The 144,179-nt window shown below is 37.8% G+C and overlaps 1 protein-coding gene across 3 annotated transcripts; it reads right to left on the reverse strand.

Annotated features, from left to right (window-relative positions):
* Positions 1-18,392: 18,392 nt before the first annotated feature.
* On the reverse strand, positions 18,393-83,178 carry Pot1 (protection of telomeres 1). 3 transcript variants are annotated; one of them, XM_041675589.1, is made up of 17 exons: positions 83,025-83,178; positions 78,898-78,965; positions 73,853-73,900; positions 69,553-69,667; positions 53,584-53,714; positions 51,323-51,613; positions 47,139-47,294; positions 40,536-40,705; positions 36,077-36,159; positions 34,845-34,907; positions 31,763-31,919; positions 29,355-29,560; positions 28,605-28,740; positions 26,258-26,337; positions 23,611-23,702; positions 20,390-20,495; positions 18,393-19,109 (listed from the first exon to the last, which is right to left on the reverse strand). In XM_041675589.1, exons 3-17 carry the CDS (start codon positions 73,859-73,861, stop codon positions 18,997-18,999), a joined length of 1,908 nt encoding a protein of 635 aa, XP_041531523.1. In that variant the 5' UTR covers positions 73,862-73,900; positions 78,898-78,965; positions 83,025-83,178; the 3' UTR covers positions 18,393-18,996. The 3 variants fall into 3 exon arrangements, with proteins under 3 accessions (XP_041531523.1, XP_041531524.1, XP_041531525.1); XM_041675590.1 differs by lacking the exon at positions 78,898-78,965; XM_041675591.1 differs by lacking the exons at positions 53,584-53,714; positions 73,853-73,900; positions 78,898-78,965; positions 83,025-83,178 and having other exon boundaries at positions 18,394-19,109.
* Between the last annotated feature and the right edge of the window lie 61,001 nt (positions 83,179-144,179).

Genomic DNA, 144,179 nt, shown 5'->3' on the forward strand with positions numbered 1-144,179 from the left:
CATCAGAAGTATAGCCTCCCATTCAGGTAAAGACTTTCTACTCAACTAGAGTCCATGACATCCAGAAGACCAGATAGAAAACAAAACCAAGAAAGAAAGCACCCATCCAACAAAGACAAAATCAGAAATTGGCACCTAGACTTACACAGATGCCTGAGCATAAGTGCAAAAGCAAAACAACAATAATCAGGGCAATAGGCGACCACCAGAGTCCAGTTATCCTACTACAGCAAGGCCTGACTATTCCCACACAGCTGAAATATAAGAAAACAACCTTAAAGCCAACTTTATTTTGACAACAGAGGTCCTTAAAGAGCAAATGTATAAATCCCTTAAAGAAATCAAGAAATAAAAAATTAAAGGAAATCAATACATCTCTAAATAATATCAAAAAAAAAAACAAGAAGCAAACAAACAAATACTTGAAGGAAATGAATAAAACAACTGTTCAAGACCTGAAAATGGATTAGCAGTAATAAAGAAAACACAACTGAGGGATTCTGGATTTGGAAAATCTAGGTGAGCAAACAGGAACTATAGATGTAGGCATCACCAACACAAAATAAGAGATGGAAGAGGGAATCTCAGGAGTTGAAGACACGATAGAAGAAATAGATATATAGGTCAAAAAAATGTTAAATCTTAAAAATTCCTAACACAAAACATCCAGGATATCTTGGATACTATGAAAAAACCAAACCAAAGAATAATAGGAATAGAAGAATGTGAATTTCAGCTCAAAGGCTGAGAAAATATATTCAACAAATTCATAGAAGAAAATTTTCCTTACCCAAAGAAGGAGATGTGTTGTAGCGGGGCAGGCCCCTTGTTTGTCCCGGCCACCTGGCTAGCTTACACCCAAAATAACCACACAGAAAAGGTATTAATTAAAGTACTGCTTGACCATTAGCTCTAACTTCTTATTGGCTAACTCTTACATATTAGTTTAACCGATTTCCATTAATCTGTGTATCGTCACATAGCAGTGGCTTACCAGAGATTTTAATGGGTATCCATCTCTGGTGGAGGATCCATGGCATCTCCATGACTCTGCTTTCTTCCTCCCAGAATTCAGTTCTGTTTTCTCCGCCTACCTAAGTTCCTCCCTATCAACTAAACCAAGCAGTTTCTATATTCATTACGCAATGAAAGCAACACAGAAACAGAAGGAACTCGTACACCAGAAATGCCTATAATACAATACAATAATCATACAAATCACCAAATAGACTGAACCAGAATTGAAAGACCCCTCCTCACATAATAATCGAAATACTAAACCTACAGAACAAAGAATATTAAAAGCTGCAAGAGACAAGGACCAAATAACATAAAAAAGACAGATATATTAGAATTACACCTGACTTCTCTAAGGAGACTCTTATAAAAGCCAGAGGGCCTGAACAGATGTTTTCCAGGCTTGAAGAGACCACAGATGTGAGCCCAGAGTACTATACCCAGCAAAGTCTTCAATCATCATAGATGGAGAAAATGAGATATTTTATAATAAAGTCAAATTTAAACAATATCTACAGAAGGTACTAGAAAGAAAACTCCAACCCAAGGTTAGCTACATTCATGAAAATACAGGCAATAATTTTGCACCAGCACAATTCAAAAAAGAAACATACACATGCACACACTACCACCACCACCAACTACAACAAAATGACCGGAAATAAAAATTATTGGTCGGTGATCTCTCTATATATCAATGGACTCATTTGCTCAATAAAAAAGACATGGATGCAAAAGCAAGATTCATCTTTCCGCTGCAAACAAGAAATACTCCTCAACATCAAAGATAGACATTCCTCAGAATAAAGGGTTAGAAAAAGATTTTCCAAGCAAATGTCTCCATGAAGCAAACTGGTATAGATATTCTAATATATAACAAAATAGACTTTAAATCAAAATTAATCAAAGACATGGGAAAGGACACAATACTCATCAATGGTAAAATCCACCAAAATGGCATACCAATTCTCCCTATCTATGCCCCAAATACAAGATACAAGAGTACTCTCATTTAAAAAAAAAAAAAACTACTAAAATTTAAATCACACATTGGCCCTCACTAATTGATAGTGGGAGACTTCAAGGCCCCGTCATCCAGACAAAAACAGAACAGAGAAATACTTGGGATAACAGATTTAAGAACCAAATGAACCTAACAGATATCTACATGACATTTCAAGAAAACACCTCTTTTCAGCACGTTATGGAAAAATCTCCAAAATTGACCACCTACTCTGTCACAAGACAAGTCTCAATAGATGCAAGAAAATTGAAATAATTTCCTACATCCTATCAGAACATGTCTGATTAAATCTGGATTTCAACAACAGAAACAACAGAAAGTCTACTCAAGAAAACTAAACAACTCTTTACTGAATTGCCACTGGGTCAAGGAAGAAATAAAGACAGAAATTAAAGACTTCTCAGAATTCAATAAAAATGAATATAACCTAAACTTATGGGACAAAGTGAAAACTATACTAAGAGGAAAGTTCATGGCAATAATAAGTACCTTCATAAGGAATTTGAAGAGATTTTATACTACCAACTTAACAGCACATCTGAAAGTTCTACAAAAAATAAACAAAAAAACACAAATAAATCCAAGAGGAGTAGATGGCAGGAAATAATCAAACTGAGAGCTAAAAGTAATAAAACACAGAGAACAGTACAAAGAATCAATGAACAAAGAGTTGTTTATTTGAGAAAAACAACAAGATAGACAAACCTTTATTTAAATTAGCCAAAGGACACAGTGAGAATATCCAAATTAACAAAATCAGAAATGAAAAGAAGGACATGACAACAGACACTGAGAAAATTCAGAGAATCATTGGGTCATACTTTAAAAACTTGTGATCCACAAAATTGGAAAATCTAAAATAAATAGACAAAATTCTCGATAGATGTCTATTACCAAGATTAAATCAAGATCAGATAAACAATTTAAGTAGGTTTGTAGTTTATAACTCCTAAGGAAATAAAAGCAATCATTGAAAGACCCCCCCCCCCCCGCACAAAAAAATCCTAGGGCCAGATGTTTTCAGCACAAAATTCTACCAGACTTTTAAAGAAGAATGGATACCAATACTCCCTCAAAATATACCACAAAAATGAAATAGAAGAACATTGTCAAATTCTGTTTACGAGGCCACAGTCACCCTGATACGCAAACTACACAAAGATTCAACAAAGAAAGTGGGAGAGGTGTGGAAACATAGACCTCAGCAGTGAGGAAGCCATTGGGGAAGATATTGGAAGAGTGTGTTTGGCTTAAAGAAAATAATTCAGAAGTCTCAAGAAAGGGATTTGGTATCAGGTTATTGAAACAAAAGGACCAGCATGCCTGTAGAGGAAGAAAGCAGCCAGATCACCCAGAGTCTTATCAATCATGTGGATCATGACTATGCTCAGACAACGCTGAAGCTGAATGAGGAAACTTGAGTCAGGACTACCCTGAAAAGAGCTACTTGTTTCACTCTGAGACTAGATTAGAGTTGTACTTCAATCTCTGTGGTGATTTTAGTCAACAGGCCAGGAAGCATGCTTTCTACAGGGCAGAAGTTGGTGTGACTATATTGTCACCTTGACTGTAGATGACATATCAGACCCTTGCCTGAATACCAGGCTTTGCTTATCAGGCCTATCCTGATGACAGTACATTTCACTGTTTCATGAAATTTTTCTGAAAGTACAAACTGTGGAATCAAAAGGTCTTAAATTCATTCCAAGTCTTTGGTTTCTCTTCTGAAGGGAAGTCAATCGCACACATCAATTAATTATGAATCTTCAATGGCCTACTGCCAGCATAAGTTTGAATTCCTTTGATTATTTCAAGTGTAATATTTTCTCTGTATATCATTTATTTCTATTAAAGATGCAGCCAAATTTGACCATTAAAATCATTGCCTATTTCACAGCTAGAAAAAGTCAGCATGAATCTTCTGTCAAGTTTCTTAGTATAAGCCTAAATTTCTATTTGCTTACAGCCTTAAAAGCTAACTTCATCATAATGAAAATGAGAAATAATGATGGGATACTGATGAAAAGGTAGAAAGCTTGTTTATGTGCAATCTTAAAGTAAGTACTGCCTTTTGCTGATTGTATATTTGCCTAGACAGTCAGTGGAACCCAGTGCTTTTGCCAATGACAATTGTTAATGGACATTTCTTGTAGAATAGTGGAAAATCCTAACAGAATTTAGGATGGGTAAAATGATGGCTCAGCCATGGCAGTTTACTGTTTGGACTATGTGTTACATTAGATGCTTGTGCACAGGTTTTGGATAACAGCCGCTGGTTGAGTTTTCCATTTATGTTGGATGCTCCTTGGGAACATGAAATGATGCCATTCTGACTGAAAAATGGGAATACCATGTATTCGTGTCCTCTTTACTGTTCTCTCACTTAGACTAGTCTAGAGCACACAGGTGAAGACAATCAAAACTGCTGTGCTAATGATGCTGATTCTCACAGACTTGCTTGAGACAAACACTACACCAGGTATGTGGTTCACCCCCGCAGTCTCAGCACTGGAAAGCTAAGGCAAGGCTGCTGTCAGTGCCAAGAAAGCCTGGGCGACAAGTTCCATGGCAGCCTGGGCTAGGAGTGAGATTCTTCTGTCTCAAAATGAAACTAAACTAAAATAACAAGAAAAAAAAAACCAGGAAAACACATAAATTGTTGTGGAGTGATTTCTCATTCATTCAATCACTAAAATAAGAAACATATTAATACAGAATTGTACTAACTTACTGTACTGGCTAATTTTGTGTGTCAAGTTGACACAAGCTGGAGTAACCAGAGAGGAAGAAGCCTCAGTTGACCACATGACTCCCTGATCAATTACTGATCAGTGGGAGAAGGTCCAGCCCGTGGTGGGTGGTGCCATCCCTGGGTTGGTGGTTCTGGGTTCTTAAGAAAGCAGGGTAAGCAAGCCATAAGGAGCAAGCCAGTAAGCAGCACCTCTCCATTGCTTCTGCATCAGCTCTTACATCCAGATCCTGGCCTATTTTTGGGTTCCTGTCCTGACACCCTTCAGTGATGAACAGCAATGTTGAAGTTCAAGCCTCCTCCCAACTTACTCATTGGTGGTGGTGTATTGTCACAGCAATAGAAATCCTAGCTAAGACACATACATCCAGAAAACCAGAGATGGGTCCCAAAACATGAAAGACACCAAAATCCTATAAACAAGATCATCACTACCAGTGGCAGCCTCATTCATTCTGCTGGTAATTTCTGGCAGGCACTGATGGCTTGATGCTAAAGGTAAGAACTTGGTGAAATCTGCTTGTTTGCTTTTGTCTTTATGAAACTAGCCTCTGGTCAGCTTGATGAGATTCCTAAACCAACATCAGGGAGGCAGGATTTATTCTGCCTCACAGTCTCAGTTTTCAGCTCCTGTTTCTCTGTCCACATATCGTTAAGATCACGGCAGGACAGAACCATGCCACATGGGTACAGTGGAGTGAACATGCTCCTGCTAGGTCCTGTTGCTCAGAAAGCCAAGAGGTGGGGGAAAAGAAATGCCTTTCAAGGCATGATCCCAGAGACTGGCCACATTACGCAGTTTCTGACACCTCCTAATAATCCATTCAGTGAAGAATTTAGCAATAAATTAATATATTGACTTGATCAGACTCCTCATCAATAACTTTCCGAAAGCCCATCAACTGGCCACCATGCCATTAAGCGCAGCTTTGTGTGTGTTTGTGTGTGGGGGGGATTTCATATTCCACGTCTTTCCCACAATTGACCATTAATGACAAGAAAAATGTGTTTATTCTCAGTGCTTTCGCTCCATTCTCAGGTCCCTCCTCAGGATCTTAGTCAACTTAGTCCCTCTTTTAAATATCAGGCCTTCTAGCACATAGTGATTTCTGCCATTTGGATTTGTCTTTCTGTTGTATTTATCTTTTTCATGATAGGAATGGATCATTAAGAAATAGAGTTTGAGAAAAGGAGAAAAAAAAAACAAGTTTCCACCTCCTCTCAGCCTCCCATTTCCCTCCCCCTCCTCCCACCCTACGCCCCCTCCTCCCACCCTTCTCCCCCTCCCCCCACTCCTTTCCCCCTCCCTCTCCAGTCCAAAGAGCAGTCAGGGTTTTCTGCCCTGTGGTAAGACCTAGGACCTCCCACCTCCGTCCATATCTAGGAAGGTGAGGGGGCGTAGGGTGGGAGGAGGGGGAGGGAAATGGGAGGCTGGGAGGAGGTGGAAACTTGTTTTTTTTTTTTTCTCCTTTTCTCAATAAAAAAAGAAAAAAAAAGAAATAGAGTTTGAGGGCTGGAGAGATCGCTCAGTGGTTAAGAGCATTGCCTGCTCTTCCAAAGGTCCTGAGTTCAATTCCCAGCAACCACATGGTGGCTCACAACCATCTGTAATGAGGTCTGGTGCCCTCTTCTGGCCTGCAGACATACACACAGACAGAATATTGTATACATAATAAATAAATAAATATTTAAAAAAAAGAAATAGAGTTTGAAATAAAAAAGAAAACTGTCCAGGTAATGTCAATTTGTTCAGTGATTACTCCATTTCATTAACGTTTGCAATATCCTGGCTAGACCAGTCCTCAGACTCACTATGTGCAGCCTTTTCCCTGCATCCCCACTGTAGAAGGGCTTAGAAGGATGTTGGGGCATCAGGAAAACGAGAGCAGGATAAAATGGTCTTTCTAAGAGAGCAGCAACTAAGTGCAACACCTCCCAAGTCTTTACGGGAGCTCCCGACTCGGCGCCGAGCAATTCAGAGCATTGTTTCATTTACTCCTCCATTCTCCCTGACGTTTTCATGTGAGCATTATTTCAGCTTCCAGTTCTCCAAAGACTTCACCAGCTTGCTTCAGCCATGCAGCCACACGTTGGATCCATGCAGCCCTGAGCCAGAATTTATGATGGCACCTCAGAATCTGCCACTCAAAGCTAAGTGTTACAGGAAATCAGAGTTAAGCACCAGGATGTTGTGGACTCTAAAGAGAGGTGCTTCTACTCAAATGTTTTCTGTGCCAAGCAGTAAAAGCCTGAATAGATGTAGACACTACATTCACATACCTTCTAAAAGCGGGTCTGAATATTTTACTAGAGAACACGGCTAACAATACAAATTACTCAGCATCAACGGCAAAGAAGCCTTGTTCACTCTGTATCAAAATGACGTAGGGTTCAGACTGAATGCAGATATCTGGCTTTCAGGTAACTACTGGTTCAGAATCATTGGTGGTGATAATGCATGCTAGTGCTCTGATTTGAGGCCAGGGCTCTCCAATGTGGTAGGATCCTTTAATATTAGGGATATTAGAAACCACCTATTACATACCAACAATTTCTAGACTCTGGTCCTGAGCAAAAAAGAGAACTCAGTCCTGGCTCCTAAGTTGTCCGTATTCTGTTGGGAAAATAAAATAAAATAAACAGATAAAGAAGTCAATGGATAAGTGCAAAGGAGACAATAAGGGGCAAGGTGGGTAAGTGTGGCAGAACAGGGTAGATTTTATGTCATCAGGATAGTCAAACAGTTACTTTAGTACCAAAGAGGTTGGGGAATAACCCTGGGACATTAATTACCAAGTCTCTGGAGAAGATTTTGTTTGCCTGGTGTGCTGAGAAAACAGAGAGCAGTTTTGGATAGAAGAGAATCATGGCACTGGATGGTACCCGAGGCAGAGAAAGAATATCAGAGCACATTGGTTGGCAAAGGCCATTGCAGTGTCAATATATGAGATCAGAAAATACAGACATCTGCTTTGTATCTTAACAAATCATCCTGACTGCAGAGGGGCCCCTGTGAGGAAACGGTGGCAGCAGGGAGATCAAGCAAAGGCTACGTTTACAGTCCAGGCAAGAGAAGACATTAGCCCAGCATGACAGCCCAGTGGTAAGGAAAAGGCTAAGAGCAAACTTAAGAAAACATGCATCATTGTTCTTTGAATGGAATGAATGTAGAATACATCAAGAAAAAGATATAATGTTCGTGAATTTGGAACGCAGTAAATTTGTAGTAGATTAATTCCTCTCCCAGAAAACTCCCAGTTGGCAACTGTGTGATGCCTAACCAAAGAAACATCTTCATAGAGGTAAAAAACAAAACAAAATGAAACAAAAACCTGGAATGCATAGTCCAAATGACAATGATTTATGAAAATCCACATTTTGCCTGACATGATACATGACATATGAAGCATGCCAGGATCTAGACTCAGAGGAAAAAAGCCTGACTCCTCAAGGTCATTCCTATCACTAAAGAGCCTGTCTTTTCAAGGTCATTCCTAGCACTAAAGAATGACGCTTCCAGTTCTAAAAAAAGTCCCATGATTTTGACATAGTAACTTATACTGCTTATAATAGCTTTCAAATGTTTACCTCATTCCATCTTCAGTACTTTCTACTATTCTTATTAAGTTTCGTATTTGTATTTTATTCAATGAGAGCAATGTAAATTTGTGCGCACTCTTCATGCATAAATTTTATTTAACACTATTAGCTTTCCTTAGAATTGATGGAGTAGTTTGCCTAATTGTCTTTATATGGTACATATTTTTCTTGTTCTAGTTCCTTTCTTTTACTACTGAATTTCCAGATCCAGTAACAAAAACACCATGGACCTGCTATGTACTTGACACTTACCTTGAATGGCTGACCCTGCCCCCACATGCAGGGTAATCCCAGGTTCTGGGATTACAGGACGGTGGCACCATTGTCTGGCCTCATTCTTGTCCTTTTCCTAAAAGCTTGTTCCCTACTTGTCTTTTCTCACAAACTGTGTCAAGTCATTCTCAGGTACATCCTGTACGAGAAACAACTGCATTTAAATTTGTAAGATGACCTTTACAGACCTATTTTGTACTTTGTATTCTTTATGTTTACCTCCGTTTGTGTTGGTCTTTGTGTAGAAATGTGTCTGTGATTTCAACACTTGAGGACAAGTTGACCTTATGGAGCCTTATCTAATAAGGGTTGAGCATATTAAGATTGCCCTTCAAAAATTATAACATCTACCTACTGCGTGCTGTTTTCACCTATCTCCATAGGTCAATAATTTTGATTTTCAAAGCTCTTACCTTGGAGCTTGAGTGGTGATAAATGCCTATAATCCTGGTGCTTGGGAGGAAAGCTTGGGTTGTGAGATCCTCACAAAAAACCAAATTCATGTTTTATCTTGCCTGTAGTGCTACAAGAAATTGTCATGGAAGATTGGGGGGTGGGGGGGGGGAGATTGCTCAGGAAGCAGCTAAGCTTAGCAAAAATACCAAAATTTAAAACTGCCTTTTAAATAGAAGTTAAAATTAGTTGAAAAAAAAAATAAAGGCTATCTAAAATCTATTGATTTCAAAGAAAGGAAAAGCTATTCTGAAAACAAAACAAACTCAGATTCTTGTGGAAACTGCAATAATATTTAAAGGAATATTCTGTTACTAGATAACAGGGAGGTTAAGGTTTTTAACAGACACAAGCTCCAGCTCTTTAAAACACTGTTAACAAGTAGATGAAAAGAACCCACACAAGACAGGAACAGCTTTCTCTGGTGATTCCCAGGTAAACAACAACACAGCATGTTTAGGAATCAAAACGGAATAAGGTTCTCTATACAATCACTTCCCCAGACATTCTCTCTTCTTCCTCCCCATGTGTGCCTTTGTGACCCACATTTCAAGCACAGGACGCTAGCAGACGTTTATAAAGATGCTGCTGCGGTCTAAAATCAGCAGTGCCTCTGAGTGTCCAAGAGCCGACAGTCTGAGACATTTTACCCTTACCTCTGCAATGGTAATGGGGGCTGGAGACTCTGCAACAGCAAAGGCACTCTTAACTAGAAGGGGCATTTATCTCCTTGACAGAAGATCTCCGCTTTGAAACTTTAACTCATCTCAAATTTCCTAGGAGTTCTAATCACAATACTGCAGGGAAAAATAATACACAGCATTCCTGAACTACTTCCTGACCTCTATGTAGATATAATGTTGCACACAAGTGCTTAGAAGTCCCCAGGAGGCAGAGGCAAAGACAGATGGTTTCATCTAGATTTTACTAGCTGTTGAAATCCATATTTTCTTGATGGATAAGGATAGACTATAAACCATTTAGAGATCCCAAGGCACGAGCAGAGGAACATACTTTTTATTTTCCCCAAAATGATATTCTAGGCCTTTTGGGTGACCTAGGTTTTGTCATAGCCTTAAACTACATTGAAGGTGTCCTTCCCTCCATTCACAGGTCTCTGCTTCCGTGAATCTGTCAGAGCATGGTGAATATTCCAGAGAACAATGCCATACCAGTTCTTTTCTGATTCAGGTGAGTCTCCAAAATAGTTACCCCCTAAAACCCTGCAGACTCTGCAGTGTAGAGGACATGGTGAAACCATGTCAGGATCTCTGGATTTATTTGTAACGGAAACAAGATAAAAGACAGAGGAAAATCATAATAATCAAAGAATAACATGATTAACTACAAAGTTAGAGGGTTAACAACATAGAAACAAGGGTGTGTTCTTACAAAAAGTCAAAATTAAGTAGGGAGAAATAAGACATTTGGAAGAAACCACAACAGGCATCAAAGAAAAATAATCACAAAATTTCCAACTGAAGGGACTTAGGTTGGGAAATTATAAGCAGTTGGCTTCTTTCTCTCTGAACACAGACAGGAGAAATAAGTCTACCACAGAAGGTAGAGTACTGTATTCACAACAAAATTTCATTTCGAGAGAATACGCACGTGTTCCTAGGGAATGAATCTGGAAATCTGTCTATAAAACTAAAGAGACCTCCTCTGGGCTAACAACTATGTCAGTAGTAACTTCACATATACTCAGTTGTTTACGTTTCTCAATGGTGTGTATTGCTTCTGCTAACTATGGCTATGAGGATAAGATTTAGAATGTAGTTAGGAAATACATTGGTCTGGTAAAGTGGCGGAAATAGATTTTTTTTAAAGATCCCTTATCTTACCAACATCATACTTTTGGCTAGGTTTCTAGTACCAGGCATGATTTCCCTCCTATTTAGTGGGCCCTACATCCAATTAGAGAAGATGTTGGTTACCAATGACAAGGGAATGCCATTCTTGCTCCTTTACAAGTATCTTACCGTGCTGTTGTGGTTCACAGATGTCATGGCTGGGTAGGACTATCAATTGCTTCCTTCCTATGGCAGCTTGCATAGTATGTTGTGGAAGCATGGGAGGTAGAATGCAGGAAAACCACCTTCAGGTTAGATTAAGCTCAAATAATCTGAGCCCCTTGTCTTCACTGTGAGCTGTCTACAGCAATAGGGGCTTATGTTCAATTTCTGAGAAGCAGCCAAGGGCAACAGCAATAGTCTATATTGTATTGAGAGTCAACTGGACTACCCTGACCAAGCATTCAAAAGGAATTTTTTCTGTGCCTAGATTTAGTCTATGGTTCTTGTGTGAAGCATTGTCAGCCTAAGAGGCAAAATTTCCTTTAAGTTTAATATGTTATTTACATATATAATATGAATATATTGACTTATATGCATTATATGTTATTTTGGCTAAACATAAACTAATCTTATCCTTATATCTATAGGTAAGTGTAGTTATTACCCCTCTTCACGGATGTTTCTCTTTGCAACAAATGTAGACTCTCTCAGAAAGCTACAACTAGACCTAACACAGAGATCAAATGTTGTGGGGAGCCCAGCCCCATTAATAAATCTACATCACAGCTCCCGCACCTAGGACTACCACTAGAACGCAGAGATATAAGCAAAGCCGGAGTACTGGGAAGGCTGCTGTGACAGTCTCTCCTAGAAAAGGCTGCACAAAGAAGACGAGAACAATGGCAATGTCAGTGTCTGTACTAATGCAGAAGAAGGAAAACCTCATGAGGTCCTACCCCTAGGCAAGAACTCCAGGCAGCCATTGACAGAGTAGAATTAGCTTCTTCCAGGGATAAACCTCCTATCTGGTTATCTAACATAAAATGCATATCCCTGAAACCATACACATATGAACAACGAAAACAGAGTCAGCACGTTATATTTATGTACGTGTGCATGTGCTATATTCGCTGAGCAAAGATAACAGGCACCCAGGTCTTAGCACAACTGATACCATGATGGAAATATCATCCAGGCCATAAAACTCAGAACACGGCAGCACCACCTTCCAAAAAAAGAAACAAAGACTAATCCACTGAAGTTCATACCTCTGGGAAAGTCTCTAAATGTATTAGCCTTGCATTTGACTTCTGTAGTTATGCTTCTGGGTAATTATTTTCCTAACTGAGGTATGTAAATGCAAGGCGATTTTTTAATTTTTTTTTGTTGTTGTTTAAAAAGCTCATGCTAAAAAAGGATGGGGGATACACTGGAATCCTGAACACCGTGAAATTTAGATTGGTCTTTTCATAGTATCCCAGATTTCCTGTATCTTTTTTGCCTTTTTTTTTCTTTGACTACGGTGTCCATTTCTTCTACCTTGTCTCCAACACCTGAGACTTTCTCTGTCATGTGATTTTTCTTCAGTAATTCTAATTCTTTATTAAATTCTATTTCAATGTCATAAATAGTTTTCATTATTTCATTCAACTCTGTGTTTTCACGCAAACTTAGCTGAAGTAAATTCTAAAAAAAAAACCAGTTTTTTTTTTTCTATACTATAGAAGGTTTCCAACACCTTAGTTTAGGTGTTGTCTGTCAAGGTACAAGAAGCATACAGAATGCTGTATAAACTGGAGCAGAAAAGAAATTCCCCTGAAACTTAATAATTAAAACACCAAACTTACAGAACAAAGAAACAATATTAAAAACTGCAAAAGAAAAAAGACCAAATAACATATAAGTGCAGACTCATTAGAATAATACCTGATTTCTTAGTGAAGACTCTAGAAGCCAAAAGGGCCTAAATAGATGTTGTACAAGCTGTAAGAGACCACCGACTCCAGCCTGGACTACAATACTCAGCAAAACTTTCAATAACAATAGTTGGAAAAGGATAAACATTACAAGATAATACCAAATTTAAGCAATACGTATTTATAAATCCAGTCCTACAGAAGGCACAAGAAGAAAAACTTCAGTCTGAAGAGCTTAACACATCTGAGAGTATACAAGGAAAAAATAATCCCAGATCAATAAATCAGAAGGGGGAACCAACACTATAACAATATAAAATAACAGAAATCAATAAATAGTACTCATTGATAACTTTTGATATTAATGGTGTCAATTTCCTAATAAAATGGCACACACACCCCCAGCACCACTACCACCAACAAAGTAACAGTAATCAACAATCATTGGTCATTGATATCTCCCAATATCAATTGTCTCAACTCCTCAATAAGAAAACACTGACTAACAGAATGTATGCGATAACAGGATTCCCCCTTATGCAGCATTCAAGAAACACCTGAGCATCAAGAATAGACATGACATCATCTCAGAGTCAAATGATGGAGAAAGACATACCAAATCTCTCTCTCCTTCCTTGTTTCCACATAATAAGCAGCTTTGCTCTGTCACATGCCCCCACCAAGAGGGGTACCCCCCAGTGACATAGGAAACATAAAGTCTAGTGGCTGAACCTCTGAAACTGCATCTCAGAATTTCTTCTCAGGTGTCTTTCAAAGTCATAAACAGTAACACCCAAATCCAAATGCCTCAACAACAAAAGAAAAATACATAATCAGTCATAAAGGTAGATAGATAGAGAAAGAGAGGGGCAAGGAAGGGAGGGAAGAAGGGAGGGAGGGGAGAGATGAAGTGTATCAGAATGACTTACAGGCAGTAGTCCAGCTCGTCAAACAATGACTATCTACCAATAGAAGGTTCGATAACCCACTAGTTGTTCAGTTCGCAAGGCTGGATGTCTCAGATGGTCTTCAGTAGATGCGAGAATCTTAAAGAAGTTCTAATGCCAGGAAAGAACTTACCAACAAGAGTGAGAACAAGTAGGCAAAGAGAGACAGCTTCCTTCCTCCATGGCCTTTATATAGCCTGCCACCAGAGGGTGTGGCCCAGATTAAAGGTGGTTATGCCCAACTCAAAAGATCTGGATTAAAGTTGCGTCTACCAATTTAAAAGATCCGGATTAAAAGTGGGACTTCCCATTTCAAAGCATTTAATTAAGAAAAAAAATCCCATCCAGGTGTACCTAGTTGTTTGGGTTTTAGTTAATTCCAGAAGCAGACAAGTTGACAATCCAAAATATCTATCACAAATCAACCCCTAATCAATCACACACAAATATATCTCCTTAAATCACACTTAACTTCTAAATGAAAGCAATAACCATGTCATAATGATGTTTAACATGATAGAACTATCCCTGTACAGGTGCAATGCATTATAGATTTTAGAACAGCAGGGACTATTTCTTGACATTCTTTTAATAGCAAAAATTAGTGTGATAACTACTGGTATTCTCTTAATTGGTGTTACTTTACATGATAAATTGAGGAAAGAAAACACAAGTATCTGTACAAACACATTCTTAACAAAATATAAAACACTCAGGTCAACTATACTCATTGTTTCTGGAGCTGGTCATGTGGTCTTGATTGGTATTTATAACTACATTCCACTATCCATTCTCTATTTCCTCTGCCTTCAGTAAATACTTCAACAGATCTTGGTCCCTTTCCTGAAGGAGTGACAGGGTCTGTGCCCTTTGTCCTCCTACCTGGAGGAGGCTGCTGTAGTTTCCCACTGACTTTAATCACAGGACACAGTAGCACCAAGAGACACCTTGATGGATCTCCTGCACTCCAGGCATAATCTTTCTTACCTCTGATGTGGAGAAGAAATCCTATTTCTCCTGGTAATCTGGATCAATCACACCCCCCTCCTCCCGACAATTATCCCATTCTTAGCCTGTTGGATTAAGGGCATCAGAAGCTCAAATTGCCCATGGGGGTGTCTGAGCTTCCAGTTCAATGCAGTTTTGTCTCTTAGCCAGAGTGCTCTCCACCCTTAACCCAAAACTTCTAGGGATGGGGATACTATGACTATGGATTAAGTCCATTCTATTAAGTTTATGGATGGTCATTTCAGTAGACACATTATGTGTAGCGAAGGTTAATCCATATCTAGAATAAGTATCTACTTTAGTAAGGACAAAGCACTGTCTTTTCCAAAGAAATGATCCAATGTACTCAACCTGCGGCCATGTTGCTGGCTGGTTACCCTGGAGAGTGGTGCCATATTTATGGCCTAGCGTTGATCTCTGCTGTTAGTCTAACACATATAACTCTCAATAAGCATAATCCACCACATAAACAGACTGAAAGACAAAAACGCATGACCATCTCATTAAATTCAGGAAGGCTTCTTGGTTTTTGTTTTCCAAGAGAAAAAAAGGAAGTTTGTGTAGTTGAGTGTGTGGGAAATAATGCTCTAATTGGACATCTCTCACCATCAACTGAGACCTACAGTGCCAGAAATGGGTTACATCAAATAATGGGGGAAATAATGCTCTAATTGGACATCTCTCACCATCAACTGAGACCTACAGTGCCAGAAAGGGTTACATATAATTGAGTTTTCCAAAGGTTTCCCATGGAAACCTCCAAACACCTCAGGTTATTGTTACGGCAATTGGTTGTTCTTCACAAAATGATGCTAAAAGCCCCTAGAGCAAATGACAACACTTATATATCTCTTTGAACACAGGAAAGTCGAGCTGGTGTAAAATAGAGTGTTCATCTTTACTGAGTATTACTCATTGTTGTCCTGGAATAAACTCTGCATGCTACTAGATGAGAAGGGTAAACACCAGAACATTTACAACCATGACCTGCGCCATAATACCCTGGCATAACAGTGCCTCAAACATTATGGGAAATCCATAAAATCTGATTGGATTTAAGGTCCACTCCATGAGATGGAACCTATGTATGCCTGAAACTGCTCAGCTGGACAAGAATTTGATGCTATAGGCCACAAGTTCAGGGGGAAATCAAATACTATTGTTCTGCTAAAGGGACATAGCAATAAAATGACCCCAGGCAACATTCTGCAATACCCGTATGTATAAACTGTGGTTCTCCAGAGTAACAGGATGTATAGAATGATTCTCTATATATAGAAAGGGAATTTATAGAGTGATTTAAAGGCTGCAGGCCAGATAATCCAACAATGGCTGGCTGTGACCAGAAAGTGCAAGAAACCGGCAGTTGTTCAGTCCATAACGCTGGGTGTCTCAGTTGGTCTTCGGTATACTCTCCAGTCCTAAAAAAGTGGGTTCTAATGCCAATTGAGAAAAGGGCCTGCTGGCAAGGACAAACAGGCAGAGAGCAAAAGCTTTCTTCTCTCACGCCATTATAAAGGCTTCCAGCAAAACACATGGTGCAGTTCTGGATTAAAGGCGTGTCTTTTCCCAGTTCAAATGATCTGGATTAAAGGCGTGTCTTTTCCCAGTTCAAATGATCTGGATTAAAGGCGTGTCTTTTCCCAGTTCAAATGATCTGGATTAAAGGCGTGTCTTTTCCCAGTTCAAATGATCTGGATTAAAGGCGTGTCTTTTCCCAGTTCAAATGATCTGGATTAAAGGCGTGTCTTTTCCCAGTTCAAATGATCTGGATTAAAGGCGTGTCCTTCTGCCTCAAAGATCCAGATTAGAAGGGGATCTTCTTACTCCATAAATTGAACAATAGTCCTTCCTAAGAATACTCTCCACTTTGGGGTTTTAGTAGCAGACGTGGTCAGGCTGACCATCTAGAAGAGCCATCATACCATACAGATCAGAGCCTCATTCAGTCATCATCAGAAAGTTGGGTCTTGCAGGAGATGGGAACTAACACACAAACGCAACTGCACAGTATGTGAAGAGGAAGATATTTTGAACACTTAGTCCTAAATAGGATATTTTTCTTGAAAATAAAATCTCTCATACATCTTGACCACAGTTTTGCCTCACTCCACTCCTCCCAGCCCAGCCCCCGCTCTCCCCCCGCTCCCTGTACCTCTCCTCTCCCCTAGATCCACTCTCCTTTCATTTCCTTTCCAAAAATAGCAGGTCTGTAAGAGAACAACCATAACACAAGGCAATTCAATGAGGAAGAGTCCCAAGAGCAGGCCAAAAGGGCCAGAAACACATCCACTCCCACTGTAAGGAGTCCCCCAAACCACCAAGCTGACAGACAGAACATACACGAGGAAGATCTAGTCAGACCCATGCAGGCCCAATTCTTGCTGCTTCAGTCTCTGTGGGACCATTTAAGCCCTACTTAGTTGATTCAGTGGGCCACGTTCTGCTGGTGTCCTCCATACCCTGACTCCTACAATCTTTCCACCCCCTTCCACAAGGTTCTCAGAGTGCTGAGGAGAGAGATCCAATGGAGACTCCAATTTAAGCTTTCTCTGTCTGTCTGTGGGTCTCTGCAATGGTTCCCATCTGCTGCCACTGGAAGCCACTGCTGATGACTGGACAAGGCACTGATTATGAGAACAGCAGACCATTGGTAGAAAACACTTGTCTTTCTCTTTGCGGTCATATTTGGTTCTACCCTAGGTCTCTGAGATATCCAATCTCTGGCTCCTGACCTCCACACAGGGTCAGGCATACGATCCCTAAGTGGGATTTTTTTTTTTTCATCAAACCTCTCTCCTCAAGGCTCAGGGAATCATGCCAAAGAAGAAATAGAAAAGCTGTAAAAGCCAGTGGCGGGAGGGGGCAGGTGGAAGATGCTAAGGATCTAAGATCTAATAGACACTCAGGACTGACACACATGAACTCAGACTGTGACAGCATACACAAGACCTATAGAAGTTCAAGCCAGAAAGAATCTCAGCGTTTAGGGGAGGAACTGGACATGGGACCCATCCATAACCAGGAACTATCTTCAATTTGCCAAAGGAAAAATGAGTTTTCTCCAGTAATCTCACTAGATATACTAACCGCACTTAAGGACAGTCCTATGTCCAGAAGTAAGTGAGCAATACAAAACAAACTCAGACTTTTTGACTCATGTTGCTTTATCTTTACCCACCCCCACCCCCCGGACATGCTGGCCTTCTGCTTACATATTATGGTTCCTGATTTTGTGTTTTAAGAATTTTGTGTGTGTATACGTCTATGGGTGTGTGTGTGTGTTTAGTTATGGCTTCTTTGTTTTGTTTGTTTGTGTGTGTGTATACGTCTATGTGTGTGTGTGTGTTTAGTTATGGCTTCTTTGTTTTGTTTCTTTGTTTTCCAAGAGAGAAAAAGAAAGTCTGTGCAGTTGGGTGTGTGGGGAGTATCTGGGAGAAGTTAAGGAAGGGAAAATATAATCAAAATATATTTTACTTTTTTTTTTCAGAAAAACACTCCATAAATTAATAAACACTGCTGAATAAAAAAGCCATTTAATTAACAACTAAATATTTGTTATTCTATATAAGACTACTAAAATATTTTATATAAGACTACTGAAAATACAAAAGATATATGATCCACATAACATAAATTTCAATAGTTTATTAGCCGGTATGAAATGGAATAGCTTCTAGTTTAGTGAAAGAAGCAGGAAGTGGAATATACTATTTGTTTAAAGAGATACATTTATCCAGAAATGGGGAACATCAGCACCTAAACAATTCTGCCATGTCTACATAACACTCCTCTCAGCATACAGAGACTCACTCAGACAAGCATTTGCTCAAAGCCAAGGAACCATATACTCGCATGTGGAAACACAGCAGAGCTCTTTCAACAAGGTGGTTGAAAGGATTCTTCTGTAGACAGGTGAAACTTAGCCACCAGCATTTTACAAATGGGAGCCAAGAAAGTGTGGTACTCAAGTGCAGTAGCCTTATACTATACTTCCCTGAAAACATTGGACAACAAGGCATTTTAAACATGTACACAAGAAGGCATAAATAACAATAAAATGTCTTCCTATACAAAAGAACTGAAGTTGAAGTATAGTGGAAATGGGCCCAACACTCTGACAATTGTAAAGCATCTTCTGATAACCTCAGAGAGAGTTGTAACTTTCTTCTAAAACTATAAAATCCCACACGCACCACACTGAATGATAGCACTAGACAGTGTCTTCTGCAACTGTGGTGTCAAAAATCTGGTAGCAAATTCGCTGCTCTGTTCCGATGGTGACGTTGTAGGACTTGATGAGGCACTCCAACCAAGGGTATGTATCTACAGACCAAAGGAAATCTCATTTACCAATTAAAGTCACACGGACCTACCTGAGCTCTTTTCCCAGCCACAGATCAAAGTGACTGAGTTTATAAAACACCAGACAACAGAGATGGTCAAACATCTTACACTTCTTCCCATGCTCTTTATGGGCCTCCCTGGCTTTTCCTTGATGAGCCATGAGGACACGGAACCTGAACTTCAGCCTAAGCTAAGCATTACACATCACCTGCCCTGCAGGAAGCAGGTACAGACTCCTCCATCCTGGCAGCAATGGTGCCATCTCCACATTTTGAGAGCAAGTCAGACTCATTTCTAACATCATCAGAAGGCACAGGACGGTTTGAATGACACCCGGTACAGTCCTCAAGCCTGGCCAGTGTAACTGGTGACTTCTGTGCGTTGCTGGTAGAACTGTACATTGTAAAATATCTTAAAAACTAACTTGCCTGTATATATCAAAAGTTACCAGACCCAGAGACTTTTCATTTTGGAAAAGTTTTACCCATGGTCATTCCAATAGCAAACACAATTAAAACTGAAAGCAAATATATCCAAATTAAACTTTTTCCCAAATGAGCAAAAATCCCCTTCTCTTGGGAACGGGTGCTACAGTACGGACTGATAGAACATACCCTCAGCCAGAGCAACTCTAACAGTCACATCAGCAACAGAGAAGCCCGCAGAGGGAATATTTGCTGCTGAGAACAATTACTAGAAGAATCAAGCTTCTTAATACAATTTAGATCTGCAGCTTCCAAGAGGAGAAATCCCTGGCCACAGAAGGACATGGTGCCAGCCGTAACTGGTAAAATGTCATCTAGGCAGAAGCATGTTGACTAGCCAGTGCTGATACAGAAAAAACTGAAGTTCATAAACTTTGAAAAGTAAAAACTGAAAATTCTGAAGTCCACTAACACTAAGAAAACCATCAATGAGTCCAACAAGATATATGCAGCTTAATTTTAGGACATGTTTCATGTAGAAATTGTATCCTTTAGGTATAATTGCAGGCTTAATGTTTGTATGCTGTGTGTATAAACTCAGAGTCAAGTGTGCTGGGACCAAAACTTATGCTTTAAAATGTATTTGAAAGTATTTTAAAATTCCTTTATATTTGTCTCAGCTACTATTTCATCAAAAGATGGGAACAGTTACCATTTGTAACCTAGTAATTCACAGGGACTTGCGATTTGCTTACTTCCAGTCTACAGGTTAGAAACGTGCTAGGTGTTTCTCCATGAGAAAGAAAAGGGAGACATCTTTTGAATATTGCCTACCAATTTTTATTCCTGGAGGACATATCATATTCATGATTGTTTCTAGACTTCTCTGAAGGTCGTCATCAGTGAGAACTTCTGATGCTGGGATCTTGAAAAAGTTCTCCTAAAAGTGAAAAACAAAGGAGATATCTATCATTTGAAAACGCTGGGGCTGGAGAGATGGCTCAGGGATAAAGGTACTCGCTACTCCTGCAGAGGACCCCGGTCAGAGTCACAGCACCACACAGTGAGCACAGCTGAAGTTTATTCCAGGGGAGCGGATGTCTTCTAATCCATAGGGAGCACACATACACATGGCGAACAGACAAACATGTAGGCAGAACATTTATACAATAAAAATAAAAAAATAAAGGCAAAGCTTCAATGTACAGAATTTCAATATCTACTTTGCAAAAATGATATATTATAAACATCAGTCAATAGGGCTGTGGAAGGCATAAACTGGAATGCTGGTCTAATCTAAGACCTGATTCACTGCTGGAACTGTCAAACAGCTTTGAGATGAGCACAGTAAGATCATGCAGTGAGGCTGATGTGATGATACTTTTATACGCTGGAAAGTAAATCTATTAAGTATAAAAGGGTATAACATAAAGATGACATTTACTTAGTTTCTTCCCCTTCCACTTTAAGTTTCAGAAGAGATTTTTTGTGCTGTGCTAGCGATTCTATCTTCAGCACACAAGGCACGCAGCAGCTTCCCAGTAAATATTCATTTAGTAAGTGACTGGGTGAACTGTGGAAACCAGAAAAAAATTCTCTTAACCTCAACTCGGACTGTCTTCCAATTTATGGCAGTTAAAACAAAAACAATATCCCCCCACACACACACACCCACAAAAAAAAAAAGAACCACAGAACAGAAAACAAAAAAACAAAAACAAAACCTCTAATTCCAACAAACAGTTGTTCTTCCTCCTAGCTTTTATTATTTCATGTCTATGAGAGCCAGTGATTTGACTGTGCCCACTGGAACTATGGGCTACTGTGGAACACCTAAGAAGGTCATCTGAGGTTGAAGACTTTGGGACATGCAGCATCAGTCCAAGCTCAGGAAGAGAGCCATCAGTCATGTGCACAGTCAGTTGTGAAAGAACAGATGTGAAGAAATCACATCGGGGCCTAGGTTAAGCTTCAAGATTCCATGTACACTGTTACACACAGTGCAGGGGAATGACAGTTCCTGCTTATAGGGACAGGAAGATCTTGTAACTGATCACAGCTAAGGGTGGCCTCAAGGAATTGCCAAAGGACAATGACGAGTGTTAGAAACGACAGCAGTCTTACAGGTTTCTCTACAGCTTACACAACAATACTGTTTGTTTATCAAGTAACTTCATTTAGCTTCCAACCACACAGCTTAGGAAGCACGGTCAGATGACTACAGTGTGGCTAGATATCTGCTTTCTTGTTTAGCTATGCAATTTCTGCATGACAGGGACAATGATTCTCTGATTTTGATTTCTCAACTTTATATTTAAAAACTAAGGTTTATAATAAAAAAATCAACAAATGCTTTTGTAGTATGATCGGGCATTTCTTGGGTATATTCCCAGGAGTGGTATTGCTGGATCCTGGGATAGGTTGATCCCGAATTTCCTGAGAAACCACCACACTGATTTCCAAAGTGTTTGCATTCCCACCAGCAATGGATTTGCATTTCCCTGATCGCTAAGGAGGTTGAGCATGACCTAAGTGTTTTTTGGCCATTTGAACTTCTTTAGTTGAGAATTCTCTGTTCAGTTCAGCACCCCATTTTTTAATTGGGTTAATTAGCATTTTAAAGTCTAGCATTTGTTCAACTATGTTCATAGCAGCATTATTTGTAATAGCCAGAACCTGGAAACAACCTAGATGCCCCTCAATGGAAGAATGGATAAAGAAAGTGTGGAATATATACGCATTAGAGTACTACTCAGTGGTAAAAAACAATGACATCTTGAATTTCGCATGCAAATGGATGGAAATAGAAAACACTATCCTGAGTGAGGTAACCCAGACCCAAAAAGATGAACATGGGATGTACTCACTCATTAGTGGATTTTAGCCATAAATAAAGGACATTGAGCCTATAATTCATGATCCTAGAGACACTAAATAGGAAGGTGAACCCAAAGAAAAACATGTAGTTATCCTCCTGGATACTGGAAGTAGACAAGATTGCCAGGCAAAAATTGAGAGCTTGGGGGCGGGGGTGGGGCAGGGGTAAGGGGAGATGGGGAGAGAGAAATGAGAAGGGGAGGATGGGGAATGCTTGGGGGAATGGGACGGTTAGGATGGAGGAAGAGTAGATATGGGAGCAGGGAAGTATATACCTTAATTAAGGGAGCCATTTTAGGGTTGGCAAGAGACTGGAAGGGTTCCCAGGTGTCCAAGGAGATGTCCCCAGCTTGCTTCTTGAGCAGCTGAGGAGAGGGCACCTGAACTGAGCCTATCCTATAGCCACACTGATGAATATCTTACATATCACCATAGAACCTTCATCTGGCTATGGATGGAGATAGAGACAGAGACCCACATTGGAGCACTGGACTGAGCTCCCAAGGTCCAAATGAGGAGCAGAAGGAGGGAGAACATGAGCAGGGAAGTCAGGACTGCGAGGGGTGCACCCACCCACTGTGACGGTGGGGTTGATCAAATGGGAACTCACCAAGGACAGCTGGACTGGGACTGATGGAGCATGTGATCAAACCGGACTCTCTCAACATGACTGACAAGGAGGGTTGACTGAGAAGCCAAAAACAATGGCACTGGGTTTTGATTCTACTGCATGTACTGGCTTTGTGGGAGCCTAGTCTGTTTGGATGCTCACCTTCCTAGACCTGGATGGAGGGAGGAGGACCTTGGACTTCCCACAGGGCAGGGAACCCTGACTGCTCTTTGGACTGGAGAAGGAAGGGGAGGGGGAAGTGGGAGGGAAATGGGAAGAGGGGAGAAGGTGAAAAATTGTAATAATAATAATTAAAAAAAATTAAAAAACATAAAAAAATAAAAAAAGCAAAAGCAAAAGACATAAAATATTAGATTTATGTTGCTATGTTCTATGTATATACTTTAAGTTATTTTAAGTCCTTTAGAGAACAAAATATAGAGGAACTGAATTTTAGGCTTCAAAAGTTCTCAATAAGTTTCAATGAAGTAAAACTAAGAAGCATGAATACATTAAAAATTTAAATATAAATTATGAATGAAATATCTTTACCAGTTCCGTTACTTACAGAATCCTTGAGGTAAGCATCCAGTACTCCTGTTCCATCATCCAGCGTGAAAGTCATAACAAACACATACTGTAGAGGCACAATGCCCAGGACTAGTGAGGGAAAAAAGCACAATATACAAGGCAGTTAGATAACTTTATAAAGTTTATCTTTATAAAGTTGAAAGTGGTTTATTCTAGCATGTAGCTGCAAGTGACATTTACTAAGAATATTTACAACAGAAGGAAACATAGGGACTTCCTTGTCTAGTATCAATTTATTAAAGTCATGCACCAGTTTATACAGTTAGCAACTTAATCCTAATAATTGACAGACAGTACAAAAAGTAATAAAATGCAACATATTCCATGCTGCTCATATGAAAAGTAAAGCTACAGAATGTTCTAAAAAGCAACAGGCAGTTCAGTATTTTTAAAAGTTTATCCATCTTTGTATTATGAGTATGGAGTATCTCTTAATTTTTAAGAGATGCTATTTGGTTGAAAGAACAAAACTCATAATTTGGGATTCCATAATTGGCTAAGACAAAGAAAAATGAATGAATTAGATACACCAAATCACAAGAAAGTTTACCACTAAGGTGAACATCCTTTTTACAAAAGTTGAAGATACTGTATAGATGCATGCAGTCCAAATTCCAATAGGAAAATTAATTAAACAGGCAAAGTCACGAGAATAAAATAGGTTCAGACAAAATTTTAGTATTCAAGAGCAATAAGACAGGAACAGAAGTTGGGTGGTGGTGGAGCATGCCTTTAAACCCAGCATTTGGGAGGCAGAAGCTGGCAGATCTCTGTGTGTTCAAGGCCAGCCTGGTCTACAAAGCTAGTTTCAGGACAGCCAGAGCTACAGAACTGTTATACAGAGAAGCCCTGTCTCAACCTCCCCTCTTCTCAAAAAACCAAAAAACAAAAGATAGAAAGAAAGGAAGGAAGAAAGAAGGAGGGAGGGAGGGAAGGAGGGAGGGAGGGAGGGAGGGAGGGAGGGAGAGAAAGGAGGGGGGAGGAAGGGAGGGAGGGAGAAAAGGGGGGGGAGGAAGGAAAAGGCAGGAACAGATTTGGGGCTTCAAAAGATCCTAAGAGGTTACACTGAACTAAGACCAAGAAGGGTGAACTTAAAAACTATGCCAAGGATGGGGGGGGGGGGGCTGCAGAGATGGCTCAGTGGTTAAGAGCAGTATCTGCTCTTCCAGAGGTCCTGAGTTCAATTCCTGACAACCACATGGTGGCTCACAACCATCTGTAATGAGGTCTGGTGCCCTCTTCTGGCCTGCAGACGTACACACAGAATATTGTATGCATAATAAATAAATAAATATTTTTTTTAAAAAAAAACTATGCCAAGGAACACAGCATGGCACTACTAAGTCCAAAGTAACATGGGATCTCACTGGATTGGAGAGTATAACGTATCCAAAATACAAAGTTAGATTTAAAAAGAAAAGAAATTAACCCACCTACAAAACACATGTTCAGGCATGCGCGCACACACACACACACACACACACACACACACACACACACATATTTATATACCAAAATTTCTGGCTACTAGAAAGAAGCTAAATGATTAGTTTCACAGAAACAATCATTTTTGTCATATTCTGGTTGCCCAAATTTATAACAGCTGTCAATATCTGTGAAGAATAAACTCTGAGAAAAGACTGGCAAAGTGGAATGATTCCTGAGAAGGAGAAACAATGGGAAAGTGACAAAGGAAGGGAGATTACCAGCTTGAAAATACAGACATAATGCAGGCACAGTAGATACTGCTCTCCTGCCAAGTTCCTTCTTATAGCAGACAGAACATGGTCCATGTCGGCTGTACATAGCAGACTTGGCCTCAACATTAAGAACTGTCTAAAGTTAATGGAACAGTTTTAAGTGCATGCCTTAGAATGCAAGCTGTGCCATGCTCCTGGAAGCTATAAACAAAGGCTAGGTGATTGTTATTTGTGCACGAGATAAAGACTGTTTTGTCCTGGCTAAAGACTTGGGAGGAAAATAACAGCCATCTCAATACTTTTTCCCATGCTAAGATAAAAGTGTTAGAAAGATTTCCCTAGGACTTGTATTTGGGACCAATGATTAAATGGAAAACAAATGATCAAGTATTGAAATATGATTATGGTCACAATGCTTAAAAATAGTCATATACATTTTGTGGTGGCTTAAAAGAAAATGGCCCCCAAAAGGAATGGCACTACTGGGAGGTGAGGCTTTGTTGAAGTGCGTCAATGTTGGTGCGGCCATTGAGGTCTCCTATATTCAAGCTAACTCCCAGTGAGAGAGGGCACCTCCTGTTGTCTTCTGATCAAGATGCAGCCAGCTTGGTGTCTGCCTATCACCAAGCTCCCTGCCATGATGATAATGGATTGAACTTCTGAAATGTAAGCCTCTACTCAATGAAATGTTTCCCTTCTAAGAGTTGTCATGGTCACGGTATCTCTTCACAGCGATAGAAACCCAACTAAGACACATTTTAAGTACGTAGTCCTCATTTTTCAATATAATTATTGTAAACAGATTTCAATTTAGAAAAATTAGACTAGTTCCATCAAAAATATCCATAAATGCTAAAGAACAAATTGGTCAAATGACAAAGAGAACTGAAATTATAAAACACAAAACTCAGAAATTGAGCTAACCTTCTGCCACAGAGGAAGGATTCCATAGTTCTTTATTAAGAAGGTTTGGTATAGGTTTCAAGTTTGAACACTGTTTACATCTGAAATGAATAAGTGAAAAAATAGTAAATACATAAATATAATCAAATTCATTCAGTTATTACATATTGTTCAAGTCAGACACTTTCAAAAAGTCAGTTATTAAACAGAAAAGGGCAAACACTATACTGTAATGTGCTTATTTCCAAAGAGAATTATGATTAACTGTCCACACAAAAGCAACAGAAGATACGATGGGTGTGGTAACGTGAATGAGAAAGGCCTCAGGGGTGATTTATGTGAATTTTTGGATCCCAGTTTGTGGGCTGTTTAGGAAGGATTAGAGATGTAACCTTGTTGGAAGAGGAGTATCGCTGGGGTCAAAAGTCCATACCAGGACCAGTTGCTCTTACACCAGCTTGCAGGCAGGATGTAAGCAAGCTCAGCTACTGCTTCAGTGCCAAGCCTGCTCCCTGCTCCCATGTAAGCAAGCTCAGCTACTGCTTCAGTGCCAAGCCTGCTCCATGCTCCATGCTCCCATTGTGATGTCATGGACTCACCCTCTAAACTGTAAGCAACTTCAATTCAATGCTTTCTTTTAAAGTACCAAAACAATAACCAAGACAATGGGCTTCAGAATAATTTGAGAATCAGGAATTGGACTCTAGACAAAATTAATTTGGTTGTGAATTTTCTTGTTAAAACAAGAAGACAAGGGAGAAAAGTTGAAGGAACTCTGAATGTATAGCTCTATTAGCAATGTCTGGTGGACACAGCCTTACAAAACAATAAAAAATCATTCTGAATGAACAGTGAGAACAAGTTAGATTTTAGGGAAATTAATATTTTTAGTAAGCATATATTCAGAGATGTATAATTTATGACACCAGATAGTTACTGTTTGAAATATAAAATTGAACACTGTTTAGTATAATTTGCTCTCCTTATATATTAATATATTTTTAAGGGTGAGTAATTCAACTTTATTATGATCAAATGTTTATAAAATATAGTAAGAAAATATGCTTAAAAGTAAATTCAACAATGCTTTTCATTTATGTATTTGGGAAAACAGGTGACTATTTTCAGGTTTATCATTTAATCATCAAATATATAAATACTTTTTTATTAACAGCAATAATAAAAAGATAATGGAGTGAGAATTATTTACTAATATTAGACAATCATAAAGCAAGTTAATGGCTAATTGCTGCTTTCCTGACTAAGACTGGCAATGCGTACTGTGCTAGTAAGACGAGAGGGAAAGCAGGAAGGAAAAGGAGCAAGATCACAAACAAGAAACAAAGTTTAAACTGTGGACTTATTCACAGAAGCACAGAATACGGTGGGTTTTGATATTTCAATTGAGTAGTATATAAAAATTGCAGAAGATAAAAAGATATGAAGGCACTGGGTACTTCAGAGGAAAAACAGCTACTAATTTATTTTACTTCATTGCTGAAGGTTTTCATCCACTGTGTATTAAACAAAACCAAGGACAAAGCCTACTGGTCCCTGTAAGGACCACAATAGAGTAGTAGGTATGGCAACGGCAGGAAGTAATTTTATAACAAAAATCAAAATTTAGTTTCATTAGTAATAATGAATAGCAAATGTTACACATTAAGAGAAGGACAGGAAGAAGGGAATGGAAGATGGGATGACAAGATCTACCCAGGCTGCTGAACAAGGCTTTTAGAAGCAGAGCATTTCCAGGGTGACTGTTTCACCACAAGTATAGGTGCTTTCCTTCATGCTCCTTTCAGGGCAGAATCTACAGACCCCATACTCTCTGCCAGTTTTCAGTGGCAGAAACTCTGCAACATGCTGGCTCAGCAGTTGTTGAATTCACTGGGTTTTCAACTCTAAACTAACCCTTTGGTTAGCATCTAAATTCTGTGACCTAGGAAGATCATCTTCAAAGTCTTATACCCATGGTGCATTGCCATGCATACACACTGTGTATGTGTGTGTTCTAGAATAGAAATATACAAGAAAAACTTAGTATGGATGCTCTTGAACTCACAACAGGGTTGCCTCAATACATTTAACCTACTGAATAGAGAGCTCAGCACATGGTTGCTAACCTTAATGATCCTGCTGTCCACTGAAAGTTTGGATTTGCTATTTCTCTCTAACATATAATATTGTACCACACACCACTCTTCTAGAGATCAAAACTCAAAGGCCTGAATCTGTACTTCATTTATACACAATCGTAGCTCAGGAACTGTTTCTAACTATACTAATAACCTCCTGAAAAGACAGCAGCCCAGGGAATAAACGGTGAAGACACAGCTGGAATCCCGGTCTCTAGCTGAATGCGTACCCATAATGATAGACATTCCCCTGTATGAAGAACGGCGCTGAGAGGTCTAGGAGCTCCAGGTCCTCGGGGCCGGACTTCACGGGAATCACACTGTGAAACTTGCTTGATAGTTTAGAGACTTCACAGAACCTTCCTCCTTTAAAAGAACAAACTCTTCAATAACACAAATATAATCAGAGCAAGGCATGGGAGATAGACAACACGGGAGCTACAGCAAATACTACAAAGAATTTCACAGAAAACGGAGTTACAAATCAGATGAAAACATAAACTTGTCAGGATGAAAAAACAACTATTACTTAAAAATTAGATTTAAAAACCAGGAAATAAAAAAAAGTACAATTCTATTCTTTTAAAGTTGTCATTATCATGGCTTTTCAAGGCTCTTTTCCTTGACTTAGGTATTAGCAGAGGATTTTCAGTCCACTTTACAAAACAACAGTGACATCCAGAGGCCAAGACTGTAACAGCCGCCCATGAGCAATCAGCCTTTCTACTAAATCATTGTTCATTTAGATCTGCTCAGACACAACACGATTACAGGCAGGAATCCAACAAGGTAGATAAATGCAAATTTTATTCATAATCTGAAAATGCAATTCAGGTGAATGTGTTTGCTTATACATATTTGAATCTAGCTAATGTAGTGTTTTGAAAAATTTAAATTAACAGTAGGTGTCCATAACTTATAGTTAAAGAGTGATTAATGTGCAAAACAACACTTTAAAAACCTAATAACAAGTCTCTCACCTTCTATCAAAATTAGGCATTCACTTGAAAGAGGGAGAATGTCATCACTTTTCACAAAATGAACAGCAACCTGACGTCCTCCTTGGCCTTTAGTGGACCAGACTTTTGAGTCATACAGTGACGTATCTTGCAGCTTGGTATTTAGAGCTTTACTTGAAGCATCTTGTAAAATTTTATCCAAACTGTCCTCATATGGAACTTCTTGCCTAAAAACATTGATAATGAAGTATCAGAAAACAATAGATGGATATGCCCAAAATTCCAATTTAATAAAGTACTAAAGTTAAAAAACAAAAACAAAAACCCTTAGGAGCTGCTCGATGATTAAAAGCACTTGCTATTCTCGCATATACCCAAGTTTATTTCCCAGCACCCACATGGAGTTACACAACCACCCATAATTCCTGTCCTGAATTCTGTGGGCATCGGGCATACACATGGTGCACAGACACACATGCAGGTACAACACTAAAACCCACAAAATAAGCAAATACAGAACAAAATTAAAACACTATTTTACATAAAGACTAAATCAGCTAAGCTTTCTTAAACTCAGAAGACAATCCACTTCACAGATTTAATGGATTTTACTCAATAGGTATTTGACATTCTATGGCTAGGTAAATCTTTACCATAAACAGACTTAGACTGCATCGGTGTTGGCAAACACATGCATGGAGCATGTGTAGAAGTCAGAGGACAATTTCCTACCACGTGGGCACTCAAGTCATCAGGCTTGGCAGCAGACACAGTTACCTGCTGCCCTAGCTCCTTAGCCCAGGACTGGTTTAGAGTTCAAGCTTATAGTCATTCCCAGTACCAATCTGCTGTCTTATCCCATCAGCTCTATCTTCATTCCAGTTAATTCCACTGCCACAGGGCGCCTACTTTAAAACAGTGTTAACTTTACTATTGTTAATAACAAGTCATATAAGTCACGTGAGTTCTCATGGAGTAGAAATGGCATGGCTCGGAATCAAAAGGTTTAAGTCCGTGTTCCGATTCTGTCCCCAGCTATGTGTAATGCAAGGCTGTCTTACATTCTCTAAGATGCTTTTATTCAAGATCATGTGGGTAAAAAACAGACTCCTTGAGTTTTATGAAATGGGATTTAAGGATTGAATTTCTCTGAAAACATAATAATCTCGGATTTTGTAAGGTAAACCACACATACATTATTATGTGGACATTGTGCAGGTGTGTTTTTACAAGACAGTACACTAGAGTTTCGGCTTCATGAATGCTGGTCCAGTATGCATGTTCATGCAGTAACTGTATTTCCCAAAATATCATTTTCTATGTTTCAAGGAAAGATGGTACATTATATTGAAAGGACTAATAGGAGATAAAGTTTATGATCTAAACATGTTTTGAGATGAATACTGTTAAGTTCCAAACCTGGGACAAATGGCTGAGGTGCCCATTTAACATCAAAGCTAGACCTGGCAGCCAGGTTTTCCCAGTATCCCTCAGTCCCTACCTGTTACATACCCTTCCCTCTAGCCCTCTACCCTGAACTCTCCAGCCCAGGGCTGTCCTTCCTTGGAGGCTCTTCCCTATTTAATCTAGACATTTTGCTCACTTTCCCTTTTTGAACCTTTGGCCTGCAGGCGGCAGCAGCTGATGTCCTCCCCTCTCCCTTCACCTCCCCATGACTCACAGGGCTCAGTCTGGTCATCCCATGAGGGACTCTGCTAGATATCCCTTCCTCTGTGCTCTCCCACATACCTGTAGTAAACATTGTCCTCCACAGTACCGAGAGCAGTCATGTCCTTTCCTTTTTATTTCTTTTTTTCATTCAAATATGTATTAATAAGATTATAAAAGGTCCCACAATTTTACATATCCACATAATAACTGTTTAGAATGAAGATACCACACTTAACTACATTACCATTATTAAACATAACAGAAAATTTTCAGTTGTGTGTATTAAACCTACGAAAATTTGAATTTCAAGCCTGGAAATAACCACTATTTCAAGCTAGGCAATGGTGGCACACACCCTTAATCATAGCACTTGGGAGGCAGAGGCAGGTGGATCTCTGTGAGTTTGAGGCCAGCCTGGTCCACAAGAGCTAGTTTCAGAGCGGACTTTAAAGCTACAGAGAAACCATGTCTCAAAAAACTGAAAAGAAAAGAAAAAAAGAATGACTCAAAAGGATTTTCTTTGTAGAAACTCAGTACTTTCCCTTCAAATCATCAGCATTTTTTAAAATACTACAAATCAAATCATGATGTGCTCATTTTAATACTTAAACCCTCTCTGTCTCTCTCTGTCTCTTTCTCTCTCTCTCTCTCTCTTTCTCTCTCTCTCTCACACACACACACACACAAACGGGCATACATATATACAAACAACAAACAATATGGCATGATTTTTTTTTTAAATTTTGGGAAATACTTACAATGAATGACATTTAGGACAAAAAAGTTTAACAGACTGGAAAAGTCTTCTGGGCATATATGATCTCAGTTTTGCACGGATTCGAAATTGTTGAGGAGCTTTTTGCTTCAAAATGGCACAAATTGGTGTTTTCGTTAAATACTGGTGATCTGTAAGTACTGTAAAGAATTTTTTACATTCAATCAGAATAAATAATGTATGGGCGTCTTAACTGTGTTTGGCTAAGCAAAGACATATTATAAAATCAATCTCAGCTACAGTTACTAGATATGCACCTAAGGCCCACAGACAGTGCCAGGCACAGAACAGACACCCCGCAGACTTACAGAATAGCTGTGGGCCACTGGAGCACGTGGAATCTAATTATATACTGCATGCTTACATCTTTATACCTTTAAATATTATGTTTTATGTATTTTTATATAGAACTAATAGAAATTTCTAGTAACTTCTAATTTATGCAAAACAGGAAGGTTTATTTCAACAAGAAAATAAATGTTAAACTTTGCAAAATGTGAAACAGTTCAGTGCCCACCTTGGAGACAACTCGCTAGGCAACAGCTTACATTCCAATTTACAGTTCATCAAACAAATGCTAACAAAACACATTCACTAAAAATTATCTGCCATACAGGCTCTTGTCCTGGGTATCTCAAATTCAAGACTTTATTGAACTTTCCTTCATTTAAGAGTTAGAATGTGAGAACGGAACTGGTCATTAGGGGAACCCAATTATCACAGACGTGCTCAGTGTGTGAAAGAAAAGGAATTCATTTTCTAAGTAGGAAAGGGAAGTAGGAGAGGGGGAGGGGGTGTGGGAGAAAGGAAGCAATCAGAGTTAGAACAGAACAGCACAAGGAAATGCCTGGAAAACATGAAACTGGAAGGCTGGGGACGGGGGCCTGAGTTTACACTCCACAGCTCTTCCTCGGCGCCTTAGACACTGTTCTCAGTAACACTCTCCTACTTAGAAAACAGAACTGATGCACAAGCCCTACAACCCCCGAACAATCGGGAACATTACTTCTATACATAGATTAAATCCAACAAAACCCTCAAGGAATCTATTGTCCTCATGTGGCGAATGGCTAAGCTTTGTAGTGAGACACCTGTTCTGTATAGCCCTGATCAATTTAAAATAAAATGAAACATTGCTGCATTTCACATTTTGAGGTAATGTTTTAAAATAATTAAACTTTGTATTACTTTCAGACTTAAAGAAAAATTGTGAGAACAACATAAACCCATCCTGAATATGCTGTGAAGATCCAACAATTGTAACACACTCTTCTCATGATCTACACTTTATAATTGTTACTGAATTATTGGCAACAGCTTCCAGAAATTATGGAATTCTCTTGTTCTTCTCCTAACAATTAGGTCATGAGAACAATTTGTCTCATTGACATAGCTGCAGTGTCTGTTTCAAAGACAACACAATTTTAACACTGCTATTTGCTTATCAGATTTTTAAGTTTCCTCTCCCACTGTCTTTACGTTTCTGCTCTAATCCTAACAGTGCAGAATACTTGTCCTTCACGTGTTCACATTCCATCTTCAAGTGATCCCCAGTCTGTCTGTGTTTATTTCACGACACTGACTTGAGAAGGAGACATTAGTTTGCTGAGTAGCATCATTTTAGATCGGGGTGGTATTTCCTCACACTCAGATTCTAACCATGCGCTTGCGGCACAGAGATTACATACGTGACATTGGTTCTCAATGCATCCTATGAAGTGGTCTGAGAGAGGACCCTGCCCTCCAGGGGACAGAAACCGTTCAGTTGAGTAAAGAATGTGCAGCATCTCTCTACTATGAATGAATTTCCTACTCTTGTAATTAGTAAGGGGGTAACTTAGAATCCAATAGTTTAAAATAGATTCCCAATTAAACCAATAATTACCATCACGTTAGCAAAATGGCCATATTTCTTTAACATTATTTGTTTCATTAATTAGGTGTCATTCTACCTTTTAAGAGTTTTCTATGCAATCATGTTTTATTAAATTTTACTAGCAACACAAGTTCATACAGTCCAGTTTTACTCAAGAAATTCTAATCCAGCACTAGTCTTTAGTTGATGATCACAATGTCCCAGATTTGATATTTTCTATTAGCTGAACATTTCTTTATTTTCTAGCAGTTCAGGATGTTTTTGATTTATCTCTAATTTTCCTGTCCTAATATTGGAATCTGCCTTTTCTCCAAAGATACCAGAAATACTTTTATAGGTCAAGATCTGTCTGTGCATTCCATATGCTCCGTTCTTCAGGAGATCATTGCCTCTGCAGGACAGTACCTGTAATGGTATCCACATAGGCATCTAAAGTCTGACTACAAGGCATCTTCCGCTCCAAAAAAACCAGAAATCTTTAGTCTCCCATCCCATACTCACACCCCTTTCTCCTGGAGGAGAAACTCCAATTTTACAGCATTATACATCTAATGAACAACTTAATGGATTATTTATTTATTTGTTTATTTTTTTTTCTTTTTTCTTTTCTTTTTTTTTTCGAGTCAGGGTTTCTCAGTAGCTTTGGAGCCTGTCCTGGAACTCGCTCTGTAGACCAGGCTGGTCTCGAACTCACAGAGATCCGCCTGCCTCTGCCTCCCCAGTGCTGGGATTAAAGGCGTGCACCACCATCGCCAGGCTGTTCAGATATTTTTTCTCAATTAGAACTTTTAATCAAGTTAGTTCAAATAACAGGAGTATATGTGGTAAATGTGTACATTCACTGCAGATATTAAAATTTGGGAGCACAGTGCAAATAATTTCTTAAGTGTGTAGAGTTAAATACATCACATAATTTTATTGAATTAATGTCAGTATAATTTGTATCATTACACTAAATACATTTTATAATTATATTGATATATAACTTAAAAAGCAAATTCAATATAGAACTATGTGCATACATGGGTTCTGTATTATGGCACTATAGGATGAAGCAGGGGAATCAAAGTTAAACGCAAGTGCTGACTGCCCCAGGAGGATCTACTATCACTGATGGCACGAAGGCATTAGTTGGGCAGTGTAACCACAGGCATCTGCATGCTGGTCACTGTACTGTGAGTAGTCTTACTTGTAGCGGAGACTTGCTGACATCGCTCTACCTCATAGAGTGAAACTGAGCCTGATCCAGAGTCTACAGGAAGAAAACAGGAAATCTCACAATTACATAGCCAATTAAAAAACATCCACCAGAAACTCAATGTAGAACTTAAAATATAGAACATAGTCCAGAGAAACTGAGGAAAGCCTAAATAAACATTGAAATGTCTAATTTCCTGAGATTTCCTTGCAGATTCAGATACTCTTAACAAAAATAACAGATAGTTACAAAAATTAAAAGGCAAAGTCTCTCCTTTCTTAGAGGAGAAATATAAAGGATTCACAATACTGAATAAATCATGACAGGGAGAAAAAAATTAGTGGATTTATGCTACTTGACTTCAAGGCATAGCAATCATAGCAATCAAGAAACTTTGGTACTGATAGAAAGAATAATAACAAGAAAAACAAGGAAAGCTTGGAAATCAACTCACATTTTGATTGTTAACAAAAGAAGGAAGGAAGGTCATTCATAGAGAACACAGTATTTTTGTCTTTTCAAGAAATGACTTTGCAACCACTAGAAATTATTAACAAGAGAGGGTGCAGAATTCAAAATACACTAATAAATAATACATTTGAAGCCTCCAATAAAAACATATCTGCAGTTACTTGATGTTTTGGCAGACACTGAAGCCATCTACATGAAAAGAAAACACACTGCAAGACTGCTCATCACCATTTCTCTCAGCATTAAGAAATGAGCTCCTGACATCTGCTCTGGCATAGACGAATCTCAGAATATAGGATGTACAAAAGCAATTCCACTAAGTTCAACAATAAGAATATCTTGAGAGATTTGGATGACTCGTGTTTATGCATTAGACACCCAATACACTTATAAGCAAAACTACTTGGGCTGGCTAATATAAAGGAGCATCAGCATCCTTTGTTCCCTTTAGAAACTGACAAGCAAAATGGTTGCTAAGGAAAGTCACATAGTTTTTTTTAATGAATACAAAACACTACGCATACATTATAATTCAAATAAACACTATCATTCTAATTTGAAAGTGTGATTCAAGGGTGAACCAAGCTTAGTTGTGTATAAGACAGATAAATGTTAAAGTGTTTCTTTAACACAAATATACACCATATAAGTATAAGAACTAAAAAGAGAGACATGGAAGAAAGCATGGAGAAATTTAGAAATGCTTCAAAATTATGAGGAAGTAAAATGTCAATGTTACAGATTATCCTTACTTGAAAGTGAAATGTCCTCATTTTCTGCTTGACAGGTTCCACTTGAGGGCTGATTGACGTCCACATCTACACATTCTAACTCTCTAAAAAAAAAAAAATAGGAAACCAAACTGTGTAATAAAGTCAACAGAGTAAGTTTTACCTTTACTCACAAAATCCAAGTGTTCATTAAATTTTAAAATTTTATGATTCCGGTCAATGGTCTGGAGCTTTTATCAGATTATCTGAGAGCTCCAAAGCCGTCAAAGTAAACAAACAGCAGAGGAGGTCAAACAGATATGAATAGAGCAGTCAGTCAATGAAATACTACAAAGACACAACAAAACAAAACAAAAAACCCTGGGAAATGGTTAACATTAGCAGTTACAACGATATCACCCAAGATTGGAACAATAAACTCAATCTCCTGGGACTAATATCTGGGGCTAATATCTGGGTGTGGACACGGGGCTTCCCTGTCAGCCACTTTTCATACTTTCCATACAGACTACGTTCACTGCTTTGTGACTCCACTGACCCGCAGGACGTCCTGTGTACTAGGACCCACTGCTGCCACACTAGCCTGGCTCAGGTAGGCGACCTTCCTTCTTTTGCTTGTGTTCCACTCTAGTCTTTCCATACTTACCCTTGGTGCTGCTGCAGCTACTTGTCTGCTTCCCTCCTTCTAGTTCACCACCACCCCCTTGGGACTCAACATTGTGGTTCAGATCCAGGGTCTCTCTAACTTTTCTCAGTCATTTCTCTCAGCCTTTCCCTCTAGTCCAGCTTCATTCCTTTGTGACCAAGCATCAGAACAACTCTCCATCCCACGGCAGAACAGTTAGTTCTCTACCACACACACGGGTCCAGACCCACCACTTAGCTGTCCAGAGCTGTGACCCAGGAGAGCACTTCACTAGTAACCCTACAGCCACCATACTTCACTAGGGACCAGACTGAGCAAAAGCAAGCAAAGATCTGAAACTCCCCCAACAAAGACGAGAACAGATATCTACACCAAGAAATACCTAGAATATCATAAATACAGATGCCTAAATAACAGAGCAAAATACAAGAAGGAAGAACAAGATAATATACCCCCTCCAGAAGCCAGTAAGCCTATGATAATAGGCCTTGGGAACAGCTATTAAGCCAAAGCACAAATCAAGGACTTAAAAATAGCAATTATGAGTAAGCTCAAAGACCTTGAAGGAAATATGAACAAATCCCTAAATGAAGACCTAAAATGCAAACAGCTAAATCAAATAATGAAAAGAATTCAAGACATGGAAGTAGAGTTTAACAAAGAAATAGAATAACTAAAAAAAACCCCAAACTAAAATAAAACTGGAAATGAAAAACTAAAGAAGCTGAATAAAACTTCACAGGTTAGCCTTAGCTACAGATTAAAAAAAAAAAATGAAGAAAGAATTCTGGTCTTGCAGACAATGTAGAAGTAATAGATGAGCTGGCCAAAGAAAAATTCAAATATAAAAAATCCAGTCAAAAAATATCTAAGAAATCTGGGACATTATAAAAAGACCAAATCTATGAATGATAATCTATGAATGATATAAATGAAGAACCCAGGTTATATAGATGTAGAAAATATTTTTAATAAAATCATAGAAGAAAACTCCCCCAATATAAAGAAAGTGATGTTTATCCAGGTAGGCAAGAAGCACACAGAACACCAAATAGACTAGACCAGAAAAGTTGATGCATAATAAAACCATACTAGACCATGATGCATTAATAAAGTGCTAACTATACAAAACAAAAAATGGATATTATAGGATACAAGAGAAAAAGACCAAGACTTTTATAAAGCAGGCCCACTTAAACATGCAACTTCTCAACAGAGACTCTAACGGGCCTGGGCAGATGTCTACAAGCTCTGAGAGACCAGAGATACCAGTACCGACTACTACACCCAAAAAAACTATTACTCATAATTGATGAAGAAAGAAGAAAATTTCACAATAAAAACAAGTTTAAGCAATTTCTGTGCACCAATTCAAATCTACAGAAGACAATAGGAGGAAAACGTTAGTTAAAATGAACTCACTTAAGAGGGCACATGAAATAAATAATCAAAGAAGTCAGTCTAAAGAAAGGGAGAGGATGACACACCTCATACTATGAAAACAAAATTGCACGAATTAATAAATTCTGCTCTTAAAAGCTCTCAATATTAATGGCCTCAATTACCTAATCAAAAGAACATAGACTAACAGACTGATTAGAAAACAGGACCTATCTTTCTACTACATGTATGAAACACCACTCAAAACCAAGGATAGACATCATCTTATGGTACAGAGATGGAAAAAGACATTCCAAGCAAATGAATCCAAGAAGAGAGCACGAGTAGCTATTTTCATAGTTGAAGAAAGACTTCAGGCCAACAATAATAAAAAGAAATAAGAAAGTACACTATATCCCCATTAAAGAAAAATCCACCAAGAGGATATTATAATATTAAATGTGTGTACCAAACACAAAGGCACTCCAGTTCATAAAAAGAAACACCACTACAGCTAAAATCACTTATTGACTCTCACATCTTGAAAGTGGGTAACTTCACCACTCTCCTCATGCCAACAGACTGGCCACCCAGACAAAAACTCAACAGAGATATGGTAAATAATATTATAAATCAAATGGAACTAGCACATATTTAAGAATGTCCCACCTAAACATTAAAGAATATTCTTTCTCTCCAGTAGTCCACAGAACTTTCTGCAAAATTGACTACATACCTGAACACAAAGCGAGTCAAATCAAGTCTCAACATACATAAAAAGACTGAAATTACAGCCTGCATTCCACATGAGCACTATGGAAGCTGGACACCAATACACTGGAAACAAGAAAACATATACAAACGCAGACACATTGGACAACTCACGACTGAATAAAAATCGAGTCAAGCTTAAAATAAATAAGGAAATTAACTTTTAAATGAATTTTGACTGAATGAAAATGAAAATACAACATATTTAAATTTATAGAATACAATAGAGGCAGGCCTAAGAGACTTTTCATAGCACTAAGTGCCTACATCAAAAAACTGGAGAAGTAAGGCATGGACACACTTGAAAGCTCTAGAACAGAAGAAATAATACTCAAAAAGAAGAGATGAGAAAAGTAATCCAGCTCAGAATTAAAATTAATTTCACAGAGCTACAAACCATGCAACCTACTACAGAAACCCTCCTACACTGTATATTGGTATAACAGTGGCACCTATGTTAAAGGAGTAACTAGCCACTTTTAAAAACTGAGCATCAGCCGGGCGGTGGTGGCGCACGCCTTTAATCCCAGCACTCGGGAGGCAGAGGCAGGCGGATCTCTGTGAGTTCGAGACCAGCCTGGTCTACAGAGCTAGTTCCAGGACAGGCTCCAAAGCCACAGAGAAACCCTGTCTCGAAAAACCAAAAAAAAAAAAAAAAAAAAAAAAAACTGAGCATCACTCAACATCAACACGGAAGCTTCTTCTTACAGCAGATGGTAGGCAATAAAGTGATCCACAACCAGACAAAGTGCAAAGGGTTGAAAGAGTCTTTGAAACACACATCCTAAAGGGACGTCTTTATCATACAGTTCCTCTCAAGGCTCAGAGATCAATGCAAGGGAGAAGGCATAACGCCTGCAAAAGCCAGTGGAGGTGATGATTCCAAAGGAATAGCATCTTCCAAACGCAAAAGGACTGCCGCACACATGGACTCGAGACACTGTCACAACATGCACAAGACTGACACAGTTCAAACAAGACAAAGCCCAGCACTGAGAAAGGAAGTCCCAGCTTGAGCCAAAAAGTTATTTGAAACTAATAATCCTTGAGAAAGGGAAAATCTGTTTTTACCAATACAGAGACACTCTGTCAACCACCCCAGGACAGGCCCCACGCTCATAATGGACCAATACAACACTGACTCCATGCTCTGTTTCTGTTTTTTGTTGTTACTGTTGATTTTTATCGTTGATTTCTTTAGTTAATGTGTTTTGATTTATTTTCTTTTTCTTGAGGAAGAGAAGGAGAGAGAAAGAACATGAAGTTACATGGGAAGGGATGTGCAGGAGGATCTGGGACTACTTAGGAATGTGAAATAAATATGATTAAAATATATGCATGGAAAAATTTTGACTAAAATATTAGAAAAGTGAAATTCTGTTCTGGCACATTGTGAATTAAAATAACATGAAACTCATAAAATAGAAAGTTAACATCAAAGGCAATTAAAGTAAATTAAACCTTGAATGACAATAATTTTATTTCAGTTTATATAGAATGATGTACTTTCTCTTTGAAGATATATGGATTTCTTCCTCCAGAATATGGTGAAATTGTTTCTGTTCATGGTACATACTAAAAACACCAAAGGAAAATGCAAACTGAATTGATAATGTGCTATTTTCTAAGAACTTTAAAAATATTCTTTAATGTGTTTTTAAATGTGGGATATAAAATACTCACTTTTTCAGCTGATCCAAGCACGGACTAGTTTCTGGCAAAACCCTGATACCCCGACCATAACTGGTCCCTCCATGAAGATGAAACTCCAGTCTTAACAGTGAACTTCTGAGCTCTGAATTAACGGACTGAAGTTTGGTATGGAGGCTAAAGATTCTAAGAAAACTTCCGATCTAAAAGAATATTAAGAAAATTATTTCAGAAAAAAGGGATTAATTAAAACAATTTCTGGTATTTGAAAATTTCACAGTCAATAGGAGGCAGTAACAAAGGACACAACCAAGGACACTTTCCAACTGCAGAAGACACTGGAAGGAGGTAGCACTGGGCCTGGCATCAGCTGCATGGACTCCACATCAGATCTGAAACACGGACGGGAGCATGCTTATGCACATGCCCATGGGCAGCCTACCCAGCACACACAGGCCCATTTCGGAGGCTCATCAATAGAATACAGTGAAGGGATCTAAGACCTAAATGAAATTCTATTTGATAATATTTTGAAAAGAACTTGTTTGAACTACCCTAAAATAATATTATAAATGAGGCATAAAATCCCCTCACTATGAGACATTAGAAAAAAATTAATCATCTAGTTTGATCAAAATAACATAATGGCCATATTTACTTGACAGGTTAATTTTTTTGCTAGCCACAGAAAGACTTCTGCCTTAGTCCTCTGCTGGTATCATACATGTGTGCCACCAACTGTTTTCCTGTATCTTACAAATTCCACGGAAAACAAAGTTCTAATATAACTTTTTATTTTTATCACTATCTTGTGGAATACATTCTGTAAATTCAAATGTAGGATTAAGCCAGAATTTTGACTAACCACTCTAAGTCAATCTCAGCTATTTTTCTAAATTTATACTAAAACATCTGTAACTAGAGAATTTAGACATTCTTCAATGAATATTACAAATGAAAAAAAACATAGTAGGGTATTAAAAGCCACTGACATTTAGAGCCAAGTGCTGTTGGACGAGACTCTAGCACCAGCTGTGGGGGAAGACAGTTTGTACCCACAGCATCCAAACCAGCTCAAGCAATTCCATTTTAATAAGATCAAATAAAAAAGACACTGATCTCTACCAAAAGGAGCACGCTATGTAATATCAACTGCATGTATTTTTATGTAGACTTATAAGTAAAAAGGGAAGAATATAAGGAAGTTTAATTCACTTGCATATAAGCAGCATTTCTGAGCGTTGGGTGAGTGAGAAGCTACTTTTCTCCTTTTCCCTACAAATTCAGTATAATTGTGGTAACATAATAAATTAGAAAAGCATCAAATGGAGGGAAAGGGTAGGGAGGGTGTAGAGATGAGAGTAGGGAGGGAGGCAGGGAGGGAGAGAGGGAAAAGGGAGAGAAGGAGAGACAGCAATGCAAGCGTCTGCTCTGGAAGCTCTTTGTTAACCTTGAGCTCTAGCGGAGCAGGAGGAGTAGAGAGCAAGTCAGGGAGAAACAGCCATACTCTCAGCACGGCACTAAAGCTTCTCTTCCGAGGAAATCCCTTTCTGGTCCTCACAGGTTTTCTGAGGTGGGCAGGCAGATGGAAGGAGTCAGTCTATTCTCTTCAAATTACCTTTGACTGCTTTAAATGAGGTGGAGAAGTTAAGGAGGTGGAGAAGGGAATATAGAAAGGTTCAGGGGAAAAATACAAGGGAAATATATACTTTCCATGAGGACTCTAAAGTGAGATACTAGAATAATAAATATTAAAATACGTATTTTTGTATGCTTTTCATAATGCTTAGTCCTTTTGATTTTACATTAGTATAGCAGATGTCTATCACCGTTAAGGGCTAGAAAGAAAGCTGAAACAGGAAAAGACCTCCATTAGTAGACAAAGTTTATCTATACAAAGATTAATTTCGTTTACATTAAATTTTAAATTTAAGGCAATTTCAGCCAGAAACTTCAGTGTCTTTCATGACATCTGAAAACTTTTTCTAAAAACGTATACGGAAGAAAAAGGAGCTGGGTGGTGGTGGCGCACACCTTTAATCCCAGCACTCGGGAGGCAGAGGCAGGCGGATCTCTGTGAGTTCGAGGCCAGCCTGATCTACAAGAGCTAGTTCCAGGACAGGAACCAAAAGCTACGAAGAAACCCTGTCTCAAAAATAAAATAAAATAAAAAAAATAAATAAAAATAAAAACAACCCCAAAACGTCAGGATTGTTCTGAAGAGTAGGATGTGGGGCAAGACAAAAAGTAAGATAGACACCCTATGGAGTAGTGAGTACGGCTGTGTGCTGGAGTAAGAGTAACTTTAAGAGCAGGCAATAGAAACCACAGGGACTGCAGCGGATTCCATACACAGCTTTAATGCAGAGGAGTCTGAAGTAAGTGTGGTAAAATCTTCAGAACAAAGCATCAATGGTGAATGCATGGAACCTAACCATATTTTTCCTTCCCGACACTAGACCAGTGAACACAATGTACAGGTCAGCATAAAGCTTATTTCTCTGAGCAAATCACAGAGAAAAGACAACAAATAGTTATTATCAAAAATGCCTTCTGGAGGCAGCACTGCATTTTGTAAAGCTTGAATAAATATTACAGAATGTGCCTGATGCTCATATATTAATCTTGTTAGTGATGCAATAAGATTCCAAAGCTACAAACTAAGGAATTTCAATAAAAAACAGGTGTAGCTTAATCTGGTATTAATGTCTAATCAATACATAACTATTAAAAATATAAGACTAGAAAGAAGTTACTATGTATGATTCTAGAAAAGAGTATTCTCCATTTAACAACAACAAAAGTTTTTATTTTCCCCTAGAGCTAACCACAGTTATTAGGTCACAAAATGCGAAAATGTGATTATGACTATGTATGTTTTCTACTATTTTAAAAATTGCAGCAGGGTAAGAATATATTATTTATACAAGTTGATAATATGCTTTATAACTGCATCAACTGTTGTCATTATTAAAAAACATTTTCATGATCCTACACGAGTTATGAAATTATTCCATGCATGCTAATATTAAAATGCAACTCTTAACATCTGTCTTGATGTGTTGAGAAGGTATTTGCATCAATGACATGTGACTAAAGATTTCTTATTGTCAATGTTTCAGAGGTTGTCAGAAAATAAGTAAAAGTGATATCAAGGAATAGTAAGTAATGTAAAATTATATTACGCACAAAGAGAATTCTTTGCATCCTGATAGTGCCCGGCAAATAATATAATGCTATGTCTGAGAGAAATGACAAGCCATCTATTTTCTTAATTATGTGTGCTCATGTCACCCTCTAGTGGACAATGCAGAGGATGCAGCAACACTGGAACTGCTGAAAACCCATTAATCCGCACTGCCCTGAGCTCTTTTGCAATGTGCTGGTTAGGATTTAGGGAAGAGAAGCAGGATAGGTGAAGTGAATATGCCTAGTTAGGACCTGAGCACAGGAGAAGGAAGTCAAATAATCAAATGGTTAAAACAGATTAAGGAGCATCCTTTCTTCTCATTAAAGAGTCCTTCCTGTGTATTAAGAAAGCATATTCAAATTTGGACTTATCATTATTCTTGTTTTCAAAGTAAATCAATCCGTGTAGACAGCATCTTCGGAAAAAATCCCAAAGTCTATCTTCAAACTATGCAAGTCCAGGTGCCTCAATGTACACAAACATTTATAAAGGGTAAGAAAATGTTAGTATCCTGGCCCTGCCCTTCACAGAATTTATTGATTAGAGTCAGTTAAGACAATCTGTAACACAATATGACAGGAAAGTGTTTTCTGCTCTAGGATATTTGTTTAATAAACGGGAACAGCACTAAACTGCACACATGCAGTTTTATTTGTGTTTTCTCTTCTTATAAATAAATAGAAATAATCTATAGGAAAGATCATTTTTTTCGGCATTTATTAGACCCAGAAGCAGGAGACTTTCAAAAAAATTGGTAAAAATGAACAAAAACTATTCTTTACCATTTGTGAATCTAAATATAATAAGAACTGCCAAATTTCCCTAGACAGTAAGCAAGGTCCACACAATACACACAAACAACCCAAATCACTCTGCACACTATATTTTCTCAAAGTAATGTGCACAAAGGTAAGTCTACACTCTGCCAAAACAATTCAGAATGTTTCAAGATAATAAGCTGGAGAGCTGGAACCAGGGCTAGCACCTTAGTCACTTGTCCATTTCAGGGGACTATTTCCATTTCGCATGGAACAGACCTGTGAGGCAGTGCCTGGAGTTCCCTGGACAGACCGGGACTGAGATGACTCCCATCGGCTGTCCAGAACCTGGCAAGATGACTCATGGAACAGAAGCTGTAGAACAGCACAAGCAGGAGCCAGAGCATCTGCTGCAGAATTTACTTCCGGAGACTCAGATTTTGTTCCAGTATAAACCAATAACTCAAGACTACTTTTGAAAAACTAAAGAAGAATACATGGAGCTTCTAAAGAAAAAAATACTACCTAAAAATTTTTATTTATTCAACATGAAGTTTAATTTTATATAATGACTTGAAAACTTTATCAAAAGAAAGTAACTCACATCATACATGATGTATATGATGAAAATTCACACATTTCTACTCTTTCTAGACTTCTAGGTTACTTATAAGTAGACTTTACGAATGAGAACCAACAGTAGTAGTTTAATATAGCACTTTGTCCAAACGCCACCCATATAAAATAAGATCATTTGTCATTATTATTGTGGTGAAAATATATATTGCTTTAGTGATGGCATTCTGGTGGTTAAAACTATATCATTATTCTTATCCCTCATTAAAGTTGCAATTTCTTTTTAAAATATTGTTAATAATTTTATGGCATCATAAATAACATTTCTCATATCACAGACTTATATTTATTATTTCTAGAAAAAATATGCTTGTAAACATAATTTAAAAAGTTTCCAACACATGAGAAGTCATCTTTTGAGTTACTGGACAGGTTGTCTGAGAGATTTCTAAAACACTGGCTACTGCTGTTGTCCCCCAGAGGCAGAAGGCACCATGACTTTGGACATAGGACCCAGGAACCAGGAACCCTGAGTTGGACCTGATCTGAAAGTTCCCTCCATAAGGCATCATGGAAGCTCCCAAAGGAAGAAGCAAACAACAGTCCTATCCAGCTGTGATGGCCATGATGCACAAAAATGACCAACATGGCATGATAACCCTAGGGTTGCAGTAGTGGCATGCATACCTTGGTAGTAACCAATAGCTCTCTAAACAAGAGGGAAATTATGCCTGGTACTATAAACTTAGCCAATTACCTGGAACTAGTGAAGCCATGGATCTTGGAGGAGAACCTATAACTGCCACTTTAGTAAACCAACATACTTCCTAACTATATCCTAAAAATTTATCCTTATACACACAGAAAAGTGTAGTTCTCAGCCTTCATCAAGGAAAAAATTATCTTTAAAACAGAGACCATTACAGAAAGCCACAACCAACCAAGATGCACAAATGTAGAGCTGAGTCCAAAGAATCCATTTACAACATAACTGTGTAAAGGTCAGGGAACATTTCAGAATAGAGGGAATGAAGACTGTTGAAGACCGAAACATACAGGAGGTCTGCTGTAAGATTGTGTTTTCTAGAAATAATGGAGACCTAAACCCATTAAATCTTACCAACAAGGCTTCCTCAACATGATCTGAATTAGGGTGGCATTAACAGACATGCTAATGAGAGAGGGGGAAGCTCAGGAGACCTGAATCCCACACAAAGACCTACAGACAACTGAGGAATGCTGAGAGCAGGAGAAGTCTGCTCACCCAGGGAAGAGCACATCCATTGGTTATATATACATACACACCTAGAAAGACAGAAGAGGCCATGCAACTTGAAAGAAATCAAGGGATGGGGAGTACATGGGAGGGTGTGGAGGGAAGGAGAAAATGGATAAAGGGTTATTGATATAATTACATTCTCAAATAAAAAGTAATTTTAAATATATATGTGTGTGTGTGTGTGTGTGTGTGTGTGTGTGTGTGTGAGTGTGTGTGTGTTTATATATGTTATAAATATATATGGGACGCTCACCCCTTATTCTCAAAGGGGCAAGAAGAAATTTCCTAGCAGAATGTTTTCCCAGGAAGATAGTGGCCTTCCCCTCTCCCACCCAGGAGATTCTGAGCACAAGGTCACTTAGCTCAGTCCAGCCAGCCACCTGGTACAGGCTGATAAAGATGGCTTAACTCAAAAACAGTGGCCTTGCTCTAGGAACAAGGAAAAAAGGTGACTTAACAGAATGGAAGGGAGCAAAAGTCCTTGTACCCGTGCTAAAGCATCTTCAAAGATTCTCTTTTTAGTTATGCCTTTAAAAGCTTACTCCACAGAGGAGATACAACTCCTCTCTACCTTGTTGTAATGGGGATGGAGATGAGTTCCAAACATGTTTGTATTATGATGATTAAACCTTGCTTATTACAGTCTGGGCCTCTCTGATGGTCTCTCTCTGGGGGTTGTAATCTGGGCACAACAATATATATATATAACTTGAAGACAAATTTGGTTAATTTCTAGACCCCCTATATCACCTACAAACAATATATGAGCATAAATTATAAAACTGCAAAGACTATAAAAACTAAAGAACAAGCATCTTTCTACTCAACATCACCTTCAGGGATTTAGCCACTTGCACATGATTGTCATAGACCATAATGTCTACCACCAGACTCTGCAGCTGTAGAATGTGACTTAAGTCACCTTCAAAGTTAAGGTCTTGTAAGGAGACTCTCCAGGAGGGAAAAGTGGTCCTCGTTCCGTCCCATACCTGTATAGGACAGGAACAAAAGGCTTAATGAGGTTTATGAAATACTGAGGCAAGCTTCAAAATGAATCAATGCACGCTACTGAGTGTCCTTAATACTTCTAAATGTGATGTGTATCATTCTGAGACTGTAAAAAGGCTAAATATGAACTACTGGTGATATGCAGGAAAATGCAGAAAGATAAAAATGAAAAGTCACTGTATGATACCAAGGAAAATATTAAGTAACTGTAGGCTGAGCTTTCTTCTATCTGTGCTCAAATACCACCCCATTCCCCCTACCTACCTCTCCTTCTTTTTATCTCCCCCATTTATACCCCTCATTCTGGGTATATTTAACTTCTGGTTACTCTAAAAAAAAAAGATGGGCTGGAGAGATGGCTCAGAGGTTAAGAGCACTGACTGCTGTTCCAGAGGTCCTGAGTTCAATTCCCAGCAACCACACGGTGGCTCACAGCCATCTATAATGAAACCTGGGGCCCCCTTCTGGCGTGCAGGCACACATGGAAGGAATGCTGTACACATAATAAATATTTAAAAAAAATAAAAATAAATAAAAAACAAAGATATGAGATAAAGTCAAATCTTTAAGACAATGAGATAATGCCTGTTTCAAACTGAGTATCAAGAAACTAGAATAAGGGGCTGGAGAGATGGCTCAGTGGTTAAGAGCATTGCCTGCTCTTCCAAAGGTCCTGAGTTCAATTTCCGGCAACCACATGATAGCTCACAACCATCTGTAATAAGATCTGATGCCCTCTTCTGGCCTGCAGACATACACACAGACAGAATATTTTATACATAATAAATAAATATATAAAAAAAGAAACTAGAATAAGCTTAAGGAAATTTAAACTTAAAAGTATTTCTCAGCATCTACATTGTATGAACACAGTAATAAAAAAAGTGGAATAATGCTTTTATTATAGATTATTGAAGCTGGAGAGATGGCTCAGCAATTGATAATGCATACCACTCTTGAAGAAGGCACGGGTTTGGTTTCCAGCACCCATGTCAAGTATCTTACAACTGCCTGTAACTTCATCTTTAGGTGATCCAAGACACTTTTCTGGCCTTTCCAGGCACCTGCATAAATGTGCAAAGACTTACACAAATACATGTAATTAAAAAATAAAATCCATTCTTAAAAAAGATTTATCCAATTATGGTTTAAATGCAAACCACAGACAGGTAAATGGTGTTGCCTGAGCCTACTGCGGAGCTGCCTCGTTCAGAGTTCACACTGGCCTGTGTGCGTGTCTGGGGGGGGGATTTGTTTTAGATTATTGATTGGTGCAGGAGAGCCCAGTCCACTGTGAGCAGCATCATTCTCAGGCAGGTGGTCCTGAATCAAGTAAGAATGCTAACCCTGTAAGATGGTCTATAAGCCAGCAAACAAGTAGTGTCCTTCGTGACTTCTGCCCCACCTGTTAAGTTCTTGCTTGTGTGTCTATCCTGACCTCCGCCTGGACTGTGATCTGGAGGTATAAGCCAAGTAACTCTTCCCTTCTATAAGGTGATTTTGGTCAAAGTGTCTTATCAAAGCAATGATATAATATCAATTCTTAGCAAAGAAATGAACTAAAACACATGGCTACTGGGAAAGCCTAAAATGGATATATTATGACAGAAAAAGGAACAAGATTACATGGTCAGTAATGTAATGTTCAGATTGAAAAAGGAAATATTATTTGCATACTAATAAGTATAATTTAAAAAGAATAATGTCTGTTTTCATGTTTTTAATATTTAATTAAAAATTATTTCTGATACATTAGAAAATCAACATCAGAAAAAAAAATCATTCATAATTCTATTCCTTCAAAGTAGCTCAGAGTAAAACATTGCTATATGACTTCCTAGAATAATTTTGCTACTGTAGGAACATTTTTAGTATATAAATGAAACATATTACTAAGCAGACTATTGTTAAAGTTTATTTCAACAAGTTTAGGTCTACAATTTCACTACAGATTCATAAAACATTCTACCAAAGAGTTCACACAATTACTACGCTTCTTTTTCCTTCCAGGTTTCGACTATATATAAGGTAAAGTATTATTTCAAGCATACTTTTTTATATATTTAATAAAGGAAATTTATAAAACTGGACTGTTAAATGATTTGTAAAGGCTTTTGAGATATAACAAGCTGTCCTCAAAGAGCTTCATCAAGTTGTTCATATTTATTTCTCAGTACTGAATTTCAAAACAAGTTCCTTAACCTTCTTCAGCCCTGTTAGCATTCAGGAGTGGGAGGAGCTGACAAGGCTTCACACCTAACTGAGGCACTCCTGGCAGTTAATAGCTTCTAGAGGCAGAAGAACCATGTTTCTTCAGGAATGTGGTCACTGGCAGGGTGGCCATGCCCAGTGAATGGATGCCCAGTCAAGCACACATAGGGGCACTAAACGGAATTAGTGAGGAAAGCAAAGGACGTGAAGGTAGGAGTGGGATGTTTTGTGGGAATAAGCGAGGGGAGGATGAAGGGGGGGGGGGGGGACAGGAAGTGGATATGACCACATTTCACAGTAGAAATTTATGAAATTCTCAAAGCATAAATTTTAAAAGACAATATAATAAACCCTTCATCCAAGGTTGACTTATCTGAAAACTGATTATTTACTAAAATAGGCTACACGCGTACAGGGATTCTTTAGAGATAAAAATGCTGTTTTGACTCTATCTGCTACAGGGTTGCAGGCTTTATCTCAATCTCTAGCTTTTTCTATCATCGAAACAGTCAACAGATGTTATCAGCAAAGAGCGAGCATCTTTGTTCCTGGAAACGTTCAATGGTTTACAAGTACTCATGTGTTAAGGATGTCACATTGGCCAGGGAACATAAGTTACTTGTCTAGGATTCCTTCTAATCCTGGATGATTTTATATTTCTTTAGTGTAGTTTGGCTTACTTGACTTACTTAACTTTCCTTACAGTGTTTCTTTAAAATATGCCAGCAGTAACAGCAATGAGAAACCCTGTCTTATCCAAGCACTACGACATTCCATTGTCTGATTATTCCAAACAGAGCATTAAGTACAGGATCTTGGCCAAAGCAGTGCTGCTGAAAAAAATCCTATATAAAAATCCAAAGAGTCAAAAAAGAAAATAATGTGGGATTCCCCTCTGTATGCTGTGAATACCACTAGTTAATAAAGAAACTGTTTGGCCGGATAGGGAAAAACAAAGATATGCAGGGAAAACTAAACCGAATGCTAGGAGAAAGGAGGGGAGTCAGAGAGAAGCCATGGAGCCACGGCCAAAGACATGTGTTGAAACTTTGCTGGCAGGCCACGGCCTCATGGTGATGCACAGATTAGTGGAGATGGGTTAAATTATGATGTAAAAGCTCGCCAATAATAAGCTAGAGCTAATGGGTCAAGCAGTGATTTAGATAATATAGTTTCTGTGTGATTATTTCGGGGATCATGGGCGCTGGGAAACACACAAGCAGCCTCCCACAACAGGAAAATGATTAAGTAACTACTTTCCCCAGCTTATTAGTGGGGTCGGAGTAAATGAAGCCTGAATAGCATTTACGTGTCTCTAATTTTTCTAGCTGACTTAAAAACAAAACAGAAAAATAACAACAAACATTTCAAAGTTACTCATGCCTACTCTGATGAGCAAGGAAGTAAAGATATGGGAACAGAACTTAACAGCAGTATACCAAGGATGTAAAGGTGACAACACAATTGACTTTCACAAAGAAGCAGACATATTCACACAAAAGTGTCACTAAAGACATAACAGAATTCTGGATGTTCTTATTATTAAAATAAATGAATGTCACACTGTTTCTAAAATCCATCCTGACAAATACTGTTTTTTTTTTTTTTTTCTTGGAGGGAAAGCACAGAGAAAAGCAGGAACAGAACTAAGTGGGAAGTGTGTTGTGTGTGTGTGTGTGGGTGGTGTTAAATTTAACTGAATATAAAATGGAGTCTATAAACACTGTATCATAATGCTGCCGGCTCCTTATTAACAGTACATAGCACTAAATCATGATTTCAAATATTTAGATCATACCTTTAGAAGAAATGTTGTTCCATCCACTTCCGCTTTACCCAGGAGCTGACAAGTCAGGTCATAAAACTGCAGGGGTTGAACATCACACAGCTGTACCATAGCTGAAGAAGCTGGGATGTGTGTGGATGCCCAAACCCGCAAGTCTTCTACCATTTCTCGGTCCTGAGCACTGAAGCTAAACAGTTTGCTTGAACTCCGTGCTGTGACAGGAGTCCCTAAAGTTCCTTCAAATGTCAAAGATGCAAAGCCAGAGGTGTTGATTCCCTGAAGGTCATTTTTATAGACTTGGATCTAAGAAAGAGAGACAAAGTAGAAAAGAAACAAAACTCTGACTGTGGTGGTTTGAATAACAATGGCCCCATAGGCCCATATACTTGAATGCTTAGTCACAGGGAGTAGAACTCTGATACAATTAGAAGGATTGTGAGGTGTGGCCTTGGAGGAAGTGTGTCCCTGGAGGTGGGCTAAAGCCCAGGCCCAGTCTCAGTCTCTCTCTCTCTCTCTCTCTCTCTCTCTCTCTCTCTCTCTCTCTCTCTCTCCCTGTGCATTAGGATGTAGAACTCTCAGCTATTTCTCCAGCACCATGGCCTGCTACACCTGCTGTCAAGCTCCCTACCATCATGAAAATGAACTAAGCCTATGCAACTGTAAGGAACTTCCTAATTAAATGCTTTTTCTTATAAAAGGTGCCTTGGACATTGTGTTTCTTCTTCCTTCTTTATTATTTATTACTGAAGCAGCTTACAAACAATATAAAACACTCAACTGATGTTATGTCAAGATACATAACTATGCAAATTTTAAAACACTAAAAGAAATTTATACTTTTAAAAAGATAATAGTACCCAAATTCTATCAAACTTGCCTTTTTATGTTTTTGAGTGTTAAATTCACATAATTTTCACAAGGGGAAAGTATTATATGACAGCTACCAATGTGGTTTAGCGAAAGCGCAAACACATGAGTGTGTAAAGAATACACTGGAGGTTAGGGCATCTTTGTAAGTGAGCAGGCGGAACCATGCTGTGAGGACTTTCACTGTGTAAACCTGTGGGCTCATTTATAAATGGAAAATTATAAAATATGTCGTTTTAATATTTTCTTCATCAACAGATTTGTTCATATGAAATGCTCCCATCCCCTTTATTATCTCTAGTAACACTTTATGTCTGATAGTAAAATCATTATTTCATTTTCTGGTTGCAATATACAAATTTTTTCTTATAGTTTTCCAATTTGCTTTTGTCCTTACATTTACAGCGTATTTTGCAGATGGTACATATTTGATTCTGCTTATATTCACTCTCAACGTAACTTGACTTTTATGGCTATGGAGGTTCTTTCACCTTACTCCCCCAGAGTTCCCTGAGCCCTGACGGGAGGAATTTGATGGAGACGTCCCATGTAGGACTGAGTAGTGTGAGGTCTCTCACTCTCTGCACCGTCAGCTATGGGTCTCTGTGTTTGTTTCCATCTACTGCAACAGAAAGCTACTCCGAGGATGGCTGAGCAAAATCTACGAGGATAGCAGAACATTAGGATTTGGCCTTCTCTTGGCTTCCTAGCCTACCTAGTCTCTGGATTTGGCTTTCTCTTGGCTTCCTAGCCTACCTAGTCTCTGGATTTGGCTTTCTCTTGGCTTCCTAGCCTACCTCGTCTCTGGATTTGGCTTTCTCTTGGATCCCTAGCCTACCTAGTCTCTGGATTTGGCTTTCTCTTGGCTTCCTAGCCTACCTAGTCTCTGGATTTGGGGCACACAGCAGTGTCAGAGACAAGCTGCATCTCACAGAGTGGGCCTTACATGATCAGGTGTTGGTTAAGTTCTTCCAGTGGAGTTGAGTTTCAGTCTTCCCTCCCTCAGCTTACCAGGACTTCACAATTCATTGCTTTAAGAGTTAGAAGCCAATCAGAGAAACACAACAAGAACCCATTCTTAAATAAAATTAAATTAATTTAAAAAAGTTACAAGATGTATCCTATCCCTTCCAAATGCTACATGAAAACTTGACAACATCAACCATACTCGGAAGTGACAGGACAAACCAGTTGGAATCACAGCTTCCAATGTACAGGAAGTTTATTTAAAAGAAGAGGTTTCTAACTACTAATTGAGGCCTCATCCTATTTACATTCCTTGTCTCTTGAAATGCTTAAAGTCACCTTTTTAACAAGGCAGCCATATCATTAGAACTAACTATGATTAGAGAACAATTCAGACTTCTTGACTAATAAATGCAGGTTGTAGAAAGTATGAATTATACCTTTAGCCTATGAAAGCGAACAATGTCTCCAACTTTATAAATGATCGGAAGGCCTTCGTAGTTTCCACTAAAGAGCATGCACGTTAACTTCACGTTTGTCTGGTCCACAATTGTTACTACTGAACAATAATCTGGGAAACAAAAATATTTAACAAAAAACTGAAGTATTTTAAAGCATTTGATAAAATAGGAATATGTTTATTAAAATGAGATACAGACATACTTTTGGCTTTCAATACCACAGTCAAATTAATCTAAAGAAGTGTTCCACGAAAAATTAACCTTAAGATATACAGGAAAACAAAACAAAACAGTCTACATTATTTTTCTGAAGAAATAACTTTTGTGTTCAAGTTTAAAACTCTTGATATTAACATTCTAAAATAGATATAATCACATTGATAGTGAGAGCTGGGAAAATAACAATGATTTCTAACACGGGCAAGGCTCTGGGTTTAATCCTCATTGGGGAGGAAGGGAAGAAGGGAGAGACGGTGGGAGCAAAAGAGAAATCAAGATTATAAAGGCAGGGGCTGGAGAGATGGCTCAGTGGTTAAGAGCATTGCCTGCTCTTCCAGAGGTCCTGAGTTCGATTCCCAGCAACCACATGGTGGCTCACAACCATCTGTAAAGAGGTCTGGCGCCCTCTTCTGGCCTTCACGAATACACACAGAATATTTTATACATAATAAATAAATAAATATTTTTAAAAAAGATTATAAAGGCAGAAATGTGAAAAATCAGCTCTGTACTATACAGATGCAGGATCAGACAGTTTACAAACACAGCCTGTAAAACATACAACACAAACGCACAGTTTGTATACTATATATAAATAATACACCAATAAATAGATCCGGAGGAATGATAACATTTTAACTTAGAAATATTATGAATATTTGTGCTTACAGAGAAGCACAGCTTTAACACTGTTGATCTTCAGAACTGTAATAGATGGCGCTGTAGTTCAGGAATTGTCCCACTAGGAACACTCAGCTCTCTCTCCAGCACCTTGCCTTGTTTCTTGCCATGGTCTGTAAATCAGCTCTGATTAAGTTTTTTTCCTTTATAAGCATTGTGGACCCGGTGTCTCTTCGCAGCAATAGAAACCCTAAGACATCTGGTAACTCTATTAACATCACCTTCATGTACTTATATATTTTAAGAGGCTTCTTTTGTATTGTTTCATACACCCCCTCAAATGGCCCTGGTTTTAGCCGTCTCTTCCAGTATTTGCCCCTTCAGCCCCATTCACATCAACCTCACCCCTACCCCATTTGATCTTCCCTTTCCAGAACCACTCCTCATCTCAGCCATCCATAACAATCTATTCTATTTCACTTCTTAGGAAGATCAAACCTCATCTTTAGTACCTTGCTCTATACCTAACATTTTCATTATTTGGACTGTAGCTTGCTAGTCAAAGGCTTAATGGCTAATAGCCACTTTAAGCAAGAACATGCCATATTTGTCTTTGGGCATCTGGGTTAAGTCAGTGAGGTGATTTTTTTCTAGCTCCATCCATTTTCCTGTAAATGTCATGGTTTCATTTTATTTCACAGCTGATGCCCCAACATTACAGAAGGACTTTGGGTGACTGTCCAAGTAGAGAGATTCTCTGTCAATTCTAGAGTTTTTGGAAGTTGCTTACAATGTACTTCCTATTAACTTAAATAATATTATATCCTTTTGGAGTCTTAGATGGATTTGAAGAATATAGTTATAGTTTTCCTTAGTTATTATAAAAGATAAGGTAGATACAAATGTAACTGTAATTCTTGCTTGATACCTGTCTTGTTATATGTAATTTTACTATGTTAAAGTTAAAACCTTCCTTTTATTTAAACAGAAAGGGGTAAATGGTGTGGGAAGTCCTTCTGTATAATATTGCTTTTATTGGCTAATGAATAAAGAATCTGTCTTGGCCTGAGATAGGCTAGAGTAGAGCTAGGCAGGGAAAACTAAACTGAATGCTGGGAGAAAGACAGAAGTCAGGAGAAGCCATGTAGCCCTGCGAGACAGACACCAGACAGAACCTTGCCAGTAAGCCACAGCCACATGGTAATACACAGATTAACAGAAATGGGTTAAATTAAGATGTAAGAGCTAGCCAATAAGAAGCTAGATCTAATAGGCCAAGCAGTGGTTTAATTAATATAGTTCCTGTGTAGTTATTTTGGGGTTGAGCAGCCAGAAACAAAAAAGCGACCTCCTACAACCAAGATGGATATCTGGGTGGGTCTGTGAAGAGAATCTGTGGAGTCCACAGGGAATGGAGGAAGAGAGGGAAGACAGGCTGCTACAGGTCTAATACAGGACTGGGGATGAGTCGGGACACAGCAAAGTGACAGGGAGTCTCCATCTGTATTCTCCAAGTCCTATAAAGAGATGGCCAGATGAGCTAAAAGAGGTTTATACCAGAAACTCTTTAGCAGCAAGAGGCTTAGCAAAGAAACCTGCAATCTTTACATGTGTGTGTTTTATTAAATTATATTATCTGCCTGGAGTACAGCATGCCATGCGTATCTTCTCTACCAGCACGCTGTCTTCTTCCCAACTCTTGCATGTTGTGCAGTTCTCTTTTGTAACTACAACAACCTGTAACTTTTAGTCACAGTGTGAAGAAAAAGGGCATTCCACGTGCGTAAATCTTTTGCCGACATGATTTTGTTAATATACATAGGAAGGCCAGAAAAAAAAAGGAAACTTTTTGCATAAAGGCAAGAGTTCCATTGAAAGCAAAACATGAAAACTTACCTATATCTCTGTACACACATACTGATAAGTGATAACCAATAGCCATGTAAAACTTTAATTCTGAAATCATGATAGGAGTATGACATACTTTAAGCAGACTTAATATTTAGAGAACATTTTTCCTTGCATAGTTTATTTAAGTCTACCTGTAATTTAAATTTCTTTAGGAATGTTCTCCACCATCCTCCAATGCGAAAAGTTCCATTATGGTGGTCAGTATTTAATATTTTAGTAGTGATAATTGCATAGCTTTACTTCTTGTGTTCCAGTCAACTTCCTAAAAACAGTACTTCAGTGACCCTCACTTTTACTCATCATTTAATGAAAATATCAAATAAGGACTGAATGATGCCTCACCCCAAAGTTTAAATTTTCCTCATCTGTTTTTTTTTTTTTCATGGAAAACAGGGTTCCAGCCCTCCCTGTAGGCTACTTTTGTCAGTACTCGCTACTGTGCATAGCTCTCTGCACAAGCTATTACTCATCACGGCAGAACACAGAGCTAATGATGTGTGTGACATTTTCCTAAATAAATGGGAGCAGACATTTGAGTTCGGCACACATGGCCAGAAACCTGAAAAAGGAATTAAATTAAGCACTCACAGTCGTAGAGAAGTGACAAAGACAAGGTTGCTTGCTTGCAAAACTGAGAACAGACAGCAGAGAAGGCAGTGGGCTAGACTTCGGCCACTCACTTCTACTTTGTCCAGAGCTAGGTACTAGCAAATAGATTTATACAGCTTAGTAAAACACAGTAAAATATAAAATACACAGTTGACAATATTTTAAAGTACCAAAGTTGAGTATTTGCTACTTCTCAGATATGAAAACAAAGTATTTATGCTAAGCAATGTATCTTATAACCAGGGTTCCTCCTGAACAAAACCTATATTACTTAGTAGTTAACATTATCAAGGGTCTCATTTATGTACATGGCAGCAGGCTAAGTTATATAACCACAGAATCTCTTGAATTCCTTTATAACTGCAAGCAGCAGACAGTATTGCTTCTAAATTTAAGAAAAGGAAATCTAGTTTCTCAAGTAGCTTAGTTAAGGTGTCCGAGCCAAAGAAACTTGTAGGTGGTAAAGCTGAGAGGCACACAGAGCGTACGGAGCATGCTTTTAACAGTAAAACAATCCCAAAGAAAGAAAAACTTTAAACTGTGAAAGAGGTTTCAAAACTTTTTTAGCTGGGTAAATTATACTGCATCTCAATGGTATTGTAGTATTTACTATTTCATGAATCTGACAGGAAATAGGAAATATAGTAAATTCACTGTAGAAGTCTATGGCATTCCACCTATAAATTTATAATCAAGAACATCATCACAGACTCTATTAATTCATTCTTAGGATATGAATACTGCATATCGCTATAATTCATAAGTTAATATAAGAAAAAAGAGTAAGAATCAACAAAGGAGGCTCATGGGATATCTGAAAAAAGTGAAATTCTATAGGAAATACAAAGAAGATGTAGATTACAAGGCTACCTACCCAGGACTTGATAGAAATGATGAGTGCAGGAGAAAGCTGTTGGCATGGTGGTTCACAGGAAAGACATGGCCTGTTGCTTGCTTATTACCTTACCAAGGCATTCACCTTAGTTGGTATAAATACTGCTTTCATATTTAGCTACTTACACAATGTTAATTAAGCTATATGACTTATAAAAGATGAAGCTGTACAAATCCCTTTCCCTTACATAGAAGAACAGGAACACTGATCAATTTCCAGATGTGAGAGTTAAGAATGACAGAGTATTCATTATAAGCTTTTATAAACAAGAGAACGCTTAAAGGAGTTTCTGATTTGGATGCCTTAGCTCTGTGCATATGCCTTATGTATAACTAAAAAAAGCTACATGTGCATGCATAACATATTTATGTTCTAAGAGAATACAATGAATATTTTTTCAGGGTGGTGACTGCATACAAAAAACTCCTGAAGAACCAGCATTCAGGAAGCAGACACATTTTGGTGAGAAAACATAAAGACAGACAGGCTATTAGATTTACCATTAAGTCTTCTCAGTTCACAGAATTCATAAAACTAATTCATGTTCTTACTTATAGAAAGACTATGACAATTGTAAAATTGCTCCCTCTCTGAACCTGGAGAAGACACTGAAAATCTCTTACTGGTTGCTGTGCCTCAATTTTTTTATATAGAAAATAGGTTAATAAAGGCATCCAAAGAACCAAACCTAATGGTATATACCTTTAGTTTCACCCCTGGGAAGGCAGAGGCAAGAGGATTTCTGCGAATGCAATACCAGCCTGATCTACATACTGAGTTCTAGGACATCCAGGGCTACATAGTGAGAGCCTGTATTGAAGAAAAGCAAACAAACAGGAAAAAAGGTATTCAAAAAAAGGATTGTTGTAACAAGTAAATAGGTACTATATGTACCTGACATGTTAATTGCCACATGAGTAGTGATGGAGAGAAGGCTCAGTGGAAAGAGAGCATACTCCTCTTCCAGAGTACCACAGTTCAATTTTTGGTACCCAAGTCATATTGCTCACAGAGGCCTCTAACTCAAGTTCTGACACCTGTAACCTTTGGAGACAATGAAAACCACATGAACATATGCACACATATGTGATTAATAAGTATTAATAAAATATTTAAAAGGGGGTTAAAGAGATGGCTCCTGCTTTGGGTGAGCTCCATACATAAAGACTAATAATAACCATCTGTAACACCAACCCCAGGGGATCTGACACCTTCTACTGGCCTAGTGGCCAGCAGGTAGACAATTGGTGCACAGATACATATTCAGGCAAAACACCTGTACAACAAAAATACAAATTAATAATTAAAAGTGTTACCTAAGTACTTGCAAGGAGTGGCAACCACAACACCAACAGGACTTTTACCTTGCTCCTCACGACACTTTCCTTGTAAACCTACCTACATATGAACCTACAATCTGTCTACACTAGATGGTTTTATGATAACTTGATACAAACTAAAATCATCTGAGAGGAAGGAACCTCACTTAAGAAAATGCCTCCCTACCCAGCCAAGCTATCATTCACTATCAATGGAGAAAACAAGGCATTCCAGGATAAGAACAAATTTAAACAATACGTAGCCACAAATCCAGCCCTAGAGAATGTAATAGAAGGAAAATCACAACTCAAGGAATCCAACATTGCCAAGAAAATGCCTCCACTACAACAAGTTCTAAGGACCTGAGAGCAGGAGAACTGATTCTGTTCCTTCCTGCAGGCTGGACTGGGTGAGCTAGCCAAAGTAGCGCTGGAGAGCTCATCCAGGAAGTGTCAAGGAGGGTGAGCTGACCAATGCAGCTACCACTCAGGTACGACAGAATAATCTTTTTGTACACTGTGAAGATGTGTCTTTGCCAAGGAGTCTTTTGACTGGATTAATAAAAGACCTGACTGGTCAACAGGTAGGCAACAAGAGGTTAGGCACGAGGGTCCAACAGAGAGAAAGCTGGGAAGGAGGGCAGATCATGAGAGTTGCCATCCAAACAGAGTAAGAAGCTGTGCTGAAAAAGATAGAACCATGTGGTAGAGTAGAGATAAGAAATATGGGTTAATTTAAGATGTAACAGCTAATTAGCTATCCACTGAATATTTATAATTAATAGTAAGTCTCTGTGTGGTTATTTGGGAGCTGGTTATTAGGGACAGAGCTCACTGGTGGGACAGAGAAATTCCACCTACACCCAGGATCAGAACCAAGGCTATGAGTTAGCCCACCCCAACACCCACCTCATCTATGAACTATTGGAACATGTGAAGGAGACAAACCTACAGATCCACAACTTTAGGAACCTTACAACCCAGGAAAACAACAGGATATCCGAGAGGAGCCCCAAAGAGATTCCATTATTGATAGTATGGTAGAAACCAGAGGCCTCAAACCAGACTAATGACTCATGGGAATGACTACTTGCAAGTAAAGATTAATGGACTAAACAGTAAACTGTTTGACTTAACAGGTCACACTATAGCTTCCATGATGGCTTTTCTTTTAAATTTTGCTTTGTTTTTTGGGGGAAGGTTTTAAGGGTTGAGGACAGATGCAATGAGATGGAAAATAAGTGGGATGGAAATGCATGATGTGAAATCCACAAAGAATCAATAAAAGACAAAAGAAAAAAACGTGACAAAAGAAAAAGAAGGAAATGCCTTCATAAGATCAGGAGGTATGCAAATCTGCAGGGCATTTCACAATTAGTGATTCACAGGGGAGGGGCCACCACTGAAAACTGAATGACATTCCTTTGTCATCCTTAAGTCTGTGCTTGTGTTCCATCCCTGGATTGCTGGTCATGGTTTCCATAAGAAAAAGGCTGAGCAAGCCAGTAGGCAGCACTACTCCATGGCTCTACATCAGCTTCTGCCTTCAGTTTCCTACCTTGTTTGAGCTCCTGTCCTGACTGCCTTTGATGATTAACAATGCTAAGTTAACTAAACCCATTCCTCCCCAGGTTGCTTAGTCATGGTGTTTTGTCCTAGCAATTAAGACATTAGCCTTATGAAGATAAATCTACTATCTAAAAATATCCTGCCAAGAAACAGTGCCAATCATATCAGAATTGGCACACAAGTCTGAAGGCACAGACTTAAAGACTACAAAGAAATGTCATTCAATCTTCACTGGTGTCTCAATTAACTGCTTTTAGTTAGCTCTTAACCTCACAGAAAAGAAAATTCACTATGAATATAAAGGAAGTTTCTAGAAGAAATGAGGGTAAAACACAACCATCTAACCTTATTCAAAAAGTAAATTAAAATGTCAGCGACATAAAATAAAGCAATACTGGTGGAGCAAAAAGCTAATCAAGGGCCAGAAAGATCTAATATCAAACTTCCAACTCAATACTAAGTGTACCAGATAAGACCAGCAAGGAGCCTGCCTTCACAGACTTTGATAATTGCTCCAAGGAAGTGACTCACCAAACAAAACAACAAAACAAATTAACAGGAATAATGTGTGTGTGTGTGTGTATATATATGCATATATAATAAGCACTTACATATATGCATATATACATATATTTTCTTGGTTCTGTTGTTATTTTTCAATCTTCCATAAATGTAAACACAGGATTAAAGGTAATTTAATAGTCTGCTGCCTTGATACCTGGCATCAGAAGGAAAGATAAAGAGAGCAGAAAGAACATCTTATTAGCATCCTTTCCCTAAACAATACACAGTACAAATATGCCTGGACACATACACACGTGTATATGCTTAAATACTTCAGGAGTCCTTCAGATTCAAACTGATGAGAAGGTATTTAACTAGTTTTAAACTTTGGTAATATTTTGCATAACTTGACATAAATCTGAAAAGATAACAAATGATGAATTAAGCTCTTTATTCAGTAATCTTGAGTAATTCACTCAATTTCCTCAGCATGACTAAGTGTGAAGTGCCTTGGAGTTTTATTGCGAGAGAACAATGATAGCTTACCTAAGAAGGTCTTTAATCAAACAAGCAAGCATACATAAATTACAGAATCCAAGAGCAATTCCTCCACAAATGCATTTCCATTTCCTTTTTAACTAAAATACTGTTTTTTAAATGCTGTATTTCAGTGGCGATCAGCCAACAACTGACAAGTTTATTATAGAAAAAAATCAAGTGAAAGTTTGGAAGGAAATTAATTCGCTAAAGAACCTACTGTATGTGGTTATTGTCCTTTTACCAGCAAATTAACTATGTAATGTATAAAAGAGCATTCTCTTTCATCGTTCTGCTATGTGGTCATATAATCTCCCTTCATATTTTAATTATACTGCAAGGTGACATAGAAGCTAGAAGGGGTGTGTAAATACCTCACTATTCTAAGCACTATGACATAGTGACAAATTTGTCTCAAGATGGAGACTCTGCGTTGAGCAGTTAAACTCTTCATATTTCACACGATGTAATAGACAACCGGAGGGTACACACGGCACACGTATCAAACCTGTGGACAGCTACACTAAGATCAGTACTGTTTCTTTTAAGTACAAAATCTTTGAATGAAGAAAACAGTAAGTTTTTAAGTTAACCGGACAGTGGACACACAGGAAAAAGCAAGCAAGCAAACAAACAAAAAAGAGCTGGCAGTGAGAAGGCTCGGCATGAAAGATGTCTGCTGCCAAAGCCTGATGACCTAAGTCTGTTTCCTTTTTTTTTTTTTTTTTTTTTTTTGGTTTTTCGAGACAGGGTTTCTCTGTGGCTTTGGAGCCTGTCCTGGAACTAGTTCTGTAGACCAGGCTGGTCTCGAACTCACAGAGATCCGCCTGCCTCTGCCTCCCGAGTGCTGGGATTAAAGGCGTGCGCCACCATCGTCCAGCTTTTTTTTGAGGAAGAAGGAAACCAACTCAGTACACTGTCCTCTCTCTGTCTTCCACACATGTGCTGTGGTGTACGCACCCTTCTCCATACACTCACAACACTGATCCATTCTACAATTCAGACGGACCTCTGAATCGTTATCTCCTACAAAAAGCAAGAGCTAACTAAAGGTCACGTAGATTATCACTGAGTCTATGTCCAGAACCTGCAGAAGGACAATGCGTGTCTCTGGATTTATAGGTGAGCACAGGAATGAGCCTCTAAATAAAAAGAATGGTTTGATATGATATTATGCCTGTATTCCTTCACCTATTAAAAATAAGTCACTCGTCCTGATCAAATCACCATATATAATCTTCCAAACACTGTTTTATTTAACAAATGATTTTAAAACAAGGCAGTTATTAACAAAACATTAGTTCATCTCACACCATTTACTGCAATAAAAGCAATGTGTGCACGCGTATGTGTGTGTGTGTGTGTGTGTGTGTCTGTGTGTGTGTGTGTTTAGTGAATCTAATGGAAACAGTAAGCCTACATTTTTAAAAACTTGAATGGTTAAAATTTTAAAACCAAACAAGAACAACAACAAAAAGCTGCTGATCAGAGCTATTAACTATATCATGTGGGGCACCATCAACAGGAAAAACTAAAATGTATACAATATATATATATTCATTCCACAAAAATATGTTAGGTCTTTATAATGATCCTCATAGAAAGACTAAAACATTAAGCTGGATGGTGGTGGCGCATGCCTTTAATCCCAGCAAGCACTCGGGAGGCAAAGGCAGGTGGATCTCTGTGAGTTCAAAGCCAGCCTGGTCTACAGGGCAAGTTCCAAGACAGACTCCATTATCTACATTAAAGAAGCAGAACCATAGAGTTATTGAGGGAATCACTGCTGTAACAGTCTCCCAAATCCTTCCTATCTCAAACAGGTCATATGACATCCCTGAATCAGGTTAATGTTAAATGGCATCTTAGGAATCCAAACGGAGAAAGGGAGATGGCTCAGTCAGCAAAGTGCTCGGTGAGTCAGCATCAAGACTCACTTTGATTTCCAGGGCCCATGTTAAAAGGCAAACAATAAAGCAAAAACAAACAAACAAAACCATGTGTGTTGACATCTCTAATCCCTGTGCTGAGGAGACAGAAGACAAAGATCCCAGGGGCTCAGGGTCAGGCACCAAAGTTCCAAGCCATTAAGAGACCCTGTCTCAAATTAAAGCAAAACAAAATAGATTGGGTAGACAGTTCCTGAAGAACACCACCGGAAGTTGTTCACTGGTTTCTACATATATGCACTCACACACACATGAAAGGGAACACACTTGAACATGTACACATACACAATAAAGATATTATATTACTATTATGAATTAGTAGTTTTAATATTGTATGTCCTTTTACTAATAGAACTGATCAACCTCTGATGGAATAAAAGTTATAACTCTACCATGACTTAATATAAAGCTTGATAAACAATGAATCTGCTACCAGATAAAGGCCATAATGGGAAATGATAGTACACTAGGGGGCATATATAATTTTTTTCCTGTTTTATTTATTTATTTATTTATTTATTGAGACAGGGTTTCTCTGTGTAGCTCTGGCTGTCTTGGAACTAGCTCTTATAGACCATGCTGGCCACAAACGCACAGAGTTCTGCCTGCCTCTGCATCAATGGTGCTGGGATTAAATATGTATGCCACCACCACCTGGTTTATAATTTTCAGTATTCAGGATGCAAGGAAAAGTATTATTTTTTAATCATTTAGTAAAGAAGCCAAATCACACCTTCCATCTCTAATTTAACATTTTTAAAATAAATTTAACAAAAATTCTAGTTTGTCACATATAATATTGTACAAATTCAAAATCTGAGCTACATAAAGGTAATTCCCCTATCTAGTCATATATACATCTAGACCAGTGGTTCTCAACCTTCCTAATGCTGAGACCCTTTAATACAGTTCCTCAGGTTGTGGTGAATGCCAGCCATAAAATTAGTTCCTCGCAACTTCATAACTAATTTTGCTACTGTATGAATCATAAAGCAAATATCTGATTTGCAGGATATCTGATATTCTAACACTGTGAGAAGGTTTTCTGACCCCTAAGGGGTGGCGACCCCTGGGTTGAGAACCACTGATCCAGATGTTACTGACATTGTGGCTCTGTACTGTGCCACCACACTGCTTTAAATAAGACAGCTGTGGACTGGATGTACATCCACACTTATTCCAGTACTTTTCTGTGGTAACAGTCACTGAGTTGACCCTTTGGTGTACTTAAATATCAGTGTGATTTGCGTGACATCCATTGCTGCACTTAATTCTGTTGAAGGATGAGCTCTCTCAACAGAAACAAAGATGCCGCTGTAACTGAAACTACAGGATGGACAGTCTTAAAGCTTCACTCCCTGTCGTGCTGAAGACATCATGTTATGTCTGAAAGATGGATCTCAAAGTTTCAGTGACTGTTCAGATAAAACTGATGGCATTCATTTTTATTTGGTGTCTCAGAAGAAACACAGAAACATATCATTACTAGCCATGAATTTTTTACTAAGGTTCTGGATTCAACTACACATATCTGATAGAAATATGAGGCATAAGTATACATACTAAATAACTATATTTCCCCATGGCATTCCTTTTTATTCATGATTTAATAATATGATCAGAAAGAAGCATGATTATACTACCTAGAAACTAAATATATACTGTCATCAGTGTTTTTAAACAACATTTTAATTTTACATTGACATTTTTAATTGCTTCTAAAAATTATGCAAGCTCTGATCGCCTTATTTAAAAATGTTCCATGATAAAAATTAACACGTCAAATGTAAAGGTTTACGATTGCATCTTCTACCAAGTTAGATGGATAAGCCTGGCAGTCAGACTCTGGGACTAAGAGTGATAGAGAGCAAGAGGGTCACGGTGTTCATTACACACAGTATTCAGACAAAGGATGGAAAGAGGCCATTACTACCAATGTGAAGGCTCCTAAGGGTATGACATGGAGGAAGGATGTGGGCTCAGGGATGGACAAGTAGAAATGAAAATGTTTAGGAAATTTTACATCAAACTTTATCTGTTTCAGCTTAATGTTTCATTGACCTCTAAAACAAACTGTACATTAGTAAAATATGAAAATCAATTTCTCTTCGATTCAGCACACTCATGAGCTTACTCTCAGCTAATTGCTCTATAATACAATTTTTGTAATTGTAAAAATTATAAAACTTGCAAAAATGCAAATATTTATATTTTTAAATATATCTTGAATCATCAGATCAATGAGGACATCTCTTTGCTCCCAACATGATCACAGCTTCTAGGATGCAGTATGTAAACAATATTTTATATTTTAATTAATAATATACACTGCTTAATGTTTTCAACATGTCTGAAATATGGCTTCCCACCAAAAACGAAAAGGATACTTAACACTGACCTTAATAAATTATAGCATTTTAGAACAGGTAAAATACACTAATAAGTGTTCAGTTTACTTGAACTGGATTAAACAGGTAAAATGTGTTTTTTATTGTCTTATGAAAAAAACTAAATTAATGGTTTCTGATACACCCCTTTTTACAAATCTGTTTAAGAGTTACATTATCATACAATTTATGGATCATACTTTCTTGAGATGAAAACTGATGTAGTTTTAAATTCCAATCTTTTAATCATCTAATATTTTTTTGGGTGATAGGAATAAAATCCCATAACATAAGGTCTACCAATTAAACAAAATTTTAGAATACAGCACAATGGATCCCTATATCCTTTTTATTTTTTTTAACACTGTATAACTGAAAACGTACAGTCCCTTGTAATACAGTCCTAATTAGTTTTATTAAATACTAAATAAAAACCCAAAGTCAGGTTTTAGAGGGTTAAAGTTGAAAGATGAGAGAAACAGAGCAGCCAGCCACTAGTTCTTACCTCTATGAAATCCTCAGACTGAATAAGGTATCCTTTCTCTGCAAGTCAGAGTCTTCAGACTGAATGCCATTTCTACAAAACCTCAGACTGAATCCTGAACTCCTGTCTCCTCCCACCTTCTATTCCTCTCTTCGCTTAACCATATCACTTTCCACCTCCACCTCCTTAGTGCTGGGATTAAAGGTGTGAGCAACCAACACTTGACTCTGTTTCTCTTTTAAAGTGATTCAATTTCGTGTAGCCCAGGGTGGCCTTGAACTCACAGAGGTTCATCTGTCTGTCTCCCTGAGTGTTGGGATTAAAGGTATGTACCACTATTACCTGGTCTCTATGGCTAACTACTGTGGCTAGCTCTGCACTCTGATCTTCAGGCAAGCTTTATTTGTTAAAACACAAACAAAATACCACCACAGTCACTAAACAGCAAATATCGATTTCCTACTTCCTTTATCTCCTGGCAACAGCCACTCTGCCTTCCACTCTGTGCAAGACTGTTTATATCCAGCAACAGGAAGTGGGACAAGGCATTCAGCCTCTTACTGACGTACCTCAGTTGACACCGCTGTGGATTTCCTTCTTGACAAACCTAACAATACTTTACTGCAAGGAAATGTGGTTTTCTTTATCTGCTCATCCCCTGATGAGCATTTTGGCTGATTCTCCAACTTGTCTATTGTGAATGACACTGCAGTGAGCAGTAAGAATATAAGTATTCCTGTATGATCCTGATTTCAATTTACCTAGATAAACATCTACAAGTGATTGCTGGCTCATAAGGCATTTCCACCTGTGAGAAAGTTTATCCTCATGAGGGCTGCACAGCAGCACAGCAGGGTATGACAGTCCACTTTCTTCATAGCCACACCAACATTTGTTTGGTGTTTTAGTAATGGTGTCTTTAAGGGGTGTAAGGTGGCAGCCGTGGATGGTTGATTTCATTCCCTAATGCCTATCACCATTTTTTTTCAGGTTCTGACTGCTCTCTCTTCTTGAAGAACTGTCTATCCAAGTCCTTGACCTAACCCTTAAGCTTGTTTTTGTTTTATTTCTTCCTGTTCAGATGTAAGAGTTCCCTAAACATTTGAGACGAATCCTTAAGAGACAAATGGGTAGTCTCTCCCATTCTATAGGCTGTCTTTTACCGCACTGGCCAGTTCATTCAGCTGCGTGGAAGTCTACAGCTTGGTGCTTTGCCACATGACTCTTTTTTTGTGGATTCCTTCAGTATCATATAAAAGACATCATGTTTATTATCATGTCATGTATTTAAATACCTGACTTGGTTTCCCCTTGGAATATGGAATCCAGTTTTCCCGGTACTACTAGTTGAAGAGACCATCCTTTCAACACTGTATGTTCTTGGCACATCTGCCGATGACTAGGTAAACACCCACGAGTTTTTATTTCCAGTATTTCAGTTTTATTCCACTAAAATATAGATGTTTTCCTGCTAGGACTATACTGTTTTAATGACTGTAGGCTTGTAATATGTTTAGGAAATTAGAGCATCATAAAATTTCACATTTTCTTCCTGCAGACTGTTCCTCACTATCTGGGGCCCTCTATATGTTTTAACATTGATTTTTCTTTTCCTATTAAAAAAAAAGGCTATAAACTTTTGAAGACTATTAAGCCTTACTATCCAGGACACAGGACATCATTGCATCTGTCTGTGTCAACTCTGATTCCAACAATATTTTGTACTGTTCACACTATAGATGCTATTATAAACTGAGTTTTCTTTTTGTTACCCTTTGAAATTGCTCATCACTGGTATGCTTATATACTGTTAAGTTTGATCTTGTGCCTTTTCTGAACTTATTTATTACTTCTCAAAGCAATTGTTTTGTGTAGTAGTTAGTTTATTATTCATAGGATAATGTTCTTTAAAAATACAGATTTATTTCTTCTTTCCCAATTGGCCATTTATTTTACTTCCTTCTCACAACTGCTTTGGATATGACTCACAACACTATGCTGAACACGGTGTCAAAAAAAGGCCACACTTGTAATTTTCTCATTTCTGAGGGCAAGCTTTGTCTTTTTCACTGACAGGTATTATGTTAGCTAAGAGCTGCATACTTATTGTTTTTAAAGTTGTGATAATTTCTTCTACATAATCTGCATTGAGCTTTCATAATGATAAGCTTTTATTATCATCATTATTATTTATTATTTTATATTGTAGGTATATTTCTCACAGATCTTTTCTTTGTTTGTTAACATGGGGCTCATGTAATATACTTTAAAATACAGCAATCTATTTTAAGCTTACAAATATTTAACTTCAAGCTGAGCGGTGGGTGCACACACTTTTAATCCCAGCACTCAGGAGGCAGAGACAAGCAGATCTCGTGAGTTTGAGGTTCAAAGCCAGCCTGGTCTATAGAGCAAGTTCCAGAACAGGCTCCAAAGCTACAGAGAAATCTTGTCTCTAAAAAACAAAAACAAAACAAAAAAACCTAAACAAACAAAAAACAAAAATTTACTTCAATTATTTAAACATTCTCTGCTTTCCCTTCTCTTCCTGGCACACCTTTATCAGATCGGGCTTGGCATATTCTACACTGTGCGTCCATTAGCCTGTGTGGTGGCTAGCTTTTCTCTGCTGAGAGCCTTTCATTTCCACACCAGGCTGGAGGGTGACTGATGTGCTGACATAGCACTGTGACCATGCTCACCCTCGTCAACCCATTCTATAGTTTCTTATCTTTTAGCTTCTTTAAAACTGTACTCACATTGTATCAAATAAGACCCTGGAATCTAAAGACCACATTCACTTCACAAATTAAATGGCCAAAGCATATTATTCATCAGTATTGTGTGACAATTAAAAACCAGGATTGCACTTGTCCTGAGTTGTGTTGCTGAGATCAATATTTTCAGCTCTTGGTCACAATACACCATATATCCAGATACCTACCAGTTCCTCTACTGAGATATGGGGGCTTAAAGAATTTCACAACACCATAGACATTGACAATTGCACCTTCTTTAAGTAGATTCAGGGGTGTGTATGTATAGGGAGTTACTGGAACCTAAAGAAAGAAAAGACAGCAATTATATCACTTTTAGAATATTATGGTGATATCTGTAAGTTAGCAAGTATATATCATTTCATTTGAAAAGGTTTATCCTAAAGAGGAGTTTAAAATGCAAAAAGAAAAGTTAAAAAATAAAAAGAAACTACTTCTAAAAGTTACTACAGAAATCAACTACTTTTCTTAAAATAATTTGTTCATAAGTAGAAAAATTAACACATCAGCCTATGAAAGTATAGGCAGTTTAAATTTTAATTATACTTCTTCAGCAAGAAAAGTTTAAAATCAATTAAAATATCAAAAGTCGGTGTATAAACTGAAGCAATACAGGAAACACTTTTCAATATGTACACCATCAGTGTTAAAGCTCTCAGAGAAATCTCATGAGGACGAGGACGAGGACGAGGTGTAGGAAGGTATCAGGCCACGAGAGTTGTGTGCTGTCAATACGGATGCTGGACCTTGTGAAATCACTGCAATGTTTCTGTCTTGGCTACTCTCAAGTGCATTCGCAACAGTTCTTGTGAATGGTATTAAATCATTCCAGCTACCATTCAATTATTTCTTCCCTATGTAGCAAAGAGATAAAACTCAAAAGTGAAATTTATACTACAATTTGGCCGAAAAAATTTAAAAAAAAATGTGATTTTGGCTCTAGTTTTTAAATTACCACTTCAAAACTTCTCATAGAAAATCATCTCCCCCTATACCCATTTAATTTATAGGTTTCATTCATTACTTAAACTTAAAAAATAAGTCTGATTCAGAAATCAATTGAATGAGGCAATTCACAACAATAAGAAGAGAAAAGAAACTATCATGTAAGGCTGTATCTCATGCTAACAGAATCACTTAATTAACATGTAAATTTTCAGTATCCCATTTATTCCTGCCCCCATGGAGAAATAAACTTAACGTGCCTATCTGAAAATGGCTCTATAAGTCTCAAACAGAGATGAATTCTTGCTTCTTTCTAAGAAAGCTGATTCTTAGGCACAGACAAAGAAGGGCTTTGCAATTTAATCAGTCTTTAATATACAAGAAGAATGCAGCTTATTAATTAGGATAGAATAATGCTCAGCAAAAGGAATAAAAAAGAGAAGATTTGGGCTGTCAAATGAAGCCATCAAAATAACTCGACCCAGTCTGCTGCCTTGACAAGTATGCCGCTGACACTGAGAAGAATGAAAAGGCCGGCACAGCTTAGGAAGACCAAACAATACCTGCATAACTGCTCACTGATTCAAAACAGAAAATGAGAAACAAACAAAACAAAAAAACCCTCTTAATTATTCATTTGCCTTCCCATGAAAATTAGTTACTATAAATTTATATAGTTGCTATTCTTTTCGATATAAATAAGTTAACTGGTTTTTCTTCACAGTCATTCTCTTCGAGTCAGGTTAATGTACCCTTGGATGGGAATTACCTGTGAACATCATAAACAAATTAACATAATACATCCAAATAAGCCAAACCTGAGTAGCAATTTGTTTCCCTTGCTGACAGTAAAGAATGACGGCCTAAAACAAGACTACAAGGGGTAGGGAGTATCCAAATCACTTTGAACTTGAGACAAATGTTGTTAGGAGAGTTAATAAGGTTAGGTAAAGGGAAGATAAATAAGTGAGTATCAGTGATAAGTGGTAACATGTAACATGAACAAAATCCATAAAGTCACAGTGCTTACAGGCACTTGGATATCACGTTTTATCAGGGATCTGAAAATAGTCTGACAAGCTGATGCAAAAGTGTCAAATATCTGGGGCTGGAGAGATGGCTCAGAGGTTAAAAGCATTGCCTGCTCTTCCAAAGGTCCTGAGTTCAATTCCCAGCAACCACATGGTGGCTCACAACCATCTGTAATGGGGTCTGGTGCCTTCTTCTGGCCATACACACAGACAGAATATTGTATACATTATATATATATATATATATATATATATATATATATATATATAAAGTGTCAAATATCTGTGCCAATAGGAATGCAGTATTTCAAGCATCTTTTTATGACAGGGCCTACTGTGGCACTTTATTGCTTGATGAATAATCCTAAAAGGACTAGAAGAATCCTGTGCAGTAGGACCTTGTGTGATTAGGGGACCGCTCTAGCCAGTATAATTGCAAATAGAAGATTTAAATAAAACCAGTGTGGCTATGAATTGAATTTTCCTTTTATGATTTGAGACAGAGTCTTCTTTTGAGATTCAGGATGTGACCCTCCTGCTTCATTGAGTTCTACCATGCTGGGATTATAGCACGTGCCAAGAGTTAGCTATACATTTTTTATTTTGATAGCCTCTCATGTCCAGCTGCTGCAGCATTAGACAACATAAATGTAGAAAGTGACGTACCCTAAGATACTAAAACATACTAAAAAGCTACAGGACTTAATACACTACAGATAATTTGATAACAGCTTCCAAAACCCTTCCACATACAGGTCACCTATCTATGCTTCACAAAGATATAAAGGCCTCTATTATGTCTAGATAGCTTAAGACAAAGCTTATCGCACAGTGGGGTAGAGACTGAGACTACTAAGGACTGAGCATGTACCTCAGACGATGTTGACTGCCACTGACAAGAGTTTGGGTTTAATTCCCAGGATCAACCAAAACCTCCAAAGAAACTAACAGCAACACAACAATCTCTCCTCAAACAAAAAAGCCCAACTATAAAACATGGGGTAAATGAAATATAATCCACTACTGTGGATAAAAATCAAGACAATTATGCCTGAAGGATGCAAATGTATCTAGCAGGGCTGGGTGATGTGGGAGTGTCATATATCAATCTGTTGATTTAATTGGTTAAGCAATAAAGAAACTGCTTGGCCCTAAATAGGTTAAAACATAGGTGGGAGGAGTAAACAGAACAGAATGCTGGGAGAAAGAAGCTGAGTCAAGGAGTCGCCATGATTCTCCCACTCCAGGCAGAAGCAGGTTAAGATCATTCCTGGTAAGCCAGCTTGTGGGCTACACAGATTATAAGAAATGGGCTAGTCCAGGTGCGAGAGTTAGCCAAGAAAAGGCTAGATATAATGGACCAAGCGGTGTTTAAAAGAATACAGTTTCCGTGTAATTATTTCTGGTAAAGCTAGCCGTGCGGGCGGCCGGGTGCTGGGGACGCAGCCCGCCGCTCCTATTTCAACAGCTGGGGAGATGGTTCAGTAGATGAAGCAGGAGCCACACATATATGAGGACTGGGACACACACATAAACACGAGTTGGGTTTGGCTGTCCACCTTTAATCACAACAATCTGGAGGCAGAGACAGAGGACACAGGCACAAGCTGGTGAGCTAGACTAGAGCTGGGAAACTCTGGTTTTCAGTGAGATATCCTGCTTCAGAACACATGGTAAAACAGTGATAGAAGACATCTGACCATCAACTGCTGGCATATTTGTGTACTTCCCGGGTGCACACACAATGAGTACACACCACTGCTCTTGCAGAGGACTAAGATTTGGTTTCTAGCACCTATATAAAGTAGCTCACAAACATCTGGAACTCCAGGTCCAGGAAGTCCAATGCCTTCTGGCATCTGTGGACACCTGTATGCAAGTAAGTGGTGTACATAACTCCATACAAAGAAACAAATAAATAATAATATAGGAAGAATATACACATTATATTAAACTTTATCAATGTATTGCCTTCTTTCCACTTCCATTTAGCTGTAAGTATCCAACACATAAAAAGGGGGAACCTACCTTTAGATACCAAAAATTCTACAAATAAAAAATTGTTGAAAAAAGTGTAGATATAAAAATCTCTTTTATTTATAGAGTTTGTTAAATCACAACTCAGCAAACAAGAACCTGCTTTAATACAAGCTGACAAAAGAATAAAAGAAATGAATTTGCCTGTGACTTAAACTAACAAAAATTGCGTGTCTTCATAAAGTAAGAGATGGTTTGCTTCCATTTCCTTAAATGTACACAGCTTATATAGAGATATTAGTAGATAATATAGGCAAAAATAAGCAAATATTGTTAGACAAATACAAAACTATAATGTACCATCATCATATAAAAATGCTTTTAATTGGATTGGCACTAATTGTAAAATGTGACTATAAAGTAGGCTAATTTAAAATCAAATTATAAAGTAGGAGAAACTATGAAGTAGATGCATAAATGTGTATGTATCATCGTATATTAACTATCATCTTACCAAAGACATTGCTTCTGTGGAAAATCCTCTTAGACATTTATTAAAAACCTGAAAACAAAAAAGAGACCCGTTTGTACATATGTGACTTCCAATGGACCCCAGATTTTCAAATGCAGTTAACTATACATTTTTACTCCAGTTCTCTATATGGTATAAAGTTTGGTTCCCATGACCCATGTCGGGCACTTACTACCACCTTACCTTCAGTTCCAGGGGACTCAAAACACTGCTTTAGTCTCCACAGGCCCTACACTCAGATGCACGTACCCCTACACACATAAATTCCCATAAGATATAAGATCAAATGAAAATTCGGTTTTTTAAAAAAGGAATTGACCCTCTCAAATCTCCTGAGGGCAACGTCGTTAGTCAATATTATACTCGCCACAGAGGAAGAGGCTAACAATCCAACACTGCACTAACTGTGTGTTTTCTATCCCTCAGAATAAGTGGCTTGTGCTATGACAATTTTAGTGGGGTATTAGTGATGCTGAAGGAGAAAAGGGCAAGCCTCAAGTTCTGGGCTTTATGTGTGGCATTTTTATCACGCATGAGCACTGTTACCATTTTTATTTCCTCCTAATCCATATATTGTCATTTGGTTTCGGAATTCAATTCAATAAGAATGTTTCAGCCTCCACAACAAACCAAAACAATTCAGACTAAGCATTTCACCCCAGACTTTCAGAAATATTATCCTAACCACAACATGACGAGACAACGCCAGGTAACCGCAGCGCTTTACAGCTAAATCCATAAACGTTCCTTCTTACTGAAGCTTTTATTTCTCTCTAGCATATATGGGGACTTAAGGAGGAAAATAAATACTCTCAAATAAGTAATTTTCACACAAAGTGAAAAATAGTTTGCTTTTGCCAGACCTTGGAGCAATATATGATAATTTAAATGAAAACAAGATTTTAGTCTAATTTAAATGAAACTAAGATTTTAGCCTAATACGTTCAATTGTCTTAACTAACAGATGTGTCAGTTCTAAATTCTAATGTACACACACACATACATACTGCACCTGTTTTTATATACTTAAATACAAAACCCCAGTAACTTATATTTACTATATCACTGAAAACATTTTTAAATATAAATATATATAAAGAAATACAAAAATAACAAAATTTATAGGGAACATATAATATCAAAGTACAGCTGATTTTCACTCAAATATTTACTTAACCTAGAAAAAGACTGGGAAAATATATACTTGGCATTTTAGAAAATTCAGAACATTCAGAAACCAGACGTTACCATAGGCATTTCTGCTGACTCACAAACTGAAAAGCACATTCTTCACCAACCACAACACATACGCCAGGATAATCATACATCCTCCGCTGGTGCCACCCATGCAGCGTTAGTTTCCAGCATGTAGGGCAGTCCTTCAGTTACTGCAAACCTCCACAGGGTGTCCTAGCGGAGACACCACTATGGTAAAAGAAAACGAACTGAAAAAGAATTTATTAGATAACTACAGGAATGGTCTCACTTGAAATGTGATCATACACAGACACTACTGTTAAATTATTTACATTGTAATAATGGAATTGTGTCTGTGCATACACCTGAAAATTTAGAAAGCCATATATTAATGGAGACATTATGTTTGATATTTTTCTTAAAATAAACAGGAGAAAGAGATGGGGAGAGTGCAGCGTGTTGCTCTTACAGGACCCCAGTTCAGTTCCCAGTACCCACATCAGCTCACAACCACCTGAAATGCAAGTTCTTAAGACTCACAAAATGAAATCCAAGAGACCTAGGGAAAACCCTTGAAGAGGCAGGAAGGGTTTGAGTTGTAGTTCGGTGGAAAAGCATGTGCATGACCTGAATAAAGTCCCAAGTTTGAACTAAAACAGAAAAGTGGGCTGGAGATATGGCTCCATCATTAAAAGGTTAAGAGCACTGGTTTCTCTGCCACAGGACCTAGGTTGGATTCCTAGCACTCACATGGTGGCTCACAACTACCAGGACACCTGACACCCTCTTCTAGTCTCTGAGAGTACCAGGCACACATGTGGTGCACAGGCATACATGCAGGCAAAACATCCATATACAAAAATTTAAAAAAAATCAAAAGTTTAGAACAGAAAAGTCAAAAATTCCAGAAATGACAGACAAGAAAACTAGCAGGAAGGATATCAATTAAACTTATCAAAACAGAGGAAAACACTACACAAAAAGGAGGTATGAAGACACTGCAGAACCTTTGGGCTGGAAGCTGGAGTGGTGAGCAGAGTTTAGAGATTAGCACAGAAGAAAGTACTGTGATAAAATAAGAAATACAGAAAGTTGATGACATAAAAAGCTGACACTTGCAATATATCAAAGAAACCTCGAGCCAGAAATGACCAAGAACAAATTATGATGACAAAAGCTAGAAATGAGGTATCACTACCAATCTTATCACAATCAAATACATCAAAGACCAACTTTACACCAGATATTTACTTACATGAAAAGAACAGTTTCCTTTAGAAACAAAAACTGCCAAAAGTTCCCTCAAAACAAAACAGGTAAAAATGCGAGGAGCCAGACCTCAAGTTGAAGTGACAACATTTACTGTCAACATTTCTCCTATAAATATGTTGCTAGGCACAACTGGCTTTACTGGGGCATACTTTAAATGTTCACAAACATTTATGACAGCCATAATCATTCTCCAAGCTATTCAGACCACGAAGAAGATGGGCCACTGACAATCTTTCTCAGGAGAACTGCATTCTTACACAGGTGTTGCCATAGCAAAGTTTCACACTAATAGTCTTGGTAATGTAGAAGCAAACATCTGTAGCCAACTGTTAGAGAACCAAAACCAAAAACAGTTGTTTTAATAGGAAAAAAAAAAATCAATCAAGGTGAAGTACATATTAACAGAGTAAAATAAGGGAACTGGTGATCGGCACTCAAGGTTAACCAAAACGCAACTTCCCATTAAGAAGAAACCATCAGCTGTATGGCACACACCTTTATCGGTGCATTTGGGAGGCAGTGAGTTCAAAGCCAGCCTGTTCTATAGAGTGAGTTCCAGGACAGGCTCCAAAGCTACACAGAAGAACTCTGCCTCCAAAAAAGAAAAAAACCAAACAAACAAAAAAGGAACTATGAGTGAATCAAGATGTGAAGCCATTTGCTCAGTCTGACAGAGGAAAATTTTAAAAGCAGATAAACTTCCTGATAAAGTAATTTGAAAGGATAGATGACTTACTACTAACACTCTGGGAAATTTACTTAATTTTCTAATTTTCCACAGAACTGCTTTCATAAAAACAGAGTCATCTGTCCCAAACAACAGTTACAGTGGTTCTTTTTCTGGTCTGTACATCTTTTTTTTTCTCTCTGTCTTTAATATACAACAAAGGCTCCCAGGATAAGAAGCAGAAGAATATCCAAGTTATATTCCTCATCTCAGAGAAGGTTAAAGTATCACTTCCTTAACTATGACATTTGCTGGGACTTTGGAAGACAGTCATTATCACATCAAAAACGGTTCCTCGCGGTCCTAGTCATCTGTCATAAACTATGTTACATTACACAACTTTAAATAACATACATTTAAAATATCAAAAATACAGTATACTGATGATGGTATGGAAGTCACCCAAATACCTTTCTGGATTAGATACTAACTACAAGTGTACTTTTCTTTGTAAAGTAGTATGCTGAAGGCAAACTTAAAAGAGTAAAGGGGGCTCATGCAAAGGTAAAGAAATGAGAGGTAACGAACTATAGAAATGATCCCTGAAAGTGATAGCCTTTGCTGGAGAGGTTGTGGAGAAAGGGGTACACTCATCCATTGCTGGTGGGAATGCAAACTTGTGCAACCACTTTGGAAAGCAGTGTGGCAGTTTCTCAGGAAATTCGGGATCAACCTACCCCTGGATCCAGCAATACCACTCTTGGGAATATACCCAAGAGATGCCCTATCATACAACATAAGTATATGCTCAACTATGTTCATAGCAGCATTGTTTGTAATAGCCAGAACCTGGAAACAACCTAGATGCCCTTCAATGGAAGAATGGATGAAGAAAGTATGGAATATTAGAGTACTATAGAGTACTACACAGCAGTAAAAAACAATGACTTCTTGAATTTTGCATGCAAATGGATGGAAATAGAAAACACTATCCTGAGTGAGGTAAGCCAGACCCAAAAAGAGGAACATGGGATGTACTCACTCATATTTGGTTTCTAGCCATAAATAAAGGACATTGAGGCTATAATTCGTGAATCTAGAGAAGCTAAATAAGAAGGTGAACCCAAAGAAAAACATCTGGTATCCTCCTGGATATTAACCTTCATCAGGCGATGAAAGGAGACAGAGACAGAGACCCACATTGGAGCACCAGACTGAAATCCCAAGGTCCAAATCAGGAACAGAAGGAGAGAGAGCACAGTAAGGAACTCAGGACTGCGAGGGGTGCACCCACACACTGAGACAATGGGAATGTTCTATCGGGAACTCACCAAGGCCAGCTAGACTGGGTCTGAAAAAGCATGGGATAAAACTGGACTTGCTGAACATAGAGGACAATGAGGACTACTGAGAACTCAAGAACAATGGCACTGGGTTTTGATCCTACTGCACGTACTGGCTTTGGGGGAGCCTAGGCAGTTTGGATGCTCACCTAACTAGACCTGGAAGGGGTGGGTGGTCCTTGGACTTCCCACAGGGCAGGGAACCCTGATTGCTCTTCAGGCTGATGAGGGAGGGGGAGTTGGTTGGGGGAGGGGGAGGGAAATGGGAGGCGGTGGCGGGGAGGAGGCAGAAATCTTTAATAAATAAATAATAAAAAAAAAATTTAAAAAAATAGCAAAAGAAATGAGAGGTAGGAGGAAGCCACTATAACAATCCTTGTCAAAGGGAAAGATTTCCTCATATAGATACTGTCTGACCTCATTACTGTAAATGTATTACCAATTAAAAATCACTCGTGTATTCACGTGAAACTTAAATATATAAAGGGACGTATTTCTAGAGTGTAAGCAAGTGGTAAGAAGAAACGAATCATGCTTACACTACATACCTTATAGTCTTATCTTCAGAACAGCTGCTTTACTTCCACAAGACATTAAAAAAATGACTGAGCTTTCCCTGAAAGGAAAATAAAAGAAGTTAGCGAAGAAGACAGTTTTTAACAATATGTAAGCAAAAGTTAGAATAAATTTTAAAGCATTAGAATTTATGGAGTTACAACACCACTAGCAAAACAGACACAGATACTTGGAGATTCTGAAAAAGGTTCCTTCATAAGACTACCTGATCCTAGAGAAGCTAAATAAGAAGGTGAACCCAAAGACAAACATATAGTCATCTTCCTGGATATTAACCTTCATCAGGCGATGAAAAGAGACAGAGACAGAGAACCACATTGGAGCACCCGACTGAAACCCCAAGGTCCAAATCAGGAACAGAAGGAGAGAGAGCACAGTAAGGAACTCAGGACTGCAAGGGGTGCACCCACACACTGAGACAATGGGGATGTTCTATCGGGAACTCACCAAGGCCAGCTAGACTGGGTCTGAAAAAGCATGGGATAAAACCGGACTTGCTGAACATAGAGGACAATGAGGACTACTGAGAACTCAAGAACAATGGCACTGGGTTTTGATCCTACTGCACGTACTGGCTTTGTGGGAGCCTAGGCTGTTTGGATGTTCACCTTACTAGACCTGGAAGGAGGTGGGTGGTCCTTGGACTTCCCACAGGGCAGGGAACCCTGACTGCTCTTCGGGCTGATGAGAGAGGGGGAGTTGATTGGGGGAGGGGGAGGGAAATGGGAGGCAGTGGCGGGGAGAAGACAGAAATCTTTAATAAATAAATAATAACAAAACAAAACAAAAAGACTACCTGAGAGTTACTATCTTAAAATCACAAAGAACGATCTCCACTAGCGTACACACACACACACACACACACACACACACAACCTATGCAACCCTAGACTATGTAACCTTTGCTACTAATATCTACTGCCAAGGATACGGCTCAAAACATCTTCAGCAAGCAGACTTATTTGCCTTTCAAACCGGGCACTGGCCCAGTTCTCACTAGATACTCACAGAGGTATGGTATGCTTTCTAGGTTGTAAAGCTACTCTATTCATAAATAAGTCTAATTAATCTTTAGAGAATCTTTCTGACGCCCATTTAGACCATTCTTTTACGAAGTCCATACACTGTGGTCAAATAAATATTATCATTTACCTGAGAAAATTAGAGGGCCTAAAATCAATACCATTCAAAATTCAATTTGTTAAACAATTCCTTTAGTTTAGATACAAAGAATGATAAGTAAATCAATTCTTCTAAGTTTTGTTTTATTCTGTAATACTATCGCTTCTTAACAACAACAAAAACAAAGTTTGCGTTTAAAAAAAGTGACAATTTAACAAAGAAATAACTTCCAAATGTGAAATGATAAACTCATAAAGTAGGATAGTCTGGTCAAATCAAAATACCAAGACACAGTGCAATTTAGTTTTTGTTACAGTTCAGTAATAACAATTCTGTCAACTTAAAAAATGTTATTTATTCAAAATACAATCAAAATGTTTCATCGCCAGTTTTCAAAATTTCTTTTGGCTCTTATTTTTAATGACATATATATCATGGATTCTTAGTAAATATCCACACTGATACCTATTTTTATTTATTGAAAAATGTTTAAAAGAAGATCCCCTAATACCTCTCACATCAATATTTCAGACTTAAATATAACTAGCAAAGCTCCAACTTTACTGATGAGTCAGAAACCACACCAATCTTATCCATAAAAGAGTCATTGTAAAACTACAGGCATAAACTAAGGGTATATGATATTGTACAATGATTTAGAGCTAAAATGCCAGAAAGAGTAACATCAAATAAATGGACACCTGCAAATGTCAAACTTCTTTTTGACCTATGAGAGGATGCACAGGGCAATAAACTATCAGAGAGATGAGGAAGGAGATTCATCAGTGACAGGAGAGGCAAGCACTTGTTTATGCAAAGCAAAGTCAGACACTGTCTAACACCGGTGAGAAAATTCATTACACATTTTTAACGGACTGTAAAAAAGGCCAGGAAGGGACTTTACAAATGGACAGTGACTTCAGAGTTGCTAACCAAAGGGATTCAGTCATTGGCATGCTCTTCTTCACAGACTTAAAAGGGTAAGACCCAGAGGCAGAGGACAGCAGCAGCAGTTACTGGAGGAAAAGCAGGAACCTAGTATGACTCTTTTCCCTTACCTCCATTCAGAAAAAGAGTCTAACAATTTGAGGATTTGAGTAGCAAGTCTGTGAATTTGGGAAAGACTCACCATGGCCAGAAAACAAAAACAAATCCCAAACACCTTCCACTCCTATTTGGAAAGACAAACAGGAGTAGGGTCCAAATCTACAGTTTGAGGAAGGTCAAGATGGATCCACACCAGAGACCTCTCTAATATTCAGACTTGAACTCAGGGCTGAAATATGTGTCTCCTCTTCTCTTCCCTAGCATGGATGGGTATTTAAAACAGTTAAGGTTCCTGAACTCATTGCCCATATATTCTAATTTTCTGGAATTTATCTCATCAAGTCTGAAACAAAACTAGATTTCCATGTCATCTCTACCATTTGCTTTCCTGATCTCAGGAATATTACCTAACCTTTCTGCAATGTGGTATCTTCATCAATACAGAAAAGGCGTAAAAGTAACAATGTCACAAGTCTTTGTAATGATTGAATTAACACACACAGCACCTAATATGCCACACAACAGAAAAATACTAAGTTTTTACCATTTATTAGATGGCTAATTTTTTCCTATCCTTTCTAGCAATTATTCAAACAATTATCAACTCTTCCCTACGTTCCTGTCGTTGCCTAATTAGATTTTCTCTCTCTAAGCTTTCTCCATACCACATATTCTTTGTGCAGGAAGCAGAGTGGTCATGTCTTTCTCCTGCTAATATCAACTATGAAACTAACACATCTTTACCGTTACATCCAAATTTCTGGGCATCCATACGACTTCTCTTATTCAAAGGGAAAGTTAAATAAAATAAACTGTCACCTTGAAAATCCCAGTTCAGCTTTCTCAATCTAATATATCAAACCAAAAATTACCTGATGTGTACATATCATAATGCTATACTTATTGTTAATCAGAATTAGAGATTACTTTTAGTATGGTGACTAGATCTATTTATCTTTGTACCTTAGAAACATATTCTAGTGTTTCACAAAACAATAAATGCAGGAAAATTATGAAATAGTTGATCGCCATTGTAATTGTAAAAATAAAAAAAGTCGATCTCTCACAAAGATGCTTAATATAAAATGAGCATTCCTCTTAGGAGGAAAATGTATTCTGAGTTAATAACCTTCTTAGCTAGATACACATTGCTATGATTACAATCTGGCGATTGCGCTCTGAAACCTACTTTGTGTAGTCTATCAGTGGCTAGACTTCCTCCTGGTGCCCTTTGACTTCCTTTATTAATTCAAGTGGGATAACAGCCCTTTTTCACAATGATGTCCAATGAGAACTCAACTAGGGAAGCTAACCACTTGCTGCTGAGGACACCACACACACACACACACACACACACACACACACAAAACACGGTTTTACCGAAAGTATGGCTGATAATTTGCTTTGAGTTTCTCTTATTTTTCTTTAATATGTTAGTTTGCAGTGTTTGGTTAAAAGTATTAAGAGAATATACTTTATAACTTTATCGCAGTTCCCAACACACAGCATGCTTCTAAGGAGCTGAAATGCAATTACTTTCCACCGCTTTTGCATTTGAAGTACTTCTAAAAGCCAGTTTTAAGATTCGTTAGGTCCACTACTTCATCACCATACTTTACAATTTCCAGACATGGGGTTGGGGAAGAGCGGGGGAGTTAAGCACGGATTTTGCTTTTTAATTCCTTTGGCGATTAAAGTATTGTGTATGCACACTGCACCAAAAGCTCCTTGGTTGTCTCCTTCTTCGAACTCGTAAATATCCTGGGTGAAATGAGAACTGATGGCAAACTGTGCAGTCTACCTTGCCTCTTCCTTCTCGGAGTTCTTGCCTGCGCCACTCACTGAGATCGCTAACCTCTGAGACACATGCCTGAGGGCTGGTACCCGGGATGTATCCACTCCCGCCCGATAGCGTTCGGCTCACACTAACCGTACGGAACGGAGTTTCTGCAAAACTGCACCAAATGTTGAACGAAACAGTCCTCGTTCTATTTATCCAGAGCCGGACCCGCTCCTACCCACCACGAACTCCAAACCTTCTCGAGCTCACCAGCAAAACACCCGGGAAACTAGAATGCGCCTGGACCGACGCGCACGTGACGTCAGGAGCGCGCCTGCTGCCGGTCGCACGCATGCGTACTCCGCTAGGACGGCCCTGCAGCTTGCCAGGGTCTTGGCGCCTAAAAAGCAGCGAGAAGGCGGGCGCGGTGGCAAAGCCGCGCACCGTCGGTCGCAGCTAACCAGGCTTCTCGCCGCTCCCCTTTGCACGCCTCTCGCCGATTTCCGGGTCCCTCAAAGGAGACAACTCCTGCCTCCAGCGGGAGCGGGACGGGCTTGTAAAATTCTTAAATCCTGTGCTGGAGAGCTGGCTCAGACGTTAAAGGCTCGGCTCGTAACTGCAGATAAGATTCCGAAATCCTGTAGCCAACAGAACCCTGCTCCAAACCAGGCATTGGTTCCAGATTCCATTCTGTTCACTAGAAGCCCTTCAGGCAAAGGCGTTTATTCACCTTCTGTTAATCATTCAAATACAACTTTTACGAGGATGAAAATACACGAGAATGACAATGTTATTTGTTTTCCAGCAGTTTGGGGGGCATTTATGTTCTTTTCAGGTTAAGTTGAGGAATCTCGTCATTATCTTATAAAGCTTCCTGTATTCTCCACACCCGTGCGTTCATAAAACGTAGACGAACTAGGAGCAACAACCGAAGTGAAATTCAAGGACTGCCCACTACAGGAACATAAATAAGGCTCAGGCCAACACTGTCATTCTGCTATCCACTTGTGAAATACTATTTATCCTCATTTGTCCTCTGTTTAGCTCACTGTATGGTTTTTGGATCCTGGCTACTTTGTTCCTAATGCAGAAAACCAGAAGAAATGCCTCTAACTCCAGGTGAGGGGCAGGAGGCAGCCTCTTCGGCAATAAGCAAGCCGGGAGTTAACAACCAGCAAACTCCAGCAACCACAATGGTAATAGAGGGCGATGCTCGCGATAGCTTCATTATAACGGGCTAACATTCTGCAGGAGTGGGAGGAGCAGTGACACAAGCATACTTCGTAGCCTGTGTTAAGTGTCATGTGCACATTCAAAGTCCCTCTTTCCCAGAGAAAGCAAACCTTCTCCATTTGTGAAAGGCGCATTTTTGTTTGCCAATTCCCAGTAAGTGAAGTAAGCTACTGTACTATTCCTTATGAAGTTTTGCGTTTTCTTCAGAATTAACTCCCCATTTGATTTGTATCCGACATCAGACAAAGCTTCTACCCAGCTAGTGACACTCACTTCCATCACAGTAAAATGACATATTCCATCATATATTCATGTTTTCCCCATTAATCGCTTTCCCTTGGTATTTAAATACATGCTATGCAGTCGAAGGTTACTAAGAGCAGGGAGAGCTATTTCATTTTAGAACCAAGGCTACTGCACAATGGCTAATAGCCGTAAATATTTATTAAATGAACAACGTGCAAGGGAAAAAAATACAGCCAGACAGTAGTTGCACATACCTTTAATTGCAGCACTTGGAAGGCAGAGGCATGCAGATCTCTGTGAGTTTGAAGTCAGTATGGTCTACAGTGCTAGTTCCAGGACAGCTGGGGCTGTCACAGAGAAACCCTGTCTCAGAAAAAGAAAAATGTCCCATGCCTTCCCTTTAACATCACTTCTTTCATTCTTCCCGACCCTCAGAGGACTACATAAAAACTTTCCCTGATAAAAGCCAGGAAGACCATTGCTAAAACAGAAGGGCACGTTTTGTCTCCAATTTGTTAATGAGTCTGAGAACACCATGGTTTTGTTTTCAAGGATTAGCTTAAGTTATGTAAACTTAAATTCTTTTTTAAACTGATTTTTTTTTCTTCAAGAAATATATAAAATGAGATTCCCACTGATTAATAATGAACATCAAAATTGGAATGGGAATTTTATTTTATCAGCTCATATGTAAGTATAAGGAGTCAGTGTAGTTAACAATTGATATAAGAAAACATTAGGAGTGTTATTCCTGGGGAAGATAATTTCTCCCTACTCAGCAGGCTTTAGTTACTTGTATTTTTTGTCTGGGTTCAGGACCCTTGAGATTCCTGCCTCTTTATTTATGTTGTCATTGTTCTTGTCTTGTTTTGGCAGTCATATTGTTGATATATTAAAGATATAGCTTCCAAGTCAATTTCTAGGAGACACAGTCCTAGACACAGACCTCCCGGTCCTTTGGCCCTTACAATCATCTGTCCTCTCCTCTGATGTTATCTGAACCTTGGGGGGGGGGGGGCTGTATATGTATCCAATGGGGCTGGGCAGCCCATGATCAATTGTTTTCTGAATTTTGACCATATGTGGCTTAAAAGCGATTTCAATTTGCTACCACCTAGGCCTAGTTTTATTTTTACTCCTTATCAAATAAATCCTTTATTTTTTTCTGTTCGTCTTTTTTTTTTTAAGATTTATTTATTTATCATGTATACAGTATTCTCAGTACTCTGCCTGCAGGCCAGAAGAGAGCACCAGATCTCATTACAGATGGTTGTTAGCCACCATGTGGTTGCTGGGAATAAAACTCAGGACTTTTGGAAGAGCAGGCGGTGCTCTTAACCTCTGACTCAACTCTCCAGCCCTTCTGTTCTTCTCTTTAGCATACACACACACACACACACACACACACACACACACACACAGAATCTAATTAAGATGTCTACCAGAAGTATATATTATAACAATATCTACTTGTTACAATGCTTATTCTCAGTGTCTCTAGGATGCCAGCACTTCCTACAAACCAGATAATTTATAATCCTGTTTCATTTCATGATTTCCAATTTTACAGCAGAGTTTGGAATACAGCTGACTCCAAAACCTGTACTGTATTTCCTCACATCCACTATTAGTTTGTATGAGTGGAGAAAGTTGAACATGAGTGATTAGCACATTTAAAAATAATAAAATAAAAGGACGGATTGAATAACTAGAAAATGTTTTAATTATATGTTATTACCAAAACAAGTTTCTGGTTTCCTATGCCAATTGAAAACAGCTATTCTTATTTTAATGTTTAATGTATCAACTGTTACATGCTATGATTTTTAATATATTAAAGAGTTTTGATATAAAATCTGTAGCGTACAGATGTTCCTTTCCAAAAACTATTTAAAGCAAAATTTCCACTAATAAGTAATGAGTATCACAAGTGGAATGGAAATTGTATTAGATAAGACATGACTATAATTAGTTAATACGGTTGTTATAAGTAATAAATGAAAGATAAATTATATTAATTTGAAATTGACATTGCTTCTTAGTATTTTCAAATTGATTTTCAGTATTTTTGAATATCTCAATATTGAATTCTTTCACTCAATAATTCAATATATCCACTTTTTTACATTTTAATATTTATATGCTCTATTTGCAGTATATTTATTCTGCAATCTACTGTCATCATGTATATTCCTTGTATGTATATATATCATCTTGTACTTAAACATGAGATTTTTCTAGCAATAATTTTTAAGACTGAGTATTGAAATGTTGCCTGGACCTAGAATTTACTGTTCAACCGAGGCTATCCTGGAACTTGTGATCCTCCTGCTTCAGCCTCCTGAATGCTGAGAATTCAGATCTGTAAGGCTATCTCGCCGAGACACATGAACTTGTTGTAATTCCCCATGTGCACATAAATGACTGGCTGTTTCTGATTCAGGATATACCCTCCTTTGAATCTTTACTTTCATGGATGTTGTATGTTAAGTTAATCAGATTTCTGTGAATGCTGCCAATCTCCCTTCTCTTCCCCTCCCCCCCCGATACTTGATGTGAATAGAAATAAAGTTATGATCTCTTTAATATTTAGAAGATTTGGTTGTGTCAAGTCACCTTCACTTTTCTGAGAATTTGTAAAATCACAATTGTATAATCATGATGCCTAGTTCTGAAAAATGCAGAAACATTGTTTTTAAAAAAATCATTTCACTGGAGCAGATAATCTAATTATTCTAGGTATTTGCCTACCTCTTTCAGAGTGTGAGAAAGCTGTCACAGCCTGTCAGGGAATTTAACGGCTTGCTGCTAAAAACTGTATAGTTCTTCAAGACTCAGAGCTGACTGTTTCCCTGAGATGTATGGAAGGCCAAGGCTTATCTGAGCAGTCGAGTTAAAGTGTAAGCCATTCTCTTCCAGCTACCCTCCTCTTGGCTCAGGTCATCCTTATCACAGTTTACCTGTATAATTTTTTGTGTGTAAAAAAATTACTTACCTGAAGGTTAATTTCTCCTTCAGTTTATTTACTTTTATTTCAATTGTTTTTCTTTTTACTAATTCAAACAAAATTTTTGTTGATACTTTTTATTTGATAATAATTTTTGTCTCAAAAATAAATTTAATATTAGCTATCTCCACCAAATCAGACTGCTTTATTCTATTTATTTGTCCAAAGATTTCCAAACTAAGTCCATGAAATAGCAATATTAAGTTGTTATTGTTGAGTGGGAAATTTTTCTTGAGTATTTGTTTTATTTAATTCAAATCACTATTTTCATTGTCTAGTGACGTAACTGCTGCTAACTGAGCCAAAACATTTTTGAAGCTTTCACATCTTGTTTAAGCTCACTTTAGTGTTAAGATTATCTGATGGCTTTATACACACTTTGTATATTTATGAAGCTCATATTCTACATCTGTTACAGTCATTCACCCCATACCAGAACTCTAACCATGCAGTCATGCTAAGGTCTCCACTTTATTATGTTCCATACTTGCTATAACGTGGACCAGATTGATCTCCTGAACAAACAGAATTATGCTGAGCATCATTAAGAATGTTAATTTCATCTTATTTCTCTGCTGTATGTATCCCTTGACTTTTATTAACTTCTGCAAATGTTGGGCCCATTCACTTAAACAGTGAGCAGCAGTTATCAGAACTACCATACTATGTCTGAGGACCTCAAATGGAGAGCAGGTCCTTCGTCAAACACTGGGCTGCCCACATGGCTGTTTCAGACACCAAAGTTCCTCTGAAAATCTGCAAGCAACTTCAGGAGACTACCAAAACTATGTATTGACTCACAGAACTTATATTACAGGAATACCTGCTCCAGTCATGATTGCCCCGTGCCAACCGCCCTGGCCTTGGAAGCTGTCACTCTGAGACAAGCCTCAGAGAATCCCAAATGATCCTGCTAACTCAGGTCATGGGGAGAGCATGTCACTTAAGTAGATCAGCATAAAGTTTGTTGGTGGTAACTCAAGGCCTAGATTGGTTCGTGGGTAAGACCTGTGATTGGTGGAACTGGAAATTGGGCTGTGATTTGTGAAAATACAGTGTTAGATTTTCAGGCTTGGTTTTCAAGACATGTAAGAGACATCCTTCTTCGCTAAAATAGAAGGCTCCTTCTAAATAATCCTTTCTTCTCTATGTGTGGTGTATGCCATGGGTAAAGTTAACGGAGCTGGTGAAATAAATAGGATACGGGGCAAGAGCAGTGGCATTAGCAATAGTTATGGGATCACAGCTGAAGAGCTCTAGCAATCAGCCAGGAGCAGAAATGTGAGATCAGAGGCAGCTGAGGTGAAGGAAAGTGGAAGCATAGAGAACATGCGAAAGTGTAAGGAGCCAAGATCAAAGTGACTCTAGCCTTTGAAAGGTTTCCCTAAGAAACAGAGTCCTGCCACCTAAAGGCCCAACAGCCTCTACTGATAAAAGATGGGTTACGGTTGTTTTTCTCCTCGCTGTAATGAAACACCCAACACAAGCAACTTCAGAAGGCTTATTTTGACCCACAGTTTACTAGTGATAAAATCCATAGTAGTGTGGGTGCCAGGTAGGAACAAGAGACTGCTGGTTCCGTGTCATCCAAAATCAGAAAGCAAAGAGAAGTGAATGGTAAAGTTGCTGCTTCTGTTTGCTTCTAAAAGCTGACACACCATGTGGACAGTGCTTGGCCATGATAATCAAAGCTCGGGGCAAAGGGCCTTCAACCTGAGAACTTAGAGACTCACAGCCTGACAGTATGCAGAGAGAGAAAGACCTTGGAACACACAGTTCTGAATGGGATGTCTCTGGCAAATACTCAGGAATAGATGAATACCCAACAGTGGAAGAGGAGGGAGTAAGAGTGTCAAAGCCATAGGGGATAATGGACAGCAGAACAAGGCACTGTAAATCAGCTGAGCAGAGCTCATGGAAACTCATGGATGCTGGAGAAGAACAGACTCTGCTTGGGTCTGCACCAGGTCTTCTGCATATATGTTATACCTTTCATCTTAGTGTTCTTATGGTACCCATTTGGGGTGGGAATGAGTGAATCGCTGCTTCTTGTGCCTGCTTTGGGGGCATTTTTGCTTGAGCTGGGATGCCTTTTTCCAGTCTCCATGTGAAGATATTTAACAAAATAATTATTTTGTTATGTTTTGCTATTATCTCCTAGAAGCCTGTTCTTTTCCATTGAGAGACAGAAAAGGAGTGGATCCAGAGTGGAGGTGAGCTGGGGAGGAACTGGGAGGAATATGAGGAGGCGAAGCTGAAATCAAGATATATTGTATGAGAAAAGAATCTTTTTTCAATAAATAAAAAAAGTTAAAAAAGGAAAACCTCTATTTCTGAACATTTAGAGATAAGGGCCTCTGAGTCTGTGAGGCTGATTCAGAGACCACTGAAGCATTAGGGCCCAGAACTGTCACCATCTGCTTGAGATTTCTGAACACAGTGTGTGGCCCTCAGCTGGCTGTGTCTTAATGCCTTGTCTCACAAGACAGCCTGTCTATTTCCTGAACTAAACATGAACTAATGAAGCCCTGTTGATTAGATTCTTTTAAAAAATGAGATATGAGTATCATTTACATACAAATCTGCAAGGACACATAGGAGGATACTATTGTCATCATCCACAGAAACTTTTAAATTACAAGGAAAGTTAAAACATGAATCAAATGCACAGAGAGGGGGGGAGAGGAGAGAGGAGAGAGAAAGGTTTACTTAGGCTTTACTGTCTTTCCTGTTCTTCATAAGGAGGTGACTATTCTATTTGGTAATGCTGCAAGTGCATGAAATCAATAAGAACCTATTAGGTTTTTGTTTGTTGTTCTAGTTAATGTTTATTTATTTTCTTACAAAAGGAATGTGGTGAATACTCACTATTCTTTTTTCTTTTTTTTTCACTATTCTTTTTTCATAAATTTAATTTTATTTTTTTGAGAATGTTATGAATGAGTACTCTATTTACATCATTCCCTCTCCCTGTCTCACTTCTCTTATTTCCCCGCGAACTGCCACTCAAAGGCATGACCTCTCTCCAGCATCCATTACAGTTTAATTACTATTGCTGCTGTTACTTTTGTGAGAATGATCTCATCCCAGTTGGCATGTCAACTGGTATTGTCATTGGTCAGTTGTTGAAGCAACATTATGGTTAAGATGTCATGGGTGTAGTTTCCCTGTCATGCCTAAAAGATTAGAAGACCCTGTCTCACAGCAGCCCCCTGGTCCTCTGCCTCTTACAATCTCCAATCTGTCCCCAGTGGATGTTTCCTGAGCCTTAGGTTGACGTGTTACTTTTTGATGTACCACTTGGGGTTAAGCACCGTAAGGTAACTTATTTTCTCCAGATGTGTATCTCTGTAATTGTTTCCATCTGATATAAAATGAAGTGTCTTTGAATACGGATGAGAGCCACACTTATCTGTGTGGCTTAATATTAAGGATACAGATAGAAGGGATATGATGAATAATCAAATTTCTTTTGAACTCTCAATACGTTTAAGCATAGATTTGCTTGAAGGGAAAATTATTCAGTTTCCATGGACTTGTGACTCCTTACAAAAAAATTGTACAAAAATGCGTGTGTGAACAGATCCAATCAAAGATATAGTTTATTTAAAGGAAATATAAGTGATTTTGGAGTTATACCAGACCTAGCCTTTCACTTGGCTCTAAGAGAGAAAGAAAAAAAAAAGGCCAAGAAGGGTGGGAAGCATGATTAATAAAAACTCAGAGAAAGAAATTGGGGTTCAACCTGAAGATTCAAAAAGCAAAGCAGCCAACCACTGGCTCTTACCTTGACCTCAGTCCGAAATGGTGATTCTCTCTCCAGGAATCTCAGATAGACTGTGACTGAGAGCTGTCTCCTCCTGTTTTGTAATCCTCTCTACTTCTGGGATTAAAGGCGTGCACGACCACCAGGTTTCTATGGCAAACTAGTGTGGCTACTGGGATTAAAGGTGTGTGTTACCACTGCCTGGTTTATTTATGTATTTATTTATTTTGTTGTTTATTTATTTATTATGTATACAGTGCTCTGCCTGCATATATACTGGCAGGCCAGAAGAGAGTACCAGATCTCACTGTAGATGACTGTGAGCCACCATGTAGTTGCTGGGAATTGAACTCAGAACCTCTGGAAGAACAGGCAGTGCTCTTAACCCCTAAGCCATCTCTCCAGCCCCCCACTGCCTGGTTTATAAGGCTTGGCAGTGGAGATGTTTTATTTCTCTGATCCTCAGGCATGAATAAAAAATTATTTATTAAAATATAAATGAAATGCCACTACATGGGTGGCTAACTTCTGATCTTTTATGGGTCTCTTGAAGATACTGAAAGACCATCCAGCCCCCCCCCCCCCCAGCAGGAAGAAAATAGCCAAAAATCTAAGCAGGAAGAGAAGAATCAGGAATCTAGGATTACCCAGTTCAGTGACTGTGTTTCAGGAACTAGCTGAAGATAAAGTTAGATTATAATCTTGAGAATAATCTTGAGAAACAGGGAGTTTCCCCCTTGTAATTATCATTGGTATTTTTGGAATAATGTGTTTCAGGAACTAGCTGATTATTACCTTGAGTGATCTTGGAGAGGCAGGGAGTTGTCCCTTGTGATTTTCTGTGACACCCTCCCTCCTGCCCCTTTCAGATTATTGGGCTGTGGTTTCTTCCTATAAAAACCCCTTCTCCAGGTCACTCAGGGTTGAACTCTTCCCCTGCGTTGGTTATGAGTCTCGGCCCCTGTGCACTGGTTCCCGTCTCATCTCATCATTAAAGCCTCGTGTGATTGCAGCAAAGACGGTCTCTCGTGAGTTACTGGGGCGGGGGGGGGGGGGGGGGGGGGGGTCGTGTTATCCCCAGACTTGAGTGAGAGTCTCCCCGCACCGGGGGTCTTTCATTGTGTGTTACCAATGCCCAGTTTATAAGGCTGAGCAGTGGAGATGTTTTATTTCTCTGATCCTCAGTCATTAATAAAAAAATATTTATTAAAATATAAATGAAATGCCACTGCATGGGTGACTAACTTCTGACCTTTTATGGGTCTCTTGAAGATACCATGGTTATTCCAAGTTACATAATGGCAGGCTTCTCTTGCTCCTGTACTTTTTGTCAGAGGACACCTATGTAATAAAGAGTTCCATTTCTTTTTTCTTTGCCAATAAAATTCTCTTATACGTCAATCTTAATGTTTCAGAATCTGGTTCCTATTCTCCTGCCTTTCATGCCCCTAAAAGATACACAAAATCAGATGGCTACATATCTCCACCATAGCCTCTTTGATCCAAGCTGCCATGCTTTCTGGATTGGATTTCTGCAAAAAGCATTCTAGATTACCGTTGCTTTCTTATTTGCTACATCCTGCCTGCACACAACCATTCTCCTTCTGAGCACACAGTCAGTCCCACCATTCATGCCTGCTGTATACATTACAAAGACTCAGCAATGCTGTCAGGGCAAAAGCTCAAGCCTTGAATAGTCTAAAAAGTAATATACAATCTGATAGATCTTCTAACACTTCTGATTTGATGTCACATTCACTCACTCCAGATAAATTAGCAGTTTTGATTATGTGGTGTTTAAAAATACAAGGATACGTTTTCCTGCCTAATTCCAAGTATAATTTCAAAGGAGTCAAACCGACTATTTAAATTTAACATATATTTATGCTGTTTTCTTTATCTCTAATACTCTAATAAGCTTCACCACAGAGTAAAATTGACCAATTTCATTCTATTTCACAATACAATACAAGTTCCAATGTGGCAGGTATGCCAGGCTTTTTTGTTCATTTGGTAGGCAACGAATAGTTTGATGGTTAACTATACCTAATACTATGCCTAGTATAACAATCATTTTATTTACAATTAGTCTACAGGCCTAGCAGACCATACATCTCATCATTTTCTATTTACTCATCTTGAAAAACCATCAGAATTGATAAGAAGACACTGACTTCACATAAATACAGGTATACTTATATATGACTATAAGAAACAAATGAATTTCCTACATATGCCAAAGAAAAAAGGAAAGAGAAGATTTTATTTTATAAAGACCAACATTATATTATGGGGTGTGTGTGTGTGTGTGTGTGTGTGTGTGTGTGTGTGTGTGCGCGCGCGCATGTGCACACAACGTGTGTCCTTGTATTTCTCATGAATTATATGAAAATGGTCTACCATGACCCATAAATGATTCCAAGGCCATATTTTGTTAAATATGGAAAAATGAGAAAGTCCTTTGATTACAGGGGATTATGGTCATATATTAGCAATGATTTAAAAGTTTAAAATATAAGTTAATATGAATGAGATTGTTAAATTTTAAATTATTATGTCTCTTTTCTAGTCTTGTATTTATGTCACTTCTTTTTACAAGGTATTACTGTCTTTTCTAAAGTAAATTAACCTTGGACTGCTAAGCTCAAGCAATGCTCCTAACTTAGTCGCCTGGTAGCTAGACTACATGTATGCACTGGTCCCATAATTAACCTAGTATGTTCAATTATCTTTGGAGTTGAGAGTTTTCCCCTATTTTATCCTTTCTCTTAGCTGAAGATAATTATTTAATTATTTATATTTGTGTTTTTGTGTGTGAAGTCTAGTCATGAGTGTGGAGGTCATGGGAATTAATTTTCTCCTTCCACCTTCCCTAGGGTGCTGAGCATCTGACTTGGGTTACAGTACCAGTCTTGTGTAGCTACTATCTTTGCCTGATAAGTCCTTGAGCTGGTCTGAGACTTGCTTTTTTGTTCAGGTGATGTGATTCACTTCCCAGCAACTACCTCACTGCCTCTGGAAGGGTAGTGACTTTGAATAGAAAGATGAAAACAAATTAAGTGAAAAATATTTTCTAGAGGAATGCTAAGAAATTGACATACAGTAAGGGGAACATGAATAGCCAGAAATAGAAAATAAAATTTCAAAGCTAGCACTCTAGAGGAGTAAAACATGTGGATCAGGGTATGAATATAGCAAAAAGGGCCAAATTTTTCATTGCATAGTGAAGGAATGGGCACTTTCCTGTTCTCTAAACATGCCACTTGGCACTTAGCTGACTATGCCTTCAAAAGGCACAAAATTGGGGAAATACATCTCAATGGGGGTAACGTTGATTAAATTACATGGAAAACATATATTGAAATGTTGTGAAATGAATATTAGTTAAAGATGGGTTACATTCTTCTATACTGTGGGATATTTGTACAATAATGCAAAGATGTGTTGTATTCTTTTATTTTGCATTTGTTTTATTCTCTGATGCTGTATTACTTTGCCTGCCTAAAATGCCTGATTGGTCTAATAAAGAACTGAACAGCCAATAGCAAGGCAGAAGAGAGAAATAGGTGGGGCAGCCAGGCAGAGAGAATAAATAGAAAAAGAAAAAGAGAAGAGAGAAGAGTGAGAAAAGAAGAAGGAGAAAAGATGCCAGGGTCCAGCTACTCAGTCAGATAGCTAGACACAGAATAAAAAGGAAAGAAAAGATATGTAAAAATAGCAAAACGTAAAATTCCAGAGTCAAAAGATAGTTGGGATAATTTAAGTTAAGAGAGGCTGGCTAGACATAAATCAAGCTAAGGCTAGGTATTTATAAGTAAGAATAAGTCTGTGAGATTATTTGGGAGCAGAGTGCCAGGCCCCCAAAAAGCAAAGAATTAAAACAAAATGAAATAAAAATTGCTTTGGGAGATAGTTCTTTTAATTATTCAACCAGAAAAGCATTCTTAGATAAACTGACTTATATTTTTAAAAAGTACTCTCAGTAATGCCAATGTGTGCAAAAAAAAAAATATGTTGTCTATGATTCTGTGTTTGCGATGCAGAACAAATACAGTGGGGAGAGAAAATGAAGTTGAACCACCCAAAGGCCAGATGGTTTGCATGACTCTCAGGAGAAATACTGCATTGATGCTTATCTTGCACTCCATTTATACATTGGACAAGGAAGTTTAGAGTTATTGATGTTACAAATAGGTAGACAATAAGTTGTTTTTGAGGAAAATCATTGGCACATTTTGTATACATCTCGATACTTGTAGATTATAGCACCACCCACAGAAAAAGGGCTTATAAAGAACAGATAGGGAAAAATATTGCTGAAAATTAACAGACAAGGATGGCAGGGTATTCAGAAAGATCGTTCAACTTTTTAATATTGTGGGACTGATATTTATGCCATGATATGACAATCCCTTTCATTGGCATGTCTTAAATCTTTTGTCACTAAAAGTTGCCTTGGAAATACTACATAGATAGAGTCACTTTGCTATTTAATTTTAGACTAAGAAAGTAGTGTTGAAATGATGATCCTATTCTAAAAGTCAAAGCACACAGTAGCAGGTAGCAATTTGTTAGCCTGAAAATTTTCACTTTCTTCCCTGCAATTTTGAGTGATCAAAAATTTGCATAATTTTAGAATCTTTATAATGAATAATTTTGAAAAATGGAAAGTTGATTAAGAGTTGATATGCTTTAAAAGTTTATCATGATTGTTTGGGATAATTGGGAACCATTTGTGTCAGGTTCAAAATGTATTTTTCACACAGAATAGCATTTTGTACCATTGTCAAAACTTTCATCTAATAGTTTAAATTAAATATACATCTTTTCATTATGCTCATACATTTTCATAGGAAGGTGGGAAAATATTGGAATTCCCTTGATGAAAATGAAAGTAGTTTGTTCATTTTTCACTTGCATGCAACAATAACAATGTCTAACAACAAATCTTAATCTTTCTCCTGCTTAGCCTGCTCATTGACTGTGTACTGACAAAAAATGATAGGACTGTGTGCATTGTATTAATTAGATAATAAAATTTTAGTGATCTCCCATGTTTATATCAACTGAAAAAAAAAAACAGTTCAAACATTTCCCCCTGTCATTAGAGAACAGTAGAGGTGACAGCCATGTAACCACATTAAAGAAACTTCTGTTTGTTAAAGGACATTCTGTGTAAAGTGTGTCAGAATTTGGGGGAAAAAAGAATAGAATATGTGGAGAAAAACATAATTTTATATTACTATTTATTTTCCCATTAAAATGCCGGGCGGTGGTGGCGCACGCCTTTAATCCCAGCACTCGGGAGGCAGAGGCAGGCGGATCTCTGGGAGTTCGAGGCCAGCCTGGTCTACAAGAGCTAGTTCCAGGACAGGAACCAAAAGCTACGGAGAAACCCTGTCTCGAAAAAAAAAAAATGCTGCAAATTTGACAAGTTTAGAGGTGGGTGTATTACACTAAAGGGAAATGTTAAAAGTATGAGGGCCAGACATGACAATCTAAGTCTGGGCAGGTCACCCAAAGGAAGTTCTTTACTTCCTCCAACCATTATCACCTGGTACTCTGGCCATCAATGAATTTCAGTGGAGGCTGGAGTCTCAATTGTTTACCCTGAGACTCTGCTGGGCTGCAGGAGGCACTGCAAACTGAGATCACCAGACCCCCACCCAAGAACAGACCATTCAAAGGAAATTCCTGGCATTCCAAGCACTGTAGGTAGAAATACCTGCCAGCACACAGCCACCAGGAAACCCTAGACAAATGTCAGCCAGTCTTAAAACCTCAGAAACCCCTCACCCCCACCTTTACTACTATAAAACCCTATTCTAATTGAGCTTGGAGCTGTCTGGTTATTCCAATTGTTGTGCTTTCCTGTCGCTTTAAGGGACAAGCCACGCCCACTCCCATTACCTCTGACCTGCCCGCCGCCATCTTGGGCCCTTCCTTTTCTGCTTCCTTGACCTGCCTGCTTTTTATTATAAGGAAGACCTGGGAATGTTATGGTTTTTGGTCCCTTTAAGAGACAAGCCACACCCATTCCCCTCCCCATCCGCTGAGGCAGGCTGATCTTCATCTTCCAGCCTGAGCTCGCTCTCTTTTCCATCTTCCTCTCAGAGAGGCAGCTTTGCTTCTGCCTCTCTCCCCACTTCTCTGCTTCCCCCCTTCTCTGTCTCTTTCTCCTCTTCTCTCTCTCTCCCTCTCTCTCTGTCCCCCCATTCACCCTTCCTCCTCCATAACCCCCTGAATAAACATTCAACCTCACCCTGCATGTCGTGTCTATCCATGTTTCTGTCTTCTGCCCACCCTCCATGTGTCTCCCTGCCTGGAACCAGCCACTGCTCGGGGATCAGCAGCTGTCTCTGCCTGGGGCCCACTGCCTGCTGCCACATGGCCCGCCACCACTGCTCTGGGACCAGCAGCTGTCTCTGCCTGGGACTGGCTGCTCCCAGGGCCCTTTGCCTGCCACCACATGGCCCGCTACCACCATTTGGGACCACAGCATTTCTGCTGCCTACTGCCGCGGGGATCTTGCAGCATTTTTTAAAAAAAGAACAACACCAATACGTTGGACGTGCGGAGAGACTGAGTTTGCAAACATGATTCAAATATAGGCTCTTTGCTTTTACATATGGGACTTGGTCTCTTTTGTTGGCTTTTGTGGGGACCCCACGGATTTGAGAATAACAAAAGCAAAATATTTCTTTGGTTTGTCACTTATGTCTGGCTGTGCCATTCATATTAAACTTCCCCAATACTAGCAACAGTCATCTAATAGTAGGAAGTTGTAAACCGCCTCGGTGGGTCACTCAGTCTAGGGTTGTAACCCACCTGGCAGGGTCAGTTATTCCAGGGTCCCGGAGAGGCACTATCTGGAAGATATGGGCTGGAAAGAGGAAGAAGGCCAGGCAGATTATTCGAAGACTTCGTTTATTTGAGTCATGGTTACAGCTTATATAGGATGAGGAATTTGGGGGGCAGGGGCATGCGCTCTTGCCACGGGGTCCACGTCGGTCACGTAGGCCAGGAGGTTATGATCGGTCAGGTCACGATTCCTCGGCCAGGAATTCAGAAGTTGACACACCTACTTCTCTAGATAGTTTGGAATGTGAGGCGGGTTCTGCTAACAGATAGCTCTCTATTAACAGATAATTTGGTTGTGGGATAGGCTTTGCCAATAAAACAGTTCTAATTATTGTTGGGGAGTGGGGTTCTCTGCAAACTCCTTAGAACAATGGTCCCTGCAATAATTTTGGGGGGAAAATGGCTCCTGACAGGAAGTTGTCCTATATTAGAAGCTATTCTTTTCTTTTTATTTCTGCCAGATAGTGTTCACTTCAAACCATCTGTCCTTCAGCAGAAAAACATCCATCCTCTTCGATTTAAGAATGAGCCTGTGATCCAGATAGTTCAGAGATACAAGGCACTATTTTCTGTCATTGTTACAAAAAATATGTCAAAATTTTTCATCTTTGTACATATATAATGTGAAATCAGTAGCCTTTCTTACTGGCATCGGATAAACTCTGTGCACCATTTACTCTGGCTGCTATCACAGCATCAAAAGGAACCAGACTTAAGAAGTCAGTTCCATGTGTAACTAGGTGATAAACAAGATAAATATTAAAAGCAAAATCCAAATCCTTGAAACTTGAAGTCAGTGGTCAGTCCTTAAGTCAGCTTTCATTAAACCATACTGTTGTTCCTTTTGCGAAACTACAGCTCCCAACATTCCCCTGGACTATGGACACCAGCACACACAAGCGCAGGACACCTTTCCCAGAATCCCTTGCATTCCTCGTTAAAAGGCGGGGGTCGCCACGAGCCCCCTCTCTTCTTCCCGCTTCCCCTTTTGTCTCTGCACACCTGTACCTTACCTGTCGTTACCCCTCCCCCATTAAAGTGCACCCACGTGGGACCGCCGCGTGTCTGTGTCTCCTTTCCCCGCGTGACGTCTTTACTCTTTAACCCCACAGACAAGAAAGCCAGAAATAAGAACAACACATCTTAAAATTTCTAATAACATGCACTATCATATTTTCTCATTTGTTTTTTATTTTCTATCAAAAAGAGAAAAGCACGGTCTTATTTCGGACAAATGCCAAGAAACTCAAAAAATACAAAATATTTAACCACTACTAATGTGCACATTTAGTTGATAGAACGTAGGAGAACACAGTAAAATGCAGTGTGGCTGGTGAATACAGTCCTCACATCTGCATCCGAAAAACCCTAGAATTTCTAAGGCCACGAGGCAAATCCCCAGACTCAATAATCCAGGCCAGCAGATGCAACAGCAAGAGGTTTTATTTCGATGGCACCATTGGATGTCTTCAGACTCCGGGGGGTGGGAGGGTAGACTGAGCACCCCAAGCAAAAATTTCAGCAAGCTTATATAGGCAAAGTTAATTACATAATCGGCAGTTTTCAGAGCATAAATATCACAGGTCATTTTAAACAGATCAGGTAGTGACAATGGGCAAAGTCGTTTGTTCATTTCCCAGATTCTGGCCCTGACCTTCCCCATCTGGTCTTTTGTTCGATTACTCAAGGGGACAGACTATTCCTTTTGTGAACTGCTGTCATTCTAAGTTTGGCACAAGTGCCAATCACGGGTATCCTGTTCTCCTAAGCAAATGGGATGTTCTCATGAGAACAGGCCAGCTGCAGGTTCTGGGGAGGGGGTCTTGTAGGTCTTTTAAGCAAACAGGATGCTCTCACGGGAGCAGGCCAGTTGCAGGTTCTGAGGAGGGGTCCTTGAGGGTCTCTCACATCTACCCTCTAGCAATGCCTTGCTGTTCCTTTGGTGAACGCTACTTTCTCGAGTTCCCTTCCTATCTCTGTATCTCCAATTGTAGATGTATGCATTCTCAACTTTTGTTTTACTTAAAATCAGCTCTTTTATTTCAGCCACAAATTGAATGTCTAGAATTGAAAGACCAGGATAAATCCAGACCCCTCTAGCAGGAAGAATAGAGCCAAAAATTTATCAGGGAGAGAGAGCCAAAAATCTAGCTTAGCCATTTCAGTGACTCTGTTCCAGGAACTAGCTGACCACAAAGTTAGATTATAATCTTGAGAATAATCTTGAGAAATGGGGAGTTACCCCCTTTTGATTGTCACTGGTATTTTTGGAATTTTCCAATGATGCCCTCCCTACCCCCTTTGGGTTGTGATTACTTCCCCTAAATACCCCTTCTCCCAGCTACTCGGGGTCGAACTCCTCTACCCCTGCGTGGGAAATAAGTTTTGGCCCCAGCACACTGGTTCCTGTCCTGTCAATAAACCTCGTGTGATTGCAGCAAGGATGGTCTCTCGTGAGTTCCTGGGGGGGTCGTGTTATCCCAAGACTGGAGTGAGAGTCTACCCATTCCAGAGGTCTTTCAGAATATCTCTCCATATTTCTAACAATAATGATCCAAAATACAAATCCTGATTTTAAAAACTCTAATATTTGTCCATTTAAATGCTCACTTTCTCAATTAATGGCATCATCCTAAGGCAACCACTTAGACTGCTATGGACTGAATGGTATCCCTTAGTCATATAATGAAGCCCTAGTGTGGTGGAATGGAAAGGGAAGCTTTGGGGAGGTTATCTGGACCATGAGGTACAGCCTTCGTAGTGATAAAAAAGTTCTTGTTAAAAACAAAAGAGTGATTCCTCTCTGTGCCATCTGAGGGTACAAGAAAAAGGCAGTCATCTGTATATCAGGAAGCAAGCCCTCACCAAACATCAGAAATGCCAGTGTCTGGGTCTTGGACTTCCCAGCTCCAAAAATTATGAAGAATATGTGATAATTGTTTAAGTGACCTTATCCTTGCCATTTGCTAGGCTAAGCAGATGAAAATGGAGGCTGAAGTATCGTGGAGTCTTTAATTCTTTGTTCTTTATTTAGCATATCTATAAGTAATGTTATGTTGCTCTTCAGAATCCATCTTCTTGTCTTATAATGAGAAAGTGCCACAATTACTAAACCTTCTATCCTTCATGGGGATCAAAGAAACGACGTCCTAAAAAAAGTTTCCCTGCATCCGTGCTTAACCATTTTCATCAAATTCTCCACTTAGGAGCAGAGAGATTCTTTTAAAATATAATCAGCAGATGTTACTTTCCCCTGCAATTTTAAAAAATATTTTTCAATTACACTAAGAAAAGAATAGCATGGCTTCTTTTTAGTTCTCATACTTATATTGAAGTCTCAATTATTTGCTAAATAATATCCACTATGCTTTTAGTTTTGAAATATTTATAGATGCAATACCTAAAATTTCCCAATTTCTTCACTAAATAGTACTCACTATGATTTTATTTTTGAAATATTATGGACATATCACCTTAGCACACGTCCACCTACTTAAGTCATTGCTGTACTCATCTGATCAGAATGCATTTGCCTATGATTTATTCTTTTCCACTTAATATTTTGAATTTGTTTCAGAGCAAGTAAGTAACTGCATTATATTTCAATAGAAAATCTATAAAATCTCTTTGATATAAATTAAAGATATTTTTCATTTTTTGTTTATATACAAGAGCACTAAAGGCTATGCATATACAAAAATTAAGTAATGTCTGCATAGTATTAATTGGAGAATATTGCTGATATTCTTTTATTTGTACTGCAAACGAAGCTTTACTAGAAGCGAGCTCTATTACAGCAGACCTTTTATTTATATTTATCACCTAGAAAGTCCTTAGCAATATTGGTACTTAGTAAATTTTAGTTTATTTAATAAATGTTTTGGTGGGCAATCTCACTCCCCAGGAATAAGGTAGCAGGAACTTGTTTGTTACTAGCCTGGATGATTAACAATCAGTCGCACTGATGCTTACAAACAATCACATGATCTAAGCCTTTTCAGTTCATATAAACAGACATGCATGTAGGAAACAAACAGAAGATTTTGTAATCTTAGACTTGATGGACACAGAGATATTGTAAGCTCAGAGAGAGGTTCAGTTCTGCCTGTCTGTGGTCCTTACTTAAAATAAATTTTCACCCAAGTGGTGCCAAGATAAAAAATGTAGTAATAAGGAGATAGGAATGTTGAACATGTTTTTGAATAAGAGCAGTAAAACTTGGAATCGTTATCTTATTTATGATTTTAAAGCACATGCCGTCAGTTTGTCCCTGTTTAGTATAACGTTGGCTATATCCTTTATTGTCTTTAGGTATGCTCTTTGACTCATGAGCCCTAATAACTCTAGGGCTTTAATCATGAAGTCATATTGAACTTTATTAAATGCTTTTTTGTACCTATGTAGGTTATCATGAGAGTTTGTCCTACATTTATTTGTATATTAAACTTACTGACTTTATATGTTAATCAACCCACTTGATTACGACTTTAATCCTTTTATTATGTTCCTAAATTTGATTTACAAGTACTTTGTTGCAAATTTCTGCATCTTTGATCATCAGTAAAAGTATTCTATAGTTTTCTTTTTGTTGTATCTTTATACATTCTGAGTAGCAGGCTAATTCCAGCCTCATAGAATAAATTTTGTAGTGTTCCATTCCTTTTAGCTTATGGAATAAAATGAGAAGTATTGGTATTAGGTATGTATGAAAAATTTGATTAAGTCAGCAGTAAAAAAGTCTTTTATCTATGTTCATAAGATAGCAAAACATGTAATGTTGAACCTTGTCCTTTTTTAACCATGCATACTTCATTTTACTATTATAAGCAAAACATCCCTCCCATGATGGCCTTAAAATCTGCTTTATTTTAATCATTATAAATGTTAGACAAGGCATTTTTCCAGTAAAAGAACTCTCACAAAATAAATCACTAAAACAAATAAGTCTTTCAATTATCGAAGTAGACAAATTCATGTAGCTACTGTATTGTTTTCTTAGAAATGTTTCATGCATGTCATAGAACAAGACAAGCTTTGAGCCAAAGTTATAAACTATCCTAAACCCTCTTCTACACAAATTTTCTTTAAAATAGACATATACATTTATAAATAGTAAATCTAAAGGGGAAGTAGGAAGCTGTTACATTTCTATCAATTAATCGTATAATGTAAGAAATGTAATGAGGTCACTTGTTGTTTCCCAGCTGCTAAGCCCCAAAATAATCACACAGAAACCATATTATTTAAACTGGCCCATTAACTCTAGCCTCTTATTGGCTAACTCTTATATATTAATTTAACCCATTTCTAGTAATCTGTATATCGCTACATGGCAGTGGCTTATGGGTAAAGTTCCGGTGTCTGTCCCCTGTGGAGCTACACGCATTAATGGTAATCACAGAAAACAGAGGGGACTCCCACATCAAAGAAATTTATTTAAATACAAAATATATTAACTATTATCATATTAACTACAGAGCAAAAGACACGCTAGAGAGGATTGTGTGACAGATGTAGATTGGCACCAATGGATGCTTTTAAAAGTGGAGCCAAATTGTACAAAATATTGGAGAGCCCCCAGAGAGAGATTACTTGTGTGAATACACAGAGAAGAGTTGGGCAGAATGGATTTCTTCCCTCGGCATTAGCAGCATTTCCCCTCAGAGCAAAGTGATGAAAGCAGTCCTTAGATCATTGATTCCAAGAATAAGCAGGCAAAAGCAATTGGCACAATTGTCCATCATTTTTATTCTACATTCTCCTGAGGCCAACTCTAATGTCAGAGTCTGTATCCACATCCCACCAAGCAAATGTCATCAAACAAAAATACCAGAAGCTAGAAAAACACCCCCACCAAATTTTGGCTTTCCTTTATTTACAGAAGTCACCAGTTTCACACACACACACACACACACACACACACACACACACACTAATAATAATAATAATAATAATATTGATATTTTGGAGAGCAATAGATTTCAAAAGAATATATTGAACCTCTTAGAAATGAATCCCAAACACCATGCAAAGAGTAAGGAGGAGGTGGAGGAGAACAAAGCAATGCCCTATTATAGAATTAAAGTATTAATTAAGTAGAAATTAATAACAAAAATTCACACCAATAGATCTAAGTGTAAATTAAATGAAAATTTTTAGGAAAATATATTAATGACTGATTACAATTGATAACAATGATAACTCAACATAAAATATGAGTAACTGTAGATAACGAGGAGGACAGTGAAAGACTCTTTACAAATTCCTCATAGAAGATCAGTTTTTAAACTGAAAAGTAAATGAAGTTTATGCTCTCTTTCACCAAGAAAATATGAGAAAGGATTATTATCTTAGAAATTAATGCTAATGATCCTAGACTTTAAACAACATTTATGAAAGATGTAAAATAGCAAGAAGATTTTTTCAGGAGATCAGAGGGCAGACTTTCTTTGGATGCAGACTATTAGACTTTAGGCATTCAATGTAGACTCTATTAGACTTTAGGCATGCAAGGGTGGACTTTGGATGCAGACTCTATTAGACTTTAGGCATTCAAGGGTGGACTTTGGATGCAGACTCTATTAGACTTTAGGCATTCAAGGGTGGACTTTGGATGCAGACTCTATTAGACTTTAGGCATTCAAGGGTGGACTTTGGATGCAGACTCTATTAGACTTTAGGCATTCAAGGGTGGACTTTGGATGCAGACTCTATTAGACTTTAGGCATTCAAGGGTGGACTTTGGATGCAGACTCTATTAGACTTTAGGCATTCAAGGGTGGACTTTGGATGCAGACTCTATTAGACTTTAGGCATTCAAGGGTGGACTTTGGATGCAGACTCTATTAGACTTTAGGCATTCAAGGGTGGACTTTGGATGCAGACTCTATTAGACTTTAGGCATTCAAGGGTGGACTTTGGATGCAGACTCTATTAGACTTTAAGCATTCAAGGGTGGACTTTGGATGCAGACTCTACTAGACTTTAGGCATGCAAGGGTGGACTTTGGATGCAGACTCTATTAGACTTTAGGCATGCAAGGGTGGACTTTGGATGCAGACTCTATTAGACTTTAGGCATTCAAGGGTGGACTTTGGATGCAGACTCTATTAGACTTTAGGCATTCAAGGGTGGACTTTGGATGCAGACTCTATTAGACTTTAGGCATTCAAGGGTGGACTTTGGATGCAGACTCTATTAGACTTTAAGCATTCAAGGGTGGACTTTGGATGCAGACTCTATTAGACTTTAGGCATTCAAGGGTGGACTTTGGATGCAGACTCTACTAGACTTTAGGCATGCAAGGGTGGACTTTGGATGCAGACTCTATTAGACTTTAGGCATGCAAGGGTGGACTTTGGATGCAGACTCTACTAGACTTTAGGCATGCAAGGGTGGACTTTGGATGCAGACTCTATTAGACTTTAGGCATGCAAGGGTGGACTTTGCAGTGAAGCAGCTGCCTTTGATCATCCATGAATGTGTAGCACCTCATCCATGCTGTTGTAAGGATGCTCAATAAACTAGTTGATTCATTTGTCACGAAAAAAGAAAAAAAATATGCTAATGATTAAACATTGAATCATTGTGAGACTGAAGGCTATAATGGTTCAGTCACCAAAAACCTTGAGATTTGCTAGAGGGGCAGATCTCCAGAAGGTTGATACCATGCATGGAAATTAAAACAACTAGTATGTTTGACCTCATTCATTTTCAATGCAGGCTGTGCAGGCATCCTTCTTGGTCTTTCTTTGACTTTATTTGGTTGCAAAGGCATGGGAAATGAAGAATCAAAATTGTATATTTGCAGCAAAGCAATTAATTATTGTCTTATGTCAACCAAAAGTACTTTATTCATCTTTTCTACACAAAACTCTAAAAAATTCAACAGAGTAAGCAAACCAAACAGCCACAAAATCAATCAAACAAACGAACAAAATAGGGACAAGGGAGAACTTCTATCATAGAAAAGTATGGATGGTATGGGAAAAAGATGATACAAAAAAGCAATACAACTTATGAAATACTTACAATAAAATGACTATCAAAATATTGGTCTGTGGAGTACATGAAAATTTTGGTTATACAAGGCAGGGCAGCCTGACTTCTCTTTGGAATGGAGAGCGAGGGACAGGGGGAGTGGGGGGAGTGGGAGGGAAATGGGAGGATGGGAGGAGGTGGAAATTTTTAATAAATAAATATAAAAAAGGAAAGCTTAAACAATAAAGGAAATCATCAAAAATTTTGGTTATGGATTTCCCAAGGTATCAGAGTAACTTGATTGAAAGTAAAAGTAGTCATTTTATGTGAGGCATACTGTAACAAGTGGCTGAGACCGTTGACTTACACTAAGCAAAGGTTTATTTTGTTTCATGCTTTAGAGTCAACTCCATTGATATGGGGTTGTGGTGTGACAGGAAGGGGATGGTAAATAGTCACTAAATTTATGACTAAGAATAAAAAAGCATGTGAAAAATACTGCATTACTACTCTTCCCTGGGAGAGTGTATTTCTAATCAACAGGATGCCCCATTAGGCCACTTGTCTCAGAATTTCTGCTGCTTCCCTTTAGTAAGAATCTAGTGATTGAGCTTTTCTGCGTATTCCTTTGGAAATAGTTTCTAGGGTCAAGTATAACAGCCTCTAGATATCAGTGCTTATGACAGAGATACTCAGAGACTTCTGGGAGAAATATTACAAAAAGAGCAGGGCAAAGTTGAAACCACTTGGAAGGTGCAGGAAATTGGGCATCCACACTACGAAAAGTTAAGCTGTCTAACCTAAGGGTATAAATAGTATGTGTGGAAATTTGCCAAAGTACGTGCATGATAGACTTATCGGGGGCCATGATAGACTTATCGGGGGCCATGATAGACTTATCGGGGGCCATGATAGACTTATCGGGGGCCATATAAAGAATGGAACAAATGAAGCAACAATTACATTTACAGACATAAAAAAAGAAAAAAAATTGAAATGAATATAATTCTTTTATTTCCTTTCACTGGAGATTATCAGAAAAGATAATTTTATATAGGCTTATTAATAATAAGATACTTCATGTAAACATCATGACCTGAAAACTAAAGAATTACTTGTAGTTAATATTATTGATTTGACAGTTTAGCGAATATAAATATATAGCTTTATTTTTATTCTACAGTTTTAGCTAGCTTGTTTTAGTGCCTCATCTTTTGTAGGTCACTTTGAATGTCAATGTGTTATATGAACTGATAGCTATGCCTTTAATTCTGAGTTTGATGATTGTTTTGTTTCTTGAGATAGGGTTCTTTGTATAGTTCTTGTTGTCCTAGAACACATTCTTTAGACCAGGTCTGTCTCAGAATCAGAGATCTTCCTGCTTCTGCCTTCTGAGTTCTGGAATCAAAGATGTGTGCCACCAACAAATTGCTAATTATGAGTTCTTAATAAATTATATATAGCATATATAAAATATATAATAATGTTATACATATTATTAATAAAATGTATATGTCTTTGTTTTGTAGGTGAAGTATTGACTTACATTTGTTATTATTCAGAGAAATCCAATATCCAAACAAGTCTCACAAATCATAAAATTAAAGATGCATTAATTTATATATGATATAATGTTACGTTATTAGACCAAGGATTCCTTGTCCATGCCAAGAACTACTATGAGTAGAAATGGTAACCTGGTTAACATTGATCACGGCCATGTAAGATGGTACTATTCTTATTCTCACTGGAGGTGAGTAAACTGAAGCACAGTGTAGTCATGAGATTTGCCCCAGATTAGACTCAAATGACAAACAGCAGAGCCGAAATCTAAATTAACAAAATGTAAGTCTAGACAGTTCTTTTCAGCCAAGCATAGCTATTGTCTTTCAGTGTATAAATCTGCACAAGAATACACTTTGATTAAAATACATTTTTCTTAGTATTAATGAAAAATCCAATGTTGTTACTTGTTTTGATAAAATTTTTGACAGTGTAATCTAACACTTTTGGTGTTTTACTCAGAAATTTGATTTTTTAAATTCATTTTAATTTGTTGGAGAATTTTCTTCTTTACAGTAGTAGTTAAATAGGGCATAAGAATCACCAAGAAATGAAAAGTGATTTAATTAAATGCCTATAACTGGATTAGCGCATTTTTCCTCTGGGATAAAGTTGAAAGCACTTCAGTATATTGAAGACAACACTTTATGAAATAAATAGAGGAAGGACACAATGCTGTGGATACTGCATTGTTCTAAGCTTTCTGCATTCAGAAAAGTTCACGAGAAACTAAGGCCTAATGTAGACAGAAAGAAGGCTGTCTCTGAAAGCAGAGAGGTTGCCTCTTTGCTGTTTGGAAACCAGGGTCTCAGTTGGGAGGACATAAAAATCAATGGTGAGAAGAGCAAGACATCAGTGAAAGTAAATTTAATAGTTTAAAATATGAAGTTATGTTTAAATGAAAATGAAAAGGTATTCACAAAAATCCTCGTTTTCTATTTGCGTCTACTACCTCAGTCATTTTTGTAAACAGACCTATATGATCTAAACTGTCTGTTAGTTAAGTCACAGCACCAATAAATCTGTGTCAAAACATAACAAGAGATACATATAATTAGGAGTGGATGTTGTGATTCTAGTTATTATTATCTTTAAAAATACTTAATAATTACTTGGGAATTAACTTTGAATTCTTTATAAATAAAAAATTAAGTCATCATTCTCAAAATCTGTGTGGACTGGCACAAAAAAGAACTTTTCACTGCTGTTTTCCACTCTTACCCATGGAAACCACAGGCTGGCTTCCTCACCTTAAGAGAAGAGTTTTGGCATAACTACAATGGGACTCTGTTTCCTGTTATTTTGGAGAGAGTGGTATTTTTTATTTATCAATTTCTAACTGAAAGTCTCGATCTTCTGTCGCTTTAATGAAAACCCTTATTCTTATTTTGTAGTGTTGTTATTTGGCATCAAACAATTCAAAGGGAGATCTAAAATAATGGATGATTTAGAAAGCAGATAAACTACTAAAACAAATATGATAAAAGTAAAACCAGGCCCAAAATATCTGCTCTCCTAAATACTTAGATACAATGAATAAATTGTGACTAAGATCACCTACACATATACACATTATGAAAAATCCTTAAAACTTTAGCATTTCAAGTAGAGGAACAGCAACTAGGAACATAAGTTGGTGCCATTCTTTTACAATGCTGAAAGATCTGAGTTTTAATTCCTATAGAGGCAAAAACTTTTCACATTATGGAGTGTTGAAACACAGATTTATAGTAAAGGCAGCTATTCTAACTTTTGATAATAAAAAAATTGCAAAAGGCTTCCAGTGACATAACGCAGACCCTAATTGCAACTCTAATCAGAAACAGAAATTCTTAAGAGAGTTTAAAATTGTGTTTATTATGTATGAGTTTCAGGTGAAATCCTAAGCTTTTTGCATATGGGAGCTGTTTATATGTGAACATTAAGACAAAAATGTGAGCACTGAAATTATTCCTGTAGCTGTAAATATGGGCATATAGATATGCAGAAAAGAAATGGAGGTGCAGGTGTAAATTCTGACAGTTTAATTTAGGATAATTTATCATTCAGAAATCCTCAAGAGATGGGGATGACTATAACAACATGCTATACGTGTATACTATAGGTGGTGAGCAGAGATATAGGATTAATTTAGGATAATTTATCATTCAGAAATCCTCAAGAGATGGGGATGACTATAACAATATGCTATACATGTATGTATTCCATAGGTGGTGAGCAGAGATATAGAGGAAATGTGGAAGTGGGAGAAAAGAGAGTAGGATAGGACAGGATATGAAAGGAAGTGAGGGGGGAGAAAAGAAGGAAAATGTAAGAGGAGAGGAGAGAAGAGTAGTGAACAGGGAACAAAGGATACAATAGAAGAGGATATGGTAAGCAAGGAGAGGAGAGGCTCATTTTAAAGAACTGACTCATAACTGTGGAGGTTCACTATGTCCAGATCCTGCAGAATATTAAGGCAATGTATAGACCCAGAAAGGAGATAGTTTGGTAGTCTATAGACCCAGGGAGGAGATAGGTTTGTAGACTAAAGACCCAGGGAGAAGAATGGTTGGTAGTTTATAGACTCAGGGAGCAGATAGGTTTGTAGTCTATAGACTCAGGGAGGAGATTGGTTGGTAGACTATAGACCCAGGGAGGAGATAGGTTGGTAGTCTATAGACCAGGGGAGGTGTTGAAGGAGCTGTGGGCCTGCTTTCCTGCCGCCTGGCTCCTGGCCGTCTGGCTAGCTTATGCCCCGAAATAACAACATACAAACTGTATTCATATAAACACTGTTTGGCCCATTTCTATTAATGTGTGTAGCACCATGAGGTGGTGACTTACCAGGGAGATTCTAGCCTATGTCCATCTTGGGTCGGAGCTTCATCACGTCTGGCTCAGAGAGGAGAGGCATGGCGATTGCCTCACTTCCTCCCAGCATTCTGTTCTGTTTACTCCACCTACCTAATTTTCTGTCCTATCAAGGGCCAAGGCAATTTCTTTATTAACTAATGAAATAAACTCAAAACAGAAGACACTTCCACATTAGGGAGGAGATAGGTTTGTAGACTATAGATCCAGGGAAGAGATAGGTTTGTAGACTATAGATCCAGGGAGTAGATAGGTTGGTAGTCTATAGACCCAGGGAAGAGATAGGTTTGTAGACTACAGACCCAGAGAGGAGATAGGTTGGGAGGCTATAGACCCAGGGAGGAGATTGGTTGGTAGACTATAGACTCAGGAAGGAGATAGCTTATTGGAAGGCTATACAACCAGGGAGGAATAGGTTGGTAAGTTATAGACCCAGGGTGGGGGAGTTTGTATGGCAGGCTGAAGACACAAGGAAAAGATAGGATGGCAGGTTATATACCCAGGAAAGAGTTATGGTAGCAGGCTATAGGCCCAGGGAAGGGACAGGATGGCAGGCTATAAAGCCAGGGAAGAGATACAGTAGATTAAGGGTCTGCTTGTAGTATTTTGAAAGATCACTTACAAAGCATCTATCATATCTACTTAAAAATTTACTTCAGGAAGAAGCTTGTGTTCTGAACGTCAGGGCAGGAATCATAAATGGATGAATAAATGGATATTGACAAATATGCTATAAATGCAAGTAAAGACTACTATACAAAATAGTGACTGAGCTTGTTGTAATACAAAACATTATGAATCTATAAAATTCAGGATTTTACTGAATTTTAACTGGAGTAATAGTATGATGATAATATGTACCACAATACTCTTTCAATTTAGAGTTAAGATGAGTCACTAGATAACAAACAAAATAAAGTACACCTTCAGCAACTCAGACAAGGAAAACAGAAAACAAATGGTCCAAGTGAAGATAGAAAAGACAAAGATAATAATAATAAAAAGATAGAAGACATAAAACAACAAGATGGAATGAGCTTAATAATTTGGAGATTTAGTTGTGTAGTAAGCACTTGTTGAGAAAGAGCAGGCTTGGTTAATTCTTTAGTACCGTATCTACAGAATGTTACCCACTTCCTGTTATAGCTTATTTTAAAAGTTTAAAACATAGAGTTGTTATCCATTTGAAATTGGAACTAAAAGGATGGAAATGGCAGTGACTACATATATACAAGCAGCTGGAGGAAGCTGAAAACTCCAGGCAAACATTTGAAGGCACAAAAAGTATTGTAAGGTTAAAAGTGGTCGCTGCAAAATGACATATTAAAGAAGTTAGGAAGATAGAAAAAGAGAAAGATAAGGAAATTAATTTCCTATTATTAATGCATGTATTCTCAAAAGGATTAACAACAGATTAGATTCACTTGAGCAAACTAATTTGTTTTTCCCGATCCCACCCCTTTTGAAAGTTTAGACCACATTTCTTCCACTAAGCCTTTAAATATTGATTTTGGTCTACTTCTTTCTGCCTCCTTCTTTGCTGTTGTATGGTGGATTGTATATTGAGTTAGAGGGAAACCTCACAGGAGAGTTGTGTGTAAGTAACATGGACTCATACCATACCACTATTGTAAACAAATAACCATCATCTTCTGGAGCCAAAAGAGAACATGAAAATGTCAGCCTTTCAAGCAAAAGTGAGTTTGCTTCCTACCTTTAACTTCTACTCTTTAACTGTACCTTAGAGGGCCTTCTTACAAAATCTGGGGAGCTTTTCCAACAAGTATGTTATCTAAGTTGAAAGAGAGGAAGAGAGAGAAACAAACGGTAATGCTTTCACCTAAGGTAAATAACCTTCTCAATTGCCTGGTTTTAGCATGAAAATCCAGGAAACTCTCAGTATCACGCAAACTTGGGGAGTTGGTTGTCTGATATCATCGTCCTTTAAGCCAGGAGAAGCAAATGCCTTTGACCGCAAAAAATGAAAAAATAATAGAAAACTAATTTTCCCCACCAAAAGTCCCATATTCCTATTTTTAAAAAGTTTATATTTTAGACATTAAGTGTTTATTCCAATTTGATTAAGTGCACAACAACTTATTAAGTGAAAATCTTACGTAAAGGAAATGAATTTTCCTTCAAGTTCATATTTATTGTGAAGAAATCTCTGATATTTAAATTTTTGTGTGAGTTCTGTTTCTCTTTTAGACAGATTCAGTATATTATTCCATGGTGGCCTTGATTTCTAGGGTTAAAGGTGTGTGCCAACACTCTCTGGCCTCTAGTGGCTTAGCTCTGCACTCTGATCTTCAGGCAAGCTTTATTTATTAAAACATGAATAAAATATCACTATAGGAGATAGCAAGTTGCCAAAATATCTTGTATTAGAATGGATTTTTATGATTAAATATATAGAAGGCTTTAAGATCATAAAGGTCTGCTCAAATTAACAAAAGCTGCCTTAGATATGTATGTCTTAACTACTTATGCCTTTGACAACTGTTTTCAATGCAAGGCATCTAGAAACTTTATATAAAAATCACATATGTTTGATAAATAACATGTATTTGATAAATAAATTTTATAAATTCCTAAGATGTACTCAGTTTGCAGTAACTGACTTAAAGATGGATGTCTAGCTGCTTTTCCTTTGTCAACTTGATTAAATTTTGGATATTTGTCTAGCCTCTTTGTCTTTGCTCACTTTGGTAATGTTTAGCTGTTTGAATAAACTGATTTATACAAAAAAACCTGTGATATTCTATAGTGCTATACTATATAAGAATAAAGCTTCCAGTCTCTCTATGTACTGTATTTATGGTTCAAAGTTTCAAAGTTTTCATGCTAAAAATCTTCAATTAAATCTTCAACTCAAAATTTTAACTTTCATACTTAACACATAAAGCTGTAAAATTCTATTCTTATAAAAAGCTTCTAACTTCTAATACATTGGTAAAGATAATTAAGACATGTCAGCTAATGACCTGTTATCTCATAAAGGATCAAATGCTTTTATATTGCCAGAACTATGTTTGCAGATATGCTAAGGTCAAATGTGATTCGTTTACAATGGCAGGCTTTATTGAGCCCCTAGTCTGTATTAGAAGCTTAATCCAAAAGTAAGTAAAAACAAGTAAAGTTTGCTTAAATCATGTATACTTAATTGATAATGGGCATCAAACTCTTAAGAGACCTGTTAAATATGGCATTTAATGAGAAGGCTTCCTGTGATAGACAGAAATGCCAGATCCTAGAGGTGACCCTGAGGTCTCCAAAGAAGAGAATGGGTCACAGACAACTCCTCCTGGATTGTGGAAAACTAACCATCAGGAAAAACTGCATCATACCCTACTTGATAGAAAGTTCTTACCCTAAATGTGGACACTTTGGGGTTGTTTACCGTACTCTGCCTGGCCAACGTAGGCCAATTTCCCCAAGTTCCTCCTCCACAGGAAAATTTCTAAGTCCTCTGGATATGGAAGCTGAAGGCCAATGCTCTCCCATGTGGCAGTCAAACACCGGACTACTTCTGTCCCCAACAAAGCCACCAACTCATGAGAGCCTAGGTTAGCTGCCCAGGTAGCAGAACATCTCTGCCACTTTAATGGACACATAGGCATTTGGATTATATTTCCTACTGTATTTATCCTTCTCAGACCTCTGAAGGCTTTGATGGCCAGGTTAACTGTAGCTTTGTAAACATACTATCTGGCTCCCTAAGGCTGCAGCAGCCTACTCAGTGAATTGTTTTTAGAGCAGCAGGACTCTTGCTGAGAAAGGGAGACACAGAAGACAGCTCACCTGGCTCACAGACTTCAGGCTACTTAACAGAAACTCACAAAAGAGGTTTCAAAGTAACTCTTTACCACTCCTATATTTAAAGGAACTTGTTCTGCCATGGCAGCTCTCAGTAATCAACCATCTGTGTCTCGTGGTAAACGATTAGAAAAAAAGAAAAGATCTGAAGTTTATGTAAGTAGTGAGGGTCTAAGAAAGTGAGTTAAGGTGTGTAAATTCAAGTCATAAAGGTATAAGAAAGTGATTTAAAATATGTGATAAATTAGAAATGTTTCAGGCTTCTATCCCTTTCTATGCTATTGTTATGCTAAGACTTTAAAAGTTCACAGTTTTAATATTAATCAATGGTGTTCTGATAAGCTATTAATCTAGCCCTGGTATAGCACTGCTACTGTTACCATAGTCACAAGCTCAAAGTTTTCAAATTTCTTTTTGTTGTCTACTAAGTGTGAACAAAAGTGTTTCTTGCTGTGCTGAGAGCATCTCTGTCCAAACTATGTATTCAACACTCTAGACAGAAGAAAAATGTTAATGTTTTTATTCAAAGTCCTTTTTGAAGTGCCCAAGATTTTACTACAGTTTTCACTATGATTCAAAGATGTGAGTCTTGGGATTGAAGAGATGGCTCAGTGGTTAAGAGTCCTGTTCCAGAGGTCCCGAATTCAATTCCCAGCAACCACATGGTGGCTCACAACCATCCATGATGAGATCTGGTGCTCTCTTGTGGCTTTCAGACATACAATGAGTCAGAATACTAGATACATCATAAATAAATCTTTAAAAAATACATGAGTCTATTGCTTTTCAGTACAGATTACAATCAGTGGTAATGCTAATATATCTAAAACTTTTTATCTCCTTTTGTAAACTTAAAAGAATTCATGTAAGCTTCAGAGACTCAATTAGGATCCACTTCTCACATGTCCAATAATCCTAAATTTCTCTACCTGCTTGTTCCGGGGCTCAGATCTCTGTGTCTCTGTGTCTCAGTCTCTCTCTGTCTCTGTCCGTCTGTCTGTCTGTCTGTCTCTCTCTCTCTCTTTCTCTCCAACTGGCCTTTTTAAAAAATATTTATTTATTATGTATACAATATTCTGTCTGTGTGTACGTCTGCAGGCCAGAAGAGGGCACCAGAACTCATTACAGATGGTTGTGAGCCACCATGTGGTTGCCAGGAATTGAACTTAGGACCTTTGGAAGAGTAGGCAATGCTCTTAACCCCTGAGCCATCTCTCCAGCCCTCCAACTGGTCTTGACACTCTCCCAAGCTATCAGGACCACAGGCCTAAATTGAGCCATGAGAAGAGAGAGGTAGATCAAAACAGGAGTTGTCAACCAGGAGAGGCAGCCCAGGAATGACTGCCCCAGGAATCAAGCTCAGGGAGGGAAGCAGAATCTTAGCCCCTACGAGGAAGAAGTTTAGTGTAGGGGTCAGAGTGAGAAGTGATGGGAGAAGCCATAGGTTCTGAGTGAAACTTGCCCTGGGTTTGAGAACTAACATCTCAGCCTTATGTTGATAAGAGTAGAAGCTACCTCTTTTAAAACTACTTCCTACTGAAAGTGGACATCATTTGTCTGGGCTCAGGAAGGCAGGAGTGATTTGCAAAGGACTAAAGAGAGAAGATGTAGATGGAAGTTTCTGTCTTGCCTGATCCCATAGCCATTCATTCCCAAAGAAACACACATAGGCTTATATCAATTATAAACTATTTGGCTTCTTAGCTCGGTCTTATTAGCTAGCTCTTAAAACTTAAATTAACCCATAATTCTTATATATCTTTAGCCATGTGGCCTGGTACTCTTTCTCAGTGAGGCATTCTCAACTTGCTTCCTTTGAGTATGGCTGGTGACTGTGTCTCTGTCTTTCCACTTCCCAGAATTCTCCTAGTCTGGTCATTCCACCTATACTTTCTGTCTGGCTACTGGACAATTAGCATTTTATTAAACCAAATATGAGTGACAAATCTTTACAGGGTACAAGTGCATTATTCCACAGCATTTCCCCTTTGTTTTCAAAACAAAAACCCTGAATCTAATCTCCTTTTTTAAAAAGCTATTTTCCTGACCATTATCCATAACAACTTGTGACCAACATGCTAAACAAAGACAAACATCTATAATTATTTTTTTGGGAATATGGATGGAGTTTTCTAGGATACTTCCTTCTGATTGGGTGCTTTGGTAACCTTAGAGTACCCAAAGAAAATTTAGGATTATGCTACAGTCCTGACTGGAGTATTCTGTGAAGCTGGATCATCTCAGCTAGCAGCCTTGAAACTTTTCTGGATGTTGAACTCAGAAGAAACTGCAGCAGAGGTGCTCAGAAATGTTGGGTCATCTGGACCATCTGTTCCCATAGGAGATTGGGGTCTACCTTGATCAAACCTTATTTTTCTTAACCAAGAATGAATCCACAACCTCTCATTTCCTGTGGAAACAAAAGCAAAGCCTCTTCTCCAAAGTAACATATCTTTTGACTTAAATTTTGAAATCAAGACATTTTCAAATATATATGTTGGGTTAATCCAACTGCATTTTTCATCTCAATCTGTCTTTACTGTATATTTCTATTTTCTTTTGAGCACATGAATTTGAAGTATGCTAAACTGCATGGCTAGGATTAAAGCTGTGGCTTTGGTTACTGCTTTTATCCCATTCTTTAGCTTTCTGAGAGTCTAGCTTCATGGCAGAGGTACTGGCGGTAGTCATGTTTATTTCCACAACTCTGTGGAGTTTCAAGGTCCATGCCACCACCAAGAAGCCTGCTACTGGCTGCTCATAAACACCATTTAAGTGTTTTAATGACAAGGCCTCTTAAAAAGAGCTAGTTTTTTTTTTTTTTTTTTTTTTTTTTTTGCCACTAATACTGAGTCAGGAAGCCTATCTTAAAGAAGCTATGCCAGCAAACAGAGACTACTAGATAAAGGATGGTTACCAAGAGAAAAGAGAAAACTGTGAAAGCAGAGATAAACAAGGAAACACCTTGTCATGACAGTGGCAGCCTTCAGTGTCCACAATGAGGGAGCTACAGGAGCTAGGACAGAAGCCAGGACCTATCATCTCCTTCAAAGTCTCCAGTTTGAGCCAATTACATCAGTATTGGACTTGAGACATCTACCGTCCAGAGTCACGAGAGATTAAAGTTAGTCTTGGGCATCCTCCAGTTTGGGGTGATTTTTCTCTGCCTTGGAATACCAACATGCCATTTTCTCCATTATTCATTTCCTACAGTGAAAAAGAAAAAGGTAAAATAAAAAGGAAGGAAGGAAGGAAGGAAGGAAGAAGGAAGAAAGAGAAACTAAATAGACTATTTTTAAGAAGTTGGATAGAAGTTGGTTTTGAGAATAGTGGCAAAGATTAAGAATACCATTTGTGACTGTGGGTAGAGGAGCCTCCTGAAGATCTGTAATGAGGGATGAAGGATTTGAAAACCACATGTAGACAGATCAGAGGCAGAGCAGAGCAGGAGGGCTACAGTTTTTATGTAAATAATCACCCAGTAGGTAAGATGAAGACATCAAAACAGCAGGGGGAGGTGGGTTGCTTAAAGCAGTAATGAATCAAATGTTTGGGCTGGAAGCATCAAAGACCAGGTAGCATTAAAACAGAGAAATAATGAATAATGGACCTAGGAAATGGAAAACAGCGAAGCTGGAGCTGCTGGCTCCCCTGTACCTCAGTATTCAGTACTCAGTAAGTCTTGCCTGGATGCCTATAGGCATTAAAATCTAAAAACAAACAGCTCACAGTTGTGGGATTTCCCAAGCAGGGTGCAGAGACAGTTTTATGGCAAAGAAATTTCTTATATTGATCATTTAAGTCAGCGTCTCCATTAAATATTAACATTACAAGACTTGGTTAGAAGATGTTAACTACTGAGAGCCTCTGGTGAGACCTGAGCTCACGTTGGACTATAACTCCAACATAACACCTTTCTTTTAAATTGGCAAACACAAGGATATTTTTCCTTTAAACTACTGGGGGAAATTTGCAAGGTTATTGTAATTATTGAACAGTAAAGAAATATTTTTCATTTTGGTTTAACACACGAAAAAAATATGCTGATTATTTTCAACAACACCTCATGTTTCCAACTTTAATTTTCAGTATTCAGAGTTCAGTCAGATTCTGTTGGAATCCCATATGAGAAAAAATGTATGATGCTATAAGGAGTAAATGCATAATATTGTAGCTAACCATGAGTAGATAAATAGCTGCATGAGAAGAAAATTTTTAGAGATGTTTTTCTGCAATAGGAAAACAGTCATTACTTGCTGAAATAGCAAAGCAGACACAGTGCTGAAAATTTTAAAGGATATTTCCCCAACTATTGTAAAATACAATGATCTTCTAGAGTCTTTTTAATAATGTATATGAAATGGCATGGTAGTCATGATTTCTCAATTTGGTAGTAATTCATTTACCTAAACTGCAGAAACTTTTCATAAATAATTGGACTAAAAAAAACTAACATATTGTCAATATTCTAGGACATAGTTAATGAACACAAGTACATATGATTATGTGTATTCATGGTAGTATGAGATGGGTCAACTATAGATTTAAGAAAGCACAATTGGGAAGTAACTAAGGGAGTTTTCTTGCAAGAAATGAGACAGAGTGTGTGAGCTGAGTATTACAAATTCAGTAGAGTTTTGGCAGTTGTGAAAGGAATAGAGGAAGTCAGGTAGAATATTGCTAGGAAGGCTCCTGGGGTAGACTATTTAGAGGTCAGGATGTGGTCCCATGTGCCTGGAGTGTAATAGTAATGAATTATATTGTTCTTACCTTGCATTGGCATATATGTTAGATACAGTTTAACTTCCTCATATCATATCACTTCTGGGATGCTTGGCGGACACATGTGTTAAGAATAATGGTCAGGAAGGCACAGACTGGCAATAACCAGAAAAAAAAGTCCACAGGGTACCTGAAAGTATAATTTGTTGTATGAATTATACCCTGCTTGGGGGTAAATAGAGAGTGGCTGTCTTCCAGGCAAATCAGTGTTCCATTCAGACACAGTATGAAGGCTCTCGTTCAGCTCCCTTGATTTCTACTAGAGCAGGATGGCTAGCTGATCTGCTGCTGGAATTCCAGTGAAGTTGAGGACTTTCAAAATAGTAAAAGCAGAGAGGCCCAGAGGTCAAGAATGCAGAAGGCCTAGATGCCACTGCTAAATTATTTGAACAGTATTCTTCATGGAGTAGTTATTCTTAAAATTATTAAAAATATCAATAAAAATATAATGTGCAAAAAATTGGTCTTTTCAAAAACCAGGTAAGTATCAGTGTATCCTGGACAGGAGAGTGTTTCAATCTCACTACCCAAATGATAGCTTATAGATATGGCTTTGTTTGCCTTCCAAAAATTATCCTTCCTTTGCTATTTCTTGACAGCTTTTTCCTTCAGATTCTTTTTACACTTGTAATACAAATCTTTAAAGTACAATGTTTGCATTGAATTATTTGACCAAGTCATTTATTCTTGTGCATATTCAATACTTTGTGCATCTCTTGATTGTAAAAGCAAAAAGGCTTATCTTTTTTTCAACTTTCTGGAAGAAGTTCAAGGGAGGAGTTGGAGGATGACATGAGAATGCACTGTATTAAATTTTCAAAGAATTACTAAAACATGCTAAAGCTCCTGGCATGAATGTCACCACTGTTTCCTTAACTGAATGCTTCAGAATCAATCTGTCTTTCTTTAACCTAATTTCTAGCACAAAATCCACAGAGATCACTCAACTGGCATCAAAATATGATGTAGGAATAAGATTACTGAATTGACACATATTCCTCAGAGCAATTCTATGCACCATTTCTTTTTCCAAAAGAGTTTTGACAGCTTGTCAAATATTCTTTTTATAAAGAGTTATCATATGACTGCTTTCATCAAACCACCCATCAGTCCACGCCCATCCAGGCTTGAAATAGAATCAGTGTTTTCTAGATTGGTTTCAGTGTTGTAAGAACTGGTCAAGCCCTTACAACCCGAGAGGAAATGGTTTAGTGCATGGGGCAGCAGAGGGGACATTTAGAATCAAGGCATCTTGTTCTCATTTTTTTTTCTCCGTAGTTTTCACATAAGCCACATGGCTGTACTGCACAATTTTCTTTATCTCTTGATAGGTTACTGATCTTCCCTGAAGGGGTTTTCCATGTGTTAGGAAGATGGTACTGATGCACACGACATGGTCCACAGAAGAGGCATCACCACTGAAACTCAAGATGATAAATATGTCAGAATTACAAAGTCTCTGTTTCCTCTGCAGTCTAGCGTTCTCACAACAGGATTCACCTCTCAGAGACCCGACTAAACAGAATCAACGAGAAAGTTCTAAATGAAACCAACCTCTTCACTCTGGTGAAAACCCTTGCCAGATCTTTCCTTTGTGATTAAGATTTTAACTCTGTCAAAGTGAGGTGCCCTATGTAGCACACCTTATTTATTTTAGACAAAAGTGACACTAAGCTGTTTTTTTTTTAAAAAAAAAAAACATGTTTCACACATCCCCTTTCTCTTTCTTTCCCTCCCTCTCTCTAAAATTAGTTACTTTCATAAAACACCTTTACTGAATTTGGGTACTCAAATACCTTTTTAATTTTAATATTCTTGGTGATAGTCTTATTGACCACTGAGTTTCACCAGATGAAGATTTGTAAACAATCTAGGCATGATGACACACACCTATAATCACTTGTGTAATGTGTTATTAAAATATTTCACCACCTCATCAAATATCAAAATGATTCTATTAGTTTGCTAATAAGAATTTTCCCATAGTTAACTTTGTGCTATGACATCTGGGTTCCAAATTAAATAATTAAAGTGGCAAAATATGTTATGAATATAAAAAAAATCTGCACAATATGTTTTAAACTGGTCTGAATGGTTTTCTACTTAACAATGCACATTCAGTTTACTATTTCAAATCCTTAATTGTACAATAAAAATCTATTTAGACACTCTTTCTATCACTCGAGAGAATTGTAGTGACAACAAGCCAGCCTATCTATAACACATAAGCATCTTTTATACAAGAGGAAATCATATTTAGCTAGTATGAAAACAAAAATAGTACACATACACATTTATGGAATACACCAACTATATGCTATAATTATATACTGGCACATCTGAGGATTAGCTTTATATCTCAGTTAGGGTTTCTGTTGCTGAGAAGAGACAGCAAGACCAGAGCAACTCTTGTAAAGGAGAACATTTAACTGGGGCTGGTTTACTTACAGTTCAGAGATTTAGTCCCTTTTTTTGTTATGGTGGGAAGCACGGTAGCACACATGCAGACATGGTGCTGGACATAGACGAGAGTTCTACATCTGGATCCACAGGCAGTGGAAGGGAGAACATACTGGGCCTGTTTGGGGGTTCTTCTGTAACTCAAATCCCACACCCTGTGAGACACTTCGTCCAACAAGACGACACCTCCTACTAGTGCAGCTTCCCTGGTGACCAAACACTTAACTCTATGAGTCTATAGGGGGCATTCTTATTCAAACCACCACTCTTTACATGCTCCTGGTTTCCTTCCTTTATCTCCCTAGCATTGAGACCACAAGCCCTATTCTATCAGCAAGGCAGAGACTGGAGCTCCTTGTTTCCCATGTAAGGCAAACATCCTTTTAACTGAGCGGCAGGTTCAGCCCATACTGTAACCACTGACTGGGAGAACAGCTTCCAATTTTAGTGACTCTGCCTACTAAACCAGTCTGTTTTTTTCAAAAAGATAGAATTTTGCCGGGCGGTGGTGGCGCACACCTTTAATCCCAGCACTCGGAAGGCAGAGGCAGGCGGATCTTGGTGAGTTCGAGGCCAGCCTGGTCTAGAAGAGCTAGTTCCAGGACAGGAACCAAAAGCTACAGAGAAACCTTGTCTCGAAAATCCAAAAAAAAAAAAAAAAGATAGAATTTTAAGTTGACAGTGACTCAGAGGAAAAATCTGTCCTCCCAGGCACAAGCATCCTTTAGTCTCTCTTTGGGAACAGCTTGGCCAGGAAATGCCAAGGATAAGAAACAGTCACAACATTGAAGGAACACATGGAAGACTGGGTATATACTTAGCATGAGGACAAAAGTAACAAATCAAACCTTGGTCTCTATATTTACTGTATTCTTGACTAAAAAAAAAGCTTCTGATCTAACTATGAACTCAAATCAGAAAATGCTGCCATGCTAGGGAAGGCCGGTTATTTCCAAAATATGTAGATGAGCACCTGCTGAAAAGGGCCATTGGTGGCTTCGATTCACATACCCATCTAGTGAATTCTACCAAGTAAAGAGATCCTGTAGAATAGAATATGGGTGATACAGAACAATTGCCTAGAGTATGTATGAAAGTTTGTCATGATTCCCATTCTGTGTATGTGAATTCTATATAGGTAATACGGCTCTATGTATACCACATTGAAGGCATGTAACAGCTAAATATTTTATGATAAAGTATGTCACATTAAAGTTAATTACAGAAAAAAGTTCCCAGAATATGGATATTTTGATGTTAAATCAACAATTACACAAATTAGTTTATTCTGCTTTTGCTTTTGAGCATTAGAACTTATCCTCCTTTGTATAAGGAGGGTACACTAGATAACTGTACTAGTCAAAAGATTAGCCATGAGGACTTACTGATAACTCTTTACCAAAAATAATACTTTAGCAAGAACATTAATAGCTTTACTAGGATATCTTTTCTTTGTTTGGATCAGGGAAGACTATGAAAACAGATACAGTAAATAAATTTTCAATATATATATATATATATATTAAAAAATATGTATTTGAAACTCTACACCTCCAAGATTATTCTTCACTCATAATTATAAAAAAATACCCATTAATTATAAGAAATAAAAAGAGAACCGTGTCTGGGTCTAACAGTTGTATTTTGTGGTTTGCAATACCATCTTATTCCATTGTGAAGAGAACTCTCAGGTTACTTTAGCACTTTGCCCAGTGCTCTGAACATCCAATACAAGCAGTACAGGTTCGATTATCTGGACTTGTCAACCAACTGTCGCTGGGAGTGCAGAGAAAGGTTTTTATGGGATTGGAGAGGGAGAACGTATTGGCAGAGCAATTTATCACTTGGCCTCCCAATCAAAGAGACATTTTGGCTCCGACTCATCAAACCACTTTGGTAGCTTCACTAAAAACAGTGGCTTTGCTGCAACCACAGGTGGAGAAATCTCTTTGAATTCTGAAGTGTGGTTTCATTGTTTACTGGGGAATTAGAAAAATTCCAATTTAGTCAGACTAAGGCTGTCTTCTCACTGGAAAGTAACTTCATCTTTAAATGTGTCTGTTATGATTTTAATAAACCATAAATATCATCTCAGTCTCTGTTCTTTCCAAAAATGACTGTTTTCATTAGAACCGCATAAAAAGATTCCTATCACTTTTGACACATGTGCTTTTCATGTAGCTTTGTGCTTACAAACCAGAGGTGTTATCTTATTTTTCTTGTTACTATATTTTTTTAATGAATTTCACATTATCAGAAAACTATGGATCTTGCAAAGCAACTTATTGAAGCCAAAGCTCTCATGTTCTTTACTGAAACCTACTAAGTTTGGGTCACCATTTTTCCTGGAATCTCTCTAATGGGGGGTCAGCTGTGCAGGTCCTATATTTTCATATTCCCAGCAGTTGGTGTAGTCATAGAGAGTCACAGGATAACTAAGCTGGAAGGGATTGTTAAAACATACTTGGTTCCAACCATTCAGAGCTTGTTCCAACACAACCTTCCCCAACTGTCATCAAATCATGATTCTAAATTCTTCTGTCTTGTTGAAATAGTAAATGACCAAACAAACTTTCTAAAATTAACTATAATTTTCTGAGCTTAATTTTTCCATCTTTATTTTCAATTGCTTGATACATGCAATGCTCTCTCTTGCATTTAATTTGGTAGCCAATATTCTTTTTTTTTTTTTTTGGTTTTTCGAGACAGGGTTTCTCTGTGGTTTTTGGAGCCTGTCCTGGAACTAGCTCTTGTAGACCAGGCTGGTCTCGAACTCACAGAGATCCGCCTGCCTCTGCCTCCCGAGTGCTGGGATTAAAGGCGTGCGCCACCACCACCCGGCTAACCAATATTCTTAACATACATGTGAACTACTATTTGCATTGCACAACAATGTGAATGAGCTAGTTATACTGTTTTGCAGAAGCTATGTTTTAGGAATTTTATGACCTGATTATTTATTAAACCTATAAATTATTTAAAGTGCAATTAAATTATATTAACTTATAATATTAACCCACAGGTTAAGGTGTTAAGAACGAAAGTGAAGCTTAAAATGTATCCCTTATAATTGATATCACTTAAGACTGACTTTTTATTACATATTAAGCTATCTATGCTATAGAAATACTACTCAATATATTGCTACTTACATTGGTACCTAGGAATTTACAATAGTGAGAACATTTATGTCACAGAAATTGTCAAATGACAGCAAGGCATAGTTTATTGTTTTGCTGGCTACAGATACTTAAAAATGTGGTACAGAAAATGCTAAAATATTAAAATTTTTAAAATTTATTTTTATACATTATATTACAAAATTATTTATTCTATTTTGGGAAGACCATTATATAACTAAGAAAAGTCCTTGTTGTCATTAACCAATTTTTAATTTTTCAATCTAACAAGTTTAGGCTGTCAGTTTATATCATCTTAAAAACAACTTGACTATTTACAATTAGAAGTAATCTTTTTCTTTTCTTTTAGAGGCAGAATTTCTTTTATTATTATTATTTTTTATTTTACATACCACTCCCAGTTCCTCCTCCTTCCTCCTTTCTTACCCCTCCATCCCAGCCCTTATCCACTCCTATGAGCTGGGAAGGCTTCCCTTGGGAAATCAAAAATTTTATTATACTGAGTTGAGACAGAGCAAACACTTCCCCCCACTGTATCAAGGCTGAACAAAGGATCCCACCATAGGGAATGGGTTCAAAAATGCCAGTTCACACACCCAGGATAAGTCCTAGTCCCACTGCCAGGGATCCCCTCAACAGATCCAGCCACGTAGTTGTCATTCACATTCAGAAGGCCTAGTTAGGTTCCATACAGGTTCCCCAACGGTTAATTCAGTCAGTGAGCTGACCTAGTTCCAGTCAGCTGCCTCTGTGTTTTTCCCAGTCATGATCTTGAACACCGTTGTAGAGGCAGGATTTTGTATAACCTAGGCTTGTCTTGAACTCAAAATGTAGTCAAGGATGACCTTGAATTTCTATACTCCCAAGTTCTGTAACTACATCTTTACGACACTCAATTTTATGCCACTTATTTCTCCCTTATTCTTGTCAATTTTGACTGTATTTCTAGTGTGATTTGTTGCAATTCTTAATAACAAAACTTCTTTTTTCTTTCTTTTTTAAATTTGATATTATTGAGCTACACATTTTTCTCTGCTTACCTCACCTCCTCTCCCCTCCCTTTCAACCCTCTCCTATGACCTCCATGCTCCCAATTAAATTAACTCAGGAGATCTTGTCTTTTACTATTCCCATGTAGATTAGATCCATGTATGTCTCTCTTAGGGTCCTCATTGTTGCCTAGGTTCTCTGGGATTGTGATTTGTAGGCTGATTTTCTTTGCTTTATATTTAAAAACCACTTATGAGTGAGTACATATAATAATTGTCTTTCTCGGTATGGGTTACCTCACTCAATATAATGTTTTTAAGCTCCAACCATTTGCCTACAAATTTCAAGATGTCATTAAATTTTTTCTGCTGTGTAGTACTCCATTGTGTTAATGTGCTACATTTTCCTTATTCATTCTTTGGACCAGGGCATACAGGTTCTGGCTCTGACAAGCAATGTTGCTATGAACATCGTTAAGCACATGCCCTTGTGGTAAATTGAGCATCCTTTGGGTATATACCCAAAAGTTGTATTGCTGGGTCTTGAGGAAAGTTGTTTCCTAATATTCTAAGAAATCACCATATTGATATCCAGAAGGGCTGTATCAGCTTGCATTCCCTTTTAACCCTACAAGCTCTCCAGCATAATTTGCCATCAGTGTTTTTGATCTTGGCCATTCTTGCATATATAAGATCATATCTCAGAGTTCTTTTGATTTGCGTTTCTCTAATGGCTAAGGATGTTGATCATTTCCTTAAGTGCCTTTCAGCCATTTTAGATTCATCTGTTGAGAGTTATCTGTTTAGGTCTGTGTCCATTTTTTATTAGATTATTTGTTCTTCTGATGACTAATTTCTTGAGTTATTGTATATTATGGAGATAAGACCTCTGTCTGATGTGGGATTGGTGAAGATCTTTTCCCATTCTGTAGGCTGCTGTTTTGTCTTGATGACCATGTCCTTTGCTTTACAGAAGTTTTTCAGTTTTAGGAGGTCCCATTTATTAATTGTTTCCTTCAGTATCTGTGCTACTCAGTTTATATTTAGGAAGTGGTCTCCTGTGACAATGCGTTCAAGTGTGCTTCCCACTTTCTCTTTCTATGACGTTCAGTTTGGCTGGCTTTATGTTGAGGTCTTTGATCCATTTGGACTTGAGTTTTGTGCATGGTGATAGATATGGATCTATTTTCATTCTTCTAAATGTTGATATTCAGTTAGGCCAGCACCATTTGTTAAATATGCTTTCTTTTTTCCATTTTATATTTTTTGCTTCTTTGTCAAAAATCAGGTGTTCATAGGTGTGTGGATTAATATCTGGGTCTTTGGTTTGGTTTCCATTGGTCCTCTTGTCTGTTTTCATGCCAATAAAATGCTGTTTTCAGAACTGTAGTTCTTTAGTAAAAATTTGAAGTCAGGGATTGTGATGCCTTCAGTCAGAAGTTCATTTGTTGTACAGGATTGTTTTGGCTATCCTGGGTTTTTTGCTGTTTTATATGAAGTTGTGTACTGTTATTTCAAGGTCTGTGAAGAATTTTGCTGTGATTTTGATGGGCATTGCATTGAATCTGTAGATTGCTTTTAGTAAGATTGCCATTTTACTATGTTAATTCTACCTACCTAAGAACATAGGAGATCTTTTCACTTTCTAGTGTCTTCTTCAATTTCTTTCTTCAAAGATTTAAAGTTCTTGTCATACAAGTCTTTCACTTGTTTGGTTAGAGTTACACAGAGATATTTTATGCTATTTGTGAATACTGTGAAGGGTGATGTTTCTCTGATTTCTTTCTCAGCCCATTTATCATCTGTGTACAGGAGGAATACTGATTTTTTTGAGTTAATCTTATATCCTGCTACATTACTGAAAGTGTTTATGAGTTGTAGAAATTCCTTGGTAGAATTTTTGGGGTCACTATGTAAACTATCACATCATGAGCAAATAGTGAGAGTTTGACTTCTTTTCTGATTTGTGTCTCCTTGATCTCCTTTTGTTGTCTTATTGCTCTAGTTATAGGTCTAGCTATAGCACCTCGAGAACTATATTGAATAGATATGAAGAGAGTAGACAACTTTGTCTTGTTCCTGATTTCAGTGGGATTGCTGTGAGTTTCTCTCCACTTTGGCTGATGACTTGCTGTATGTTGCCTGTATTATGTTTAGGTATGTTCCTTGTATCCCTGCTCTCTCCAAGACCTTTATCATGAAAGAACGTTGTATATTGTTGAAAGCATTTTCAGCATCTAATGAGATGATCATGTGGTTTTAAATTTTTTGTTTGTTTATATGGTAAATTATGTTGGCAGATATTCATACGTTGAACCATCCCTGCATTTCTGGGATGAAGCTGACTTGATCATGGTAGATGATGGTTCTGATGTGCTCTTGGCTTTGATTTACCAGTATTTTATTTAGTATTTTTGCAACAGTGTTCATGAGGGAGACTGATATGTATTTCTCTTTCTTAGTAATTTCTTTCTGTGGTTTGGGTATCAGAGTTATTGTAGCCTTATAAAAAGAGTTTGGCAATGTTCCTTCTGTTTCTATTGTGTGGAACAATTTGAGGAGTATGTGTATTAGTTCTTCTTTGAATATCTTGATGAATTCTGAGCTGAAATAATTTGGTCTTGGGCTTTTTTTGGTTGGGAAACTTTTGGTGACTATTTCTATTTCTTCAGCAGTTATAGGTCTGTTTAATTTGCTTATCTGGTCTTGATTTAATTTTGGTAAATGGTATTTATTCAGAAAGTTGTCCATTTCCTTTAAGTTTTCCAATTTTGTGGAGTACAGGTTTTCAAAATATGACCTGATGATTCTTGTATTTCCTCCATGTCTGTTGTTTTGTCCCCCTTTTCATTTCTGATTTTCTTAATTTTGATATTCTCTCTCTGACTTTTGGTTAGTTTGGGTAAAGGTTTGTCTATTTTGTTGATTTTCTTGAAGAACCAACTTGTTGTTTCATTAATTCTTTGTATTATTTTCTTTGTTTCTATTTTGTTGATTTCAACTCTCAATTTGATTATTTTCTGCCATCTAGTGCTCTTAGGGGAGTTTGCATATTTTTTTGTTCTAAAGTTTTCAAATGTTCTGTTAATCCACTAGTGTGAGATTTTTCCAGCTTCTTTATGTAGGCATTTAGTGCTATGAACTTTCCTCTTAACACTGCTTTCATTGTGTCCCATAAATTTGGGTATGTTATGCGGTCATTTTCATTGAATTTTAGGAAGTCTTTAATTTTGCCCTTTATTTCTTCCTTGACCCATTGATGATTCAGGTGAGCATTGTTTAATTTTCATGTGTTTGTTGGGCTTTCTGGAATTAGTATTGCTGTTGAATTCCAGTTTTAAACCATGGTGATCTAATAAGACATATGGGGTTATTCCAAGTTTTTGTATTTGTTGAGGTTTGCTTTGTTGCTGAGTATGTGACCAATTTACATACTCAGAAGATTCCATGAGGTGCTGAGAAGAAGATATATTCTTTTCTGTTTGGATGGAATGCCCTATAGATATCTTTTAAGTCCATTTGAGTCATAACATCTCTTAGTCCACTTATTTCTCTGTTAATTTTTGTCTGACTGACCTGTCCAGTGATGAGAGTGGGGTGTTAAAGTCTCCCACTATTAGTGTGTGGGGTTTAATATACGATTTAAGCTTTAGAAGTGCTTCTTTTACATATGAGGGTGCTCTTGTATTCGGGACATAGACGTTAAGTATGGAGATTTCCTCTTGATGGATTTTTCTTGTGACTAATATGAAATGTCCTTCTTTGTTTCTTTTGATTGATTTTAATTTGAAGTCTATTTTTTTTTTTTGGATATTAGGATAGCTCCACCAGCTTGTTTCTTAGGGCCAGTTGATTGAAAAATTTTCTCCAACCTTTTACTCTGAGTAATGTCTGTCTTTGAGGTTGAGGTGTGTTTCTTTCTTGTATGCAGAAGAAGGATGGATTCTGTTTTCATATCCTATCTGTTAGCCTGTGTCTTTTTATAGGTGAGATGAGTCCATTTATATTAAAGGATATTAATCAGCAGTGATTGCTATCTCCTGTTAATTTAGTTTTTGTTGTTGATGGTGTTATTTTGTGCATTTTTCCCTTCTTTGAGAATTGCTGTTGTGAGATTATCAACTGTCTGTGTTTTTGTTGATGTAGCCATTTTTTTTTGAGTGTTCGAGTTTTCCTTCTAGTAATTTGTGTAGGCTGGGTTTGTGGATAGGTATTGGTCAAATCTGCTTTTGTCATGGAATATCTTGTTTTGCCCTTCTAGGGTGACTGAGAGTTTTGCTGGGTATAGTAGTCTGGACTGGCATCCATGGTCTCTTAATGTCTGCATAACACTTGATCAGGACCTTCTGGCTTTCATTGTCTCCATTGAGAAGTCAGGTGTGATTCTGCCTTTATATGTTACTTGGCCTTTTTCCTTTGCAGCTCTTAATATTCTTTCTTCATTTTGTATGTTTAGTGTTTTGATTATTATTATGTGGTGAGGGGACTTTTTTGTTTTTGATCCAGTCTAATTGGTGTTCTGTAAGCTTCTTGTATCTTCATAGGCATATCTTTTTTTTTTTTTTTTTAGGTTGGGAAATTTTTCTTCTATGATTTTGTTAAATATATTATCTGTGCTTTTGAGTTGAATTCTTCTTCTATACTTATTATTCTTAGGTTTGCTCTTTTCATGGTGTCCCATATTTCTTGGATATTGTGTGTTAATCTTTTGTAAGATTTAATGTTTTCTTTTACTGATAAGTATATTTCTCTTGCTTTATCTTCAGTGTTTGGGTTCTCCCTTCCATCTCTTGTATTCTGCTGTTTATACTTGCCTTTCTGGTTCCTGATTGTCTTCTCATGATTTCTGATTTTATAATTCTGTCTCCTTGTGCTTTCTTTATTGTCGCTATTTCAGTTTTTAAGTCTTGAATATTTTTCATATGTTTGATAGCTTTTTATTGGTTTTCCTTAAGGTATTCGTCAATGTCTTCCTATTTTTCCCCTTAATTTCTATAGGGAATTTTTCATTTCTTCTTTAAAGGCCTCAAACATTATCCTAAAGCTATTTTTTAGATCATTTTCTTCTGCTTTATCTATATTTGTTTGTTCAAGTCTTGCTATTGTAGGGTCACTAGTTTTTACTGGTGTTGTGTTGTTCCTTGTGGTATTGTGTGTGTTCTTACCTTGTCTTCCCATCTTTTCCTCTAATTGGTGTAGTTGGGGCTGTCTATGACTCTGGTGATCAATCTTACAGGTACCATGGATCTGAGGCTCAGATGGTTGCTCCTCGCGGTACAGTCAGTGCACGGTTCCAGTCACCATGTTGGTCACTCCATGTTCCTGGAGGTTGCTAGGTGCTCCTGGGATTTGCTCTGCTTCTGTGGAGTTTGGTGCCTCAGGTCTGTTTAAGCCTAGGTTGCTGGCTCAGTCTTATTTCTGTAAAAGTCTCTGTTCTGGATACACTCCTGCAGAGGTCCCTGGCTTGGGGTTGGTCCTGCAAAAGTCTCTGGCTCAGATCTACTCTTTTGGACACTCATCCAGACTCAGATTTGCCTGGATCTGCAGATGTCCAGACTCAGGCCTACTCTCTCAGACGTCCCAGACTCATGCTCAGACCCAAAGAGGTTTCTGATTTCTGCCTACTCCATCGGAGGAGGTTCCAGAATGATGCCCGGAACTGTAGAGGTCCTGGTTCTGGCACACTCCCTCAGTGGTTGCTCCCCTGTACCTGCTCCTGTGGAGTTTGTTGTCTCAGGCCTGCTTAGGCCTAGGTCACTGGCTCAGTCCTGCTCCTGTTACTATTTTCAATTGTGTTAAATTAATTCATTGATTTTTGCCTCCTGAGGTGACTTTTTTTCCCAGGGGACAGTGTCTAAGTCATGCTGCAGAATGGGTGAGGAAGCCAAAACTTTTTTCAGTAGATGGGAATAAACCCAGAGACCCACAACTGGACACTTAAGAGAATGAATGTCTTTGGAACACTTAGGCCTAAAGGGGATATTACTATCAAACTCCTTCTCTCAGGAATCAGGGGGCTATGAGGAAGAGGAGAAAGAAAGACTATAGACAGGTGTTGTAGCATATGCTTATAATTCTAGCATTCATGGGAAGGAGGCAGGAGAATTTTTATGTTAGAGCAGGTAGGGCTACCTTTAAAACCCAGTACACCAACAGAAAAGTAGAGAATCAAAATTTAAAATGGAGAACACTAGACTACACCTATAAGTGGAGTAAACGGCAAGCAGTGTGCTTACCTCCTTTTAGAAATGACTTTGTGATTTTATCTGCAATATAGTTTTTTTTTAAGTTTAGGAATGAAAACATAAGACTGACAAAATTATCTGTCTTGATTGTTAAATGACTTGTATTGAGTGGTCAAATGACTGGGATATGCAAATTTTATTTTTATCAGGATCATTGTCTATTTTGATATTTTGTTTTAAATTTTTCCATTACCTGATGATAATGTTTATTTCATATGGCAGAAGGTTTCTATTGAGTCAATGAATTGACCCACCTAACGTAGAAGTGGAGCCAACATGAGAATTAGAATCTCCTAGTCCAATGCCATTATCTATTATGTCTAAGGCAGTATGTCAAATAGACACCAATATCTGTGAATGATGCATTATACAGCTCTAGATAAAGGAATTCACAGACATACATTTTAGAAATAAATGTTTTAGGTATTTTCTTTTTCTTCTTTTTTTCAACTGTTTCTATCAGTTCTATTTATTTAATATTTTAATAATTTTAAAATAAGAACAGTGTTCACAGTGATTTGAAACATTTTTGGTGGTTGTAGTACTGTTAATTTCAGTAGTATTGATAACTTCACTAATTTCAGGCTTCATTTTTACTTCCAATTAATTAATGAAAAACTTTAAATAATTACTAGTGTGTCTTTCTGAAAACATTAAAATCAAAGTACAAGTGCTGTCTTTGGGGCTTATGCCTCCCAAGAATGCATGAAATATTCATTAGCCTCACCATGTTTACATATTTGCAAATATGCAATGCATGCCCTAAACAAGACTGCAAAAATGGTAATGCCTATGCAACCACCTTGATTAATCTAAAATCCTCAGTAGACACTTGTGAATATTTGCCTCATATGGTACTGTTAGTCCATGACTATTTGTCATTTAGGTTATTTATACTGACCAAATGTTTGAGGGAAGAATGCTAGATTAAGTTATTGATCACAGTATATTTCCACATGGTAAAGTCCATAGCGTGCATTTCAAGAGCCAGTAGTTACTTGACAGACAGACTGAAATATGTTTTCCTCACTTTCCTCCATCATTCAACCATGCTGTCCAGTTTTCCAAGCAGACATTGCTGTGAAGACTTAGCAATTGCTGCAATGAGGTGATTTGTTTTGGATATATGGAAAAAGGAGAGTTTATGGAATTCAGAGCAAAGAAAATCTTAAAATAGTTTGATTCTTTTTAAAAGCCTTTGTTTTGCCAAACGCCCGTGTAATTGTTGCAAGTAGGAGGACCATTCATATTCTTTTTAAAACCCCTAAGACTAAAAGAAAAGAAAGTTTCGGATCTTTTGTTGTTGGTGGTGTTTTTGGGGGGTGGGGTTTGCTCTTGGAAATCTTTCCCAAACATAATTAAACAATATAGTTATTTAGATTAAGGAACATGGAACAAAATAAGAATTAGAGGGAGAGGGAAGTTTGCTTTAAAATAATAAGTATGATGAATTAAAAATACAGCATTTGAGAAAGGAATGCATTTGAGAGGAAAGATGACTAAAGAGACCAGAAGACACCATACAATCACAAAGCTTATTTATAACAAGATCACCAGTTCTTTGGAAATTCTCTTACATAGGCACATAATGGCTTGAACGGCCTACCTTTTCTGAATTCACAAAAAACATTGCAATGTTATTGGATCTAGTTGACTTGTGTAAAACAATTCTGTAACTACTGGGATGTTTGTTTTGTTGTAAGCATTTAATGTGTTTGAGTATATTTAAAGTACAAAATTAATTATTAAAGATGGAGAGCGCTATTCTATAACATTTTAATTAAAAAATGTTTGTTTTGAAAACTGTGTTTGGTATCTTTGTAGATAATATATGCAGAAGTTTTGACTATATAATAAAAGTGATGCTTGATTTATATACATTTATTAAGATAAGTGAGTGTTTAATAATATAGAATAAACTTCACCAAAATATATAATTTCAACATTTGATACATTTCAGTTGATACAGTGGAGACAGTGTACAAATGCTTCCTGTGCCACTTTTAATGTTTTACTCCTCCTTATCTTGCTATATTTTCTCGTTTTTCTACAAGTAGATATTGATTATTTATTCAAAAAATACAAAAAGTAAGCCTAAACTTAAAGAGAACCAATGACTTGAAAAGACATAGAGAAGCCTATAATAGTTCTTCATTGGGAAAAATAAGTGTTTTTATTTTGAAGGTTATTTAGTTGATTAAAAATTAAAATTAGTTCAAAACATTCTGTCACTGCCAAAATAATAATACAACAGGCTTGAATCATGTAAGGGAAGAAACCAGGAGGAAATGCATTCCCTTAAGAGGCTTAGTGAGTCACAGCTGGAGGCACTAAAGTCTAAGAATTATAGCAACTGGAAACTGACAGGGCAGTGGTGGTTTCTATAATAAAACTGGTTTTCCAGGACCAATAGAGGCAACAATGAAATTTTTGGAAAAGAAAAGAATATAAACAAGTATGGGAAAGTTTGTTAGATGTAATCTGGATGATTTCATAGAACAAGACTGACAAAACAGAAGAAAACCTCAGTCAGAACTTAGCCTAACATAAGGAAAATTTCCAATTAAAGTGAATTCTGCCCAAACCAAAAGAATAACAGCAGAACATAAGGCCATTGCTGGTTCCTAGATTTCTTGGTCTTCCCAGGGATCAGGGTGTTTTCAGAACTTTGTAAATATGGAAACAAGATCAAGTCATTATGATTTAGGTTAGCAGTTTGAGGTCACATATCAGATATTTACATTACAATAGTAATGTAAATATTACTAATGTAATTACTATTGCAATGTAAATATAGCAGTAAAATTACAGTTACCAAGTAGCAATGAATCATTACAACACGAGGAGCTATATTAAAGGGTCACAGTGTTATGAAGGTTGAGAGACACTGACTTAGATTCTTTTATCAGACATCATCTCCATTCTAGAATAATGATTTCCACAATGCACTTCCTGGTCAGGTTGTCTTGTAAAGTCATTTAACATAACACACACTTTTCTTTCATGTATCTTTACATCCCTGCCACAGTTTCTTTCCCTCTTTTCCTCCCAGTTCATTTCCTCATCCCCCCCCCCCAGCCCCATTGTTCCCACCTCCTAAACCACTCCTCCTCTATTTCTTATTAGGAAAGGGTAGGTCTCTTATGAGGGGTTAGAGAGATAGCTCTGCAGTTAAGAGCACTATTTGCAAACCAAAGAGTTTAATTCCCAGCAACTACATGGTGGCTCACAAACACCTGTAATGAGATGAAACTCAATATGGACAAGTTCAACAGAACCACCATAAATAGACTGTGCCCCACCCCCCATTTCTGGTAGTCTCTTCCCATACTCTCCCCCTCCATAACCCCACCACAACCCGGTTGTTCAACATACTCTTTTCTAACAGTCTGTTTTTCTGAATTCCAAGTCATCACTAATTAGCATAGCTGAGCTATGTTTCTCAGCAAAATTTTAAGAATTAAGGAATCAGAAGTTGATGTGTGTCTTAATCAAGACTCATCATCAAAATTCTACCTTTGATTGCCACTGTCTGTTTCTACTCACCACCCAGTAGACACTTGGATGCTTCTTGTATAATTTGATTAGTTATGCACAGTTCAACTTTATCATATCAAGTCAACAGAGTGAAATTGTAGTAAGACCTTTTGTCCACGGTGGACTGAGTGTAGATTTGCTTCTTATAAAATTCTTCTTTCTGTGGTTTCTGGCACAATTGCATATAAAATAGACTTTTATCAAATAATTTAAAGGAAAATGGTAAGCCTTATTTTCCTTTAATCAAACCATTTTAAACAGAACATTTAAATGAAAGTAGTATCGGTTCTGAGTTTTGTTAGGACCCATAACGTGTTCTTGTCATGAGAACCTTTGCAGTCATTTCCTCTCCCTCTTCACTGCAAATGAGTGCAGTTGAAATGAAATTTCACTCTGTCCTGTTTGCTAAGTATTTTTAAGTCTGTAAGTTATGACCACCATAGGGGTCACAAATCAAATAGCCTGTGTATCAGATACAATTCACAACTAGAAAAATATAGTTATGAAGTAACAGCAAATTAATTTTATGGCTGGGAGTTCACCACAACATGAGGAACTGTAAGGGTCACAGCATTTGGAAAGTTGAGAACCACTGGAAAAAGAAGGCACAGATTTTTAATCTTATGATAGCTATGCTACAAGAACATACACCTCCCATTGCTACTCCTCTTTGTTCTTAAAAATGAACAGGAAGAATTTAGATGTGGTATGAAAACTTTGGTACCAGTCAAATATATACTTTAAATTCCATCTGGATACATTCATATACCTGAACTCAGTATATGTTTAGGTATCATAGGGTTATTTTACGGTTATCTACAAAATGATTTCATTTTTTAGGCTACACTTAAAATTAATTTTGACAGATCTTAATAGCATAGTTAACCTATAACTTTATATGAAATTGGCAACGAAATGCTATATAAAATATTCATGTGAAAATAAAGATCCATAACAGATATTTATTAAAATCTTTTCTAAAATCAATTCCACTTCTGCAAAATCACTAAAAATGCAACTATGGCATCTGCTATAGGATTTAAAATAGATGAAAACAAAAGCAAAGGCAAAGAAGAGATTATATATAATATTGCATGTCATTATTTAAAAACTGTGTATGTGTTCATACCTAAGCATATGAACAGAAGTCAGACACAATGTGTTGGAGCTGACATTTCTTTTCTATTACATAGGTCCTGTGGACAGAACTGAGTTGTCAGTGCCCTTACCTGTTGAGCCATGTCACCAACACGTCATTAATATTTATGACTTCTTTTTGCAGAGATTCACAGTTCAAGGTACATTTAAATTAGCTAGCTCCATTACTAGTTGAGACATAAATTACTTTAAAATAAAATAAAATAACTCCAAATTAGAAATATTGCTTAGTAAGCATTTTTTGCTATACTAATTGTGCCAAAACAAGAAAGATCAGGTGTTAGTGACATGTACTTTTTCTTGTAGGAAGATACACACAACGGTATAAGAGAGATAAGGACTTGATTTATCTTTATTCCTTTGAATAGAAACCGATTAATTAAGGCTATCAATTCACTAGTATCTTTTGTTTCGTTGGTTGGCAACTTACAGATGCCATTTATTTTCATTACTGAGGCTTTCATCTAACTAATATGTTTGAAGAAGATATAGAAGCAAAACAAACAATGCCTTCCCCTAAAACTGTACACCTTCATGTCACCATGTTTCCTAGTAACTAAGGCAATTACTCGTGAGTGAAATGCTTGCTGTACAAACATGAGGCCCTGCTTTAGGAACTCCATCTCAGTGTGTTGTTGTCTGCCTGTAACCCCATGGTGGGAAGGGGGCAGAGAGTGGAGGGAGCTCCAGGTTAGGTGAGAGTCTGTCTAAAAAATTAAATTGGCAAGAAAAAGAAGACAATATGAGAAGTCAACTTCTGACTTCCATGTACACATAGGCTAACACATCCTCAATGTGTGTATACACATGCATATAGCACACAAATATTATCATCATCATCATCACAATCATCATAAATTCCTTTTAGTTATGCACTGTGATGTTCCCTTCACTTTCATGTGTTTACATATATAATGAATTAACTATTCCTTTTAGGAGAATCCCAAGTTTAGAGCTAGATTAATAACTAATACTATATGGATGTCACTAAACCATTAGCAATTCTTAGGTTTTCTAGCTTCTATCTTTGCGGTATCCTAAGTCATTGTCTTCTATGATTGATTTAACTGTACTAATGGTTGAACCTTGTAGAATTAGAATGCAACCATCTCTAGTCCAGTTTCAGTTTCAGATTTACCAACTCTCTGGGCTTGGGAAGTTACTAGCCATTTCTTAAGTTCTGAATCCATTGTCTTTAAAGTGAGGCTAATGTACCACATGGTTTTATGAGACTTTAATTAACTTCTGAAAATGAAGTACTTAGTGTCTGGCCTGGCACATCATTGGATGGGGCTTACTAATTATAGCCACTATCACTAGTATGACTTCAGTAACTGTGCGCACAGTGGACATAGATAACAATAGTTAAACTTGCTCTCACACTGCTCTTTGTTAACTCACATGCATTAATTGAGGATCACCATGTCCATGAGCTTTTTAGTTGATGTTTTTCTTTGTATATGTTATTCTCCTTTTCGGAAAGTGCTATGTCAGTCATGAGGGTGCACTGTGTCAAATTTATGGAAATCAAGTGTCTGAAATATCTTTATTTAATGACAAAACTTTTGCTAGTAAAGTTTTGATACAAAAGCCAAAAAAAATTAAATCTTTTAGAAAAATCAAACATATATATAATATTTTTCTTAGTATTAAGAATATTCAAACACATTTGAAGTAATATTTATGTTAATTTTTGCTGTCTATACTTTTAATGTACATTTTTGGTGATTATAAATTTGTAATACTAATATTTATTAAAGTAAGAATACTAGGCTCATGGTGTACCTTTAAAAGTAGAAACAATCATCTCAGATATCATAATTATTTGTCTAATAATGCAGACTTTGAGATAATAAATGTCAACTGTTGTTATTTGACAATAAACTGCCATGAATAAGCTTGTATACGTGTATCATTTTATGTGTGCAGCTATGTCAGAGAAATGTTAAATTTATGTTAGATGTTTGAAACACAACTTTCTATAGTTTTTATAACTATCACATTTTTCTTCATAAAATTGCACCGGTATGTATTACAATCAGAAATACAGCTTACAAAATTAAATGTACAATGTCTTCAGTATTTACCAGTGTGATTTTATGAAATGATACTTAATATAGGTTCCATTCCTTTTTACCCATTTAAATAATTTTAATGATGAGTCCAAATATACAAAAGTTTCTCTGCCCTTCCGTTTCATAATCCTTGTCCATTTTTTATATCCTGTTTATTTTTTCTACAATTTACTCTATCCAAAAGTGACATTTCATGTGTTAGAATTATAAATATTTTTTCCAGAATTGCCTTTTGAGTTTATTAATATTTGTAACTATGAATACATTCTTATGTCTTATTTAAAAATGCATAGGTAACCTGTACCCAGAAAGACAAACATGGTATGTACTCGCTCATAAGTGGATATTAGCTGTAAGGAAAAGGGTTACCAGGACACAAACCACATCTGCAGAGAGGCTAGGTGACAAGGAAGGCCCAAAGAAGGACATATGGATTTCCCTTGGAAGGGAAATAGAAGAGATCTCCTGGGTATACTGGGGCAGGGGTGGGGCATATGGGAACATGAGGGATCTGATTGGGCAGATTGGGGCAGGACAGAGGGGGAGAGTAATGTAAGAGATGTCTTGATGGCAGTGGCATTTCATGTTAAGAAGAAGCCTGGTGCCAGACAAGCTCCCAGGAATCCACAAGGATGAGCTCAGCTAAGACTTTTAGCAATAATTCAAAGGGTGCATGAACCGTCCATCTCCTGTAATCAGATTGGTGACTACCCTAATTGTCCTCAGAGTTTTCTTTCAGTAACTGGTGGAAGCAGATGCAGAGATCCACAGCCTAGCACTGGGCTGAGCTCCAGAAATCCTGATGAAGAGAGAGGAAGAATTGTAAAAGACAGCAGAGGGGGAGGGTTGAGGGTGTCAAAGACATCACAAAGGAAATCCCAGATGTTGGGTGAAGCTGCTTGTTTATTACCCAGCTGCCCAGACTCCAGAAATAATCACACAGAAATCTGTATTAATTGCAATATTGTTTGGTCAATAGCTTAAGCATATTTCTGGCTAACTCATATCTTAAATCAACCCATTTCTGTTAATCTGTGTATCGCCAAGTGTCTGTGGCTTATTAGCAAGGTTCTGATGGCACACCTGTCTCCTATAGCCTGCTACATGGCTTTTATTTGACTCCACCTTCCTTCTCCCAGCATTCAGTTTAGTTTCCCCACCTAACTCTATTCTGTCTTGCGCAGATCCAAAGAAGCTTCCTTATTAACCAATGGTAATAAAACATATTCACAGCAGACAGAGGGGAATCCCACATCACCCATAACAGCTTATCTGGGCTCATAGGAGTTCAAAGATTCTGAACCAACAGCTAGGAGCCCGCATGGGACTCACCCAGGCCCTCTGTATATGTATGACTGTTGGGGAGCTTGGTCTATTTGTGGTACTCCTAGCTGTAGAATCAGAGCCTGTTCCTGGTGCTTGAGCTTGCTTTTGGGAATCTAATCCTCATACTGGGGTAGGGGAGGAAAGTGGAGGGAATGGGAGGAGAGGAGGGAGTGGGAACTGGGGTTGTCATGTAAAATGAAAAAAGATTGTTTTATTTAAAAAAATAAAGAGGGAAAAGAAAGTTGTAGATCCAGAAAAAGAAAAGTTAAAGAGATAACATCCCTGAATGAACCTGGAGACTGTGATACTCACTGGCAGGTTATTTTTTTCCTGGGGGGGGGCCCTTAATGATAATTTATGGATTATATAAAAATTCCAATTAATGATATAGGTTAAGTAGTAAATCTTAGGATGAAAAATAATTATGAATGCTTGTGGTGCTGACAGAAGATCTACAAGATTTTCATTTAGAAAAAGTAAAACATTTTCCAGATAATAACTGAAAGATAGGAGAAGAAAGAAAAAGGAACAGAAATAGGAATCATGTGGCCAAAACCACTGTATTTCCCACTTTCATTTAATCTAACTACTACAAGGAGCTGATTTCAATTCTCTGACATTTTATTTTCATAGTTTTCAAAGTAATTATGCAAATAGATACTCAAGGGAGTTTATGCAGAGCGTCTTAAGAATCATTGTACATTAACTAGAGGGTAAACTTCCATGAATAGTAAACTGTTTTTTGGACTTAGAATTTTTATAGTGTTTTAAACATCAGTATTATTTGCCAAAATATTTGAAGTCCACTTTATTTTACATTTTCTTCTTTTCCTAGCTGTTTATGTTTTGTTAAAATATGTTCCCTTGATGAGGATATGAGTTGATGCTGTCTACTTTGGGTGACTTTTCTTAATTTTTATGGTACTTTACCAGCAGATTAATTTAGTAAAATATTTTTTCTGTTTTTTATTTAAATGATTTGGCTTTATTTTATTCTCTTTTCATTTATCCAGTTGGAGATTCCATGATGTATTAACTTGTCTCCTTGTATCCTTTGCTTTTTACTGTCTCTCCAATTCTAGATAACTGTAGCTCTACTCCACTTCGTTAACTCAATATTTAGTTTTTATTCTCCACTCAGCTTACTGAATTTTCAGCAATTTCTGTTCCTGTTTTTATTCATTTTTTTTATTTCTGCTTTTCATTTTCTTCACTCAACTTGTCTTATTATTTGAATAACTCAGCCATTTTCTCTACCATCTCCATTTTCCCTTAGATTTTGTGTTTCTGTTTAGAATATTTTTTTTTACAAAATAAATTACTAAGTAATTTAGAATAATAAAAACAAATAACTGGTCCAATTTTCATCCTGCTTCTGTTTTTTTTTGTGGTTAATGTTATTATTTATCAAGTAGAAAGATTTGCTATGGTGGCCATGTTTTACTATATCTTCCTAATGCTTGATTTGCATACATTAATTCTTCCTCATTTCTAGTGCTTTGATATCTTTGTGTTCAGTCCTATCTATATTGTAATGCTCTCTGAGTTAGAACTTCACTGTTTTGTATATGATATCTATTGAGTTTATTGATCTTTACTTTCCATTTGCTTATTAACTTCTGGGTGTTCACCAAGCCTCGGGGGCATCATAACGAACATCAGAACCAGATATTCCATTTTATAGAGTTTGTAAGATCTGAGAATAAAAAGACAAATGGATTTAATACTGTACTAGAGAGGAGAAATGGAGAATACTGTAGAAAAACATATTAAAAACATTAAGCATTTAGATCCCTTAATGAGCCTGCCTAAACCTACATTTTAGAGAGAGTTCTTTCATGTATTTCTAGTGTTTGAAAGAGTCATGAAAACATTCTATGAGAAAAGAACTTGTTCCCAGCAAAAATAACTGTAATGTTATCAGAGCATTATGAGGGAGTTTATATTTCATGGAGAATACATTTCATTGTTCTGTATTGTGAATCTGTATGAGTGGAGGATCTATGAAGTTATTTGCCCTTTTGCCTGGCATTTCCATAATGTTTCAGTCTAACTTTTTTTTGTCGGTTGATCTCTGCGCTTATGATTTTGATATCAATTATGCCTTTTTATTGGTAATTTCATGTATGTATACAATTACTTTGATGACTGTCTCCCACCACCAATTGTTCTTTTATCTATCGCATCTCTCTCAAACACTCCCAATCTCTATCTCAGACTCATGACTTACAGTTCTATTCTGTGGTCCATTTAGTTTAACCTTGGCCCCCTCCATGACTATTGGATAATAAATATCCCATCATACATTATTTTCATAAAGGGTCTTTTTAGGACCTGGGTTGGCTTACTTTGAAGCTTCAGTCGCTGAACACAAAGTGAAGGCAACTTCTTGGAGTCACAAGCAGCGTGTACTTTGAAGCGTGATACCCATATTCACGGGTTCTTGCAGTAAACTGTACACTTATTAGTGTGAGCTGTCATTAATTCTGTTATTCTTCAGCACATCAGTCAATTTTTGTAGTAATTCTCTGAGGCACTTCGGAATTCTAACAGCAGTGACAACATATTGCCCTGACGAGTCCAGGAGCGGCCAGCTAAGAGTGTATTTTAGAATTCCTATGACAATCTCCACCTTGTCGCTGCTGGACAGGATTCATGATATCTTGCTAGATCCCTTAGTTTGTTTCCTTGCTTGGAGAAGGTAAGCGGACATTCACTAATCTATCCTTTTTAAGGCACAAATGTCGAAGTCTTGTTCTAATTAAATCCTTGGAGCATCTCATTCCATGTATATAAAAGAGAAGCACACTTGGGCAACTGCAAATGCTTGTTTTTACTTTTTAGTTTCAGAATTGGCTACAGTTTGTTTACTTAATTGGTTTGGCAGAGGAAAAATTGTTAGAAGGAAAACAGACCAGCTAATCCATGGTCATTTTTACATTCACCATGTGTTCCCCAAAGTAAGTGTTTGATTCTTTTTCTGTAACAGAGGACATGGACCTACAAAGACTGGAAATTTGCAGATTAAATTCATTGCTGGCAGTGTGAATCCTTGGAGTGAAGTTTGAATAAATGAATAATATGACAAATGTGAGATACTGTTTACTGATTCTATTTTTTTAAGAAAATGATCATTAGTTTTGGTGAATAAAGAAAAACTAGTAGGTAATATGTCAGCCCTAGGATGTTAATTTCAAAATTTTTACAAGGCCAAACTGAATAAATAAAAATACACCAAAGGAGAGCAGGAGTTATTATTGTGTCTTTAGATCAATATTTACTTTTTGATGTTTATATATTTATGTGTATATATGCCAGTGTGATTACATTTGAACATGTGTGTGTGGGTACCCATGGAGGCCAGAGGTAGGTTTTGAGCTCCATGAGCTGAACGATCTATGATTCAGCTGATGTGGTACTGGAATTCAAATCCTTAGTTTCCTGAAAGGTAGACCAGTGCTCATAAACAATGAGGCATCGCCCCAGTTTCTTAATATTTATGTTTGTTGATGCAGCCAAGCTGGGTTTCTGTGAGTCTGGTAGGTGTTTTACGATTTTTCTGTTATGTTACTTTTTATAGACCTGTGCATAAGCAATGGAAGACTTCTAATTTTCAACTGATTCTATTTTTTTCACCAATCAATCCATTAATAAACAAATCAGTCTTTTTATCTTTATATCATGTCATCTATCAAACCAGCATTTATCTGTCATGCATATATATATATATATACATATACATAACTTTCAACTATTATCTGTCTGTTTATATATCAACACATCTGAACAAGTCAGGAGGAGCAAGCCAGTAAGCGGCATTCATCCAAAGTCTCTGTTTCTCCTAGTTCCTATCTTGAGTTTCTGCCTTAATTGGCATTGATGATGGATGACCACTATATGATGAAATAAATGCTTTCTTCCCAAAATTAATTCTGCCATGGTGTTTTTTTTTCCACAGCAACAGAAAACCAAGAAACCATCATCCATCCATCCATCCATCCATCCATCCATCCATCCTCCATCCACCCACCCATCCATACATACACACATCCATCCATCCATACATACATACATTCATACATCAAAAAGCAATAAGAAGTATTTATTATTACTGATATCTTCTGTTTAGAAAACCTATAGGCTGGCCCTTGAGTATCTTTATTTAGGTGACATGCTGCCTTCTCAGAGTGCAATATAACCTGTTCTTTTCTGTTGAATAAAGTAGTTTTGCTATATATAAAAAAAAGGAAAAATAAGCAAGGAAAAGC

The sequence above is a fragment of the Microtus oregoni genome, unplaced genomic scaffold (assembly GCF_018167655.1).
Source record: "Microtus oregoni isolate MIOR12 unplaced genomic scaffold, Mior012 000026F_ref0000081, whole genome shotgun sequence".
Lineage (NCBI taxonomy): Eukaryota > Metazoa > Chordata > Mammalia > Rodentia > Cricetidae > Microtus > Microtus oregoni.

What these genes read in the sequence shown, in the direction of transcription:
- Pot1 (XM_041675590.1), bottom strand. An exon ending in TGAGGACATTTCACTTTCAA is followed by an intron (nt 34,908 to 36,076) that starts GTAAGGATAATC and finishes TTCTTCCTGTAG; the next exon opens with ACTCTGGATCAGGCTCAGTT. An exon ending in TCCTCCAGGAATAAAAATTG is followed by an intron (nt 19,110 to 20,389) that starts GTAGGCAATATT and finishes TTTGGTCTGTAG; the next exon opens with ATACATACCCTTGGTTGGAG.